General features: G+C 32.3%; 2 protein-coding genes and 1 long non-coding RNA gene across 6 annotated transcripts; 1 reads left to right on the top strand and 2 right to left on the bottom strand.

Annotated features, from left to right (window-relative positions):
- Window positions 1-28,741: 28,741 nt before the first annotated feature.
- NaPi-T (Na[+]-dependent inorganic phosphate cotransporter) lies at window positions 28,742-109,424 on the bottom strand. 3 transcript variants are annotated; one of them, XM_076408019.1, is made up of 10 exons: window positions 109,270-109,424; window positions 70,950-71,158; window positions 63,298-63,690; window positions 61,180-61,264; window positions 59,122-59,342; window positions 49,157-49,303; window positions 36,490-36,622; window positions 32,505-32,660; window positions 30,150-30,235; window positions 28,742-28,998 (listed from the first exon to the last, which is right to left on the bottom strand). In XM_076408019.1, the coding sequence occupies exons 1-10, from the start codon at window positions 109,292-109,294 to the stop codon at window positions 28,801-28,803; spliced, it is 1,653 nt and encodes a 550-aa protein (XP_076264134.1). In that variant the 5' UTR covers window positions 109,295-109,424; the 3' UTR covers window positions 28,742-28,800. The 3 variants fall into 3 exon arrangements, with proteins under 3 accessions (XP_076264134.1, XP_076264135.1, XP_076264132.1); XM_076408020.1 differs by lacking the exon at window positions 109,270-109,424 and adding an exon at window positions 73,449-73,589; XM_076408017.1 differs by lacking the exon at window positions 109,270-109,424 and adding an exon at window positions 71,292-71,647.
- A 745-nt stretch (window positions 109,425-110,169) lies between these two features.
- On the top strand, window positions 110,170-110,488 carry LOC143198283 (uncharacterized). The gene is made up of 2 exons (XR_013006191.1): window positions 110,170-110,312; window positions 110,369-110,488. It is a non-coding gene; the product is annotated as an uncharacterized LOC143198283 (long non-coding RNA).
- An 8,622-nt stretch (window positions 110,489-119,110) lies between these two features.
- LOC143197859 (uncharacterized) lies at window positions 119,111-130,778 on the bottom strand. Of its 2 annotated transcripts, XM_076406615.1 has the most exons (9): window positions 130,653-130,778; window positions 130,351-130,534; window positions 129,018-129,392; window positions 127,759-128,963; window positions 127,406-127,702; window positions 125,826-126,076; window positions 124,842-125,767; window positions 121,960-124,779; window positions 119,111-119,265 (listed from the first exon to the last, which is right to left on the bottom strand). In XM_076406615.1, exons 1-9 carry the CDS (start codon window positions 130,698-130,700, stop codon window positions 119,189-119,191), a joined length of 6,183 nt encoding a protein of 2,060 aa, XP_076262730.1. In that variant the 5' UTR covers window positions 130,701-130,778; the 3' UTR covers window positions 119,111-119,188. The 2 variants fall into 2 exon arrangements, with proteins under 2 accessions (XP_076262730.1, XP_076262729.1); XM_076406614.1 differs by having other exon boundaries at window positions 127,759-129,392.
- Between the last annotated feature and the right edge of the window lie 13,401 nt (window positions 130,779-144,179).

Below are 144,179 nucleotides of genomic sequence, written 5' to 3'. Positions count from 1 at the left end.
AAAGTTGCTTCACTCTTCACTATAATTCACAAACTAATGATTCGACAGCAGTCAAATTTATACACGCTTCTTTTCAGGGTTAGGGCTAACTAAAAATATATTGATTTAATTCTAGTAGCTCCATCTATGTGTTAGGTCGGTGACTTTTTAATTGTTAAAATAATTTATTTTCCATTATTTAATAAAATTAATTTCTCTTAATTTGTCTAAAATATTCACATGGTTTACCTTAAAGTAAAACTAATTTCTTTGTAATTAATATCATTTTATCCCAAGTCCCAATAACTCGCAAGTAAATTACATTCAATAGTTATTTGTATTTCGGGCTAATAGCCATGTGTCTATAGGAACGACGATCCTTTTGAAACTATTCTTTACCTAAAGTACTAAAAATGACCATGATCGTATTTTGCACAAAGGTCCTGTTTATTTTAGGGTCCTAGAGAGGTCCACTGTTTGTTGCTAGATGGCGAAAGGGTCCCCAAAATAGTATGGGTCCCGTTAAATTTCCACAAAGCTATCAAATAAAGTCCAAGGCCTTATTTTACAGCTCGTCCGAATTGGCGACGAGTATACGAACCTAAATCCCAGAAAAACGCCGCAAAAACTTTTTTCCCCCTTTTAATTCCGAAAAGAGGCTATGGTAATATTAGAAGAATGAGTATTTCGAACAAAAGCAACGATCCAGTCAGTCTAAACAACGGCCCGTTGCGAATTAAATTCGGACCGTGAAGTCAAACACCTTTATTAATTCCATTTTAATATTTTATTGTTCCTTTGAATAATGACGAAAAATTTTAATAAAAGCTCGCGGTAAAAAATCGTCTATTGAAGCAATTGGTGAAGCATCTGTTGTTTTGTTTTGAACATAAACAACACTGCATTAATAAATAATAACAATAATGAGAAATTTTGTTTCCGAAAAGATTTTTTCGCAGAACATTCGTTTCCGTATACTTTGTCTGCATTTAAAACTACTGGTGGTCAAAATTCGATAACGATTTATTATTATTTATTATTTGTTATTATTAAACATGTTTCTTACATAATAGAGTAGAAAATGAATGATTTTAAAATGATATGTTATGCCACTGAAACTTGTTTTGATAATATTTTCAACAAAAGTTCATAAATATATTTGATATATAGTATTAATTAATGTAATATATGTCTGTATTATTAAAACATACTAAAAGATATGCAAATTATCTCAAGAACTAACAGTCACTAAAGTTTTTCTTTATTTCCTATTAAATTTTATAATTAATTATGTTCCAATAATTAGCACAGTATTGATACTAGAGCAGAGATAATTAGCACAAGTTTAAATTACTACACCACTGCACCTTATAACAAAAGTATCATAATTAAGATTATTTTCAGAACAGTAACAATTTCAGAACATCAAATATATGATCTTTCTTTACTGTTATGTTATGAACATAAATAGGGGGCAATGACAGGAAACATATAAATAAAAACAATTTTACATTGATATTTTACCTATAATATTCATAACGAACAAAGTTAAGTAACTTATTTTTTACAATTTAGAAAAGTGTATTAAAGAAATTTATTTACAATCATTAAATGAACTATTGCCTTGTTAAAAATTTGGTCTATATAGTAAAGAATTAAAATAATTGATACAAGGGTCAAAAAAAATGTCATATAGTCACATATCTTATTGATGATCATTCAACCCTTAATGTTGATACTGTTGATAATTTATATACTTTTTTATTTGTCTTATATGTTCCATCTATGCAAATTATGTAGATAATTTCATTTTAACTGCTGCGTATTTTCATTACTTCATTTATGATATCATATAATATATACCTTTTACCCATATTTATTACCTAAAATATATATGAAAACAACCACTACACCAGACTGATTAAAATAATAATTTGCCGCAGTGTAAAGGCGAAGGAAGGACCTACTGCTGTTGCGATTCTTTAACATTTGTCATTGTCTTTAGGGAAGAGTGCAAAATCCGACAATTTCTAGAATTCTTGTTCTTGACATTTCATTGATATAGTAGGAGTTTCACCAATATTTTCACTTGTTTCTTGGATATTAACGGCTCATAGATTTGGCATAATAAATTAACCAGCTTCTTAAAATTAATTAACAATACTTTACTCAATTACTCTATTCATAGTTAACGAATTAAAATTAGTATTCCAGTAATGTTTCACGCGATTTATTTGAACATTATTTCGGCATTATTTTACTGCATTATTTTCCTTGGGCCTGCTGTTATTTTGCCTCGTCATTTTCACGTTTCTTCATTCATCATCATGATTTACTTTCCAAAATTGAGTGATGGTAGTTCTCATTTTTTAAAATATTTGAATTATATTACTGTGGATATGAGAGCTATGGTGTGCATTTCTGACTTTGTTAAAATTGTATCTCCAAGCACTAGATCAAGTTCTCTAGTGAAATGGGGTTGTAGCTATAGAGATATGTTAAATGATTTTTTTGAAGTTATAGTTTGAATGGAGCTGACTTTAGATAGGTTTGATCACACTAACTTCAAAACCATTGATATTTAACTTATCTAGTTTTGTAGCTATGTTATTTTTTGTAAATTTTCACTTTGCTTACCTATTTATTAATACATTCCATAAGCCTATTTGCATAACAACTATATTGATAGTTTAGAATAAACCTGTTATAGAGATATAGTGCTTATTCTATAAATTAATATCTTCATCATAATCTATTATTAATTTCATAGAAACAGTATAAGCTCATTCGATATTGTAATATTATTTAATATTTTTAAATATATTAAACAACGAGAGTTTATTAGGACTGTACCTACTTAACATGCGTTCCGAACCACGGTCCTCGCCGTTAAGCTTACCGACTGGCCAGTGACCAACTTAGAGACCATCCCAGAAGATATTCGGTCTAACCCAGCCTGGTTACTGGTGTGGCTAGAATCGTTATTCCTTGTCGGATTTTCCACAGTTGCTTTTAAAGAGATTTACAATTACAATCATAAACATAAAGTACCTCTATGCCTCAGCATGATTCGAACTTGTGACTATCGCAACAGTAGTAGGGTCGTCCTATCGCCGTGACCACTGCCGGCCTAATTTATTTAAAAATTCTATTGGAAATTTATTTAGAACACACTATATACGTTGAAATTTTATATTAATTATAAAAAGAAAATATATTAGATATTCCTGAAGAATAATTTTGTAGGTTGATTTTGATTTAATAAATTTATTCTTAGTAGAAAATTATTATGTAGAATATGTGTATGAATATTTACTAAGGTATTCTATAAGTTAACGGACATAAAAATCTTGACAAATGACTCAAAACTCCCATATACTTTTCTTCAAACTTAACTTTCGTTGATTTCATTTATTCTCCAATTATTTTATCGGATATCTACGAATTAATCGATATTTATACTTTTTTGATAGGTTAAATTACCTAAATATTGTTTTTAGCATATTTTTGACATAGTCTTCTTTATATTCGTGGAAATATTTGCTTTACAATATCTTTTTGATTAAGATGATTTCCTTTAATTAACAAAAATGTCTAAGTTTTACTACCCCAACCAAATATAGGATGGTGTTTATGTTATATAAGATTCCCGGAATCATAAAATCATTATTTTTAAATTGGATTTAAAGCAACTGCTGTCGCAGCAGGCATGTTGATGCAGGATATTTCTATATGCTATTAAGATTGGTAATCTTGTTTGTGTGGTGCCCTCTTTTATGGCTAACAAGCTCCTTCGAGCTTTTCAGTAGATTCCTTTGAAATACAAACAAGATTTTCCTCGAATTTTATTTTGTATTCTAATACTGTTATTGGCGCATCAGACATATTCAGAATGGTATACTGTTAAAGATAGCTAATTGCATTAACTAAATGTATTTTAAAATAATGATTATAATTATTTTTGTTATAAAATATGGTAAATGATACATTAAAACGTATTTTGTCATCAATATCCTAAGTGCATTTTATAATGATTCACTTCAGAAGGTAAACTATATTAAAGGTGTATCGAATACTGCACAATTATGGAGTTCCGATATTTACATACATTGTTATGCAAAGTTCTACCAAGTTGTGTCGGAAGCTATAATTAAATTTTGTCATGCTATTGGCTTGGGACAACAGGGCTTCAGCCATTACCGCATGTGATCGTTTTGTGTTAACTTTACCATAGATAATATTGCATCGGTCGTATTGTCTATAACAAAAACAAATATTAATTATAAATTTCTGATTCTGTTAAATATAGATATCGTTTTCATATTATTAGAAGACCCACTTTTTGTACTTAATTAAAACATTTTATATTATTTAGAATGTCGGATATATATCTCTCCGAAACCTTACGATGAAAAAACTTTAAAAGGAATAAAACCGCTTAAGACTTATTCTAATATCCCAAAGAACTTTTTCAGTCAATTTGTAATGCTTTCTGGTATCCTTAAATAAATTTTACCTCAAGCGTAATTAGAGTACTTGTTATTTGTTTTGTGTCTGAATTAATCCAAATTCTCTTTGACTTTCTTCATTTGAGATCCTTGTATTTCTGTTTAATATATTTTAGAATTTATGAAAATAATATTTTAGAAATTGTGGCTAAGTTATTACTAAAAAATACCAAAGCCGGTTTGGTTGGCGCATTGGTAAAGGCGATAGGATGGTCCACTTACTGTTGCCATAGTCGCTGGTTCCAATCGTGCTGGGGCATCTTCGTAAATGTATGTTTGTGATTGTTTAATATTTGTAATTGTCCTAGGTAAGAGTGTAAAATCTGATAAGGAAAATGACCCCAGCCACGCCAGTAACCAGGCTGGGTAAGGCCGGATGTCTTCTGGGATGATTTCTAAGTTGGTCACTCGTCAGTCGGTAGGCTTAATGCCGAGGATCGTGGTTCGAGATAAACCCCCGTTGACAAAAGAGAGAAATATCAAAAATATTGGTAATAGGTTGAGTTGAATAGGATGGTTCGGGTTTCAATATATTAATTGACGTTCATATTACAGCAAAATTAATGTTTACATTAAACTAAATTAATAAACTAATGATTATAATTTATTGAAATTAATATATTCTAAAAATTTCATTTAAGTTATTCAATTTTATTGATAATTGTATTAAAATGATATTGGCAATTAAAAAGCTTATTGAATAAGTGTTTTAAATTATCTTTCTAGATGTATAAATTAAGCATTATTACTCTGATTGTTTAAAGTATTTTTACTTGTATAATTGGATAATAGTTAAAAAACGAATTATTTTTAATTTATTATATTGGTAAAACTGTTAATAACATAATCATACATTGTCATAAGTTATACGAGTTATAAACAGGTGTACCGGAAGGCTTAAGTATGCAATGTTATGATTTGATAGATGTGTTATTTTAAACTACTAACGTCAAGCTCAATAGTTATTCCTGTTTTATTTTGCGAAAGTAACACCGTCATAGATTTATACCTTGAAAAGTTTCATACCTGAAAACGTTTTTCTCTAATAATCTATGACACCGTTCTGATTTATCGTATTGTACCATATTGTTTTAGTTTTCAGCATACCAAAATACATAGAAAAAGACATAGTTAAAATACCCAAATCGCTTTTTTGTTGCAGAACGTTATAATTATTAAAAAGAAGTAATTTTTATGATTTTTATTGAATATTTAATAACCATTAGCAATAACATCCTTTTATCTCTTTTACAGATTGTGTCATAATTCATTAAAGTCTGATAATCACGATATCGTATTAATTAAATCGTCTGCGTTTGAAAAGATGTCATTACTGTATCTAAAATATATAAATTAAATGAAATTTCCATTTGCAATAGGCCAATTTAAAATAACACGCCGGATGATGCAAGAGACAGCTTTCGGTGAAATGGCATTTTCTCTAGACCCACATACCGAGTCAGTATGGTTATCCATCATATTTACGTGGAGACCTTTTAATGTCAAGTGATAAAATATGTTTTGTGAAGTTGGAACGCATATATCTTACATTTTGAGCCTAACCTAGTAGTTTGTGTTACAGGAATTTATTTTGAATACTAATGAATATTTTGTTTTAAGATATGATGACTAGTTAGGTCGACTGATGTATAAAAATCTTTCTCTTCTGTTGCGAGTTGGATCTTCCCTTCCATAAAATTATTCTATTCAATAAAAACTGTATAAACAGCTTTTTATTATTATCACTCATGATGATTTTTTGAGTTCCCAGCTTTTTTTCTTCAAATATGAATCTTAGAGCGCTAAAATAATTTAAAACCTATTTTTATTGGCGATATTATAATATTTTATAATTTGGTGTTGTTGAACTGCCTTTTTTATTTCTTCTTTACCGAATAACGATGAAAATATCTTCATTTAGAATATAATTTCTGTTGAATTATTTAAGTATAAATACAGATGATAATACTAGAACGATATTGTCAGATTTTACTCAAAATTATTAACTGAAATTTTTGGAATACCTGGAGAACGATTCTATTGATTTGCTATAAAGATGATAAAGTATTTCTAGGAGTGGTTTAAAGGTCTGATGGTTGAGGGCATTTCAATACATATAGAGTACGTTATCAAAACAATTTCCCTTTTAATTAGTGTTAGCGTTTCATTTACATTACAGTTCTAGTTAATTTATGCTTACAACAATGCATTTCTGTAACCAACAACATTTGTTTGGGTTATTCCTATTGATTATTTGCTTGCGTATTATGACAATGGAAGATTAGGGTGGTAGATATCATGGAACTGTTAATTAATTAATTTCTAAATATCCTATAGAATTGTTTAATTAATACTCAGAAAGTTTACTAAATAATTTACAAGACGAAATAAATATTTTTTAACGCTTATTAGCTAGGAGGGCCTTTATTGTTGACTGGATGGGTGATAATTTAGACCAAGATCAATGCAAGTTTAAGGAGTGTGCAAATTTAGTTTAAAATAATTTTAATTCTATCTATTGATATTGTGATTGATTTTTTTTTGTTTTACAGACAGTATGTCATATGATTCGAAAAATAATTTTTTAGCAAGAAAATGTGCCGTTTGAAGAATCGCTAAGAGAATTAGATAGTCTTCAGAAATATAACAAAAAATTGAATTGCTGTAGATATTGCTGATTAGACACTTGTGTTTAGAAGATGTTCTTGATCGGTAACTATTATTTAATATGTTCTTAATGTTGTGGTTAAACTAGAGTAAATATATACTCTAACGGGTGGATATGTAACTATATAGGTCTTACAAACTTTTGGCCTGTCGGACTGTTCTCTGGTACAGGTAATACAAAGCGCAGTTGTAGGAAAGTTAATGTACTGTTTAGATATTCCTCATTTTTTTTCTAGACTTTATAATTACATATTGACAATAAACGATAAGTGAAATCTTGTGGACTATTTCGGAGAGAGGACGATCCTGATATACATATGTTCTCATTTGAAAGAAAGTCATTAAAATATTGGAAATATAAAGACAGAAACGGCTATAGACAAAGATATCAAACTGTGCGGACATTATAACGGAAATTAATTGGCTGTTTGTATTTTTTGTATTATTGAGACAAGGTTGTGTTACATTCATTGTCGCCTCTGATGTATTGTATTACTTTTAAATGTTGTTTATTGTCTGGTATTTATCGTATAAGAAGTTAAGAATGGAAATAGCATACTCGAGCGGATTTAACACATATATTAAAACCATTCTTTAAATAATTACAGCGTAGCACAGGCAACAAAATATTAAGACAATAAGGGCGATACAATAAACATGTAATTTTTAAGAGAAATATGTTTATTAGGAGAGAGATGTGAACTGTCACGTCATGTGAAATTCACGCCAAGTTCCTCAAAACTGACTATTTTTTTATAATATTTTTATAAGATAACCTCAGTACAATCTTAATTATATATTAATTTATTACTACGTTTCATTTGTACTTGGATTAATTCACAAGCAAGTGGAGTGCGAGAAAATACATCAATATATATTCCTCAATTATAAAATTATAATAACTTATAGCTATAGTTTACACTAAAGTTTCTTTAACTCACTTTTTATAAGTTCGTATGGTTTGGTTCGCTTCAATCTCCTGACATACTGCGCGTTGTCAAGCAGTTGTATTGCTTCAACATTAGTATGATTTAGTAATCTTCTTTCGTGTTTCAAGGAGAAATCTTGGATAACTTCGCAAATTCATTGGACTTCCAGGTCATCGTGCAGTTCTTCGTTGCTTATGTAGCGATAGGCATTAGGAATCAATCGAGGACCCTTGTTTTGACAGCGTCCAAATTAGATAGGTCCAAATTGGCTTTATAATTGTGTTATTGACCCAACCTCTTTGATTTTAGATCAAGTTGAGAGTATCTTCCGACTAACCAGTATTGTTGTTTAATTTTGGTTCTAATGTGTTTTGCTTTTTGTCTAACATGATGTTTTCAATTTAATCTACCGTCAAAATGGTTTTCGAGGTATTTAGCTGATTTTGCTTGAGCAATCGGTCATCCATTGAGAGATATGTCGTTTGTCATAATAATTGTGTCGTCAGCAAAGTTTGCAAGTAGCGTTTCTTTTGTTGTTGGAATGTCAGCAGTGGAGAGCAGATATAGGAGAGGTCCTAAGATGCTACCTAGTGGAACTCCAGCTGAAATAGTCTTAAATGTCGAGAGCGCTATTTCGTGTGATACTCTTCTGAAAAGATATGACTCCAGCAATTGACAATAGTTACAGTTTAACAATTTGCCAATCTTATAGATTAATCCCAAATGCCAAACCCAATCAAAAGCTTGTGAGAGACATCCTGGAATATTGCAGGGCAGTATTTTTTTTCCTCAAACGCTTTTTCAATAGCGGCAGTTACTCTGTGCACTTGATCGATTGTGTTGAATGGTGATTTCGAAAATTAAACTGGAAATCTGGTATTACTACAAAATGTTTAACCCGTTTAAATCTTAGTTTCTCAAATAGTTTTGATATTGCCGGTAGCAGCGAAATAGGCCTGTGAAATTCGACTTGTTCTGCAGGTTTATCAGGTTTTTTGAGCATAATTATTTGTTCATTCCGGAATATATATGTCAACATGAGCTAACAATATATAAAAACTATATTTTTATATATATATATATATATATATATATATATATATATATATATTCCCAAAGGATTAAATAAAATCAAACTGATTGAATTACCATCGCATTTGTGACAAATTAAACCGTAAGGAAATGTCCTCTGCTACTAATTAAGCAAATGGCATCCCGGCATTGGGCCGCTGAAGAGTACGGAGGAAATTTCGGACGGTGGAAATTAGTAGTTAATGGAGTTTTGAGGTTTTGTGTATTAGATTTGCATGCAACAGTTTGTACCAAAGGTTTCGATGAAGACGATGTCCCATGCGACGTTATTTAATACCAATTAACGATATAGTATATTAAAGCGTTTTCTGGTTCGGTAAATCTAATTATTTTATATCTTATAATTAATAATTTCAATTATTATAAGATTTCCAAATATTCTTGTAAATTCAAAAATGACTTATTTATTCTTCAATATCCTTCATTTTAGAGGTCCCGCCGGTGTAATACCTTTCCTTCATTTGCTTAAAATATTTTTTCAATAAATATTTTTTTGAATTGCTACAATAAACAGAAGTTAGCAGTAACTAAATATGGCGATTAAGTATTATATTGAAAAAATATACAGGTAATCAGTTATATTATTTGATGTCTTGTCCGGATGAACTGAAATGAACTCATTTCGGAGACGAAGAAGCTAAAATGATAAGTAGCTGTAGATAGTATTAGAGCCAAGTCTCATCAATAGCGCGATAATGCAGCATGCAGATTGCTGTGTCATTGTTTAGTTTTCGAATTAGTTTTTTTGGAAGTATATCTATGAAAGTCTTTAGAATTTGGTTATGTTAGAATGAAAGATGAAATCTCATATAATTTTTGTATTATTTAATTATAACATTGGTGCTAGTCGTTTCCGACTAACTTACAATTCGTCATTATGATAACTTAAATCTAGGTATATAACTAGGAGGACTCATCAGCCCTATCTCAGTCTCTGATGAAATAATATTTATATGCTGTATTTTCTATTACGTGCACCTCACTACACAACACTACACAAAATCAGACGGTTTGATTCTTTTGAGTCTATGTCCCGCTCTGGTGGTATCCAAAAGTTGCAATACTTAGTATCCAAAGTTGCAAGTTACAAATATTCTCATGAGAATGGAGTCTTTCCTCGTGCTCCCTTGCAATTCTCTTGATTTCTTGACTGACTGTGGGTATCTGAAGGTCTTGATGTAGGTAGTCAGTCCTGTAGTATTTGGGTGCGCCCACAATACTTCTCAGGACTGAAAAATTTGTATTTTGTTTATGTTACTCTTTGTTGAACATTCTCATAATTGAACACCTTATGTCCATATAGGTTTCAGTATTTGCTTATATGTTATAATAGCAATTTATTATGTACTGATAATTGTGATTTTCTTCTATTTTCATTTTCCTATATTTCAATTCCAGTTCTTTTCTTTTCTTCTTTATATGTTCCTTCCAGTGAAGTTTTGCATCAAGATTCATTCCGAGATATTTAGCGTTGTTGCTATATGGAATAATAGAATTACTTAATGTTATTGGTTGTTGTACGGTCTGATTGTAGGTGTACTATCGTTAAATTTTATTTTCCAAGCTTGTGTCCAATTATTTATATTGTCACTTGCCTGTTGTAATTTTCGAGTGGCTTCTTCATTATTGTCTCCGGCAGGTATAATCACAGTATCATTAGCAAATATAGCCATCGTAAGCAATAGCAATCGTCTTTGCAATAGCTTATGGTACTACTATTTAAGTATACCTACATTCTTTAAACATTAAGTAATTTATTATTACAACAATTTATCTTTAGAGTGATTTTCCAGATCTATCTGGGAAATTTATCTACGAAAACCCATTGGAGCTTACTTAGTCTCTGATAAAATATAATAAAGGTTAGTAGCACTTTTCAACATTTATACCATTTAGTACACTTCACTACACAACTAAAGAAGATCACACCGTTTGGTTCTTTTCGCCTACGTTCTAGTTCAGTGTTGTACAAGAGGTGCAGCACTTCGGTGTTTATATGGGAGTGAATCGTCTCTATGCCAATTGGAATCTGAAGGTCTTTGTGTAAGTAATGTTCCCATAACTGAATTCTGTAGGTCCATCTAGGTTTTAGTATCAGTATCTAAGTCAGCCACTTATTATTTAAAGAAAATTTGGATTTTTTCCCAAATAACCAATATATGTTTAGCATTTTAATTTGAATCCTTTTCTTTTCTTGTTGACTTGTTTCTTCCAATCAAATTTTGGGTCAGGATTCATCTCTTGGCAGGGTCCTAAAGTACTTAGCAATATTATTGTATCGAATTACCTTAGAATACCGTTTAGATAAATTCAGCCTCCAATAAATTTAAATATAATTATTTCCAACACATGATCGAGTGGTATTGGGCTCAGTTTGTGACAAACAAACAGATTACTGCAATATTTAATGGATATATCTATTAAGGGCAACAAAATCATAGCCTATTTTATTCATTTAAGACTAAATTGTTATGAAAATATTAATAGACAGGACTTGAATTAGAAATTATGAATACATATTATTTCTGATCATTGCGGTAATGCCATTATTACTATAAAAGCTCTTATATACATGCACAGTGTTGTGGCGAATTGAATAGCTACGTCGAATAACTTCGGATTTTCGGGAGACTTGATAGAAAAACCTCAAATTCGCATCCAACATAAGCTGTAATTTAAATTTAAAGTAATACCAAACTTCGCTTCGACTAACTCGGTCTGACAAAACACGTTTTTTGAATTAAATACTGCTATTTCATCAAACGTAGAACTTTTTAGTTGGTTCGCTGTTTATAGAAACACGCGTCCAATTCTGAGTTGTATTACGGCATTTGTACTACAGCTATCGATTAAAAAAGTTTTATTAAAATGTATTTTTGTTATATATATATATATATATATATATATATATATATATATATATATATATATATTATATCATAATTTCGGGAAGGCACTTTGATAAGTAAGTGAATGTAAGTTTAATGAAACATATTTTTCTAGGTAAAATATAGACAACAATTTTTTTATTTTTTCATCCACATAATGATTTTCTCAAGGTCCTCAAAACAAGTCTCACCCAAGTCTCTTACCATCTAATTATTTTATTACCATCAGGTTAGGTCAGGGAGGCAGTTCTGGAGGAGATAGAGTAGCAGTTCGCAGCCCAATTTAACTATTTTTGCGTGAAACCTCGCATTGTCTTCATGGAATAATACATTCCATGATATTTTAGCCTTTTCAGACAGTATTTCAAAAAGCAATGCATTAAATACAAATTGTCGAAAATATTGTCTATATTTACCTTCTTTTGATATTTCAGTATTTTCTATATTTTTTCTCTTTAAGCAATATTCATCAAGCAAAGAGATAATAGCAGTTGTAGAAGCATATTTTAACAGTTAATCTTATATATAAAATTCGCATGTCACAATGTTCATTCCCATACTCCTCCGAAACGTCTTGACCGATTCTTATGAAATTTTTTATGCATATTCAGTAGGTTTGATAATCGGCTACTATCTATTTTTCAAACCCCTAAGTGATAAGGAGTCTCCACACCAATTTAAAAAAAAATTCGCATGACACAATGTTCGTTTCCATAATCCTCCGAAACGGCTTGACCGATTCTTATGAAATCTTTCTCTTCTTATGCATATTCAGTAGGTTTGATAATCGGCTACTATCTATTTTTCAAACCCCTAAGTGATAAGGAGTGTCCACACCAATTTAAAAAAAATTATTGTGTGTTATAAAAAAATACATACAACACTAAAATTTTTACTTTTCTATCACCAACCCCTGCTTTTAATAACAACAATTATTATCACTTGGTAAGTGATGTGCAACGGCTATGCAACGGTACGCGATTAGTCATTAAAGTAATAATGAAAAACATTATCGAAGCCACCATTTTAAATAGCAAGTTTCGGGGTGAAAATATATTAATACCAAGAATACCTGTTATACCAATATATGTACCTATTCAGCTTAAGCGTATTCAGTTTCCGATTAGATTAGCATTTGCAATGACTATTAATAAATCCCAAGGCCAAACAATCTATGTTTGTGGCTTAGATTTGAGCACACCGTGTTTTTCATATGGACAATTATACGTTGCATGCTTTACAGTGAGTAAACCATCAAGTTTGTTTGTATTAGCTAAAGACGGGCTAACCAAAAATATTGTTCACGCAGTAACCTTAAGAGATTAATATTATGTATTGAATTATTGATTTAAATAATTATTATTTAAAATAACTTATAGTAAATTAAAAATATTAATGTTTGGTGTTTTCTTATTTTTATATTCCCTCATCGTTCACAGCGTTCACATCCTTACATACTTCCAATAGAAATTCTTTAGAAATTATCTACATGGCAAAACAACGTTTGCCGGGTCAATCGGTGCTGATATCGAAAATTCTGTAAAAATTGGAATGTTCGTATTCTTTAATTTACTGTCTTAAAAATGATATTAAAAGTATATAGGATATAAAAGTCATATATATCGACAGTAGTATGTAACAGAACCAGTTCAAATAAAATCACATAATTATTGATATCAATAACTTGCAAGGTTTTTACACAAATACATAAATAGTTATAACGCTCATTAAACTAGAAAAGGGAACAAAATTTTAATTGATTTCTAGTAGACCTTACTATGGAAGTTGGTAACTTTTTCAGATCGGTTATATCTCATCATAAAACTTTTTTAAGATCGTTTCGTTCTTCGACAAGGATTTATGTCCCTCACACAAATACAAAAAGCACATTGTGGCAAATTTATAGGCCAGTCAACGAGCTTTATTTCTACAGACAAAAATATATGCTCCTATAAATCTAGAATAGATTGGTTAGGGATATTTATCCTGTCTATTTTGATAAGACGTCGTTAGGCTTTAATTTTAGAGAGAGTACGCGCAGAAAGCGGTATTTGCTCGTAAATATTTTATTAGTTGCTTGCATGTGTTTTAATCAGCGACATCTACTGGTGCTAAATGTAAATGTAAGTAACCTAAATTATTACATTTAATTATTATAGCACTTCTCTATAGAAAATAACAGTCTTCATTGAACGCAATCAAAATTACCAGAAAGAGGGGAAATATTATAGTTATTGTACATATTTTTCTCAATAAATACGATTTGAAAGTGAAAAATCTATCGAATTACATACAAGCACATAAACGTTCGTGCCTCCCTACGTATTTTGATCGAATAATATAGACCAAATTATTTACTCTAGTAAACCAGAGCATAAAAATAATTTTTAGAAGCGATGCCACCACCTCGGCGATATTCAGCAAAATCCAAAATCTTATTTACAATGTAACCTAATTGGAACGTCCAAGAATTCCGAAGGGTAAACTTTGTTAAACCTACCCCCTCTTGCTGTTTATTTAGGATAACAACTCACAAACATTTAAAAATGTTTGAATACATCCAAATCGATATTTTGACTCCATGTGGTTCTGGGGATGTCTTAATATACAATTTTTTTTCAGGGAGAAATCTTACATGATACCTAACAAAGGCGTGGGGTAACTAAATTAATAGTATTGGGTTCTATATAACTTCAAACTAGAAAATAATATATAGAGAATTTAGCACTAGAACTATAATTAATTATGTTTTATAAAACTAAATAATTTTATATTATTTGCCATTAATACTTTTTTAAAAACTATACCAAAGGGAACACACATCAAATTCTAATTAAATTTGGGTCTCAAAACTTAGATCTGGACGTTTGAATAACATCATTAAGGAAAAATTACTAGATAGTGGAAAATGGAAGAAGAGTATGTGAATATGTTAATATTGAATATTGTGATTAGTGAGGTAGCTACCGTTAAATATGTAGTTTATATTAGAATACTAGGTGTATGGGAAAGTTGTTACCGCGTATTTTGAAAAAAATCTACATATTTTTCAAGGAAATAGAAAAAAAAATTATTTGCCATTTGATACTACAGATCTTCTATGGATGCAATCCCAAAAAAAACTCTTTGTCCTTTAAACAAAACTTAATTTTCTAACGAAACAAATAATAATAATTGATGCGAAAAATTTATAGTCAGACGGGGTAAGGTCTGGAGATAAGGCGGGTGTGAAAATATGTCCGTCCCATCCAAGTGTCTTCAATATTTCTTTAACCGGTTTTGCTTTATTGGACGAGTATTGCGTTATCGAGATGTAAAATCACTTTACCGTGTCTTCGGTCTATTATGGATGTTTTTCAGTCAATGTATGATTCAAATTCATTATTTCAACAGTTCCTAATACACCACGCCACTCTGGTTCTACTAAACACAGATCAGTGACTAGCAACCAGAGCCATTTGGCTTTGGAGTCGATTGGCCGACTTCGTCAGGTGACAACCATTTTTTGCGCTTAGATTTTTGCAAAATAAATCTACATTTCATCAGTCGTGACTATCTTTCGATTTTGCATTTGCCTGTGTTGAATTAATGTGGCACCCGTGTTCCCATTTTTGAATTTTCTCCATTGCTCGTAATCGGTCGCTAATCGCTTCTTGACCACATTTAATACTTCTGCCAATTGTTTTTGAGATTGAGGTTTTCGGTCTACCAGAACGCCCATTGTCTTGCACATCAAAATAATCACTTTTGAATTTTCGAAATCACGCCTTACATGTTTTTAAGGTTAGAATATGCTCACCGTTTCTGCCAGCAAACTGTGATTTTCAGCGGCCTTTTTTGATCGAATAATACGTGTTATATTATAACATTACATAATTAAACTAGGCAACATTTATTAGTAAAGCCGGTAATAACTTTGTGGTATAACAGGTATATTAAACCCTCAATATCATTTTGTGTATTGAAAATCTCCCTGACTGAACATTTTGGTAGAAAAAATGCTATGCAGAAGATCATCAATGGTAAACTGAAGGACACACTGACAGGCGAGTGAGACGTCTAGACATAGAGGTTTGGTATGTGATAAGACTATGTTTAAATTGTCAGCGTTGTTTTGTATCCCTGTTTAACAATGCTTTTTATGAAATAAAATAGCTTTATTATCAGAAACCCTTCATATTTTATAACATATATATGTATAAAGATACTATATATATTCAGCAATAATAAATCCTTAAAATTGGTCCGTAAAAAATAATATGTTCATATTATTTCCACTTTCTCAATATATTTTTAGATTATATGCCGATAAACACGTTGACATTTATCCCATAAATTGTATTCGATGATTTTTTGGTCTTTGAACCGAATTTAGCGGCTATTTTTAAAAGGTATTGAAATATCCAATTTCTTTTCTGTTATATCATAGTCTCTTAAGTTTCTGATATCTTTCTTCTCAGCTTTTTATAGTAGGCAGAGACCACGTGGTTTATATTTAAATAAAATAACAATTCATCTATTTTTTAAGTTTATAAATTTTCGTTAGCCTACATTTTTCTTAAATCCGTTTCCAAATTTAAGCCACTCAAAAGGTAACTAATAATTCATAAATAATATTTGGTTCTTAAATAATTTAAATGCCCGATACGCACTTTCAACTTCTGAAATCGTACCTCACAGATAAACATTTTATTGTCAAACAGGATGACGAATACAGTGACCTACACCCAATGTATTCGGGTGTTCCGCAGGACAGTGCTCTTGGCCTATTGTTATATCTATTGTGTACAGCTGACCTACCGACCTCAAGAAACACTACTGTTGCAACGTATGCTGACGATACAACGATATTATTATCACACGAGGATCCGATATCAGCCACAAGAAACCTCCAACTTTATCTTAACAAAGTCGAATTGTGGTTGAAAATGTGGCGTATCAAAGCAAATGAGACAAAATCTACCCATGTGACGTTCATCCTTTGCAGAATAACATGTCCATCAGTAAAATTAAATAATCATCAACTTCCGCAAGCAGACAACGTTAAATATCTGGGAATGCATTTTTATCGACGTTTGACATAGAAGAACATATAGTGACAAAACGCAAACAGCTTGGGGTTAAACTAAACCAAGTGTACTGTCTGATAGGGTATAAATCTAAATTATCATTAGATAACAAGGATTTGCTACATAAGTTAATACTTACATCCATTTGGACCTATGGTATTCAATTGTGGGGTACTACTAGCAAATGTAACATAGACATCCTCCAAAGGTTTCAGAATAAAGTGTTGCGAGTCATCGTCGATGCCCCAGGTTACATGTCCAACAAACTGATTCAACGCGATATCCCCATAGAACCCATAACGAGTGTGATTCGGAGTGTTAGTACGAAGTACTCTGAAAGACTATTAGTACATCCCAATGCACTCGCAAAATAGTTAAATGTGCGCGATGACAGTGAAGTGTGTAGGCTCAAACGCAGACTACCATACGAACTGAGTAATAGACACACAGAGTGAGATTCATTAATCTATAGAATAAGCTAGAATAGTTTTTAGAATAAGATTTAGATTATAATTTGTACAATATATCATTTGCTGAAGTGATCTTCTACATGCTAGGATCCATGCCAGTGTCCGGCAGATTGTTCACGTTCTAGGAGATTACTAAAAAAATAATTTAATTAATTAGTTAAATAATAAATAATGACAAACTAATTCTTGATTAATTTCATCTAGTACAAAAAAAATAGGGAAAATACTGACGTGAACTGTCTTACACAGTTGCTGTAAACGAGCTTTAGTCTGCAAATGCTTTACAATGCAATGCAAATTAATTAAATGATAAATTATCTAAATTGCCTAATAGACGGTAGATATTTCCAGTTAATAAAATTGATGAAATAAATTCCGTTCAGTTTCAAACTGCTTGGAATAAATTCTCAGCCGGTGAGCAGTGTGGAGACGTCGAATCTCTGTCAAATAAAAAGCGTAAGAGGATCGGTTAGGTTCTCGTTTAATCTAGATAGGCGATCAATGAAGATTCCCAGAACAAATCGACCTGAAGTAATTACAGTTGATGTATGCCGAAATGTCCGGATATTTCCTTATTTCTAGCAAATCGTATTCCTTGTGTAAAGTTTAAAATGTACATCAATTCAGAACAAACAAAGAATAAATATGTTGATTGTATAGCATCTCATTAATGATACATTTAGAATACTACCTTATGAATAATTAAGTAATTACGTACTTTGAATGTTATTTAGGAAAGTTTTAAATTCAGGAAAGGCTACTGGCCATATTTATATAATAACAGGTGAGGCAAAAGTTCCGCTACCATTTTGATTGCGTGTCATATTAGTCTTGTGACGTTTAGCTCAGTTTAGCTTTAACTGTTGTTTTGTGTAGATGTCTAAATTTTATTATGCATAAATATACGCCACAAGAATGACCAGAAGCCCATTTTCCTCTCAGTGGCCACATTAATAAACAGAACGGTCGATTTTGGGGAACACATAATCCTCAATGTTATTAATGAAACATCATTGCATACACTAAAAACAACTGTATGGTGTGGTATTCATGCTGGAAACATCATTGGTCGAACGGTACTATGATAATATTCGAAATTTTCTTGTGCCTGAAATGGAACATCTGGTTTCAGCAAGACGGGGCCACAGCACACACAGCTCGTTCAACAATTCAATCATTGAATGAAGTTTTTGTACGAGACCTAATTTCGCGAAGTGGCGATTTAGCATGATCTCCGGATTTAACGGCACCAGACTTTCTATAACCTTAATTTATTTTTAAAATTATCTTAAATTATTACCATCATAACCCCTTGTAATGATATTAGTGGCTTTAGTATTATAAACATTATGACGATCTTGTTAGAGAACGCAAACTGGCGGAAATAAAATATTAGGATATACATTTATCCGTAAAAAAGCAACAGATCTGTTGAATAAATATAAAATATTGGCGGAACTAGATCTTGTCCATTTCCAGTTTGACGTAATTTATTGAAATCATTCGCATGAACATACGTCCATTTATTCTTCGACCAATCATAAATCTTACTTACTGAAAAAAAGCTAAGAAAACAGGGCGACGTAAAATTAGAGAGCGGTTGCCTTCGGGGAGGCATAAGCCAGCTTGATCCTGTTGGCCAGAATTTACCCAGCTGAAATTGCTTCTGGTCAGGCTACGAGCACGTTTTGTTTAGATTAAAATGATTGCTAAAACGGTTGCCGCCAGTTTATTTTCCAGCCTCTCGGACTCCATTAAGGGTTTGGGGAAAAATGCAGGACACTATTTAGGGAGATGAAATAGTACATATATATATATATATATATATATATATATATATATATATATATATATATATATATATATATATATATATACTAGCGACCCGCCCCGGCTTCGCACGGGTGCAATGCTGATACTAAATTAAACACAGAAACTACAGAAACACTACAGAAAAAATATGAACGTTGTATATAAAAACATAGCGGCCCGCTCCGACTTTGCACGGGCATAAAATATATATGCCTATGTCACTCAATGAAAACATGATTAAAATCGATCCAGTATTTTTGGTCCATTCATTACTGCCCTTGGCCTGCACGCATTAAATTTGGAGTAAAACAATTCCTCTTGCCCTATACTTACTATGAAGATTTCCTGCTATCTTTGGAATATCTAAATTCATACAATTTTTGTTACATTACACATTTTTAAACGCAAATTTTAAATTTGTAATATCTCCGAAAATATTTGTTTAATTTACATGCTGTAAGGAACCATATTGATCTATATTAATTGCACATTGTATTTAAGGTACTTAATTCGATAAGGATTATTGCTTAAAATAGCTTCGTAAATAAGCCATTTTCTCACGTAAAAAGTAAACAATAAAAATGGTTAATGGGTTATCCCTAAAAGATAAACATATACCATCACGGACTTTTTTGTAGACCTTTTTATGGTGTACAATACTGTAGTACATTAATTTGATCTAACTCGTAGGGTTAGGCAGCGTTTTGGTAACTGCTAAATAAGCCTAAAAAAATATGTTAATTTACGACATCACGTTAGAAACCTCTAAAATTAGCAATGTCGCCTTAGTATATTTTGCATGTATTATACATATAAACCTTCCTCTTGAATCACTCTATCTATTGAAAAAACCGCATCAAAATCCGTTGCGTAGTTTTAAAGATTTAAGCGCACATAGGGATATAGGGACAGAAAAGGCGACTTTGTTTTATACTATGTAGTGATAGTGATTTATTACTACTTTTCCTATGTGCTTGGATTAATTAACAAGCAAGACGAGTACGAGAAAATACATCAGTATGTATTCCTCAATTATAAAATTATAATTATTTATTAATTATTAACTTATAGCTATAGTTTACACTAATAATACACACTAAATGTTCACACAAGTTCGTATGGTTTTGTTCGTTTCAATCTCCTGACATTCTGTGCGCTGTCCAGCAGTTGTATTGCTTCCACGTTAGAATAATTTAGATATATATATATATATATATATATATATATATATATATATATACATATAAGAAGAAAATTGCATCGCTTATAATATTTTGACGAAAATGTATGTAAAATATTAATGAATCATTATCATCATACGTAGAGTTATCACAGCTTGATCTATTCATTGTGTGTGAGTATATAAACAAGTAGTATAAAAAACAAATACATACTTTTAGGCATTGGATGTAGAAATCGAAATTAATGGAAGCCAAAAGATGGAAAAACCATGGATATGTACTGTATACTGTCATTAATTAATTAAATATCAACCAAAACTAATGTGGAAGTGTACTAAGAAAATAAGTTGCAGACTAGTAATAATGCAAGTAATGAGCAGATATGAAATGCTTGTTTAGGGCTGTAAGAAAGATGGACAGGATAGGAAATTAATAAAAAGAAACTGCTTCAATATTGAGTTAGTGGAACAGTTAAATAGGACAGCTCAGTTGGTGGGAGCACTTACTGCGCATGGGTGGCAAAGAGAGAGTATGGGAAACATACAGAGAGGAGATAAATCAGAGGGTGACCTAAACTTTCAATTATTAGAGAAATAGAAAAGAGGAAAAAGTATGGGAGAGGCAAGAATACTTAAAGCATTCTTCGCCATTGTTAACGATACTTTGCAACCATTCTGGCCTCTAATATTGATTATCCTGTTATCCATACCTTTCTAGGAATTGAGTAAATAGTAAATAATTTGTCATTTTTCAGTACTTATTACTAGATTAGATTTTTCTTTTCTTGTAGCGATGGATGTCACTTTTAACATGTAGTATGCACCACTATCTTAAAAAATAGTCTAAAAAGATGACATTTTCTTGTCAAATATATACTGTACACTGCACTTAGCTAAAAGAAAAACTGTAAGATGTTTGAAGGGGTTTAATAATTTTTGGTTTATTTACTCAGCTCCAGGGTGTGTCTCTAGTGATCTATTGTGGGTTGTATTGAGTCCTACGGGGGAACAAAATGGTAAGGTGTAGAAATAATACACACTGGTACTTGTAGAGAAGCAAAGTCAATAAAGATGAGAAAATGGGGAAGTCTCAATCAAACATGGGATGCAAATACGAAAGAAATTCTAAACTAAGATACTCTGGCAAGGGTCATATGAAAAATAAGGGGGGTTATTTTAAGGTAGTGAATTAGAAGCGAAATAAGTTATATTAAATAAGTTGTATGTTACACTAGTGTTGGGGCTTTTAATAATGAAACTATTATTTTATATTCTGTCATAACTACATGAAAAATACATAATTTGCCTAAAATTTTTTGCTACAAATAGAGTATTGTGTAGCAGACTTATGTGGAGGTAGTTTTGCTTCGCTCTGGTCGGCTCTCAACCTCTTCAACTGGAGTTACCACAGCTAAAGTAAGGAAAATAAATTCGTCGAATTTTACATTATAACAACCTATCACCCAGCTATCATTGTAAACAAATTTCTCGTAAAAAACTTGACAAGTGCCATTGAACACCCACCATATTTATCTGATATGGTTTCGATAGGCTTTTTTCTATTTTTAAAACTTAAATTACCACTTGTGTCCGCTTTGTAGAAGCCGTAAAAGAGAATTTGCGATTAGCGTCTGTTTCTAGATGGTCCCAGAGGGATTTCGGTAAACTTCGGTCATTTAGAAGCGATCGAGAGGTACGATTCAGTGCCACTACGGCAGCCATTTTTATATTGACTGTGACATTGGTAAAAGCTCTAGTAGTTTTTGATTGTGTATATCTGTTCATAATGTATTTATTGCTGTGTCGCCCATATTTCAATTTTACGTAGTAGTCAGTAATGGATAAATAATTGGTTTGTGAATATTGTCAAAAAACTTTTTGCTGCAGTTTTAATATGAAGACACATACAAGGAAATTGTTCCCTCCTGAAGCGAATATCCAGGTACCTATTTATCAATATTAATCTTAATTTTGCAAATTGAATTCAATTTTATATCAAATTCATTATATTTTAAACATAATTGATCCTGTAAAAGTAAAAGATCAGATAAATACTACTCGACGTCTTTTATATGAGCATTCTTCATAAAAGTCACAACTCTTTCGTCATATTGAATCATACCACAATACTAAAATGAACGAGAAACAAACAAACAATAATATTGAAAGACCAACTATATCCTCGTTTATTAAGATTGTGGGTCCCTATTTTGGGGAAAATATTGCCACTTCTAAATTCGAACTAAAAATGCATCAAGGGACATTCAAATATCCAAGGAAGTATTAAAATAAATTATCATGATTATTGAATTCTGTACGTACAAGGTGAAGCTAGGGTAAATGCGGTCAAAACAGAAAATATAAATGAGAATTTTGACAGGATCAGAATAGAATTTTGTATCCTGAACAATTGTTCGTTGCGTTCAGTTGCGAAGTTTGAAATATGTATAATTTTATAGATATATTATTGCGTGGTTGTAAAGATAGATGAGTCTTTGTGGATTAGACTTAAGGGACCATATAAATAAAACGCACCTAGAACAAGGGAAATTTTGGGTTAATATGTGAATTTAAGATCATTTATTCTATTATAATTATATTCTTCAAACATACGTATCACGTCGAAGAATTGGCAACTTCGCATGCCATGCGTTTCAATAATTAGACTCCTATGAATTTGTGACAATACTTTTGTACCTTTTTGACAGAATTTAAAACGATTACACTAAAGTTTTCTGATAGAGTTTTGAAAATGTCGGTTATATGTTTATGTTTATATAAGAATCGATCTGAAACACTGATACATTATAAATATTCAAAGAACATAACTTCCTTTTGTCTGTCCTGACGAGATCTCTGATATTTATCGACTTTATTTAGGCTATTGTCGCGTTAACGCCCACCAACTGCAAATAAAAGTTACGACCGCTCTGTATTTTGGATAAGATTGAGCTTTTTCCCGATAGGAACTGGCAGAGCTCCTGAAACAAATGATGAGTTGGGTAGGAGTTCGGCTAATCGCCCATAAATCTTCCCCCGTTCGAAAAGAAAATTTTAATGAAACGCCCCGTGATATACAGAACAGATGGAGATATAGTGGAGAACGGGTTACGTTATTTTGTTATTAAATTTATGTCGGTATAGCATATCTAAATACAATAGAATACTATAAAATACAAAATACAATATAAAATATATAATAATATAAAAATTTAGAGTTTCATTATTTTGAGATTTGAAATGTTGTTAGAAATGTTGATCGATTCTTTACTTCGAAAAGACTTTTATTGATGCAATATACAATAACAAAAATATCCTCTATAATTTTCTAAACATCTTTTTTTCTTTCTTTCTTTTTGATAAACTGGCGATATCGCGTCTAGAGAATTATGTTGGTTTGACTTTGAGAGATTTCTGGAACTGTGTTTTGGTCAAATAAGTCTTGAAATTCATTGCCTTCGAACTTTTTTGGACCCCTGAATGTTATATATTATGGACATCAAAATTACCACTTTTATATCGTTTAAAGTAGTGTTGGGAACTATCGACTGAAATTGAATATCGGCTGTTTAGTAATTGATTACTTTTTACTATCGACTGTTTCAGTCACTATTTGTGGTCCCACTGACAATTTACGCTTACATAGATTTATATGTAATATATGTAGTATTATGATTTTTTTGGGAGTTTGCTTGTAAATAACAATATATTGTATATTAATATTATAGCATTTTGGTACGATGTTTTTCCAGATTGTTAATGTAATGGGCAAAAAGATTAAATTTGGGAATGATAAATAGTAAAATATTTTGACTGTTTTCATGACAATAATAGGTAAAATTTTGATTACTCTCTTGATTTTTGTTAAAAAATATTTCCGTTCAATAATAAATAAAGCAATATTATTTCCTTCGGATCATTTTTAATTATGTCATGGATTAGTTTTTTTTCTATCATTAGGTATATGTTTAATTTTTATATAGTATTTATGGTTTCTATAAATCTTTAGTTTTTAGGTTTTGTTTAAGTTCTATTGTGTATATTTATTATAGTATATTATTTAAAAATAGCAATTAACACATTAAAATACAACAAAACATTTGTGGGTACTATTCAATTCTTTTTTACCTTTTTACAGATCCACAGAACATTCAAATATAAATGTAATTCTACTTCGTTTAAAATTAAATTATAAATTGCATGTTATGTATAATTATATTCAGTAATTTTTTTTCCTCTTTTTTAAATTTAGTTCGTGAAGCAATTTATACATCTCCGTCCCGCTTATTCTACTGTTGGAAAATATAACCACATATAAAATTAACTGCCCCAAGCAATTATCTCCATCCTTTCCTCTCTCTCAATTTATATAGGAAAGGATTCGTACATCTTTGTCTGACATCACGAATTGAACAAAACAGTCGAACCCTGCATTTGACTGAAAATAGTAATTAATATTTTCTGTGGCTAGTTTTTTGACTATCGACTATTTCGACTGTTTTCAGTCGATAGTTCAAAACGCTAGTTGAAAGCAAAACCAATAATTGGAGTTTGACTGTGGAACATCATCATATATTCCTAAAAAAACTCTTAAAAATTATTTTAAGATGTTTTTTTTTGTGCCGAAAATGTATGTTGACTATTTTTAACATTATAGTGAGTTCCTTATTTATTTTTTGAAGTCGGTTAAAATTTTTTTAAATATTTTATTTTTGTAATTTACATTATGACAGCCCGAAAAAAATAAATATATACCTCTGAATCGTAATTCATTCAAACTCCGAAAATTTTCTGCGTTCTTCATTCCTCTTGGTAAAACACTGTAATCATTCCCAAGTTTGCGTATTAACCAGACATAGCACCGTATGATTTTTGCTAGTAAAGTGTTTTGCGCGTTTGTGAAAGAGCTTGAAAAAGGGCATCTTGACTCCTATTTATAATTTATATTCTCTTTAAAAAATTAACATTTCTGTTTTTTAATGAGCACACCTCGTATACATATAGAGGTGGACGTGTATTTTGATCCAATAACGATTGATATTAATACGCAAGTATAAACGATCACCTTTATTTTCTTCAGTTCTGTGTAACTTTATCTACGTTTTAACTTCTTGCCTCTTTTTTATTGTATAGAAATAAAACCTTTGCATTTCGTAAAAAATAAATATATGCCTATAGTCTTGAACAAAATAAAGGAAATCTAGGGTATTGTCGTTACGGTCCTGAATATTATTCAAATTTTTCCGCTCTAGTAAATTTTAATAAAAACAAAAACAGATGGAATATTATCTAAAGATTTTTATGCTATTTGGGTCTGAAATATAAGTTCAGTGTGAGGTTTAATCCAAGTTTAATCTCGACGCTTGAGAAATTCGAACACATATTTCTTTTTAAATTTTAGATTAATTAGTAAGGATTATGATTTAATGGCCCTTCATACATCAAGTTAACGTTACTCATATAGTATATCTAGCTTCAATTTATTAACAAAATCCATAGAATTTTTTAGATAAATTACTTGCAGTTTATCAAAAATTTATAGTATACCGTAAAACTTATTGTGTATTACTCATAATAATAGGCAAATGAAAACAGAGAATATAAATAAAGTTACTCTGAATCGAATTGTGGTATAATGATTGTTTCAAAAGATCTAATTTTTAATTTACATAGTGAAAATTTTATTCTATGAGGTTAGTGGCTCTTCCTTTACGTAAAATATTTGTTAAAAATTCTAAACCAATCTAAAATAGAATTTAATTTATTTCACCTCAAAATATATATATTTTTGGCATACTTTCCATAAAACAGGTGGAGCAAAATCCTGCTACCATTTGATTGCGCGCCATCTTGGTTGTGTTACCTTTAGCTCAGTTTCGCTGTAACAATTGTGTTGTGTAGATGTCCAAATTTTATTATTAAATATACGCCAAAAAATGAGCAGAAATGGTGAATATATTTATTGAAAATAATCGTTCCATTATTGCCACTCAGCGGAAGTTGCGTCAAAAATATCCTAATTGTCCAGTGCCTCACAAAACCACAATTTATTGTTAACGTGCGAATTTCGACAGTACGGTACGACAGCAAACAGGCCTCGTTCTGGAAGACAACGGACGTCTTGTAACACTGAAAACGTGGATCTGGTGCGCGGTAGTGTTGCAAAGTCTTCAGAAACATCATTTCAGAGGCGTAGTTCCCAGTTACAAAACAGATTTGAAAATGTTCCCGTACGAAATTCAATTAGTCCAAAAATGGCTACCCAGAGATCCTGATCAACAAGTTGAGTACAGTAATGTAATCCTGCAATCGAAAGGTTGTCTGGTGAAATTAAAAATTTTTCGTCTAAGTTGATAATGAGCGATGAAGCCCATTTCCTTCTCAGTGGCCACGTGAATAAACAGAACATTCGGTTTTAGAGAATACAGAATCCTTAGTTAATTCAAGAAATTTCATTACATCCACTAAAAACAACTGAATAGTGTGGTATTCATGCTGGAAACATCATTCGTCCCTATTAATTTAAAATGACCAAGGTGTTACAGTTACCGTTACTGCTGAACGGTACCAAGACGTGATTCGAAAGAACAAATACTAGAGGACATGGCTTCAGCAAGATGAGGCCACAGTACACACAGCTCGTTCAACAATTCAATTATTGAATGACGTTTTTCCACGAAGATTAATTTCGAGAAGTGGCGATTTAGCAGGGCCAAGTAGATTTCTGGGATATAGATCTCTCAGCATTTAACAGCACCAGACTTTTTCGTATGTGGTTTTTAAAATCAAATGTTAATGTGAATAAGCCTCAAAGAATTCAACATCCTAAAATTCAATCACCTATAACCAAACTTAGTTATATTTTCATTGAGTAATGTTATAAGCAATCTTTAAAGATATGGACTCCAAAACATTTAAATATGCATTTTCGTATATTTCACTTAAAATACATACATTCAGACTTATTCATCCTTATGTGCCATTTTTACTTGATTTGTAATAATCACAGATTAATAAATGTTCAGAGATTTCAAATACTTTTACACTGAATCGAACGGTATGGATATATAAATTAAACTTACTGAGATTATAAATAAATTTACTCTAAACCAAATGGACATCTTTATCTTTATTTGAGATATTAATTTTTTTTGAACAAACTTTCCATACATATTATCGTTTCTAATAGTTACCAATCAAATGGTGTATTGTGAGCTTGGATACAACATCTAGTTTTTAAGTTACAAAATGAAAAATGTGTTTTAAGAAAATTAGTGGCTATTTTTTTGTGTCAGATATCATTAAAAATATGAATTTTAATATGAATAAGCAATTTAATATGAATTCAATTCAAATAGGTTTCAAACACTTTTACACTGAATCGAACGATAGAACGATAGAATACTAAAAGTTGAACATATTAAGCGCATATTTTGATAGTAACTTGATCGAAATCTTGTGGTAAAATGAACTAAAATTCGACTCACCCAATTTGCATTAATTGCAATTCGCAATAATCGGACAATATTTCATTTCCAGACATTCAAACCTTCTGGGTTGACCGGGGTATTCTATATTCTATTTTATCACCAAGAGCACTTTGCGAGCACTATTAAGGAATATTTAAATTGAACAGGGAATGTAAATAATTGCAAAGTTTAATTAAATATATATATCTATAAACTGCTGTGTTATGTAACATGTAACACTAAATCTAACGACAAGACATTGGTGTACGATATAACTCGAGTACATAATCTACTGTAAATCCTTTATAACTAATTCATATTGCCAGTATTTTATTAAAACAGTGTTCTGAAACATTGTTAGGATTTATTTACAATTATTGTAATATACATAGTATATATTATATACATATCCTTGTATATATAATTAGAATTACATTGATTTAAAATATTTTCGTTATACAATTTTTTTAAAAGCACCTTTGAAACTGAAATGTTAAAAAGGGACCGGTAAAGGTTCCTAAGTACGTCGAAGTATACCTGGAAAAACTTATAAATTTATGGACTAAATCCAATGAATAAGTTTTCGCGCCCACGGGATTGTTATTTGAGCAGAACTTCTTACAACTCGGGGGAAGATAAATTGTTTAGTCTAGACAAACTTCGCAGTTAAAAAAGGTAAACAGTCATCGTTTTAATTTATTACTCTAATATAGCTATTTACATTATGTAGGAACGTTTCACCGATTCTCACTATGCGCTTTAACATCTTTCTCCGTTTTGATCACCATCAGTTCTTCTTCCGGTATCTTCTTCTTTTGCTCCGGCGAATTCCAGGGTTGCAGTTCGGATTTCGCGAACAGAACGTAGAGGGTTCCAGTACCAAAGAGGAATGTGCAGGCTATCCAGAAGACTTTCTGCCATTGCGCTGTTGTTTGCTATAAAATACACATAAATTATTTAATATAATTTCAATAACTCAAAGGATATTGGAAAACTCTTTGCTGCTTCTAACACTTTCAATGGAGTAGAGAAAATGTAGAGTAAAAGCATTGTAATTAACCAAAGCATCTATATAGAATATTTTCCTTATATTGGATTTTTTTCTATGTTTTAAAGTCTCCTTTTACCAACAATGGGTTTATCTGGACTGAATCTACAGTTTAGCATGGACTTCGGACCATGGTCCTTGGCATTAAGCCTACCGACTGGCGAGTGACCAACTTAGAAATCATCCCAGAAGACTTTCGGTCTTACCCACCCTAGTTACTGGCGTGACAGGGATCATTTTCCTTGTAGGATTTTGCACTCTTGCCGAAGGACAATCACAAACATAAATTTACGACCATGTAGCAGCAGAATTCGAACCTGCGACTATTGCAACAGTAGAACCGTCCCGTCGTCTTACATTGGATATGAATTAGATATTAGGAGCATGCATATATAGATTTGATTACTGTTGGATCGACCAAAAATTGAATTACAAGGCGTTTTAAGAGAAAGTCTTGTATTTATTTATTTAAAAATTATCGAAAAAGTAAATGGGAACCCATATGATTCCAGTGTTTCTTGCAGAAAAATATCAATGTTTTTGGAATTGGCATTACAATTTCGAGTAATCAGTAATAATTTGATGATGCAATATCTGCGTGATAAATAAATAGTGTGAATATTCTTACTCAGGCAACAAGACGAACAATTTGAGGATATACTGTATATTAACTTGGCATAATGAAATTTTCATTTTGCCTGTTAGTCACTTGCTTGAATTTAGGATTCCTCTAATATATTTATTGTTATAACCATTAACTCATATTAACACTTACGTGTTAGTTAATAGGATTTTCAAGATATTTCTTCATCTCTTCTGTTGAGTAAACTTTGAATGTGTCTGACATTATTATTTATCTAATAATATCACCAATACAGAATCGTGTATCGTGTAGAAATCATTATTCAAAATTGAAATGTGGAAATATCGAAATTAGCCCCACAAGATCAACACTATTTTTGTTAACACTTTTTATAATTTAGATAGAGTCGTTTATTCAACACTAACACACACACATACTTAATAAAGGTGACTTACATTTTGGAATGTTAAATATCCTACAACTGCAGGAGTGCAGAAGCCAACAAAAGCAGCAGCCGAGTTCATTAAACCAAGAATTACAGCTGAAAATTGAAACAAAGCAGGTTATTAAAATGTAAATGTAGTTATATATCTTTAATGACTATAAATTATGTAGTATATATACTACAATTTATTTTATATATACTGGAAGTACTATATTTTTACCAATTTTCATTTTGGAAGCCATATTAAATTGAATTAATTGCTATTTTGAGACAATTACGTAAAAAAACAGTTCAAGATCTGATTTCGGTAAACATTGTAAATCATTTTATTAAAGTTAACGGGGATAGATACTCATTTAACTGAGACTTACTTGTTTTCAATCACTGAGTTTTGTAAGCTATAAATAAAATATATCCCCAGATAAAATAATTTAATTATTTTTAGTTAGTTCTCAGGAAGAGAAACTTTTACCATAAATGTTAAGATTAAGTCGTATACGGTTGCGATATCATTAATTTACCTCCATAAATCAAGTATTAATTAATATTTTCGATATTTTCGATACATATTTCGTAATTTAAATGTTACTGACAAAGAAAAACCAATATATGTTTAAGTATTTGGAATAATTGAATGAATGAATTCTGAACACTTATTTATAATTGAACAAAATCGAAATTTATTTATTACGCCTATAAATTAGTCTTAAAGAATTTTTTTTAATTTGAATCTTTATAGTGAACATCTCGGTAAAATCTATTTTAAGTATTGTCCATTGGTACCCGCTACCTTTTCCCATCTTTCACAATTTACGGATTCCATCTCGAGGGTATGTACGAATGGATACATTTTTGATATATTCATCAGAAGTGAAGTGCTGGTCAGAGAAGTCACGGTTCATATGTCGGAATAAGCAGTAATCAGAAAGAGCAAGGTCTGGGGAGTATGGCGAACGGGGTAGCGCTTAGTATTTTAATGTATGTTTTAACCGAGCGATCTCATGTTGAAGAATAATATTGTTTCATAACAAGATTCGCTTAGCATTCGATGAACTTTAGTCGTGTTTATTTTCAAATTGTTGTAATACGCAAAACTTTCCACAAATGCCATTTATACCGTACAAATTCAGATACTTTCAACGCACTGTTTTGTTTATACATCGATGAAAAGTGAGGCTTCAACATGAAGTTGGTTTCAAATGTACCCGATGCGATTTAATAAACAGTAACAACATTTGTTGTAAATCCCTTAAAATTAATTTACAGGACGATATATGTTAATAATATATGTTAATTATAAATTACATAACATACAAAACAAGTCAAGGTACCTTTTTTAATGCAAAAGTGGATTTTTTAACAGAAAATATTTTTACGTTTATTACCATTTTATGTTAATTTAAATTAAAATTGAGTTAAAGATAAAATATGTATGATTAGGAATGAATTAGAGCTGGGTTATCGAAAGTAACCCATTATATGTCATAAATTATTATTCAGATGTATCGACATTCGTTTAATTTTGTACACAGAAAAAATTCTATAGAAAAATGTCGAAATATAAAGGCACAACTTTAAAATATAGTTCAGTTCGAAGTCAATAACTCCTTAAAATTAGATTTATGGTCGCAGGAAGGGACGGAGAGAAAGTCTTGGGCCGTTTAATTAGTGTTTCGTCATGTAATTTGCGTCGTATATACACCGGAGGCAAAAACAGTTAAATGAGTTAAGTTTAAAGTAGCTCGAGCTATAATTTACTTATCAAAGTTGGCCGGGCATGCAAATTAAAAACCTTAGGTGATTTCGAGGAATTATACTTAAAGTGGTAGGATTTATTCTTATCGAATAATGTTTGTAACAAAATATAACATAAATTGAAATATACCCGGTCTAGTAGCATGGGGATCCAATTTTATTTGAAAACATTTTGGTGAAGAAAATATTCATTTAATCAGCCTGGTGTACCTATTGTTTTTTAAATAAATATTTTAAGTGGAAAATATGGATGAAAGATATTTATTTCGTATTTCATATTTATATTTATAATATAAAAGTAAAGAAAAATTATATATACTTAATAATCTTAATTTATCTTAATTTTATGATAATTTTTTAAAATATTTAGTAGTGTAGTAATTTAAACTCATTAACACTTTGTTGATTATTAAAACTTAATAGAAATTAGAATGTCATTTCTTGATACATTTTGCGTATATTTAATATGTTTCAAAGTACAAACATTTATTATTTTATTTAATGTTATATATCAAAACATATTATATATTGATCTCGTATTCAAAATACTGTGAAAACAAGTTTTAGTACATATATTTACTTTACTTATATTTACTTGTTTAAATATTACCTGCATAATTTGGACTAATGTCGACAACACTAGCCAGCGGTCCTGTGGAGACTGACCCATGTATTCCTACGGCCAGAGAGAGAAATACTATAGCTGCCATTGAGTTGCATCCCGAATATGCCAGGCACATCATAAAAATTCCTTGACCAATACAGCCTGAAACAGACGAGAATCATTTAGAAATATTTGAGCCTTTATCGAGAACGACAATGGAACATTTTTCAATAAGGTTTCCTGTCCATTTTGTTTCCTTTCCTATACATGTATTATATATTATATTTCAGATATTGTATATGTCTAAAAATATATTTAGGTTATTGCTTTAAGATTCTTTGTTGATGTCATTTATATTTGATATCAAATATATTTGTTTAGTGGTAATTAGATTAAAAATGATAAAAAGGCTCTGTAGGATATGATATGGATATGATGAGGTTCTAAATAATTCAATGTTTAATCACCAAATATAAAGATAACAGGTCAATTGAAAAGTCTCCGGCTTGACATATAGATGGCGCTACTAGAATTATATCCATATATTTTTTAGCTAGCCCTAACACTCAAAAGATGCGTGTATAAATTTGACAGCTGTCGGATCATTACTTTATGAATTATAGTATTTTGAGTGAAACAACTTCTGTGATTGTGAAAAAAAAAAATAAAAAGGAATTTCGCGTGATGAAAAATATTGCTTTTTGAAGGGAAAAAATACAGTTGAAGTTAAACCTTGGCTAGATGCCGAGTTTCCGGACACTGCCCTAGGAAAATCAACCATCAGGGATTGGTATGCTAAGTTTGGACGTGTTGAAATGAACACCGAAGATGGTGAACGCAGTGGAACGAACGCGCTCAAAAGGGGTTGTTACCGACGAAAACATTTCAAAAGTCCACAAAATGATTTTGAGTTGCCGTAAATTGAAATTGAATGAAATAGCAGACACTAAGGATATCAACTGAACGTGTGCACCATATCATTCACGAATATTTGGGTATGAGAAAACTCTGTGCAAAGTGGGTGCCGCGCGAGTTCACTTCTGAACAAAAAACAACGACGGGTTGATTCGGAGCAGTGTTTGAATATAGTGAAGCCTAATAAACCCGAGTTTTTGCGTCGATATGTGACAATGGATGAAACATGGCTCCATCATTTCAGTCGGCAGCCATCCGAGTGGACTATATACGATGAACCCGCTCCATGGTAGGCCGGGAAATTTTCAATTAACCTGTTATAGAATCGGAGCTGTAATGGGCGTACCCGTAACCATTTTCTATCTGTGCTGAGTCACAGATAATTGATAGATTTCCTTTTTTGTTTTTTTATTTTTTATATAATTTTAAGAAAATTTGTTGTAGCTACGCCATTTTTATAAGGTAAATACGATTTGTTTAATTACAAAAGTGCTGTTTGTCGAGATGTGAGGGTTGAAATAAAATTAATTCTTATCTACAAGGCCCTGATTTAGCGCTGAAAAGGTTTCTGATAGTAAATAATGATAACCCTAAGGGAATCTATTAGGAATCTTTGAATTTAAGACCAAACGTTTATGGACCCAAAGTTGGAGTCTTTCATTAAAACCATTAATTGTGTACAACATCTTGAGCAACGCAATGCAATAAAAATATAATAATTACGCATTTCTTGTTCTGATAGATGAAAAAAATTAATATAAATTTATGTTTACGATTGTTTAATATTTGTGATTGTCCTAGGCAAGAGTGTAAAATCCGACAAGGAAAATGTTTCCAGTCACGCCAGTAACCAGGCTGGGTAAGACCGGATGTTTTCTGGGATGATTTCTAAGTTGGTCACTCGCCAGTCGGTAGGCTCAATGCCGAGGACGATGGTTCGGAGCCCACGTTAAAAAGTATATTCCGTATAATATAATATTCCCACTTGGCGCGCCCTCATTTGTCTATAACATTATATATACTACTACGTAGAAGTACTACATACATCTATATAGTAAGAGTTGTTGAACTTATACAGAGAAATATTCTAAAAAATATTTTTCTAAAGATATATATATCTTTACTTCATTAACAGATATTTAGCATAATTAATGGTTTATATTTTCTGGACATTTCTGGTTCAATAGAAGGCAGTCATTGATTTTTATAAAATTAGGATTACAAAACTAATTAGTTAATAGACTAGAGTCGTTAAGAAAAGAGAGTGGTTAACATCATTCTAATCCACAGTTTTCTTTAAAAACTGCTAATTATATTTCAGCATAACGCTTAAATATTTCAGCTTTATTGTCGCAAAAATAATTATTATTTGAAATTGAACAAGATGGTAAAGTCAACTTGAGAGTGTACTGTTCCATTGTTGATATCTGTATGGAAGAGTCTGTTTTATCTTTCAATATTTGAGATAAATTAAATATTTCCTTTATATATACGTGTAGTTGATTGCATATTCAATTATTACATAACCTCGAATAAACACTCTTAACATTTTCTCTGTTTCAACACAATATATCTAAAAGTCTCCGGTCTGAATTTAGACGTAATTATCTCTGAAACAATATTTATTATGATTTCATTTTTTGTTATGTGTTACAATGTTAAACAATTATTTTAGTTATATATTTTAGTTTTTCTTCCACTGTTTAATGTTTAATTTTAAATAGTAATATATTTAATGTCTATAGTGATTAATGTCATTTAAATGTTTATCAATCTAATTATATCTCTTAAAATTATCCTGACGTAGAGAGGTTTACCGGTTGACTTTGATCTATAATAGAAAATCAGACAGTTTGGCTTCGTAACATAACTCAAAGGATTATTAATAATGACGTTGAGGCGTGTAAAACTATGCTAATTAAACCAAGATAATTTAACGTGAGCAACAAATATGAAATACTAACAGAAATGGTAATAGGACTTAATAGAAATATATATGTGAAATAATTTTTGAAAAAAGTATATATATATATATATATATATATATATATATATATATATATATATATATATATATATATATATATATATATATATATATATATATATCTATTTCATCATCCCAGAAGACATTCGGTCTTACCCAGTCTGGTTACTGGCGTGACTGGGATCATTTGCGTTGTTGCATTTCACAAGCATAAACTAAGGACCATGCCCCAGTATTATTCGAACCCGCGACTATCGCAACAGCAGGACGACCTGTCGCCTTTGCCACTGCGCCAACCAAGCCAGCCCCTTATAATCTCTTTTAAAACTAAGCGTATGAATATTCTACATAATTAACTATATTTGGATATTAAATTCGACATTTTGAAAGTGTTGTTTGGACTTTGATTTACTAAAAAAGCACGGTCATGAGTAAATTAAGTATCAAAATATAATAAATTCAATCGTAACTGGTGGGGTTCTCTTAAACCGACAAAGAAAATTAGTCACTTTACCACAACCATTTATGTGAATTTCAAATGCTACCAGAAAGTTAGAAAAAAAATGAAGTAAATGTAAAAGTTTATTAAAACTGCTATATATTCATAATCATATCTTTTTATTCATATTTGGTTGAAGCCTATTCAAAAATGGAAGAAACTAAAACAGGTAACTGCAAGAAAATATATTAGGACCAATTTTTTAACTACTACACATATGAGATATTCTGTTGCAAATCACGAACAACACTGAATTAGAATATATATGCCAGAGAGAGTCCTACTTTATATACAAATAATATTTTGTAATATTGCAGTGAATCATATTCAATTGAATGAAAAAGTAAAATAATATGTTAAGTATAATTTCTGTATAAGTATAGACAGTTCGATTGTGTTGAAACATCTTTCTAAATATTTGTTATATGAAATTGTAGGCTAGGGATGACCGATTGTAATATACTAACAATATAAAACATGTATTACTTTTAACAACTAATGACCAATTATTAAATATTTATACCTATAACAAAAAATATGAATGTAAATAATTCTATACTCTAATTACTTTTAACTATGACATAACTTACAAATAGCTGTAGCTAATTTTCGAACGTTTGTCCTGCTCATCTTGTTGGATTTCAAGAGATAATCTCCAATTAACGAGAAAATATAAGCCCATAACATACGCAACACATGTGGAATGCCTGAAAGAACACCAGTCTGTAAAATAAACAAAAAAAGAACATCAAACATTGTTTAAAAAAGCTATCCTATAGAATATAGGTATAGAATCCTATATTCACCAATACAGTTTTCTGCTACATTTCTAATAGTAAGGTAACATATGGCGCCAGCATGGATTGTCAGGAAAATAGTTAAATGGACCCTTTGTCCTGAGTGAAACAAAAGTAAAGCGATTTTTGTAACAGCTGATTGCTATGGCGCAGGAAATGAAAGAAAGGAAATACAGAGGAGAAGTAGTAATGGAACTAATGTATGACTAGAATACTCAATTGTCTGGCTCGTACTATATAAAGAAAAGAAATATGTGGAAATAATTGGCTAGTTCTGATCGGAATATTGAATGAGGATGTAACTTTTAGTGCCTTTTTTTAATAAAAAGTGTTTAACTGATCTAGGTGTGGTAGTTAATTATGAATTATTTTAGTGTGTAGATGGTAATATGTAGTAAATGTTTATAAACAGTCTATATGAAGTTAAAATGTAATATAATGTATTACCACACAAAGATCTATAAGTAAAAAACAATTCATTGTCTTAAATTTATAACTAAAAGTAAGGCGAATATTTTAAAATATTTAAATTTAACTTTTTAACATTTGGTTTGTCTCTATTGTACTTATAGGTTGTTTCAAAAGTTATACAACATTTTATGTAGTACTTTTTAAAAACAATATATTGTTACTAAACCATAAATCCATCAACCCTTCCGTTTTCAATATACAGCTGCTTTTGAGTTTTTACCTTTTTATCCATTAAGTTCTTTGGAAAACCTTCAAATAACAAACAGAAATTTTTTCATGAATCCTATATTATACAATTTAGGTAGATTAAAGTAAAGTTAATTGATACCTCTAGTCCGATATTTGTATCAAGCATTTATACTGTGGATTTATTTGTTTCTTCGACGATAACATGCGAAAAGCACAAGCCGAATGCACTAATAAAAATAAAATTCATAGTTTTTCAAACCAATCAATTGGCTATTATATATATATATATATATATATATATATATATATATATATATATATATATATATATATATATATATACTTAATTAATATTAAAACAAACACTGAATCAACTACTTTAATAGCTGAAATTTAATGTACATTTATTCTTTATGATTTTTATATATAAACGCTTGTTATCGCGTAATTTTATTTTTCAAATTTTGTTTTACTTCTGGAGCACGAATGTCAAGAGGCTTCTTCGTGTTACGCCTTCTTATAATGCGGAGAAGCAGGAATCTCTGGATATAATGGGGATTATATATTCGCTTCACATATTTTCATACTTCGACTTTTATTTCTTTTAGTACATATATTATGTTTACGTCTCGATATATGACTTTAATGAAGACGGAATGCGTCAGCAATGCCTCTAAAAACCTATTTTGAAATTCTTTTTTTTGCATTACAGCTTGGACTGAGTAGTTGTTTTTATAATAGCAGATAAGTTCTTGCAAAACTATTGAGTTTTGTGTAATTATTGTTAGTTATTCTGTACAATATAAGTAATTTATAATTACGTTGCGATGACTATGATGTTTTATTTCTAACCGAAAGACAGTTGATAAGAGGGACGCAGATAAATCGCTGGTTCAATATAGTTCAAATCTTATATGATTCATAGCAAATATCACTAGCCAGTTGACAATAATTATTATGACTGGTTATTTCAAACAGATTAGTTTGTTTTTGTTTATTTTTATTTAGTTATTATAATGATTATTATGTAAATATATAATTTAAGTTTGATTATTTTTACGTTTTAATGAGTTCTTTATTAATTTTTTGAAATCGGTTCAATTTTGTTAAAAATCTTTTATTTTTCCCTTTTTAGTGTTAGATATTTAATCAATAAATTACGCAGTTATTTTATTAAGTGTTACAATGGGTATAGGGGGAATGCATTAGGGGGAATGTGATTATATCCAATTTTATCAAGAAAAATGTACACGGGTGGTAACAGAAGGAACTAAGAAGAAATATACTGATATCAGAATGATTTAGCAAGAAAACGCAGTAATAAAGGAAACAAGAACTAAATATAAAAACGTAAATATGTTCTCTAATAAAAATAATATATATTACTGGTAAGTACAATTAATAATTAAAATATCTCTAACCTACAAATTATTAGTAGTCCTTCCTTTTCGTATTTAGTAGTTAAATCCTTTGGCAATATAAGCTCTGGATGTACTATTACTATTATTTGTGTGTGTACTATTATTTTACCAACGGGGGTTTATCTGGACTGGACCTACTGTTTAACGTTTTACGTGGGCTCCGAACAACGGTCCTCGGCCGACTGGCGAGTGACCAACTTGGAAAGCATCCCGGAAAACATCCGCAGCATTTTGTACTCTTGCCTAATATAATCACAATCCCACAGCGGAATTCGAACCTGGGACTATCGCAAGAGTAGGTGGACCGTCTTGTCACCTTTACCTCTGCGCTAACCAAGCTGGATTTATAATATTTGTATGTTTCATTATTTCATTTATAGTATAATGTCGTTATATTACCAACGCCAAAATACCGGAAACGCAAACTAGCACACTTGAAAAATTGAGATGATGTGATTTCACTGTCACTTTGAATAGACTATACCTGATGTAATATTCACTTTCCTGATAATAATAATTCCTGTAAAATTAATATATAAAAGGATTAACGCGATAAAACCCTGGAGGATGCTCGTTTTTTCCCTATTCAAACCATCAGCATAATCGATATAACGGCGGTAAAAAGCGGTAAATATATTGTTTGGCATCTTCCGAGCATTTTTCACCGTTAACCGCCGTGTTAAGATTAAATCAAGCGTATCAAGTAAACTTATTTTTTTTCTGCCTCGAGAGAAAATTCCTGCCCTAAATGCTATCCACATGTTAGGAACTTTTGGTCGGCTTTAAGGCCCAGAACGTGCAAAAAGGATCGCTCTCGTGTTTTTTTCTTTCCGCGTTGGGTGTTGTTGTTGAATTTTAAAATGTCCGCCTGAGATGATGAATTGTTTTGGAAATCTTTATAAAGATTACGGGGAAGGGAGGCCCTACATTTATTATGCTTATAATTTTTTTTTTAATTTCTGTTTTATTAAAACTAAACTCCTTACTATAAACCAATTGTTAATTATCTGCTAACAATTACTCTGTGTGACATTTTTTGTGTTCTATGACATTAAATAAGACGGTTATTTTGTCAAATTGTATCCGCTGAACACATAGAATTAAACGGATATTTTATAAAACGTACTATTTTAAAATTATGATAAATTAGTATAAAAATTTTATACAAATTTTAAATCACATTTATTTATTTATATTATTAATTTAAAAAAAAGTTATATATTTTTACAAATAGTCTATGAATCAAAATAGCTCAGGCTTATGTGGTCAATAGGAAAAATGAGTCATATATTCTGAGAGAAAATGACGAAATATTAACTTATCCTCTTGTGGCCAGTAGAATCCTCTTACATTAATTAGTGCCTCGGTAATGCTTTTCTAACTGTTTTCTATCTTGGTGAAAGCGTTCACCTTGTTCGTTATTCGCCATTGCAAGATTAGGAGGGAAAAATCCAAGGGTAACGCAAGAAATGCATATTTAAAGACATTCTGCCTCACATTTTTGTAACAAGTCATTCACTAAAAACTTGCCATTTACAGCTTTAAGATTGCCTAAAAATTACCGTTTGGAACTTTCGACTGAAATTGACTATCGACTGTTTACTGACTGATTTTACTGTTTTTTACTAGTGACTGTTTTCAGTCATTATTTTGGCTCCCACTTATGTTATTACTTTATTTTCGGTTCTACTGTTTCATTTGATTGATTTTTAACATTCTGGCTGTCATCCGAGCTGCGATTTTGACTAAAATATGCCGAATTTAGGCTTATATGTAATATATATAGTTTTATGATTTTTCTGTTACTTTTCTCTTAAATAAAAACACATTGTATATAGCAGCATTTTGGAACGATATTTTTTAAGTTTGTTAATGTAATAGTGTCAAGAGATTAAAATTGTAAGTGATAAATAGTAAAATAATAATAGGTAATGTTTTTATTGACTTTTTGTTTTCGATAGGATACCGTCGTTATTTATTGATTGATTACCATAACATATGTGGCTATGGATTAGTCACAGAGCAGCCCCAGAATCTAGGTAGTAATTGCATTTACCGTAGACTAGTAGAAGAAAATAAGCTACCACGTCGTCGAAACATCGAATCCTCCACAGCGTCGATTACGGGAGTCCTGTTCCAAAATTAGTTTGTCTTCAACGTCATAGACCACATTCAAGTGCCAAAGCAACGATGAAGCAACGGTATCTGTAGGACCGAAATATATCAACAGCCGCACCAGCGCACAACCGTACAAATTTTTACAAGTCGGTATAATCCATTTGTCAGCTGTATAAATCAATTTTGCTTTATCACATCCGAATATTTCAAAGGTCTTTGTATACAGCATACTTTTTTTGATATATTATGTTTTTTTTTCATACTTTTTTTGTATTTTTTAATTTTATTTATTGACAACTATATGTAAAATTCTGGCGGGGAAGTAGTGAAACGACCTTGAGGCATGTTGAATTTTACATCGTATAATAACGGTCAACAAAATACCCGGAATTATAATCCCAGCTGTTCAACACGGGCGGGGTGCCAGCAGCGTCAACTGGAACATAAAGTTTATTGAAAGGTACGTTCATTCATTAAGTGTCTGACTATCGTTCAGTTCTGGTGTGCCACCATCGACTGCCCAAGCCTCGTCTTCAGGTAATACTAATACCATAACAACGGTCACATCACGTAAACCATAACTTATTTTGTCGCTTTGACGGGTGTCGTTATTTTGCGACTATACAATAGTACGATTATGATCTAAAGGGGACGGGGACAGACATAAAATGTATATATAAAATAATAAATTAATAAATTAATAAAATTAATAAAAAGCCGGCTTGGTGGCGCAGTGGTAAAGGCGATGGGACGGTCCTCCTACTGTTGCGACAGCCGCGGGCTCGAATACTGCTGGGGCATGTCGTAAATTTATGTTCGTGATTGTTTAAAATTTGTGAATGTTCTAGACAGGAGTGTAAAATCCGACAAGGAAAATGATCCGTGATGAGTCACGTCAGTAACCAGGCTGGGCAAGACCGGATGTCTTGGGGGATGATTTCTAAAGTTGGTTACTCGCCAATCTGTAGTATATATATATATATATATATATATATATATAATAGCGCAAGAAGGGGATAAGAGAATAAATAGTGTACATATAAATAATATAAATAATAAATAGTATAAATAATATAAATACAGGACTACAAACACAACCATATAACGAAGTAAGGGCTCCATTCAGACAGCACATATCAGCACCCATACCGAAGTGGTAATGGTTATTTGGTCAGTAACACTAAACTTAGCGTAAGCTAGGTTTTATGGAGGATTCAATTTCTCGTAGAATCCGAGGAGTTTATCGGTACTTTCTCTTGTTAAGACATTTAAAAAAATTACCCATACTTAGTTCTAATCTGCGTGAGCCGTGGACAGTCGTTCAATATGTGGTAGACTGAAAAAGGGGCACGGTGACACGACTCACAGTGAGCCGGCCGGCTCGAAGTCATCAACTGACCGTGCGAGAAACGACAGTAGCCCAATCTCAGTTGATTCAAAGCTACGGCATGGCGACGTAGGGAATGAAGCCTCAAACAGCCTTCTGGGCCCAACGACTTCGTATAATGTCTGTATGGACACAAAGATCCGTGATGGGGAGGGGAGATGATAATAAGATGTAAACCATAACTGTTTCATTTCATCTTACCTCCACTCACCGAACCATATAAACAAACCCTAAAAATTAATAATGAGAAAAACTATCTAAAGTTTATTTTACTTAATTTAAATATCAAAATATGTTCGAGTTCATTCGACATACTCCATCCTTCAACACACAAACATATTTGCATTTATCGTATTCCCGTATATAATTTTCTAGGTCACACTATCTCCCTAAATCACAAGTGTAAAACTTTCCGTACGAGAGCTGAATCCTTATCGTTCGGTAAGCTCGCAGGAATCTCTTCCTAATCAAGGCAAGGCACGAATCCATACGAATCAAGCGAATAAAAATCCGGAGTAAAATTTCGCTGATGATTTAATAAATTCCTGTTTACGAGAACCTGGAACGTTGCAATCTCTGGCCGAATAAATCTGTATTAAAACGGTTGAGATATCGCGATATAATATTACGATGCCTGTATAAATCATAAGCAAGTGTCGGCTCTTAAAAGTTTATTTCCTCGAAATGCCTCGGAGAGGTATTAGCGATGCCCCGAAGTATCTTTCAGGTACATTTTTATACCTTTAAATTTTAAATAATTGTTTTAAAGTTTAGAATTAAAATGTACTCTAACCAAAGGTAAAATATTGAGCTCTTTAGCTTCACAGAAATGAAAAAAAAAATTAGCTGGTTGCATGTGTTTTGGTCAGTGACATTTTTCTATAAAAAATAACAGTTTTTCATTTAGTATTATCATATATATATACGTTAATTATGGAACCGTGAAAATTATCGACCTATTTTACATTTATTGCTTGATTTTAAGAAATCTGCTGCGGAAATCCATTAAAAATTTATAAAAACATATGGTGATGTTTCTTCATCATATTCCAATTGTCTGCTTTAGTTTCAAGGATATGAAAATGGATATTTTGATGTTAATGATAAAGAACGGCTTGGAAAATCAAAAAGTTCGAAGATAATTAACTACAAGATTTATCGGACGAAAATCCAGTTGAAACTCTGAAATTTAGTTTAGAAAGGATACACAGTTGGAGCTTGAATGGAAACTTCTGCTGCGCCCCGCTTACTCACCAGACAAAGCACCTTCTGATTATCATTTATTCAAATCAATGTAGCATAGCTTGGATGACGGTTTCGAAATAGTGATAGTGTTTGAAGTAGATCGATTATATAATAAATATATGTTACTACGGATTTTTCTCAACAAATATCATTTTAATGAAAATTGTGCTGAATATATGCAACTACCTAATAATAATAATGCAATATTGCTACAATTTTTGGTTCAGAATTATATTAGAAACGATTTTACCGAAAACACTTTAAATTTGACAACCCCTATATTTCTTAATTGACGTAGATCTATTTTAAACGTTGCTGGTTTAATATCCGCGAATTAATAGGTAATAAATTTATTTATTCAAAATGACTAGCGATAAGTTATTTCTGATTTCGTTGACTACAGATTGATATACTACTAATTTGGAGATTTAGAGCTTATGTCTTTGTTTGTGGAGAGAAAATTTGACATAAATCTTAACATACTACCATCAATCTTCCACATAATATAATTCGGCTTCGCGAATGCTCTGTCGAATACAACTCTGGAAGAGATATATGCTTGTTAAAGCTTCTTATTATGACTGCGTTTTTTACTATTTTTACTTACAAAGTTCGAGTGTAAGAAACAAAAGTTTATTTTAAATATTTACATTATGACTGTTTCGGTCGCTATTTTTGGTTCGACTGATTTTAGTACTTTTTACCAGTGACTGTTTTAGTCGACCGTTTTCAGTCGCTATTTTTAGTCCGACTGATTTTGTTACTATTTACTATCGACTGTTTCAGTCGTGTACTTTTAGTTACTATTTTTGGTTCTACTAGTTTCATTCGACTGATTTTTAGCGTCTTGGTACTTTTTCCTACTTTCCTCTCTCACAATTTATACAGGAAGGTTCTTAGATCTTCGTCTGACATCACGAATTAAATCCAGTCGAACCGTGTATTTGACTGAAATTAGTAATTACTATATATTGATAACTAGAAGATAAGAATAGAAGATAATTGATAACTTTCTAGTGCTCCTAAAGCCTGAACCTTGTTGGTGTTTGGCAGAATAGTAGCTTATCATAGTAAGAACTTCAATATTGTGGAGGTCGAGATATTCATTGGCATTAATCCAGATAGTGATGTGAATGGGAGGACAAGCTGAATATCACAATAGTGCCGCCCAAATCAAACGAAACAGTTACGATCGAAAACTTATTTTGGGGTTCTCCATACATAAACCTGGCTGTTTGTAAGAAACAGTGTAAAGGATAATTTATCGGACAATATTACACTTTACTGATCATCGAGTGTCCAGGTTTTATGATCGTTCACCACTTCTTTCACTACTTGGAATGTGGACTTGGATGTATACGTGTCGCATTGTATTGGCAACATGTAACAAGATTCGAATTATTTTCTGTATCCCCTGTTTATCATGCGGCAGCAATATAAAGTGTCTATAAATATAAAGTCCTTTATCTATCTTAATTTTTACTCTACAGTTTTTATTGATTTTTATAAAATAAAATAAACAGTTTTAGTGCTTGACAATAATCACGATTAATTAACTTAAAATAAACAACAGTTAAATCTTTTATACCTTTAATAACTACTTTTGAACTTTGCACGGAGCATTTATCTTTCTCCACAATAATACTTTTTTGCATTGTGCCACTTATTTAACGTCATATTTCTTCGAGAAAGTTTTGAAATAAGAAAGAGCGGCCTCATTGCGAGAATAAAAAGTTAAATAAAAGGTGTTTTTACAGATGACAAACGATATTCCTATCTTTCAACGTGGCACGGCGTCCGTTTCAAAACATTTAATGGTGAGTTTTTATGGTGAGGATATTTAGACGGACGTGAATGTAGTTAATAATTTTCCTTTCGTTATTTTTATTCATTTAGCGACACTTGAACGATGACTGGAAGGAAATGAAGAAAAATTACCAAGTTAATAATAAATATATCGTATTGTATTTCATTATGATGCAGTAGTTTGGTTTATATTGTTGCTGTGGTTTGTAAGTACGTACAATTTCTAAAAATATGTTCAATATATTGTTTTGTTCAACACATTTTTTTTGGAAAAATTAGGTTTTTTTTATTCAACATAACTCCCTTCATTTGATTACAGCGACCCTTCAACTTTTTGATACCGTTTTTATAGCACGATTTATCCTTTGCTTCAAAATAGGTCTCAGCTTTGGCGGTCACCTCATCATTCGAGGAACATTTCTTCCCAGCGAGCATGCTTCTGGGATTTGAGAACAGGAAATAGTCGCTGGGGGCCAGATCTGGAGGACACGGGGGATGAGGAAGCAATTCGAAGCCCAATTCATGAATTTTTGCCATCGTTTTCACTGACTTTTTCTACAAATGCGGCCGTTTTTCGGCGATTTCGTCCTTTAAACGGCCCAATAACACTATGTAATAGTCGCTGTTGGTAGTCTTTCCTTTTTCAAGGTAGTCAATGAAATTTATTCCATGCGTACCCCAAAATACAGACGCTATAACCTTGCCAGCCTACTGTTGCGTTTTCCCACGCTTTGGAGTGGGTTCATCGTGTGCAGTCAGTCCATTCGGATGTGTGTCGATTTACACAGAGCTTTCTCATACTCAAATATTCGTGAATGATATGATGTACACGTTCAGTTGATATCTTTAGAGTGTCTGCTATTTCATTCAGTTTCAATTTACGGTCATTCAAAATCATTTTGTGGATTTTTTAAACGTTTTCGTCGGTAACAACCTCTTTTGGGCGTCTACTGCGTTCATCGTCTTTGGCGGTCATTTACCACGTCTAAACTTAGCATACCAATACTTGATAGTCGATTTTCCTGTGACAGTGTCCGGAATCTCGGCATCAAGCCAATTTTTTCCTTCAACTCTATTTTTTCCTTTCAAAATCAATATTTTTTCAACACGCGAAAATCCTTTTTATCTATTTGTTTTCATAATAAGAAAAGTTGCCTCACTCAAAATGCTATAATTCACAAACTAACTATCCGACAGCTGTCAAATTTATACATGCATCTTTTGAGGGTTAGGACTAACTAAAAATCTATGTGGATTTAATTCTAGTAGCTCCATCTATGTGTTAAGCTGGGGACTTTTCAATTAACCTGTTAATTCCGAATACATATTACTAAACTCAACTTGAGCTTCAAGAATAATATTTCTATCTTCAGTTATTGTATTGAGCTTCTTGATCTTTAAATTATAGGTAGTGAACTTTTAGAGCGTTAGATGTACTTTTCAGGTTTGAGCATCATAATTATTTTCACTGCCTTTCTGGTATTTCTTGTGGAATTTTTCAGATCATATCCAGGATCATTTGTTTAACTTCCTTATTATTATTTGAAATCAAGTATTTAGTGTATCCCTAATTTCATTTCATTTCCTTCGTCTGTAGATATTTCAAGTATAAAACTATTTTTTAAATGATTATAGTATGTTTCACCTTTTTTTAATTGTTCGTACTCAAATAATTTTAATTACTTTTAGTGGGGTGTTGGTTATGCTGTTGGCGTCAGCTTGTCGAGGTATTGCAGTTCGTTGTCAATCAAGCTTTGTCAGTTCTTTTATTGTTTGGTAGATTTTCCCTTGGTTTGTTCCATTCTCATTTGTTACGAGTTTTTTCGTAGCTTCTTTTTTACTGCAATTTTCTGCTGAATCGTAGCTAATATGTATCGATACTCTTAAATAACGATTCACCTTACATGCTCTATTCGAATATTATTTTTTGACAAAGGCTGTACAATATCAGGTCACATAAACATTAGGTTAGTCTCAAAAAATAGATGTGAAAAAACGGGAATCGATCTATGGACTACTTCATGTAAACGAGACAAATGCATATTTGACCACAAACTAACCGGCTGAACTAATTTGCATAAATGTTAAATATAATAAATTATTTTCGTTTATATTGTTTAACTAGAGGGTATTTAATTGTTTTTGATGCTAGTTTTATAAACATGGCCACAAAATTATAATTCATCAACGTTAATGAATGTCCAGTTAGTTTAATACTGTTGATGTTTTGTTAAGCTTCAGCAATATTAATTAGTATTTTAATATAGCTCAGGTTCCTATATAATTACTGCATCAAAAGTAATGGTTTTAATATAATTTGTACAAAATAATAATGCATCGGATAAAAAAAATATTATTTTATTATTTATATAATTTGCTTTGAACTTATACTTTAGAAGTTAAATGCGTTTTGATTATTGTAGAAACTATATGAATTCACTGATATCAGTGTATGTAAATAAATGAAGCATTATTAATTTACTTTATATAATTTTACTTTATTTAAAAAAGCTCTTGTAGTTATTGTGCGATCATTTTTAATTATGTTATGGATTAGTTTTTACTCAATGATTAGGTATATGTTTAATTTTTATTTAGTATTTATGGTTGTTGTACATTTTTAGTTTTCAAGTTTTGTTTAAGTTTTATTGTGTTGTCTGTATTTATTATAGTATATTACTTAGAAATAACAATTAGATATTAAAGTGCGATAAAACTTTTGTGGGGTATTATTCCATTCCATAGAAAAATTTTATTCCTTTTTATAGATCCACAGAACATTCAAATATAAAAGTACTTCTACTGCGTTTAAAATGAAATTATGAATTACATGTTAATAGTATTCAGTAATTACTGTTTTCTTTTTCTTTTTTAAAGTAAGTACCTGAAGGAATATATGCATCTCCGTCTCGCTTATACTACCGTTGGAAAATATAAACACATATCAAACTGCTTCAAGCAATTATCTCCGTCCTTTCCTCTCTCACAATTTATACAGGAAAGGGTTCTTATATCTTCGTCTGACATCATGAATTAAATAAATCAGTTGAACCGTGCACTTGACTCAAATTAGTAATTACTATTTTCGGTCACTAGTTCTTTGACTATTGACTGTTTCGATTGCTTTTCAGTCGATAGTTCCCAATGCTAATTATATTCAAGTATACTGATATCTCGCGATTGTGCTGACTAGCGAAGATAATTGATAACATTCTAATGCTCGTAAAGCCTGAACTTAGTTTTTGAGGATAGTATCAATAGACGTCAAAAAACGGGAATCGATCTATGGACTACTCTATGTAAACGAGACAAATGCATTTTTGACAAACAAACAAACAAACCGGCTGAACTAATTTGCACATATGTTAAATATAATAAATTATTTCCGTTTATATTGTTTAAATAGAGGGCATTTAATTATTTTTGATGTTTCTTTTATAAATATGGTCACAAAATTATAATTCGTCAATGTTAATGAATGTCCAGTTAGTTTAATATTGTTGATGTTTTGTTAAGCTTCAGCAACATTAACTAGTATTTTAATATAGTTCAGGTTCCTATATAATTTCTGCATCAAAAACATTGGTTTTAATATAATTTGTACAAAAGAACCGGAAAATATATTTTAAAATGTTTTATAAAATTACTTTATACTATTATTATTGCGACTACTAGGCATAATAACCAAATGATTCATCGCTGTAATAGACAAACGTTGACACTTTGACCTTTTTCCATCCTCTGGTAAATATATTTCCAGATATTTCCTTTCAGGGATGGGAATAACTATGAACACGAAATGACTTGCAGCAAAATCACTTACCGCCTTAATGTTCCAGCCGTGTATGAACTTGAAATAGGTCGGTGCGTTCGTCATTAGGGTAAACATGCCCCAAAGGCCTCCCCATTGAACTAGGATGTTCATCCAGACAGTGACGTTGGTGAGGATATCACGCCAGGGTACGGGAGCCTAAAACGTTTTAAAAATAACTTTAAATAACTTAATATTAATTGATTAATATATAATATTACATTATTATATAAAAATAATTACTATTATTAATTAATATATTCACGATTTAGGCGTTAAATCGTTTTCTGTTCGAAGTGGAAGATTAATAAAGTGAATTTTGGATAAGTGTTTAACAAAGATGGTATTTCTACTTGTAATTTAAGTAGTAAGTCTTTCAGTATAGCCAATTTAATTTAAAAACTTAATGGAATGGATTCAATATTGGAATCAAAAAAATCCTTTGAGGCTGTTGATTTCGTACCTCCAACTTTTGGAAGACGCGAGCCAAGATTTTCAACACTAAAGAGATCAAGAAGTAAGTGGAGTTATAGTAAGCCACTGTTACTTTTGTAGTCAGTATAAGTAAAGTTCTTAATCATATTCTGTCAGAAAATGGCAGTATGTAAACATATAAATAAGTTTTAAAACAGATTGGCTCATAGGAAACGTTACAAAAGAAAAATTGTCCATTGTTGTTCTATCGGATCTTATTTGCTGTTGTTGCTTTATTATTATCAAAGCTGAAAATCTGTATATTCTCATTTAAAAGTAAATGGTAATGTGGCAACGAAATATTTTTTATTTCTATTAAATGTCAAAATTGTAGAATTGATGTATTTTTATCATTGCATTGTATTTTTATAGGATACAATTTTTTTTAAATATCCCATTAATATTATTGGGTGCTACTTTTTAAGTTTCCTACTAAAGTTACTGGGCACACGACGCATGCACACAGCGCCCTCTATATTTAAACGGGCTACACATGTTTCTACCTTTATATATGGGAGGTAAATATATTGGACAACCTATTAACATAAATATATTTAGCAACTCGAAATAATATATTTAAAATATATAAAGAAAAATTTCAGAAAACATTATCATTCAGTAATTATTATATTTAATCTTATAAAATCCACTTTGATGTAGTAATTTGTGTTGATATTATAATATCTGTTTATGTCTTATCGTGTTTATATTTAGTATTACATTAATATTTGGTAGTCAAAACAGATGATTCATTGGCGACTCGGTTATTACATTCAAGATGCGATAAGTATGTTTAAGAAGATCTGAAGATGGTAGATGTGATTCTTCCTAAACTTCAGGTAAACCAGTGTATTTTGAAGGACTATACATTGATAAAAACTCAGAAATAGTGTTTTTTTTAAGAAAAACCTGTTTCTTATTACCTAAAGATTTTTATTAAAGTATCAGCCCAAAACATTTAAGTCCACCTTCACTTGAATAGTTAAAATCAAAGAAAAGTTGTAAAAATAAATTAAAATATTATTAGATTTTATTTTCTACTTGACCAGTGGCTATAAAAATCAATCGGCAGTTCTAAACTGTTGTTGTCTGGACTTTGCTAGTCACTGAAACTTGGCGGAAACAATATATTTTCGTTTTCCTTGGCTCTAAGCTATCTTTCCGGTATTTTGATCTTACGTTTCGTCGCCTCGTCGCAGAGCATTGACTTTATATATTTTGTGTTTATACAGCGGTAAGTAAAATATCATCTTATGAGCATTTGGTCGCTTCTCATATAATAAATAATAATAAATAAAAAGAAACTAACATAGTTGATTTTCGAATCTTGGCTTTCCAGTAATCAGTATCTTTCAAATAAATATATTGAAAATGATTCGTAAATTTTTCTTTATTTAAATTTGATTTGACCATTACAACTGTACTATAAGAGGCTATAAAAGTTTATAGTTAGTAATTATTGATTAATTTAAAGCTGTCTATTGAAAATATTTTTATCAGTAGTTGTATTAAAGCACACAATTTGATTTTCTGATATTTTTTTTAAATTATATCTTCATATTCACATTATATCCCATGGCAGTTCGGTTATATAAGTATTCGTTAAGAAGATATTAAGAAATCCAGGAAACAAGATATTGGTAAATGCTTTGAACCGTTCAGATAGCTAGTTTATAGTGCAAATTGGGTGGTAGTCAATAGGCACAATATAGGAATGTTCTAAACCAACAAACCGTACGCTAAGTAACCAATTAATAACTATATGACGACCTCGAAATTAAATGGATATACGAAGTTATCCAAGATTTAGCGTTGCAATATGACATAAAGTTGCTAAATCATAGCAATCTAGAAGCAACCCGGCTACAGGACAACACGCAGGAGATCACAATGTTGAAGCGAACCAAACTTCATGAACTTGTATAGTGTTTAATCTTATATCTTACATGTATTAACTAAACGAAATAATGGCTCTTTTGATACGTTAAGGGTACGTATATTTTTTTGCCTTAAAATGCAACTGAAAAATCTTTAAGGAATTGAGTCTTTATTTTAAAATCCAGTTTTACTTTGTACATAGATTATTTATTTGTTTGCCTAGATATTCGTTTTCTTTCAACATTAATTATATAAGATTTGTAAAGGTGCTAAAACAAGATTATCAATCAATTAATGTGCTTATAACGTTTTTTGACATGAACTAGAGAGTTAGGGTAAAAAATTATCAGGTTCTTATTACCCACGATGGCAGGAAACATGAATACACCACAGGGCTTCGATATATGTTCAGATTATAAATAAGACAACAGCTAATTTCACTCTAAATTAAAGTCTTATTTCTCGTCTGCGTCGCAGACCGTCAAAGTACCGCAGTAATAAAATTGTGGCGAGCCTTGAAACGTAATTAATAATTTAGTTGGATATTTGGCGAGATGACCTTGGAAAACTTCATAGTCCAATTACGAAAGTAAATTTAAAAACCCGGCGATTATTTTGAAACGTTCGTTCTTGTTTTATTATTTTCCGTAGACGAGGGCATTTTTTAGTATTTCGGTGTTGTAAAATCATTTACAATTCAAATACTGAATCGATAAATTGAATCCATTCTTTCGGGATCCCTTGTAATTTCTATTTAAAATATTATTTCGGGATTGATTATTTTACATTTAGTATTGACGGAAAGTGGGAGTTTAAAAACAATCTCGTTTATATAACATCGTGCCAATGTTATATTATGTCCAGATAGATTTAGATTTCACATCAAAACTTAATTACTGATTGATAGATGTACTGGTGCACTCTGAACAGTTTTAAAATACAGCACAGTTTTCACACGTAATTTAATTATAGTGTATCAAAATAACAGTGAACTGACGTCATCAACATATTTAATGTATTGCCTGCAGCAGTTTGTAAATTCGTTTTAGAATCAGACAATATGTTTATTCTCATTTTATTCTAGTTAAAAATAGATACAATACTGTCTCATACGTTCGCACATGTAACCAAATCAGCCTACGAAATTTGTCCGGTTGTCAAACGTCTGCAAAATTCTTCAATCACTAGATATTAGTTGTATCAGAAATAAAATATATACAATTTCCAAGACAGGGTGGCGAGAGTGGAAACAACCAAAGGTTAGTATATAATTAACATACGATAATTGTAGGAAATTGTATTGTAGAGTGTGAAAGATTTATGGACATAGATATGTGTAATTGTTCAGAATATACACAAGAATTTGGTTAACATGTGCGAGAAGAAAGGATGGGAGAGAAGGAACAGTAACAGTTTTACAGATAGGTCAAATTCAGTAAGCAGAATGCAGTGATTAAATCTAGTTTTACTAAGAAATATGCAAATATGCTCTCTTATGAAAGTAATATGAAGGAGAATATATTACTTGGATATACATACAACTGTTAATTAGGTGGATTAGGCCTTCAGGAAATACCACTGTATAAAAAATGCGTCTTGAATTCTAGCGCATAGCTGGTGTGAAAAAGAGTTAAATGTAAATATAATTAAATACAACTCTAACCTACAAATTATTATAATTCTATAATTAATTGTAGTTTTAAGTCCTTCGATAAAATCTGCACTAAATGTACTATAATGTTAAAACAAATTGTAATTGACAAAATGTTTGTTTCAATAATAAATAATTAAAAATAGTGACCAAAATAGTCACTTTTAGTTGGGCTATTTCCCTCATAAAAATTTCCGCAATCTTCCATTACTTAGGCACATATTTCAATAGCTATCTAGTGTTAAATAGATATACTAATTTTATTATGCCCTTCCTTAACTGGAGTTTAAGCAGGTTGCCACTTACTTGATCATACTCAGCTTTTTTACTTAACAAGTAAGTCGGCTTTCTCGCTATTGTTTATTTGTCCACTCTTTATATTCTTTACGGATGGGCGAGCTTTCGAATTTTGGAATATTTTGTTGCTTTTTTCTTCTTAATTGGCACTTTGTTGTAAGAGCAATAATAGCAATAAACATTATTCTTAATCCTTTAAAAATATTATAACTGGGATTAATCTATATTTCTGTTGGCTTTTGTTAAATAAATATTTGAGAAAATTTTGGAAAAAATATTTTGTTACACTTTTTATATGTTATTCACGGGTTTAAATTAAACAAGAAATGTTTGATCTAATTCTGTTATTTTATAGAATTGCTTTCGTACCAAAATATTCTGGAGGTTTTCCTGTTGTTATGTAGTAGATAATATCATTTTATCGCGTTATCTTTATATATTTTGTCAAATAATTGGCGAAAATTCGTGTCTGAGAAAAATTAACCTAGCTCACGCTTAAGCGTTAGAAATTCTTATCAACTTAACAGTAATTCTGACACAGTGTCTATTAGAACAAAGGTTTTTTCATTTTAACTTAATCGATATATTTAATTTCTATACGTTTTAGTTCATTATACATTGTAAATGAAATAATAAATTTGTTCTAAGATTTTACAAGCGATCCACACTTATTTTCTATAGTGTTGACCACGCTATTAAAAGAGATGGTTTCGCCACAGAATCCCTAGGGTACCTAAAAGGGTGTGACAGAATTTAATTTGCTAAATTTCTGCGAGATACTTAAGTAAGGTGCTAATTCAGATAACTACCTCTGATACTAGTCAATTAAATTGACTTCTAATTGATACCTGTATGTTTGTTTTAATTTACTATGCTTGCAGGTTTAATGATTTTTATTAATAGGTTAACATTTTTTAACAGGATCAAAATCTGAAATTGTATTACTTTGATATCAATGTTGTTTTATATGTTTATATGTTTTTATTACTAAGAAAATGTTAAAAATTCCTAGAATAATTTACTCTTTAGTAATTTCATTATGTTAGTAAAATACGAAGAGTTTTCACATGTAAATAGCAGAACAGGTTAGGAGTAGAAGTACCAAAGCTGATGACTCTAGACCTCAATAAAGATAAACTTGGCACATAACAAAGTTATCACTATTATGTAAGGTGTTATCACTGGACTGTAATTTACGTCAAAATTAACAAAAAATTGTTGTTGCCAGTTGCCTCTTTATATTTAATAAATTATAGTATTTCTGTCTGTTTTTTAAAATTTTATTATAGAAACTATTACCAACCAACGAAAACATTGTCATTTGTTTGTAGCTTTACACCAGTGGTTTACTTGACCTTTGTAAATTATATCTCATCGACGACATCAAATTGTAAAAGATCAATTGCCTTTTAGCTGACGTGGCAAGGTATCGAAGTTTATTCAAATTGTAATCAGCTAATGGAGACTTTTGTAGAGCAATTATTTCACACCATAATTCATTATTATTAAAAAATACCAATAATACAATATTTTTTAAAGAAATACAAAATTGTCAATACGTAAAACTATAGAAAAAATTACAAAGGGCAGCCAATAAGAACAAAATCCACAAATGAACTGGAAACTTGAATTATATCATTTGAGGGATGCCCAATTTCGCAAGCAGAATATATTCAGAATATATTATATATTCAGAATCAGTGAAATACGTCAGCCTCCATCTCAGCAGTTGGATAAATTGGAACCGTTATATTAGACAAAAAGTACAAAAAATTTGAGCAGATCAGGCTCAAGACTGGACGATACTCCCAAATAATCCAATCCACTACGTAACCATTGAAGAACTGAAGGATATAATCGATATTAAATGTATATACAAAATTATCTATGGAAGTAAACCATGAAGGAAGTTTAGCAAATTATAGCAATGTGGATTCAATATAGTTACTAAAAAGCAGAATTGTAAATCAAACTAAATGAATTACGCTCAATGCACAAAATAAAATTTACAGTCATCTTTCTTGTGAACTGATACAACTACAAAAGAAAAGTATCAATAAAATAACTTAAAATTAGAACTGTATTATGTTTATCTAAGAAACGATGTTAAAACATATTTTTGAAAAATGTTCCCTAGGTTTTATAAATCTTTAAATATGGGCTTGTAAGACAACAAAATTCAATATTCAAACATATATATATATATATATATATATATATATATATATATATATATATATATATATATATATATATATATATATGTTTCATACTTAAAAAAAAGTTTTCCTGAAATACTGGCTATTTATAAGGTTTCGCGACCTTTTATTGCCCATGCGCGAAACAGGGAAACTGCAAGTTGATTCTGCAAACTTACAACGACTGGCCTTGAGATTTATTTATGGTCATCGCAAAGTGGCGGTGGTGGGACCAATTGTGGCAATTTTACTTTGCCTCCAGCACAACATAATCCAGTAGATTCAGCACTGTATTTTAACGCCTTGCAATATTTACAAATTATTGTCATTTCCCCAATTGTTACCGATTTGTCGGCACAATAATCTATTGCCGTATCATAGTGGTATACAGCTCGTTCCAGGATCACAGGAGCACTGTGTTTGCAGAATCGCTCAATTTCATTATGTCGTGCTCGCTGTTGTTGTGTTTGATGTGCACAAACTCGTTGCATTCTAAGCCTATCTACTTCATTGTAACTCTCTAGAGAACGCAATTCTGACATAGCAATATGACTATTTTCTTGATGTATCTCTCTCTGGCCATCAGTGCGGTTAGCACGTGATGAAGCTCTTCGCATATTTGATCGACTGCGACGACCTAAGTCGTCTTCTCCTCGACATCTTAAATTGTAATTAATCAAAGTGAGAAAAGTTCTCGCGCACTTAGCAGTAAAGTGTCACTTTCACAAGAAATCAACAAAAAAAAAGAGCACATAATTTAAAATGTCATTATCACAAAGGATCACCGAAGTTAAGAAAGTTCTGGCGTACGTAGCGGTAATCGTCACTCAAAAAGATAGAAGGATGCACTCTTTGTCTGAGGTATCGATCGACATAAAAGATGGATCGACAAATTAGTTGGTTTTCAAATGTCAAATATTTTGGTTGCGTTCAGAAATTTAATTTGTGACAAAACTTAAGATCTATCAATCTACATAAAAATAATCTGATAGTGAACAACTGTAGTTAGCTAAAATTAAGTTTATTTTTTACCTTCTGAGAATAAAGACATAAAAATTCTAATTAGTTATTCATTTTAAACTATTCTTTCTATTTGATTTCTGAACGACGGGGATACATCAAGAAAAAACAAAATTGTTGTATATATATATATATATATATTGTATATATAAATTATATATAAAATATATATATGTATAAATAAACAATTAATAACAATCTAGCCTTAAAAAGTTTTGTAACTTATTAGAATTCCATTAATAATTCAAATGATTTTTTTTCTATTACTCAAACTGAATTAGAAAGAAAGAGTTAACATTTTAAATTGTTGCAATTTCTCCGAATTGTTGAAAAATATAGTAAAAAAATCAATAACACTATTAATAACGTGACACTGGGTTTCTTATGTTATATTATCTGGTTCGAAATAATACGACAAAAAAGTAGACGAGCTTTCAGTTAAAATAATGCCTACTATTAGCACTGTAATCATCTATTGACCCATGGCCTCCAAAAATAAAAGTGAACATTACGTTTTACCACCTTGGAGAAGATTAAAAGAAAATCCCTTAGTGACATAAAAACATCAAACGGCTATTTCCATTAGTATTTCGCCAGCTTAGGTAAAAGTTAATGTTTCCGTTAAATGTTGTTGATGGCTTCAATATAAGCTGAATACAGCAACTTGATTTTTCTTTGTTTTTTCCACTGTAGATAATACTTTAACGACTCAAATATTATTTAGTTAAAATAATAATAGTTTTTGTTTTGTTTCAGGGGATGTCTAAATTAATATGAACACCTGACATATATACAATATTAATTTATTAATAAGGGTTGAGTCACTATTGGCCATTCTTGTACGAAAACATCCGTTAATTGCTTCAATGATGATGCAGATGGAAATTTACTCACACTCTAAACTCCCTATAAACTCCCCATAACGGTTTAATTATGTTAAGGTCGATTGTACTGGCTGGGAAAGATATTTTGAACTGTCTCAAACTAAGACTGAAGTGATATACTGATTATAGCGACCCTCCACCTTCTCGATATCATTTTTGTAATATGATTTGTCCTTTGCGTCAAAATAGGCCTCAGTTTCGGGGATAACCTCTTCATTGGACAAACATTTCCTCCCAGCGAGCATTCTTTTGAGATCTGAGAACAGGAAATAGTCGATGGGGGCAGCTCTGGAGAATACGGTGGGTGAGGAAGTAATTCGAAGCCCATTTCATGTATTTTTGTTATTGTTTTCACTGACTTGTGACACGGTACATTGTCTTGGTGAAGCAGCATTTTCCTTTTCTTCAAATGGGGCCGTTTATCGGCGATTTCGTTCTTCAAACGGTCCAATAACGCTATGTAATAGTCGCTGTTGATGGTCCTTCCTTTTTCAAAGTAGCAAATGAAAATTATTCCATGCGCATACCAAAATATAGACGCCATAACCTTGCCAGACTACTGTTGTGTTTTCCCACGCTTTGAAGCAAGATCATCGTGTGCAGTCCACTCGGATGACTGTCGATTAGATTTTGGAGTGAAATGATGGAGCCATGTTTCATCCATTGTCACATATCGACGCAAAAACTTGGGTTTATTACCCTTGATCATCTTCAAACACTGCTCCGAATCATCAACTCGTCGTTGTTTTTGTTCAAAAGTAAGCTCGCGCGGCACCCACTTTACACAGAGCTTTCTCATACCCAAATATTCGTGAATGATATAATGTACACGTTCAGTTGATATCTTTAGAGTATCTGCTATTTCATTCAATTTCAATTTACGGTCATTCAAATTCATTTTGTGGATTTTTTAAATGTTCCGTCGGTAATCTCCTTTAGGCGTCCACTGCGTTCACCGTCTTCGTTGCTCATTTCACCACGTCTAAACTTAGCATACCTTGATGGTTGATTTTCCCGGAGTGTTTGGAAACTCGGCATCAAGCAAAGTTGTTGCTTCAACTGTATTTTTTTTTTGTTCAAAAAGCAATACTTCATCAACCCGCAAAATTCTTTTTTGTCCATTTTTTTCCCAATAACAAAAGTTGCTTTATTCAAAATGTTATAATCCACAAACTAATGATCCAACAGCTGTCAAATTTATACACACTTGGCAGTTAGGGATAACTAAAAAAACATATGGATTTAATTCTAGTAGAGCAATCTATGTGTCAGGTTGGGGACTTTTCAAATTGACTTGTTATATGATAATGTTAAGTTGAATGAAGCTAGTTATCAAGAACTGAATCATAGGAATCATGGGGAATTTAGCGTTAGAGCAAGATAAGTAGTGAAATCCTCTAAATATAGAACGCCAGTAAACAAGCACAATAGAATTATAAATCGAGCCAAATCAGGATTATCGTTACATAATGAAATCGATCTGTTCTTTAACAAACTAAACATATATATATATATATATATATATATATATATATATATATATATATCAAAAAGTACAACCCTACGATTGCTTACCTTCTTTTTTGCAACACTTTGGCCCAGGCTCTCGATGATATATTTCTTTTCATGTTCGGATATTCGGGGGTGAGCGCTGGGACTATCGTGCACCAGTAACCACCACGCGATGAACCAGGAAGTACCGAATGCCGAGCAGAAATAGAACACGTATTCCCAGCCCCATTTATCAATGATGAATCCACAAATTGGATAGGTGATAGCTGTACCAACAGAGCTACCTGAAATATTATAGATGTTATTAATTTCTTATCAGACCGCAAGTAATCTTATCTGAATTGCATTATGTTGTGTTATGTAAGTAGGTAATAATTTACGATTTATTCAATTACTTGTAACTAGAACAAAGATCTTGTTATTATGATTTAAGAGAATATATAAAAAATATTATATACTTTGCAAATTTTTTAAATGTTTCTTATGTTTCAAATGTTTGTTTTAGAAAAAGTATGTGGTATTTTTCAACAACTAGCAATTAAAAATATTTAACGTAATAAATATACAGTGGTCCTACTATTCGTAACGAGGCAAAAATGTTCCTTCTTCATAAATAAATAAAATACGTCACAAAATAACATATAAATCAATCACAAACATATCAGAAATTGGCCGGCTTGGTGGCGTTGTAGTTAAGGTGATAGGACGGTCCTCCTACTGTTGTGATAGCCGCGGGTTCGAATCCTGTTGAGGCAAGGATGTACTTTATGTTTGTGTTTGTAATTGTAAATGTCTTTACAGCCAATACTGGAAAATTCGACAAGGAATAACAATCCCAGTTACACCAGTAACCAGGCAGGGTAAGACTGGATGGTCCCTATGTTGGTCACTGGCCAGTCAGTAGACTTAGTGCCGAGAACCTTGGCTTAGGCCCACGTTAAACCATATGTCCAGTTCAGATAAACTCTCGTTGGTAAAAAGGAGACTTTAATATATATTTTTTAAAAATCAGAAAATTGTGTAGTTCCATTCTGCAAGATCAAGTCTGATATAGTACTAAATATAGTTCCCAACGTTATAAAAACAACAGACCATTCTTTTCTTCTTCATTTTGAAAGTATAATTTCGACTATGTTTTTCTACAATATCAACAATACATCTTAGCTTCGCTTAGCTATAAAGCTTTCTCATACCCAAATGTTCATGAATGATGTGATGTACACGTTCAGTTGATATCTTTGGAGTGTCTGCTATTTTATTCAATTTCAATTTACGATCATTCAAAATCATTCTGTAGATTTTTTAAATGTTTTCGTCGGTAACAACCTCTTTTGGGCGTCCATTGAATTCACCGTCTTCGGTGCTCATTTTACCACGTCTAAACTTAGCATACCAATCCGTGATGGTTGATTTTCCTGGGATATTGTGCGGAAAGTCGGCATCAAGCTAAGTTTTTACTTCATCTGTATTTTCGCTTGTATATTTGTATATTGTATATTTAACACTTGAAATTCCTTTTATCCATTTTTTTTCACAATAACAAAAGTTGTCTCACTCAAAGTGCTATAATTCACAAACTGATGATCCGACAGCTGTCAGATTTATACACGCATCTTTTGAGGGTTAGAGTTAACTAAAAAACATGTGGATTTCATTCTAGTAGCGCCATCTATGTGTCAGGCCGGAGACTTTTCAATTGACCTGCCATGTCCATTTTATTTAATTAATTTCAAAAATATGGAATTTCTTTATCACAGTTTTTTTAATGATATTCCGAATTGATTTCAACACCATTCATTGAATATCTCTTAATTAAATTTTTTTAAAGTGCGATAAAATTTTTGTTTATGAAAACAGAAACTTTATCAATGGGCTTACATAACAAATTTCATTAAATGACGTATTTCGTTGCCAGTCCCGTGATATAGTTCCGCCTATCTCCCGCTAAAAATTACCACGTTTTATATGCTATATTAAAATTTTTAATTGCGAACAAATAAATAAACACTCAATAATAACGTTTTATATGACATCCTCAACTGTAAATGCGGTGGATGCGTCAGAGTTACGCATTTTATTGCACGTACGTATTCATTTTGAGGAAATAACAATCAATCCTACCTAAATAAGCCGTTACGAATTTACTTCTCTCGTTTGGTGGTATCCATTTAGCTGTCATGTCATGCATTGAGGGCCAAGCGAATCCCTTAACAGATAAAAAATATCAATAGAATAACCAAATTAAATATAATTTATATAAATAACAAGTTATTATTAACTAGTTTATTAGTTTTTCGATGTACAATAGGATTTATTCAAATTAAAGAATGATGCAACTGTCTGATACCTTCGTTTTATTAGAATTAATACTGTGTATGACATCAGAATAATTTCCAGTAATAAAAGGTCTCATGCTTAAAACTGTCTGATACAAAGATTCCTAATGATTTTACTTAACATTTTAATGCCTATTAGACAATCGACAACTGATAAATCATCCATTGGTAATTTATTTTTAATCTATTAATATATTTGCATGTGATTTAGATAATTTTTCAACAAACAATATTGTATAAGTTCGGATATTTAACTTAATCGTACTTCGGTGCGTACTAATTTATATGATAGTTCCATTTATATTTTTGTATTTAAATATTGGGCACGGGAAAAAATTGATAGCGTTTGTTAACAATATTTTGGAAATTAGAATCAAGTGATTTACTGAATTATTTTAAGCTGCTGATTTACATTGAAAAAGTTATACAGAGATCAAAACAAGTGGTTTGGTTTGGTTTGGGTTATATGGTGAATGCATCAAAATGTACACTACATTAGTCAACACAAAAAAAAATGATGAAAAAAATTTTTTTTTTTGATTTTTTGACTTTTTGACTGTTAAACAGTATTACATATTTTATTTTAAAAGTGATGTACCTAAGGTGTTTTGTTGAAGATTTTGAATAGTTTGTGTAAGAGAACAACTTAAATATACTATTTGTTTGGAATAGAATTTGGTTCAAACAAACTAGGCCCAATACCATAGAAAATATTTGATTTGTATGAACTTTTTCTTAACCAATCTAAGCTCAATGATCTGATAAACACTGTAAAAGCAGAATTATTGACTCTATTTTTAATCAGATTTTTTTTCCCCAAAGATTTCGTTATAGAATTGTAATTTTTTGAACATTAATTGTGATAAAACGTGAATTTATGAATTAGGATGAAGACGAAGTGCAAACTCAAAAACAATTGGCAGAAAAGCTGAATGTGAGGATGAGAAAGGCCCAAAAGATGGGAATATAGCTGTCACATAATGGAATGACAGGTTGGTGTCGTATATTGTTAACTGTTAAATCCTGGAGAAACAGTTAATACTGGTCATTACTGAAAACAAATGATCAATTTTGAATTTGCATTCATCGAAAAGCGTCGAAATACCACTTCAAAGGTATGACAGAAAGTCGTTTCTCCATCGAATAGTAAGGGGTGATGAAAAATGAATTTGGCCCATCGGCTGCAAGGCTAAATGACTTTGGTTATATTATGAACTGTTAAAACCTAGATAAAGAGTTAATACTAAGCAGTACCGTAAATAAATGATTAATTTTAACGTACATTGATCGAAAAACGTCAACAATACGCTCAAATACATGATAAGGTAATTTTGCAACATGACAACGGGCTGCTGTCTCATACAGCAACAGCAGTCAAGGAAATGTTGAAATTACTTGAATGGTGAGTTTTATCGAACCCGTCATACTCTCTAGACCTAGCTTGTAGAGCGGCAATTCGCCGATTTCGAATAAGTTAAAAAATAGCTTGATAAATGGCTTAGCACAAAGGAGAAACTGCTTTTTCGAAGTGGCAACCATAAAGTCCTCGAGAGCATTGGTCCACATTATAAATTTAAATAAATACATTTTAACTGTATGTTGTAAATGACGTTTTTTCTTCAACAAAAAAAAAATGGATAGAAATTACCGACACAGCTGATATCTTTGTTTTTCCGAGTTATTCTCTTTTAAAGTTACATATTGACAAAAAAAGCTACACAGTTTTTCCTAGACCCAATATAAGTAATATATAATCTTGAAATAATTGAAGAGTTCAATCAATTAAGTTTGAAAAATTTCGTGTGAGGATAGTTTTTATTTCTTATAAAAAATTATGGGACATGTTTCGTTAAATTCTCGTAAATAAAAAAATGTCTTAAATTAATTAAAAAAAAACACTTACCAATAAAAGTCCCTGTATTAACCGCAATGCCATCAGCGGCATGGCACCCAGTTTGGCGAAAAACGGTATCAAACAGCAGAAGAGGACTCCGGAAAAGTTCGACAGGCCGAACACCATCTTCGTGCCGTATTTGCTGGCCAGGAGGCCACCGGGTACCTGGGTGGTCCAGTGCAGCCAGAAAAAGCTGCCCAACACGTATCCCTGAACTTTCTCGTTCCAGTCGAATTTGCTACCATCTTCGACTTTTACCAAGGGAGCGGCCGTTGTGGATGGGGATGCAAATTGGCGAGGGTTATAGATTATAGGAGGGGCCGTTAAATTAGAAGGATCCTGGGACTTGAGGGTGTAATTATCGTTTAAAAGGGATCTCGGGCTAGTCAAATTAGCACCAACCTAAAAATTAATTACCAGTGTGATTATTTTGCATAGAAGTGTGACAAAAGGAGTGATTTTCCCTCTACCAACAATAATATTATAAAATCAGTTATTATCGCTTAAAATTATATATTATAATCTTTTAATTTTTATGTAATTTGTCACAAAATTAGTATAATAAAAAAATTTACATGAATCGTCCATAATAAGTCAATTAAAATCCTATCCTTTTCTATATCATTCTATAGTTTATTCAAATTTTTTTTTATATATGCGTCATGGAAATTTGTGACGTCAAAAAGTCGCAATATTGCCGCATCAACTCTGAGTTTTTGTTCGGTTTGCCTTTGATATACAACACAATTTTAACCTAAATACGAACGTGTGAGGAGAGAATGAATACTAACTGTTTTGTAGATATGGTAAATGCATTAGGCAGAATTTAGTGTTTAATTTTATCAAGAAAGGTGTACACAGGTAGTAGCAGAAGAAATAAAAAATACAGTGATATCAAGATGACTTGGCAAGTAAACACACCATCGAAAAAACAAGAACTAAATGTAAAAGGGTAAATATGCTCTCGAATGAAAGTAAAATAGATTACTTTAATATATAATTGTTATTTAGTATATGTAATTGTTATTTAGGTGGATTAGGCCTGCATTCAATATAAATATAATAAAACAACTCTAACCTACAAAATATTATACCTTTGTTCTTAATTGTAGTTTTAAGTCCAATATATACATTAAATGTACTATAATGTTAAAATAAATTATATTTCAAAACAGTATTTTCGTTTAATTATTTTAGTGGTATTATTTTTTTGTATGTCAAAGCCAAACTGAACTCAAACTCGTTGAGTTGATGCGGCAACATTGCGACGTTTTGACGTCACAAATTTCGATGACGTATATACAAATAAATTTTGAACAGACTAAATAATAAACTATATTTTAAGCTCTGACAGACGTGCTATTTGTCTGTTTCTGTAGTACGCATATCAACTACGAACGCGTAATTTTTAAAATCAAAATCTGGCAACGCTGTATTGCATAATGCCGGCAGGAAATTTTGAATCAGATTACAAATATTTGAAATGATATTAAAAAAGGTGTGTGTGTTAAAACATTATTAAACTAAGTTAAATCTATAGAACTTAAGTAGTGTTAGTTAAAATGTTGTGTTATTTTCGGTTATTCCCGCATTGCTGGAAGAATAGAATGATCGCGTAAAATTATATGTTACTGTTTTTGTAGAGACGACAGATTAATTTGTCCGCTTTAACGGAAGGTATGTACAGCTATGAAAGAAAAACCTTGTATAAGCGAAAATTGGAGAATAACAATAATCGTTTGTTCTCATTATTTACAAGATATTTAGACACACTTCCAAATCAGCTTTGATTTAATTTAGTGATGGGAATTATCGACCGCAACTGATTATCGACTGTTTAGTAATTGACTACTTTTTACTATCGACTGTTTCAATCGCTATTTTTGGTTCGACTGATGTTAATACTTTTTACCAGTGACAGTTTCAATCGACAGTTTTCAGTCGTACTTTTAGTTATTACTTTTGGTTCTACTTGTTTCATTCGACTGATCTTTAACGTTCGGACTCTGCCGTCCTAGCCGCGACCTTGACAAAAATGTACCCAATTTATGCTTACATAGTTTTATATATAATATATGTAGTTTTATGATTTTTTGGTAATTTGCTTGTAAATGACAATATATTGTATATTCATATTATAACATTTTGGTACGATATTTTTCAAGATTGTTAATGTAATAGGGTAAAAAGATTAAAATTGGGAATGATAAATAGTAAAAAATAGTTTTGACTGATTTCATGGCAATAATATTTCGATTACTCCCTCGATTTTTGTTAAGAAATAATTCTGTTCTATAATAAATTTATATCATGCATTTATATCATTTCATTCAGATCATATTTAATTATGCCACGGATTTTTTTCTTTCTATGATTAGATATATGTTTAATTTTTATTTTGTATTTATGGTTATTGTACATCTTTAGTTTTAAGATTTTGTTTAAGTTCTATTTTATTGTCTATGCTTATTATAGTACATTATTTAAAAATAGCAATTAATACATTGAAATACAATAAAATATTTGTTGGATATTATTCCATTCCATAGAAAAATTCTATTTCTTTTTATAGATCCACGGAACATTGAAATATAAAAGTAATTCTACCTCGTTTAAAATTAAATTATAAGTTGCATCTTATGCATTATTATTATTATTATAGTATTCATTAATTTTTTTTCCTTTTCTTTTTTAAATTTAGTACGTGAAGGAATTATACATCACTGTCTCGCTTATACTAACGTTGGAAAATATACCACATATAAAATTAAATGGCCCAAGCAATTATCTAAGTCCTTTCCTATGTCACAATTTATACAGGAAAGGATTAATACATCTTTATCTGACATCACGAATTAAAAAAAAAACAATCGAACCGTGCATTTAACTGAAAATAGTAATTACTATTTTCAGTCGCTAGTTTTTTGTCTATCGACTGTTTCGACTGTTTTGCGACTATCAACTCTTTCGACTGTTTTCAGTCGATAGTTTCCAAAGCTAATTTAATTTGATATCTGGTGAAGAGAGAACAGCTAAGAAAAATTGTTCCTGCATAAGGAGTGATTGTACTAGAGGGTTAAAAAATCTAAAGGCTTTTAAGATTTTTCTGTAAAATTTAGTGATATTAATTTCAGTTTCAGTTCAGGTTTCTTTGATAAATGGCATTCATTTTGGGCATGAAGAATTAAAATAATGTTGCAAAGAATGTTAACAATTATAAAATAAAATAGCTTCATAGAATTATAATTCCTCATTTGTTGATGAGTCGTAAGTAGTACATAAGCGAAAGCCATAAAAAACAAACTAAAGAGCTATCTACAATGGTTATATTAAAAAGTGGAATAAATAATTAAATAATAATGCAATTTTATTTAAAAACTGAGATAAAGAAATTATTCTTTTAAGCAACCTGATTATTTATTGTTTTTGCAACATATATTCTAGGTGAGAAATGTGGATGACTCTATGAATACATAAATGAAATAATGAATTTTAGATAGCGGAATAACGGTCTACAAAATACCCAGATGTTGGACACGGGCGGGGTGCCAGCAGCGCCAGCTAGAACCCGATAACTAATAGCTGGCAACCCCGAGACTTTTATCTGGGATGTTATTGAAGGGTATTTCCAATCATTCAGTAACCGCCCATCGTTTGATTTAGACGGTTTTATCTATTTTGTATTTTCTATATATTTTTTTTATCTTGCCAATAAATAACCGTCACATAATATAAACATCACTGTTTCATTTCGTTTTACCTCCATTCACCGAGCCATATAAGAAACCCTACACATGTCTATTACTTCCTTCAATACTTCTATTAGTAAGAATTAACATTGCCACGGTCAGTTATTTTAACTCAAAATTGTATTACTTATTCTTATATTGTTACTTTTTGTATATATTTGACATAAATATGTATCATTTCAGTATTTAAATAAATATTTAAGTATATTTGGCAGTAACTAACTATGACTTTTAACAAGAAGATTGTTTTCCGATGAAATGTTAAATCCCACTCAAGTAAAATGGTAATATGAAACAGTATAAGTAAGTAATTATAAATAAACTATAGATCATTGTCTAAATTTCATAAAACTACAGAAAAATTATAGGAATCTTACTTCAAAGGCAACAGTTATGTTTTACTTTTACGTGACTTTGAGCAGCTCTGATTAGTATAATCGTAAACACTTCATAGAAAACATATATGTGCATGTATTTATTATATATATTATTATTATATATATTATTTATTATAGTTCAATATTCCATATATATATATATATATATATATATATATATATATATATATATATATATATATATAGATATATATATAGAGCGTTCCAAAATAATAATATAATATAAATAAAATAGATTTGCATAAAATGGGAAACACAATTTGTATTAATTAATTAATTGCTAAATCAATTTTCATTCACAAGATTAAATGAAATCACGACCACGGTGAAAGTTTCGTTATATTATTGAAATTTATTATTGATAAAATAGTTATATATAAGCAAAATGCACAAATTGATTGAATTCACAAGTAAGATTATGCCCGCACTATTATGGAAATTCTATATGCCAATACAGCAAAATACATTGGCATGACATGGTAAGGAATAAACGCGATGAACTCAACGTCAGGTTCAGGAAAATTGGTGACTTGTGTACAATATTCACTACTATTTTCTCTTACAGATTCATTCCCGTGTATTCGCCAAAATGTTAACAAAGAATGGTAATTAATAAAAATAGTAGTCATGTTCATTGTTTATATAAATGATAATTTGTTTAAGGTAAATTAGATTAGTTTCCTTGTTTATTATTTAACAAGTATGATATTAAACAATGGTAACGTTAATATTGGCTATGTAAGATCAGTAATCCTTTTTTCACTGTATGTTTGACATATATAGATAATGTGTAATGTGACATGTGATTTACTAGAAATATATCAGATTTATATCTGTATGTTGCCTGTTTAAAATTAATGTATATTTAAAAGAAAGAGATGTCAGTGATAATATTTTTCTTTGTAAACTTACCAGTAGATAAAATAAAAAGTCTTTTTCTTTCATATTTGGTTTAAAGGTTTTGTTGTGCACTGTTTTAGTTAATATAAATGACATTGAAAACATGGAAACATTGGTATTAACAGGTCAACTGATAAATCCCCGTCCTACCATAGTGAAACATTTTTTTTGCAAAATTAGTTTTTTTTATTTAACATAATTCCCTTCATGGGTAATACACTGATTATAGCGACATTCAACTTTTCGATACCATTTTTGTACTATGATTTGTCCTTTGCTTCAAAATACGCCTCACTTTCGGCGATGCCCTCTTTATTTGACGAAAATTTCTTCATAGCGAGAATTTTTTTGAGATCTGATAACAGAAAATAGTCGCTGGGGGCCAGATATTGAGAATACGGTGGATGAGGAAGCAATTCGAAGCTGAATTCATGGATTTTTGCCATCGTTTTCACTGATTTGTGACACGGTGCATTGTCCTGGTGAAGCAGCACTTTCTTTTTCTTCAAATGCGGCCGTTTTCGGCGATTTCGTCCTTCAAACGGTCCAATAACAATATATATGTATTTTCAAGGTATTCAATGAAAATTGTTCCATGCGCATCTCAAAATACAGACGCCATAAACTTGGCAGCCGACTGTTGCATTTTCCGCGCTTTGGAGCGGGTTCATCGTGTGCAGTCCACTCGGAGGACCGTCGATTGGACTTCGGAGTAAAATGATGGAGCCATGTTTCATCCATTATCACATTTCGATGCAAAAACTCGGGTTTATTACGCTTGATCATCTTCAAACACTGCTTCGAATCATTAACTCGTCGTTGTTTTTGGTCAAAAGTGAGCTCGCGCTACACCCTCTTTGCACAGAGCTTTCTCATACCCAAATATTCCTGAATATACGATGTACACGTTCAGTTGATATCTTTAGAGTGTCTGCTGTTTTATTCAATTTCAATTGACGATCATTCAATATCATTTTGTGGATTTTTTATGGTTTCGTCGGTAACAAACTCTTTAGGGCGTCAACTGCGTTCACCGTCTTCGATGCTCATGTCACCACGTCTAAACTTAGCATACCAATCCTTGTTGGTTGATTTTCCTGTGGCAGTGTCCGGAAACTCTGCACCAGGCCAAGTTTTTGATTCAACTGTATTTTTCCCTTTAAAAAGCAATATTTAATCAACATGCGAAATTCCTTTTTATCTATTTTTTTCACAATAAACAAAAGTTGTTTCACTCAAAATGCTATAATTCACAAACTAATGATCCGTCAGCTGTCAAACTTATTCACGCATCTTTTGAGGGTTAGGGCTAACTAAAAAATATATGGATTTAATTCTAGTAGTGCCATCTATGTGTCAGGCCGAGGACTTTTCAATTGACCTGTTATACATATTCCTGTCAATATTGGTCAATATACTAATAATATGGTATACAAATTATGCGAACACTGGTTTAAAGTTCTAAATCACTCTGAATCACTCAGAATAATTTGCAACAGTAACAGTTACGAGTACTAGTCGAGAAACAGATAACGCTATGTTTAAGTATGCACCGTTATAATTAAACACATATGTAATTAATCAAAAGAAAAAAACCGCTGAAAGTCACCCTATGCTGGTAGAAACTTATGGTGAGTATGCTTTAATCATGAAAACGAAAATGAAAAACAATGTGAGACATGGTTTCGAAAATTCAAAAGGAGTGATTTCTGGTAAACCGAAAGCTTGAAAAGGCGAAACTGCAAGAGTTATTTGATGAATACTCCAACCTCAACAACGATTGGTAGAAGCGTCAAATGTGGCCCAAGAAACGATTATCGACCGATTACGAGTAATAGGGAAAGCCTAATAGATGGAAGAATGGGAAGTGTATAAGAAAGACTCCAAGGCCGACCTCCAATTTGAATCGTGCATTGATAAAGGAAAATGGGATGATATATATTATCGCACTCGCCGTACTCTCCAGACCTTTCCCCGTCCGATTATCAACTTTTTGGTTCAATGAGACACGCGCATACATAGCAGCACTTCGGCAATTTTAAGGGAGTTAGAAAATGGTTCGATGAATGGTTTTGTTCAAAAACATGGGCAAGATGTATAGAATCAAATGGCCAATACTTCGGCCAAACAATTTTTTTTAATTTTCTTGGAAATTATGTAGATTTTTTCCGGGAATAAACCGTAATGACCTACCGTATACCTTGTATATAACCTATTTTAAAATATTTAAGAATAGTTGTTAGTATAAATAATTCTTGTATATGTTGTATTTAATTCTTTAAGAGTAAAAATATATAATACTGATGTATTAGAATCAAATAAAAACTCTATTAAATATAAATCAATCTATGACAAAGTATTTTATATCAAAAAGGTTATGTTTATATCGAGTTATCATTAACAAAATAGGGTAACAGAGAACTAAAGTGTATTTTGTTAGTTCAACGAATTATGGCGATAAAGTAACCAAATAGTGATTAAATTGATACAGAACGCTGTTGTTACTGACCTTCATATTTGTTATAAGTTCGAATAACTTCGAATTTGAAGTAAATCCTTTATACATTACTTGCATTTATTTTTAAATATATATTGTTTAACAAAAAATACTTACATCAACTGAAATATTGTGTTGGATTTGTTTTAATGTAACACTGGATTCAGCTATGCATTCGCTGCTCAACGAAACGTTGTCTTTTGGTTTTGCTTGTACCATGGCCACTATAGCTATGTTTAAGTTTATCCTTATCATATAGTTTACCGCAAACCCGACGAACACCAGGTACCATAGTACGTTTCTTGCGGAACAACATTCCTTAACATCTGTAACAATACAATGAATTAAATGAAATTGTCTCGACATCATACCGTTAGCGTTAAAACAGTGTTTATTTTAGAAATATAATGTCCTCTAAGTGTCCCAATTAAAATAATAACAGTTCTAATGGATTCGTACCTTCTGTCTCGTCATCGCGCGAATTCTCTGTCAATTTCTCCTCCACCATTTTAAGGTAATATTTAACGAGAAACCTTTCTTAAACCATTACACTTGAATCCAGATATCCTACTTGAATTTTGGCGGTGTACCAACTAAGGTCTCATTAAAAATCACTTGTCATATGTAGCTAATGAACCGTATCTCCACAACGCCGCGATTAGGTACGTACCGCATTGTCTCCGAATAAAAATCGGTAAAATTACGTTAAAATTGTGGTGCGGTGCCGTCAAGCCATCAAGCCCCCGTTTTAGAAACTGTTGTGGTATTTATAATTATCTTCACACGCCAATAGGCTGATATTGTTGTTCTGGTATAAATTGGTTTAGATTTGCAATCTGTTTTAATTCCTCTCGATCTCCGTGGATGGTTATTTGTGCGCTGGACATCACGTGCTGCTATAGGGATACGTAAATGTTTATTGATATCGTTTCAATGTTATTTTTGTCGATTCCTGTTGTGGTCTATAAGCAAATTTATCTTTCGCATTTCTGTTATTTAATAAATTATTTATGTTTAGTAAATATGGGGCGATTGTCTTTGTAAGATGACTTTTGTTTACAAACAACCTGCTGTTTAAATGATGTGTAATGAAAAAAGCTGAAAAATTGTTGGTCTGACTTTACGCTTACTAAAATTTATCAAAAAGTTTTTGTAAAATTTATATATTTGTTATTTGTTTCGAACAACATTTTATAGAACAACTTATTATACGAAAGAACAAAGTTTTGATATGAACAAACTTATTGAAAAATATAGTACATAACGTTGGATAATAAAATTAGACAAATTTTAAAAGAACCCATAATTATTTGGCTCCTGTAAGTTGTTTTCGACCGGTTTTCTCTCTGTATTATGATCCTGAAGTTCCTTAGGCTTAAACTCGTCAAAGTTTCCAGATTATAACAGAATCAAAACAAAAGGGAGACCCAAACAAGGGATTTTTAAAGAAATTCACGCGAAATTAAGTTTAAGAAGCTCGTTTTGTTTAGCATATTGGGCTGCGGCCTTTTTGTATTATCACCACTTGTTTTTCGCGTTTTCGCATATCTCATATGGAGTGGAGAATTATTATGAAAAATATATAACCAACTTCGTGGTGAAGCTTCACTTTTCGCAATTTGTCATTTCGTGGATGTGTGAAGAAAATGTTTTCAATGCGTTCAGTACCGAGTAATTCGGATTTTGGTGTGAAGGAAAAGAGGCGTCAAATGCTGGTACCAAGTTTCAAAAGCTTCATCGATTTCAACAACATATTTCAATACTGTTCCTGGCGTTTAAAGGTGGCAATTTTGACACAAAAACATTTGACGACGAGGGTTTCAAGGCATTACTAGATGACATCTTCAATGGGGATCGTCATCGACTAATATTGATGTGTTTAATCCAATGTATGGTAAGAATATAATATAAAACTGTTATGTTTATACGGCTTTAATATTCTATTTATAGATTCGTAAAGATATTTCAAACATGTACAATTCTGTAACGATTATAAAATGATCCAAAATCACCAGAAGATATATTCAGTCCTAAGAGAAAGAATATATATGTGTAAATTTCACTATAGGCTAGACATAATTAAATCTTAAATGTATAAGTGAAGTCATCAGGCAATTCATCCGTCAATGATAAGGATAGAAATTATATAAACAGGTATGAATTTGTTTTTACTGCATCATGTACTTTGTATATGTTTCATAACTATTTTATGATGATGAGGAGATGCGGAGGATGGAAGAGGCGCAGTCCATATAAGAGGATATTATGCTTTTCAAATTTTAAAGTAAAAAATAAGCATTGCGCGACTGGAATACGAGCAAATACAAAACAATTTTATTATTCAGCTTAAAGTTTCAAATCTTATAAAAATAAAAAAAAACCTTAAAAACTAATAATTCATCAATTAATATACCGAGTAATGATGTAGCTACTCTGGAAAATATTAAAAAACTGTTTCAGGGTATTAATAAATGTTAAAATAGTATAAAATATCGGGAAAATGTTTAAAAATATCTATGAAAAGTATAGTAAGATAAACATTCGTGTTTAGATTTAGTGTGTACTATATTTTTTGCTCAATAGTAAACGTTGAACAAACTGTATTGGTAAACTTACTCATTGTGGACGGATATGTGCAACTTGATGCTAAACAATATTCGGTTAACCTTAACTGCCGACTGATAACCCCCAATCGGCGTAGTCAATATTTTTCAACTTGCAGGAGGTTTTATCATATATGTCGCGTGACCAACGCAGATGCTAAACAGAAGACACAAATGCGTGCCCGTGACTGAGAGACATTTCGATGCTTTAACCACTTTTGTGCGGAAATTTACAGACTTTATGATCACTACTAATGTTAATGATGATATATGCTAAATGTTTCTAAAATTAGCGTAACGTCCTTGATATGAAAACACACGGAATATAAACCATATTTCTTGTTTTATCAAAGAACCATTATCAGAATTTGACCTCCTTGTTCTATGTAAAAACAATACTCGCACGTTTTTCTCATTCGTACACGTTTTTCGTTTTCTAGGCTCGTGAAACGTTTTAAAAAAGTCTCGTTAATAGCTGTAGCAACAATTTATATAAGATAATAATACTGGTGAAAAATTCTTTTTGTTCTATGACTTAGATCAAACGGCTTTCTTGTCAAATTTTACCTGCTAAATACAAGAACTTAAGCGGATTTCTTGTAACACGTACCATTTTGAACTAATGTTAAATTAAAGTACTGTAAATAAATAAGGACAGTATATAAAATTCTAAATCATATTTATTTATATATATTATTAAATTTATTAAAAAATGATAATATATATTTACAAATAGAGTCATATATTCTGAAAGAAAATGATGAAATATTAATTTTTCCTCTTGTGACCAGTAGAATCCTCTCATTACAAACCAGCAGTAGGCTGCTGGCATTTTCAAATACAAAAACCCTTTACCATTTTTAACCATGGCTTTTTTTCATTAAACCAAGAATATATAGATGTGAAAAATTACATTTTCTTGTGGAATAAGGTGTTCATATTTAACTTTGGGTTTACCTCAAATAAAGTCAGTTCTTTTTGGCCAATCTTCATAGTGGTTTTTGCTATGTCTACTGTCCCATAAACAGAGAAAACAACAATATTTTGTAAATCCGCGCAGCAATAACTAATGAGCAATATAGCAACAACTTTTCAATCAACACAAACATTTCAGTTGTATTTGATTGATCAGTATTCTTTGTATTTGATTAACTCTAAAATAAGTTTCATGTTTCTTTTAAAATCACTGAATATGCAATAGGTATGGAAGGATATCGGCTGCCATTGTGGAATAATACAGTGTTTAAGCCGACAGTATTCACACCATTACCAAAGAACGTGGCGTGTTAGACAACCGTATCAAAAGACAATGTTTTTAACAATGGAATGATGAATTCAAAACCGCCAATTTCATAGTATAATCAGTTCACATAAATGTATTTATTTAGGTTTTAAATTTTAAGTTAATTTGGCATACAAAGTAATTATGTACGACTTTCTTATTATCAATTTCAAAAACTTATATAGAAATTATTACATAAAAACATTAGTACCTGTTATTCTCGCCCTTCCAGATTACTACTAGTTACATACGATATAATTAATTAATACCACCGGGTAGTGTTTATGTGGTTTTTCAATATAGCTAAAGTATTATTTTTTGTAATTATATTTTTTGATAACTTTTTCATGTTTAAACGGATTGATTTTCAGTTATTCTTTTTAGCAGAAATTTGTCCTATTTAAATAATAAAGACGACGTGTTAAATTGATGTATATATTGAAGCAAATGCTTTTTTTTGAGACTCTACGATTTATCTAAAGGATTTTGTGAGTCGTTTCACCATTGTGGATCAGTCTCTCTGATCCGGGCAGTCGTCCATCATGGTTCTCTAGAAGCTGCTCCAAGAATATATATATATATATATATATATATATATATATACATATATATAATATAAAAATCACCGAATTTACCATATATTGTATTAGGTGTGTTATACCATTTGTTGTTTTCCGCATTTTCGCATATTTTCTAATATGGATCAGTTTTATTATTATCAGAAGAAATATTAACGTTTTTGCTTAAAAACCCTAATAATTTACCAATTAATATACCGAGCGATATTTCCCTAACCGAGATAACGACGTTATATCTTTATTTGTAGAACATCTCATTGTGAAGTGAAGCCAAAATAAACAAATCTTATATTATTATATTTGTTATAAGATATTTTTAAATGTATAAATCTGATCTTTTATTTTCCACCTGACTTTTTCTATATTTATTTAGTAGTTGGAATTAAACGGATTTCTAAGGTAAATATATTGCGTTATCTTCGATATTAAAATTACAATAAATAAGTTTAGTTGATCTTTTATGATAAATGTTAAGTCTTTTATTATTTAATTATATATAATGCTTCTAGTAAAACAGCAAATGCATGTAAGATATGACGTCTAATATATTGCTAAATGCAATTTTTAAAAATGTAAAATTCTTTTTAAGCCGTTTTTTTCCTTTTTAATTTATAAATTTCTTCGTTAAAAAGCGGCAAACGTTTTAATCTAATATTCTAAGTAAAACTGACAACATTGCGACGTGCTGACGTCATAATTTTTTATGAGGTGTACTGACGGTTTTATTGGATGGACAACATTAACCAATTTAGCAATACTACAAGTTTACCAGAAAATATTTAACAAAAATTGTACGAAAATCTAAAGTCCTGGAATTATTAACTAATTTAAATTTAAATTTTAGATCACATATTATATTGATTGGTATATTTGTTATCGGCTTCATCAATTTTATTTTAGAGCTAATAAACAAATAATTTAGATATATGTCACTGTACTAAAACAATAATGAAACATTATTGAAGGTTAACAAGACTAAATTTAAATAGTCCCACAGCTCAGACAGAGTCCAAAATCAAATCAATCTATCGAAAGTATGGTAAATAAAAATATATTTAATTTCATATTTTCAATAAATCCCATAACAATGACGAAATAAATGGCATATTTATAATAGCTAATGTAATCAAGGCAACGATGCATTGTTCGAAAATAAATATAAATATTTAGATATTTTAAAAAGTAATGTAAATATTTCGCTACATAAAGAAAGAGTACTTAGCCCAGTTTCATTGTTATGCAAATTGATTTGTTTTTTATTTACTGGCGGACTTCTGGATAAATTATTTCTTCATGTTTGGAAAAATTAATTTTTTTGTATTTATGTGTCAATAATTATGATTGAAACTTCATAAAACTGATTATGATTTAGAAGCAACCAATAATACACAGCATCCACCTTGTATTTCAACGGTGAATCGAACGAACTTGAGAATCTTTAGAAACCTTCCAGGTATTTATAAAAATAAAGAAATTCTTCCTACAGTTTTCTATATAAAAAAGATGGAAGTTGAAAAAAATGAAGAAATCTCTATTTCTGTAGGACAGTTTCCTTTAAAATAATTTTAATGATAACAATCTGACAACTATTATTACAGAATTCTGTACCTGACTTGTTTGTATGGTGACCGGTAGATGGTACGAAAACTACTGGGGTAGGTGTTTGGGTACCTAACAACGGTCAGAGATGGCGCCCTTAGACAATATTTTGAGTATAAATTATGAAAATCAGATGTGCACTATATAATATGTACGGAGTAACGATTAAGAGAAAGTATTATTTATGAAACTTTTGCAAATTATAGTAATAAAATTGTATCCAATATTAGATCTATTTTTTCCACTGTTATATGTAATATCAATTAAAGTAATATTTCTACTTGAGTTGTATATATTCAAACGGGTGTGAAACGGTTAAAAAATTAAGTTAGACATAGTAGAGTGAAACACAAAAGAGTGTTTCAGATATATTTTCATATTTTATATATTATATAGCTATTATGTTTTATTTTTTTAAAGTTTTATACTTGTAATAGTGTTTCAATTTTAGTTATTTATAATGTTTCTCTTTTAGTTTAATTGACATTTCCTAATCTACTAGTTACGTTCATTGTATTATGCTCATTAAGGATGTCGTATATCGATATTTTTTTAAATAAAAAATTGATTATAAAATTGGTACTTAATTATAAAATTTTAGTGTATTTAATTTTTAGTGCTTAATTTAAAAAAAGTCTCTAAAATATCGCTGTTATTGCAAAACATTTCGAAACTTTTTACTTTCGATATATCGATATATCGGTATTTTTTAAAAAATATCGAAAGCGACATTTTCTAAGATATAATAATAAAATACATTCTAGCTACTAGTCTAGAAATTTGAATTTGAATAATTTTTATTAATATTTTCAACGCTTAACCCTTTACGTGTACGCTATTCGGAATATCTAAAGTATTAATAATCGTATTTTTCTAAAACCTACTTTTTTCGAGGCGTTTGACATGATATTTCAACTAATTGAGTTGATATTGAGAGAATTTGAGATTATTATTTCGCTGAACAAATTTACTAGAAATTAGGCGTGAGCCCTAAGGTAAAACTATAATAAAACTAATAATGTTAATTCAGAAATGGTAAAAAATGTTAAAACTACTCTTTTTTGAACACCCGCATTTTCTTTGTTATATTTTAAAGTCCTTTTTACAAACGAGGGTTTATTTGGACTGGCCCTACTGTTTAACGTGGGCTCCGAACCACGGTCCTCGGCATCAAGCCTACCGACTGGCCAGTGACCAACTTCATTGATCATTCCAGGTGATATCCGGCCTTACTCAGCTTGGTTACTGGCGTGACTGGGATGGTTATTCGTTATCAGATTTTCCACTGTTGCTCTTTGGAGAATCACAATTATAAAAAGTGACAAATCTAAAATTACGACCAGGGCCCTGCAGGATTCGAGCCCGCCATTATCGCTACAGTTGTAGGACCGTCCTGTTGCCTTGACCACTGTGCCCTCCAAGCTGAATATTTTATATATTATATGGCTTTTGTATTTTATTTTATTTATATTTGTTTTGTCTTCTTTCCGTATTTGAATTAATATAATATAATCTATAAGTTACGTTCACTTTATTGTATGAATAATTTATGTTATACCCTCTATTCTTATAGTAAAATGTTTTGTAATATTTGAAACTAATACTTCAATAACTAAAATTATAACAAAATAGAAGTAAGTAAGTCAGTAATTGAGTAAATAAATAAATAAATAAACGAATCATTGAATGAATGAATGGATGAATGGCTGAATAACTGAGCCTCTGAATGACTGAATGAATGAATGTAAATTTCTTCAAAACATTAGTGATGAGAGGTTACAAGCTTTAGGTTGTTTTAGCGCTCTGTTTGTTTCGATACATTTCAATTCGCAGCTTAATATTTTTGATTACTTTTGTTGAAAATGCTGTGGGCAAATTATTGGTCATTTAGAAATATATACCAGGAATTATTATCGTTAGAGAGGTAAGCATTATTTACTACTAAATCTTAAGTTGCTGCGGTTTTTATTGAAAATGTTATTAGCGTGTTGCAGCTGCACTGGATATTATTGCGGATATTATAACTAAAATCTGTTAAATTTAAGAAAAACCGTATAATTTTGGATTGATCGAAAATAAAGTATCTACAAAGCTTGATGTTAGCTCTATTCAAGATTATTAGATTATTCATCGCTCATTATCAATTTAGGCAAGAAATCTTCAATTTCACCATACAGCCGTAGGATTGCATTACTATACTCAACTCCTTGATCAGGATCTGTCAGTTACAATTTTTGGACTAATTGAATTTTGTACCGGAACATTTTCAAATCAGTTTTCAAAATTCGGCTTAAACTACGTGCAGAAATGTGTAACTGGGAACCGCGTCTCCGAATTGATGTTTCTGGAGACTCTGCAAAACTATCGCGCACCAGAGCCACGTTTTCAGCGTTACGACACGTCCGTTGTCTTCCACAAAGAGGCCTGTTTGCTGTCGGACCGTATTATCGAAAATTCGCGTGTAAGTGATAAATTGTGGTTTTGTGAAGCACTGGACGATTAGGATATTTTTAGGCAAGTTCCGCTGAGTGGGAATAAAGGAACAATTATTTTCAATAAATATTATCACTATTTCTGCTGGTTCTTGTGGCGAATGTTTATACATAATAAAATGTGGACATCTACATAATACAATCGTTAAAGCAAAACTGAGCAAAACGTTACATAACCAAGATGGCGCGCAATCAAAATAATAGCGGGACTTTTGCCCCACCTGTTATCCATGAGCATTTGGTTACAATGTTTGAAAGGATAATGAATATTAACTGTTTTGGAGATATGACAAGTTCATTAGGGAAAAGTGATATCAGAATGTTTTCAACAGAAAATTCAGCAACAGAGAAGACAAGAACTAAACATAAAAGGGTAAATATGTTCTCTAATGAAAATAAGATACATTACTTTGATGTACAATTATTAATTAGGTAGATTAAGCCTCTAAGGGAATCTTTAGGCGTTTTACAAAAAGTTTCAATGTAAATATAATAAAATAACTCTAATCCACAAACCATTGCGGTTACTTAATTAACTATAGTTATAATTAAGTCTTTCGATAATATATGCATTAGATGTACCATAATGTATTTTTTTAATAACATCTTTATTATATATCGAAGCTCTAATTTATTATGTACTGATAATTGTGATTTTCTTCCAATTAGCCAGTACATTTTCCTATATTTCAATTCCAGTTTTTTTCTTTTCTTCTTTATATCTTCCTTCCAGGGAAGTTTTGCATCAAGATTCATTCCGAGGTTTTTAGCGGTGTTACTATATGGAATGATAGTATTATTTAATGTTATTGGTACTAGTACCGTCTATTTATAGGAGAACTGCACATGTACAGATTTACTTTCATTAATTCTTATTTTCCAAGCTTGTGTTCAATTATTTATATTGTCACTTGTCTGTTGTAATTTTCATGAGGCTTCTTCACTATTGTCTCCCACAGCTATAATCGCAGTATCATCTTCAAATGTAGCCATCGTAATATTCTCCATTTGTGGTATATCACAAGTTTAGAGCAGATAAAGCGTTGGTCCTAGTACACTTCCTTGTGGTACACCTGCTTTAGCTTCTTTTATTGTAGAGTAACTTTCTTCTTGTTTGACTCTAAATATTCTGGTTGTAATGTACGTTTTTAGTAGTTCGGTGTCTTATTTTGGTAGCATTTTCTATAGTTTATAAACAAGGCCTTATGCCAAACCTATATAAAGCATTTGAGATGACAATAGAAACATAAACTCAGGTGACGTGAGTTCACTGCTATTTTGGATAGACTATAGTTAATTTTTTCTAAAATATCTAGACTAGAACAGCCCCTTAAGCTTCTATTACGTTTGCGAAACAACATCGAAAAGAAAACCGTAAGAGCAGTAAACCGATAGTCGCCCTGAACAATAAACCGACACCGGACTAAGTTTACGCCCGAATTTTATATTGTAATTTTGTCGAACAATAAGACGGCGTTATATTTCGATCTCGAGCGCCTCTGCCGTATTAAATACAAACCGGCCCTAATATCATTTCAATTATCGGGGCGAATTTCTCCGCCCCGAGCTATCCGAAATAAAATAGGAGGCCCGGCCTGGGCTCTTTCATCATTTAGAGGATTCGCAATCAAGTCCGGGTCAAAGGTATACGGACAGCCTTTGGCCGACGAAACAATGGATGGCTTAAGACGCTTACTCGAATGTTCACAAGTGAAATTTAGCGTGATCCGGGATCGATTTGTTGGGGATGGCGTCTCGTCCGGATATATCGATAGTTTACAACTGGGATGGGGATGTGCGGAGATGGTGGAGTGGATAACGATTTATGGCTGATTAAATAAGGAACATTAGCTCGGTTAATTATTTTATGTTTGATTTCGGTAGTACGTGATAATCTCGTGTTCGGTTAATAGAGAAATTCCTATTCGGTCTCATATTGTATGATGTACCGGTTGAAATATACTTTTTTAACTAAACTAGATGACTTGGGAAATTTTCTATCATCTACATGATATCATAGAGAGAAAAAACCTAATACTAACACACCAGTTAGGGTTTATTAACCAACATTCAACAATTGACCAGGTCAAGTATCAGGTAAAGTAAAAAAGTATATTAAGCTTTATTCTTATATGTAGCACAAGCCTTTGATAAGATTAGGCATGAAGGCCTTGTTCATAAACTACAGAAAATGCTACCAAAACAACACATCGAACTATTAAAATTGTACATTACAACCAGAATGTTTAGAGTCAAACAAGAAGAAGCTTACTCTACAATAAAAAAAGCTAAAGCAGGTGTACCACAAGGAAGTGCACTGGGACCAATGCTTTATCTACTCTACACATGTGATATACCACAAATGGAGAATATTACGATGGCTACATTTGGTGATGATACTGCGATGATAGCTGTCGGAGACCATAGTGAAGAAGCCCTACGAAAATTACAATAGGCAAGTGACAATATAAATAATTGGACACAGGCTTGGAAAATAAGAATTAGTGAAAGTAAGTTTGCAGTTCACCTATAAACAGATCGTACTAGCACCAATAACATTAAATAATACTATCATTCCATATAGTAAGACAGTTCTCGGGTTACAATTAATGCTTCTGTAAACTGTTTTTGAGTTAGTATTGGGTCTTCATGTAATAACTCTTGCAGTTTCACATTTTCAAAGATTTTCGGTTTACCAGAACGTTCTTTGTCTTGCACATCGGATTCTAAACTTCTAGGATTCACTTTATTTTCATTCAGTCTCGAACTCAATGGTGACATACCAATACGAAGATTATGATTTTATGTCTCTCGCTGGTTATCAGTGCAGTTAACACGTAAGTTAGCTCGTCGTACCTTTGATTGACTTCGATGACCTGTTTTCGGTTCCCCTTGACATTGTTAATAATTATAGTAAATAAAGTTCTGGCACACCATATTTGTGACTAAATAATAAGAAATCCGAAATAGTTTTACATTTTGTATAATTTATTTTTAACTACTCTTTATCAAAAACAAATTTCAGCTCTAATCTTTGTAAATGTTTATTAGGCTTCATATTTATATCAAATTTGAGATATATGTTTTTATTTTTCACCCTACTCTCATATTTTCAAATCGATATATTTATAAAAAACCTAGATAGCCAGGTTGGTGGGGAAATGGTACAGGCGATGGGACGTTCCTCCTACTGTTGCGATAGCCGCGGGTTCGAATCCTTCTGGGGCATGGTAGTAAATTTATATTTGTAATTGTTTAAAATTTGTGAATATTTTAGGCAAGAGTGTAAAATCCGACAAGGAAAATGATCCCAGAAACGCCAGTAACCAGGCTAGGTAAGACCGGATGTCTTCTGGGATGATTTCTAAAGTTGGTCACTCGCCACTCGGTAGGCTTAAAGCTGAGGACCGTGGTTGGGAGCCCACGTTAAACTTTAGGCCCAGTCCAGATAAAGTCATAGTTGGTAAAAGGAGACTTTAAAATATATATAAAAAAAACCTACATTTCTATGAAATATAAATCGTAGTAATGTATGGCAGGTAGCTTTAATCAGTAGTTTTTGATACAAAATAAATTTCCGAAAACGTCGATATATATTTGAGAACTAAACATATTGTCGATCCAATGAGCTGGACATAGTGAAACTTGTGATGGAGAACATTGTCTATTTTTACTATTTACTTTCGCAATTGTTTCATATTTTCGTACTATAACATGTTATAAACCTTCCCTGAAACTTATTCAGCCGTTTTCGAGTTTTAGTGAGACTAACGAACTGAGCTTATCTGAAATTAATCTGCAGTCCAAAGTTATTTAAAAGAAACTAGTCTTTGACGTATTAAAATCTCTTAATAGTTATCAAATTGCTTAGTGTTAAGGTATATAGTAACAGTCCGTGTTCGGTTATTACATTAACATAACACTTTAAAGAGCTCAAAAGTCTTAGTGGTGAAGTAGTGCTTGTTCATGACCTTTGAGTTTTCCAATGGTTTGGTAATGATACATATTTCCAAATCTCTATGGAGATCACTATTCGATGATGTTCGAATTACTTTTCTTGGCATAAAGTTCACTATTTAAATTGAATTCCTTGTATATTCATTTTTATTCGGATGTCTGAATTTTAGAAATGTTTTGAAAACGAATTTTTTCTAGGAATTGTTATTTTAATCGTTCTTATGTTTATTATATCAAAGTACTACAAAGTTTGAAACAATGTAACTTAAATTATCTAGCTAGTAACTCTTTGAATTTCCATTTATTTTGGTTAATTCTTAGTATTATTGGGACGTGAATTAACAGCTTATAAAAATGAATAGTAAAAATTAGCGTTGGGCACTATCGACTGAAAACAGTCGAACTGAAAATAGTTATTAGTAAGTAGTAAAATAGTAAATACTATTTTCAGTCAAATGCACGGTTCGACTGTTTTTTTCAGTTCGTGATGTTAGATGAAGGTATACGGATCCTTTCCTGTATAAATTGAGAGAGGAAAGGACGGAGGTAATTGCTTGGGTCAGTTAATTTTGTATGTGGTTATATTTTCTAACGATAGATACTATTATAATAATAATACATAACATGCAATTTATAATTTAATTTTAGACGAAGTAGAATTACTTTTAAATTTGAATGTTCTGTGGATCTGTAAAATGGAATGGAATTTTTCTATGGAATGGAATAATACCTATAGAATATTTTATTGTATTTTAATGTGTAAATTGCTATTTAAATAATATACTATAATAAATATAGACAAAATAATAGAAGTTAAACAAAAACTAAGGTGTACAGTAATCATAAATATTATATAAATATTAAACATATACATATACTAATTATAGAAAAAAAAACTAACCTATGATTGAATAATTAAAAATGATCTGAATGAAATGATATAAATGCTTTATTTATTATTGAATAGATATATTTTTTAAGAAAAATCGGGAAAGTAATCCAAATATTACCTATTATTGCCATAAGAACTGTCAAAATATTTGACTATTTATCATTCTCAATTTGAATCTTTTTACCCTATTACTTTAAAAATAACAAAAATATCGTACCAAAATGCTATAATATTAATTTACAATATATTGTTATTTACAAGCAAACTACAAAAAAATCATAAAACTCCATATATTACATATAAATCTAGGTAAGCATAAATTGGGTACATTTTTGTCAAGGTCGCGGCTAGGACGACAAAGCAAACTAGGACTAGGAAACCAAAAATAGTAACTAAAAGTATGACTGAGACAGTCGATAGTAAACAGTAACAAAATCAGTCGGACCGAAAATAGCGACTGAAAACAGTCACTGGTAAAGGTAGTAAAATCAGTTGAACCAAAAATAACAACTGAAAAAGTCGATAGTAAAAAGTAGTCAATTACTGACGGTCGATAGTCAATTTCAGTCGATAGTTCCCAACACTAGCAAAAATGTTCTTATTCCAAGGGCTGGAGTTTACTCCTCGAATCGGCTGGCGAATGGACAAATATTAATATCAAAATAATTGATAAGCTTATTGTGTACCATTATTTGTTTCTCGTCAACAAGTCTATGTTACTCGCGAATTTGCCACAAATACATAAATAACATATCGATGGCGTCGAAATAAATTTAACCGAAATATCAAGTTGTTATTTAAACTTGTCATTAAATTTTAAATATATGATCCGGGCATGTCAACAATGGGCGGCAGGAAAATATATGAAATTACAAATAAAAAATTATTAATCGAAATCAATGAACCGCAATTTATATATATTCCGTAATGTATACGTCGCGCTGTTGTAAATTATCGATGTTTTATGAGGTGAAATTATATTTTCCCGTATTTAGTAAAACGATAAATTAATTAATATTATACAAACTCGGAGTTATATATTATATATATTTCAATTTAGCTAATATGTGTTTAAAACCTTGCAATATGTTATGTTATCAGGCAATGTTATATGAATTACGTATGTTTTTTATATCATATGATTTGGTACTCCACTGACAACTCGTTTTTTTACAACAACGCGAATTTTTATTTCAAGTAGTGATGACAAGCACTTATATTATAAGATTTCCCTTGTTTGATAGAAAGAAAGTATATTTAATGCCTTGGCGAATTCAACAAGTGGAACTTTATGGTCTCGTCATCAAAACTGACTGAAATTGCTTAAAGTGACTCTAACTGTGAACCATTGGAAAGTTGGAAGCTTTAAAAATACCCATAATCCATAGTTTAATGGTGTTTTGTGGTGTAATTCGGAATTCTGAATTCTGTTCTGTAATTCTGATCATAGTTTGCTAGAATTTCTACGGAAGCTTACAGTTCAGGTTTTACGGCCTATTAGATCATTAAAATTTTGGAATACCGAATCTTAGAAATCGAGTCCATAGTCTTTATATCTATCTATGTTGTGTGATTAATAAAACGCGTTTGTAATGGAGGCCTCGTTTGGAATTTCTTCAGTGTATACAAGCGTGGATTATACTACTTGTACTTTCTACGTCATATTATTGAAACAACATTTTATAATAGAGTATTTTCATTCCAATGCATATGTCAAAGTGTACGGGATAATCATTACATAAATAATGTAACAGGTCAATGTAACAGGGAAAAGTTCTCGGTCTACCACAGTAAAACACATTTTTTTTAGCAAAATTAGTTTTTTTTTACTCAAAATAATTCCTTTCAACACTGATTATAGCGATCCTTCAACTTTTCGATACCATATTTGTAGTACTTCTCCTCATTCGACGAAAATTTCTTCCCGGAGAGCATTCTTTTGAGATCTGGGAACAGGAAATAGTCACTGGGGGCCAGATCTGGAGAATACGGTAGATAGATGGATTTTTGCCATCGTTTTCACTGACTTGTGACACGGTACATTGTCTCGGTGAAGCAGCACTTTCTTTTTCTTCAAATGCCGCCGTTTTCGGCGATTTCGTCCTTCAAACAGTCTAATCAAGTCGCTGTTGATGGTGCTTGCTTTTTCAAGGTAGTCAATGAAAATTATTCCATGCGTATCCCAAAATACAGACACCATAACCCCGCCAGCCGACTGTTGCGTTTTCCCATGCTTTGGAGGGACTTCATCCTATGCAGTCTGCTCGGATGGCTGTCGATTGGACTTCGAAGTGAACTGATGGAGGAATGTTCCATCCGTTGTCACATATCGATGCAAAAACTCGTGTTTATTACGCTTAATCATCTTCAAACACTGATCATCAATTTGTCGTTGTTTTGGTCAAAAGTTAGCTGGCGCGGTACCCACTTTGCACAGAGCTTTCTCATACCCAAATATTCGTGAATGATATGATGTACACGTTCAGTGGATATCTTTAGAGTGTATGCTATTTCATTCAATTTCAATTTATGGTCATTCAAAATCATCTTGTATATTTTTTAAATGTATTCTTCGGTAACAATCTGTTTTTTGCGTCCAGTGCGTTCAACGTCTTCGGTGCTCATTTCAACACGTCTAAACTTAGCACACCAATCCTTGATGGTTGATTTTCCTGGGGCAGTATCCGGACACTCGGATTCAAGCCAAGTTCTTGTATCAACTGTATTTTTTCCTTTCCAAAAGCAATATTTTATCAACACGCGAAATTCCTTTTTTTCCATTTTTTTCACAATAACAATAGTTGCTTCACTCAAAATGCTACAATTCACAAACTAATGATCCGACAGCTGTTAAATTTATTCACGCATCTTTTGAAGCTTAGGGCTAACTAAACAAAATATGGATTTAATTCTACTAGCGCCATCTATGTGTCAGGCCGAAGACTTTTCAATTGATCTGTTATTAATTATATATAGGTAAAGTGTACTGTTTCTCCTAGTGTTCAACTGTAATAACAACAGGTGTAGTAGATTGTGCTGAATGATATTAGTACATGGATGTGTAAGTGTTAGAGAGAAACAATTTTTTTTATGACAAAATCTCCTCCAAAGACTATGAAGTAAAACACTACAATATAGTGTGTTATAAGTTTTGATTTTTGATTCAAATTAATGTTTTAGAATTGAATGCATATAAAGATTCTTCAATTAATTATTTTTATTTTCGGGGATTTTTAATATAGACAACCATAATAACTAAAACAATGCTATTTATTTACAATTTTTCAAAACATATTTCCTTTTTTCATTAACTGGTTGCATCATTATTTGGAATCCTATATATAGAACAGTTTGTCGCAACTGATAAATATAATAATTTAGCTAATGGACTGTAATTATTTATGATGTTAATTAATACAAATGGAAATATCTTCTATCAATATATGCAATACTGTTATATGGAACTAGTTAATTATACTAATAATGTATAATAAATGGTACGTATGTACATTGTTTAATATACACAGAATTAGGACGTCATTATATTTCAATAATTTATATACATTTATATATTGATTTAATATACATTTTACTTTCCACTTTTATAGTCCTATCAGTTTCATATATCAATCAAAAGCAACTTGTGGATACTTAAATGTTTGTGTAAAATTGTAAATGCACTATCTTCTAACGTCTTGGTTGTCAAATATCAGTTATCTTATGTAAATTTAGAGCTTTTCAAAACCTGCTGTTTAGGCATAGTAAAGAGAATGTTTATATTTTGAACAGAAGCATTCATCGAGCCATTTGATCATTGGATCAGACCGGATATCTTCTGGGATGATTTCTAAAGTTGGTCAGTCGCCAGTCGGTAGGCTTAATGCTGAGGACCGTGGTTCGGAGCCCATGTTAAACTGTAGGTGCATTGCAAATAAACCCATAGTTGGTAAAAGGCTACTTTAAAAATATTAAAAAAACATTAATAATATCAAAATATATCACATCACTAATTAGATGTCACTTGTGGAATACAATAAGTTATACTATAAAATAATGATAATATCGAAAAAAACTTTTTCGGAGATTAGAAGACTAATTAACATTTTCGCCTAAGCACTTAATAATTAAACAATAATCCGTAAACTTTTCACCGGCATGGAAACTTTCGCGAAAACGCCGAAAATAACACCACGTATCCGTCGGCCTTTCAAGCCGAATATAAATTTCCCCAATAACTCGCAGACTATCTGGGCGCATAAAGCGCAGACCTTTCATCTGCTGCAAAACGATTAATCTAACTCTCTCGCAAAGTCGGAATAGAAATCGGAAACTGCACCTAACTTTCCGTCTCTCTGTAGGTTAAACGGGGCCTTTTCCAGAAAATCCCTCAGAGGTAAAAGTAGATCGGGACGTAGCCGTCTGAAAGGCGGCCGCACATGTATATTTGGTAACTCTTTGTGTGCCGGAGATAATCCGGTGGTTTATTTGATGTTACGATCTTGTAAGGCGTGAAATTAACTGTTTAACTTGTTATATTTGTGTGTCCTATATAATACGAGGGTGGTTTAAATATGATGCAGAGAAACGCTGTAGATTTTACGCATGTACGTTTTGAAGATCGTGGCTTGAGTATGTGATAGCTGGTTCTCCTATGAACAGTGTGGCATAGCTCTTGTCGGGAGCGCATATCTCACGCGCTTGCTAAGACCATGAGTGACCGTTAAGTGCCGACCGCCGTAGCGCAATGTATTGTCATTCGTATTTTAGTGTGGGAAGGTGTTGAATGATAGTTGAAAATGTAGTTTGTAGATTGTGTAGATTTAACAAATACATTATTAGCAGAAGAAATTAACTAAGAAATACACTGATATCAAAATGACTTTGCAATGCATCGAAAAGAACAAGAGCTAAACTCAAAAAGGTAAATATGATCTCTGGTGAAAGTAAAATACATTAGTTGGATATACAATTGTTAATTAGGTGGATAAATCTGTCAGGGGATATCACTACATTAAAAAGCGCTACTAGAACTCTATCTCACAGGTGATGTGGAAAAGTGTTCAATGGTAATATAATCAAACACAATCCTTCATAATATATACATTAGATATATATTATAATGTTATAATTTATAATTTTATATATATTCATTTAAATATAATTTCTTTGATAACATTATTTTTGTATCATTATTTTATTTAGATTAGAATTTTGTTATATGTCAAAAATGAACTAAAACTCAATGGTAATGGAACAACATTGAGATGCTTTGACGTCATAAATTTCGATGACGTGATTATTGTTTTATTACACGGGCAATTGTTATTATATATGTAATACGTATAACTGTATAACTGTTAATATATGGAAATATTGAATAACCCAATAATAGAACAGTTAATTTATGTGGAGAAAGAACTCAGTAGACTAGTCGCCTAAAAGTTGACGAATAACACAGTTGATAGTAAAAAAATAATAAATTACTAAGTAGATCATAGTTTTCAGTTCAGAGATTTCGACAATATTTACAACCATCAAAATTAATAGATAAATCAGGTTGTTTAACGGTTGTTTACATTCTTCGCATTTTCACCAATATATATGACAAAATCTGAAGATAAATCAGTGAATATTAACTCCTTGTTTCTCGAAGAATTGAGGGACCATTTCTCAAACATAATATTTAACATTTAGCAATCTTATTTTTTATCTACAGTAAAAAATGTTATGATTTCATATACAGCATACTAAAGAAATTATTGATTGTTGTTCTAAATAACATACGGAATAAACATCTGACATGTTACCGCTATACTGAACAACTTGAACCGCCCGTAAATAAAAAAAAACGAAATAAAACTTCGGTTCTACGTAAACACGAAAACTCTTTGTTGCTGATATTTCGGTTTACAGAGCATGAAATTAAGTTTGGCTCGGAAAATGTTGTTTAGTGACAGAAAGAAAACCTTATTTAATAACTAGATAGCGTTAAGTTAACGTTTATTTGAAAATTGTAGTTTTTTTATGTTAAAAAATTCAAGTAAAAAAATAACTTAAATCTTAACCCTGGTTGGTGGTGTATGGCTGGGTTTGGGGCACTTGACAAACACTTACGATGGTGCTGCTTCGTCATATCTCAAGTGTCAGTTTTGATATCCACGTTTTGGTAATTTTGATTTCAATGATAAGGAACAGTCTAAAGGACCAAATATAGAAAATACCACCACATTAGACATTATTGAAAAAGCCTACGAAGAGAAAAATATTTTTTCAGCTGTATTCTTGGACGCAAAACGTCTAAATTGTCGATAAAATCTGGGATAAGGGACTCAGAACATTGAATTCTTAAACTCCTACGTCTTGCCCTGGATGTTTAGAGTTAAACAAACAAGGAAAATTTACTCAACAGTGGAAGAAACAAAAGTAGGTGCATCGTGAGGCAGTATCTTAGGTTCTGTTCTTTACCTACTCTATACATATTATATACCACAAATATAAAATATTATTGTGGCTTCATTTGTTGATGACACATGCTATCGGAGACAATAGCGAAGAATCAGCCAGATAACTGAGATACGCAACTAATAACATAATTAAGTTATTAATTATAATTTAATGGACAATCAGATATGGAGAATAAAAGTCAAAAAGAATAAATCATTGCATATTAAATTTATCGGAAACCAAATGGTTCATATATCAATAAATATGAATAATATTATTATCCCATATTATAAAAAAAGTCCAGTACCTTGGGAAGAAAAGAAAGGAAAACAAAAAATGTTTATAGATAGAAATAATCTCAAACCTGCAAATCATTTTAATAATATTTAAACATTCAACAATTGACCAGGTACATAGAATCAAACATTGTTGAAAAAATACTCAGCTATGTTATTGGACGCAGCTCAAGTCTTCGATAAAGTCAGACATAAGGAAGCGTATATACTCCATAGAATGTTATCGAAGCAATATATTGATTTCTAAACTCTTACATCTTAACCAGGATATTTCAAGTTAAACAAACAAGAAGAAACTTACTCAACAATGGAAGAAACAAAAGCAGGTGTACCGTAACGCAGTGTTTTAGGTTCTATTCTTTATCTATCATATACATATTACTTACAGCAAATACAAAATATTTCTATTGTTTCATTTGTTGATGACACATGCTATCGGAGACAATAGTAAAGAATCAGCCAGATAACTGAGATACGCAACTAATAATATAAATAAATGGATAGACAGACATGGAGAATAAAAGTCAAAGAGAATAAAGCAGTGCATGTTAAATTAATCGAAAACCAAATGGTTCATATATCAATACATATGGGCAATACTATTATCCCATATTATAAAAAAATCCAGTAACTTGGGAAGAAATGAAAAGAAAACAAAAAATGTAACGTTTGTTTGAAAAACATCTAAGTTATATGTAGTAAGCTGCTGTTGACAACCAAATACTAAAAAAAATTAATATCAACTTAAGAGGCATTATGGGTGCACTTAAATAATAAAAAAACACTATCACTCATAATATCACTTACACCGAGACCTTTGTATTCAAACCGCCATAGATGAAATTCTAAACTATGAAAATATAAATTTTTGAACTGAATTCGACAGAAAACAGTCGCATCTGCGAAAGCATTAAAATAATATATCGGTGAAAATAAAGTTTCCTTTCGCAAAACTAATGTGATTTAGTTAAAATATGAGTTCGTTCGACAGCGGGACGTGGAGAAAACGCCGACAAAAAATTAGAATCAAAGTTTCCAGGAGTCTAGCGAAGATATGTGCGGTTTGCCGTTAACGTAAAAGATCGGTAACAATTTCATCTCGACGCCAATATAAGCATAACTTAAAATTTTCTCCCGCCTAAATAAAAGTTCGGCGGTTCTCGGCTCTCGGGCAACTTTCAAAAGTCAACTTATGAGGCAAAGTCTCGAAAATTTAAAATTCCAACAATAATAAAACTTTTAAATGACCGAACATTCTTTTACCGACGCCAGGTAAAAATATATTGGAATCATTCCGCTTGTATATTGATATTTCCTTCGAGTTTTACGCGAACTAAAATTTCCGACTTGTCCCAAGTGGTCAGGACAACGTTGAAAGTTTCGGCGAGCCGCAGTGTTGAATTTTAGGGTTGAATTTCAGATGTCGTTACCATTACTTGAATATAAATCGATACGAAACGATATTTTCATGAAATATGAAACGATACAATAGTGGTAATAGATTTAAACATATTTTTTAAATAGTATTTTTATAATACGAAGGTGGTTCAAATATAATGGAGACAAACGCTGTAGATGGCACGCATGTATGTTTTAAAGGTCGTGGCTTGACTATGTGATAGCTGGATCTCTTACGAACAGTGTGGTATAGTTTTCGTTGGGAGCGCATGTTTCACGCGCGTGATCACCCCCCCCCCCCACAGCCCCGATTTATCACCTTGCGATTACCATATCTTTGGACAATTGAAAGAAGCCCTGGGAGGTCAAAGATTCAACACCGACGACGAGGTAGAGGAGTTCGTGCGCATATGACTGTCCGGAGTTGCCCAAGGAATTCTTCGATACCGGCATCAGAAAACTTCCGGAAAAATGAACAAAATGCGTGAGGGAAAATACCTAGAAAAACTGTACATTTCAGAGTATTTGTCTCGATCATATTTGAACTAGCCTCGTTAAAGATATAGGGGACATTGACTTGTCCCCAATATCAGAAATATCAAAAAAATTAACCTCTGCTGTGTGTCCTTGCAGACTCATTTATGTTGATTCTGAAACAAATAGGATCTTTCGGACTACTCGGGCTGTAGCTTGTAAAACTGTGTTCTGCATGGTTTTGTATATATGTTATATAATACGGCCCTGACTATATGGTCATCTGTTTTAAAGCTATGTGAATGGTAAACGAGTGATAGAGGTTGGTGTGTTTTCTAATGGACCTTCAGTAAAGCGATAGTGTATTGCCGTTCAACAAGTCGACTCTTCTTTCCATTAAAATAAAACAGTTCTCTTATAATGATTTCTTTTTGTATTGAATCCCTTTCACATTTCACATTTTTTTACATTTTTTGACGGTAAGACTTCGAGGAGATATAAGGCTATTCTCCAAAAATGAACATATGTTGACATTGATGTGGTAATCTTTCAGCAGTTTATTCAGGCGTCTCTTGGTGTAGTTAAGTGGAGTTCAGGCAAAAGTATCGCAGCTGAAGCTATAAGGTCACAAAAGGTGGATTGAAGGTGCTCAAGGACCCTTATTTATAAACTATTCCAGGTAAGTAACATTCAAACTTTGGAAAGCACTCCTCTTCAGTGGAGTCTCGGCACAAACAAGGTGTAAGGCCATCAAAGGCGAACTGATGTTGCTGTGAACTAACGAAGTTTAATAGGATTTGGGTTGAGGTTTGCAATTCTGTGTGAACGGCTACCAAATGAGGATTCTAGTAGCTCAGGAAATAAAATATATAAATACTAATATTCGAACATCTTCCTATTATTGGTGAAATGACCAATAGTAGCCAGTAGGTTATCAGACAACAAAGAGTTGTAAATCATATTAGCTACAGTAAGTTTATAAATAGAGTTTTGGCATTGCCTAAAAACTTAAATAATGTTCGAGCCTTCTTTTGATTTGTACTTAATGTTGCTTCGATGTCTGACGAACAAAAATCCCTTGTTAAATGTTAATTTGATTTCATTGTTTGATTTTTGTTGTAAATGCCGTTATTTTCCGCATCAATGTTGATCCATTGCTTTGCAGTCTCACTGGCCTATCAAACATGGGAATGTTGATCTCTTTTGTTGGCCAAGAATCATGCGGACAACTTTTGTATAACTTCCTTTAAAATGAGTTCTCAATTTTTTTTCATATGGACGTAATGGGCATCAGCTAATAAAATAGATATAGTTCATTTAGGTAATATACAATTTAAATTTGTTTTTGGTATTAAAATATGAGAAACTGGTGTGCGATATCGATGAAAAATGAGAATGAACATCTTTAAGAGTACAAAATTTAATAAAAAATATATTCAACTTTTAAATGTATTTAAACTAATTTTAACCAAATATTAGTCTGAGTTTTGATTAAAATTTGAGAATTTGTTTCTTTCATTCATTTAATTTTTTTGCTTTCAAGTGTTTATGATTTAAATCTTATATTTCTAAGTTATTTTATCGGAAACACGAACAGATCTCCAGTATTCTTAGCGTCTGGTTGGTTCCACATCTTATTCATGAAATACAATTTTATTAGTAAAGTAAAAGTGTGTTTTCATCCTTACACAAATCAAAACTTATATATACCTTGTCTTAAAATATTACATCATATCATGTTTTATTAAACTTCCCGATGTCTGTTTACAAGCTGGAACATCTTGTTAGTTGGAGAAGTTTTATTTTAAATAAATCATAATAATCCCCTGTACAAAACGCCCGGCGAGGGTACGGTACGTTCTATTTACAATTACCTTGTTTTACATGGCGTAAAACAAAACTTGACAGTTTCTCTCTATTTCTCCCTGCTACGGCACGCCAAAGTTTACTGCTTGCTTAATTATATCTCGCGACAGAAATTCGGGAGAACATTAGTTTCGAATCTTTAAGAACAACGATACATTCGGCGAGATATATGACCATTTTAATTTGAGGTTATATATTTTAGCACATGGTGTGATGATGTACCTTATTTTCATGGTAATTTCCAACGCAAATTGCTCATATATTTTATTCTGATGTGGAATATAATAGGTATACATCTGGCTAGGATATTATACACAATTATTTTATTATACGTTTGTTTGGATATTATAAGTTTGTTTGTTTATATAGCATTAATTAATATGCAAATAATAATTCTCAATAATGTTTTTTTTTGCTGAAAACATTGTTGCCAGATTTGCAGATAACAACATTGAGTCAATCGAAAAGTTTTACAAACAGCTATTGCCGAAATAAAATGCTGGACAGAGAAAAAGCCTAATAAAATGAATAAAAATAAGTCAGTGTCTGTTGATTTTATCAACAAAGCCATCAAGCACAATCCAAATACAGCCAAATATCTTGGCATGATACTTGATGTTACACTCAGGTGGTAGCCATTATTTAGTAGATAGACGGTTTTGAACTAGTTTTGAAACAAGTGTGGACTTGGACGTGTTCAACTCTGGGGTTTTACCAGTCAAATAAATTGAATTATTATAAAAATATTCCAAAAGAATGTAATTCGAGGTATTGTTGACGCTGCATGGTACATTCATAATGAAAATCTGTGTAAGGACCAAGAAGACATGAACAAAGGCTTCATCGGCACATTAATGTTGATGTTCACCAGCTCCTAAATAATGATGATTTTGTCAGAAGCTTAAAGAGAGTAAAACCATTTGGTCGAGTTTAGTGAAGTTGCACTGGGCAAATTAAAGATAGTGACATAGATATGAAGTCAAAAGTGTCTATCGTAGAATAAGTACCTTGTAAATTTAAAATCATAGAAGATTGGGATAAAAACAAATAGATTGTTAATCGACTAATAAAAAATCTAGGTTACAATGTTCCTTCCCAAATCTTTTCTTCTTTACTTAATGAAGAATAAATCCAAACAGATATAGCCCTTTAATACAGATGGGTATTAGTGAATATATGTTTCTTATACTTTCGTAAATATGTTCAAATATTACATACGAATCATTAATTTAGATTACAGTGATTTTACTGAGTCCAAAAATAACTTCCTTTCTATCGCAGGATTTTGCATTTCTTGAGAATTTGGGCAATTATGTTAAACCAGTAGTTACGTTGAAATAAAATGAATATACTTTAAACATAACAGTTCATTAACATCATAACATCAATTAAAAAGTTCCCGGCCGACCATAGTGAAACACATTTTATTGGCAAAATTAGGTTTTTTTATTCAATATAATTCCCTTCAAGGGTGATATACTGATTATAGCGACCGTCCAATTTTTCGATACTATTTTTGTAGTACGATTTGTCCTTTGTTTCAAAACAGACCTCAGTTTAGTATGCAAACATTTGAATTTATTACGCTTGACCATCTTCAAACACTGCTCCGAATCATTCAGTCGTCGTTGATTTTTGTCAAAAGTGAGCTCGCGCAGAACCCACTTTGCACAGAGCTTTCTCATACCCAAATATTCATGAATGATATGATGTCGTCCACTGCATTTACCTCCTTCCTGATTTAATTCTAGTAGCGCTATCTATGTGTCAAGCCGGGGACTTTTCAAATGACCTGTTGTTATTTTATATACAAACTATTAACGATTCATATAGAACACTAGAACAATTTCTTTTTCCCAGTGTTAGACTACTCTTCTTTGTACATTTTTGCTTGTGGGAGAATTTTAAAAATTTCTCTGAGGCATCCGAGAGTAGTCGGATCTCATTGAAGATAATTGAAACCTAATGTTATTTGAAATAATAATGTGGTGATTATTTAAAACAAAAATAATATCAAATCGTCAAACCTGTCATTGGTGGTTGGTTTTCATATATCAATTTCATTCATAAATCTCGTTGTTTCGACGAGAAAGAAAGCCAAAAGAAAGAGAGAGGAAAAAGGAATATTTAAAGGTGCTAATAACAAACATTTGTCCTGGCGGCAGATGGTCTTTAAAGTTTTCTTTTTCCGGGCTATGACATATTTAAGGCGGGATCTTTTTTGTAAACGTCGCCGGGTTAACCTCGGGATTGGACGGGACTTAAATTTGACGAAACCCTTCTCAGAATGGATATTATGCAAGGGTTCACGAACTTTCAGGATGGATGAGGTATTAAGTAGTTTCGGAAACTACCGGCGGTTATATGTGATTTTAGACGAAATCGGTCAGTTATATGCGGGAGCTTACAGTGTATTATATGATTTTGACGTAATAGTATTTTTATAGTTATCTTATTGGAAACAATAAGATGATTTATAAAAAAAATCGATTATAAAACAGATAAGTTCTGATTCCGGCAAAAAACGGAACTGAATCGTGAACATTTTCGTGCGATGATTTTTACTATTTTCGATGTGGATTATCACAACAAGAGTGCATCAATCAACTTAATTTGACTTTTGGCGATGAAGCTCCATCAAATACCACCGTGTATCGTTGGTTTAGTGAATTCAATCGTGGTCGTCCAAAATCGGCTGTTGTGCCAGAAAACATCGATGGTTTGTGCGAAATGATTAAACAAAATCGTCATGTTACACTAGATTTACATTACACATTTAAGTGTACATTACACTTAGATTTAGCTAAAGATAATTAAATATGTGTAGCAAAAAAAAAAAAAAATAATAATATATTTTCTGTCAATTTTGGCTTCATTAAAACGGCCTCCGTTATTTTTAATTACTTGTTACCAAATTTAACTTATTTAAGTATTTGAGGTCTTCCATTCACTTTGTAAGCATTCCAACAATTGGGCTGAGAAAAAAACATTTCGGCCGGCTAGATTTACTTACACATATATAATCGCATTTTTCTGAAGTATATTCAGACAACCTTCTTAAATCAGTTTTATAACCGGACATATTATTACTATAATTTTCCTCAAACTATTGCTCTACCACTACGATAGTTAACAGTCTGCACAGTGTTTGTTTCTCAAATCCATTCTTTCTTTTAAATTGGCGCACAAAAAGACTCATCCGTCTATAGAAAATTTCAGTTTAGTTTGTCCACTTATGTCATTATTGTTAGTTTATAATTAATAATAATTATGAACTCACCTGCAAATTTTTATTGATAAATTATTTATTTTCAATTAATAAAGATAAGAGGGCATACAAGCACCTAACAATATGAGTGACTAAATTTGAAACAAACAATACAAGGACGGGAATAATGGATATAAGAATGAATGAATATGAGGACAAAGGAATTGACGAATGAGATATTACTCAAAATAACTATAACAATAAAATATTGAAAGAAAATAAAATTTTAAAGTAACTAATAAAAGTATTCGAAAATATTATCAGGAAGACTCTAGAATCATTAGAGTTTAAAAAATTACCAAGAAAGGACATAAAGTTTATTATTGTATGTAAAAAGATGACCATAAATAGAAAATAATGGACATTGGGAGAACAAGAAAAAAGAGCAAGTGGAGGAAGAGCCAAGAAAATCAAAGAAAAGAGACTTGGAGGCAAGGGTATAAACCTACAGATTTAGGAACTGCTGAAATCTTTCGTGGGGTGTTAATTCTTCCATTCATTTGGAGATATTTGAATCTATGGGATATTATAGATCATAAGTCACCACCATCATGTCAGTTGCGACTAAATTATATTTGTTTTGTTTATTTTTACGCGTTAAAAATGTTCGGTCGAGGCCATTACCACCCCGACCACCCTAGTTTAGATTACAAACGTAAAATGCGAAATACGATAATATTTTTTGTGCCAATTATAATTCCGTCGAGCCTTTCTCGTTTTATTCGACGCCATTCCGGGCGAGGCAGGGCCTTATTTATATACTCTGTCAACGCCACCCTAAATAATATCATCGAACCCTAATTTTTTAGGTACTTGTATAGCGGCGAGACACAATAGACTGTCGACGAATTGTTTATTGTTCGCCATCTATTCACGCCAGCAGGACTTGTAGCCAGGTTGGATTTAATGTCTCCTGCATGTCCGGTAGCTTCTCTCGAAGAGTTTTTGCACTGCTTTTGGACGGTTTATTTTAAATTGTCTATTTTCTACGAGACAAAGGCCGGGATATGATATAATATCGGTGATTTTCAGAGGTATCATGTCTCAGTGTATGTTTCGATAACATTTAGTATTCTATATCTTATTTATGAACAAGGCCGTTATGCCATACCTTATCGAAGGCTTGTACAACGTCTGAATATACCATTTTACATTCATACGATCGTCGAGTAGTTGTTAACAAACCCACACTGATGTTTTTTTCTCCCTATAATAGGTTTTATCCTTTTCAACAACAACCTTATTTTTTAATTTTCCACGTTTGGGGTGGAAATTTCAGCCATCTTCCAAACATCTTTTATGTGCTTTTATGAAATGCTTGATTTATCAAGTTGGCAAGGCTGTTATTAAGTCATAACCTGGCGCTTTATTTATATTAATGCTAATCTTGATAATTTAGGTTACTTCTTGCGGCGTGAGTAATTGAATCGTTGATTTTCACACACTAAGATTGTTCTGGATGGTCAGCTAATGCTTCAGCGTTATCTTGATTACTGTGTACCCTAATTCCATCCAAGTCTCTTACTGGTGGACTCTAGACATGACATTTCTCAAATAGTTATTTATTTGTTTTTAATTTACAATATTTCCCTTTTTAACCCTTGGTTAGCTTTGAGGCGTTCTATTTTGTTGTCATTTTTTCCTAGCTTTCCTGTTTCAGAAACTATTTCCTAAATTGTTTTCGTATAATTAATTCCTTTAATTGTTCTCTTAGTTTCTAGAGTATTATTCAAAGAAACTCGCTGGATAGCTACAATTAATTTTTCTGCTTCAAAATTTAATCGTTCGACTGTCCTAAGGGGTACATTTAGCTGAATTAGATCATTTGATTCTTCAATTGCACAAATCCTTCCCAATCTGTTCCCTTAACGTTAGATTATGTTCTTCCCTTATTATATTTTTAAGAGTGATCATAAAAAAATTAAGGCAACAACTTAATGAAATAATCATTTGAATACAAGTTACTTCACCACTGACATAGAAAAATAATATAATATTAATGATGAACCAAAACCTGATCCTACGCCAAAGAAAATATTATTATTTAATTATAATGCCAGTCATTACAACTTTATACCGTAAACTGACTGGTCCAATTACTCGACAACATCCGATCTTATAACGTTTACCATTTTCTATAAATTTTACGCCGGAGACCCGTAAAATGGAGACGTGCTCGTTTTTCAAAATCTCATGAGAATATTGCATTAGATGTCGACCTCCTCCTATACCATATAAATTAAACTGAAATTTGCACCTTCTGCTTCTGTCGTAGTATTCACTGGAAATGCATAAAGCGCTTTTATATCGTATAACATATTACGGTATTCAAAGAACTTTGATAATGGTAATGGTGGGTATTATTACACGAATAATGTACTTACGTATGTTATATATAAAATCATCAATTTGATTTAAATGGTATTGGTGTTAATTGTTCTTACATTTTTATATTACACAATTTTAATCATACTGTACCATGGTCAACATAATTTTAAATGTATATTATACAGGGCGTCCATTGAGAAATTTCATAATTTAAATTTTGTTTTGCACAACAATGTTTAGTGAGGGTAAAATTTGCTGCAATCCTTTGAAAAGATTATATTCAATGCAATTTTTACCTACTAGAAGATGGCCCGGTATTAATTTAGTAAAAAGTAGATAAAAAAATTCCGTGGAATCTATTCTGCAATCAAATATTCGAATTTTTGAGCGTATAAAAATAATGGATGAAAGGTATTTTATATGTAAATACAATCTGCTGATAAAATGAACATTTTGATATATAACATACTATATGATCGAAATTAAATCTTAAACATCTTAGTTGAGATTATATTTAGAACTTTCTTTCTGACTTTACTCGACGAAACTTCTGATAGTTCAGATAAACAATTAAAAACTACTTTTTAATTGTTTAGTCAATTTTAATAGCTGGACCAATATATAGTTAGACATAACTCAACAATAAAATCTACTAGAAAGGATGTAAAGCACTTTTAAGGAACTATATAAAACTAATTGAAAACTGTAATCTGAGTTTTTGGGTTTTAATTTTTAATTTTTCAGATAGTTCAGTTCCAACCTTCGTAGGGTGAAGACGTATTTTCAATACGGTCCAAGCTATAAAAAGATACCTTTCTATCCCAGTATTTTATTACGGTTATTTAATTGAGTGTTAAAAACGCATAACAGATGCGGCTATCCGTCTCTCAGTGGACCTAAAGTGTAGTGAATACGTGTTTACGTGACCAGACAAAAGGACTGCATCTCATTTTTATTAGTGTTTAAAATAATTTCATCTTATTTTACAACAGTCCTTTTGAAATTCATTTATAGTATTTATAGTAAAAAAACTAGTGCTAAAATAACGTAAGTGAAAAATGAAGTGCGTGAAATAAACAATGTATTTATTTTATTTTTTTTTATCCTCTGGAAGTAAATTAAATAAAATATTAAAAATTAAAAAATGGCAAACAATAGCGATTCAACCAAATCACCTGCACACTTTGATATAAGATTAGAACAAACAGCAATAACGCAAACTCCACCATCAGAATGGACTACAGTCGTTAACAAAAAACGATTGAGAAGTCCAGAAGAAGAAATCGCGAGGAAACAAACAAGAATCAGTGACTATTGGTTGCAGAAACCGATAGAGACAAAAAACAGTTTTAGCAACCTGTCGGAAGAAATTGAAGAGAACATACAACCAAGCCCTGAAAAAGTTGTTCCCAAACCACCACCAATAACAGTCTATAAGGTAGGAATAATAAAAAACATCCATGATTTATTAAAAACCATTACTACGAACTATACAATTAAAACAGTGAGCTATGAAACAATTAAAATCCAATTGTTCGAAGCGGATCACTTTAAAGTTCTTATAAAAGAATTAGATGAAAGAAACACCCAATACCATACATTCAGGCCAAAATCCGAGAGAACATTTAAATTCGTACTAAAAGGATTACATCACGGGACGGACTTTAACACCATCAAGGTAGCACTAGCTGAAAAAGGCCACGAGGTCGTAAATATTCACAATATACGACATCACACGACAAAAAAACCTCTGCCTATGTTTTATATAGACATAAAACCTAATGGAAACAATAAGGCGGTGTATGAAATCACCAAATTGGAAAATAATATTATTAAATGCGAACCACCACATATAAAAAGAATTATACCACAATGCACAAGGTGTCAAGCGCACGGGCACACAAAGACTTACTGTCGCAAATCATATAGATGCGTAAAATGTGCAGGAGAACATAAGACAGGAGATTGTACTCGTAAAGTTCGCGATGAAAAAGTGAAATGTGTCAACTGTAACGGAAATCATCCAGCGAACTACAAGGGTTGCGCAGTTCACAAGCAACTACAGCAGAAACTCTATCCTGCCTTAAGGGAAAAAAGGCATCAACAAAAACAATCCACTACTACCAATTTACCACTACCCACCAGAACAAGTCAACCAGACATAACCTATGCCCAAATAGTTGAAAATGGTTCAGCACAAAAACGAGAGACAATATCTCAACCTACTGAAACTAGCAACATCTCAAGATTAGAAAATATGATGGCCAAACTAATGGATCAAATGAGTACGATGCTTGGTCTACTCACAACCGTCGTAAGCAAACTTGCCTAATGCCTGAAACCAATAGCTACAAAATCGCCGTCTGGAATGCCAATGGGCTCCAACAACATGCCAGGGAACTAAAAATGTTCGTAATTGAACAAAATATTGACGTTATGATGGTTTCCGAAACACACTTTACGGACAAAAATTATTTGAAAGTTCCTAAATATAAGCTTTATCATACAAATCACCCTGATGATAAAGCACATGGAGGTACAGCCATAATAATTCGAGATGATATAAAGCATTTCGAAAAAGAAAAATTCCGCAAAGACTACCTGCAAGCCACCAGTATAACCATAGAGGAAGCCCATGGACCATTAACAATTTCTGCGATTTATTGCCCACCCAAACATAACAACAAGGCAGAACAATTTCAAGAATTCTTCCGTACGCTAGGTAATAGATTTATAGCAGGAGGAGATTATAATGCAAAACATTTAATGTGGGGTTCAAGAATAATAACCTCAAAAGGTAGAGAACTGCTCAAAGCCATAAGGATAGATAACTTACAACATATCTCTACTGGTGAACCAACATATTGGCCTTCAGACAGAAATAAAAAACCAGATACAATAGATTTCTGTATTACAAAAAATATTGATCCAAAAAAGTGTCAGGCAGAGTCATGTTTCGACCTGTCTTCTGATCATTCACCAATAATAGTAACAATTTCTTCAAAAATTACCATCAAAGATAAACCCCCTTCTCTGTGCAATAATAGAACTAACTGGCCCTCATTTAGAGAAAACTTAGACCAAAATATCTCTCTAAACTTACCGTTACAAACTGAAATGGATATAGAAATAGCAGCAATAAATCTTACAAAAAATATACAGGAGGCAGCATATTCCGCGACTCCCAACATTGAAACATTTCCAAGAAAAAATACACATATATCATGTACAATACAGAAAAAGATAGCAGAAAAAAGAAAGTTACGACGAAATTGGCAACAGCAAAGGACTGAAGAGAATAAAAGAAAATTTAATAGGGCCATAAAAGAGCTGAGAGATCTAATCCAAATCGAACAGAACCAAGGCATTCAAGAATACCTAGAAAACTTGACATCAACTGAGGCTACAGACTATTCGTTGTGGAAAGCAACAAAAAAGCTTAGGAGATCCCAGCAGCATAACCCACCTATTAAAACAAGCGAAAATAATTGGGCGAGAAGCAATAAAGAGAAGGCCGACATTTTCTCAAAACACTTAAAAAATGTTTTTAAACCTTTCCAGTCTCAGCTACATAAAGATGACGAAAATAAAATTACTAGCTTTCTAGATTCGCCATTTCAAATGGATTTACCGCACGAGAAATTAACGGTCAAAAAAGTTAAACATACAATAATGAGAGAGATTAATATTAAAAAAGCTCCTGGTTATGACTTAATTACTGGCAAAATTTTAAAAGAACTATCAGAAAAGGCTATAAAACTATTAACATATATATTTAATGCTATGCTACGAATTAATTACTTCCCTAGTATCTGGAAAGTAGCTAAAATATTAATGATACTTAAACCAGGAAAAATACCAGAAGATGTGACCTCCTACCGACCTATAAGTTTATTACCAATAATCTCGAAAGTTTTCGAGAAGTTATACATAAAAAAACTAAACTATATAATAGAAAAAAGAAAAATTATTCCAGAACATCAGTTTGGCTTTCGCAATAAGCATGGGACTATAGAACAAGTGCATAGACTTGTAAACCAAATAAACGCTGACCTAAATGCCAAAAGATATTGTTCGGCTGCTTTCCTAGACATATCCCAGGCTTTTGACAAAGTATGGCATACGGGCTTGCAGGTTAAACTAAAGAAACTTCTCCCTCATCCGGACTATCAGCTACTAAAATCGTATCTCACTGACAGACATTTTATTGTAAATCAAGGCGATGAACATACCGAATTAAATCCCATATATTCAGGAGTTCCGCAAGGTAGTGTACTGGGTCCAGTACTGTATCTTCTGTATACGGCTGATCTGCCCACCACAAAAATAACTACTGTGGCAACATATGCAGACGATACAGCAATCTTAGCATCCCATGAAGATCCAGTCACAGCATCAATAAACCTACAAACCCACCTGGAGCAAATACAATTATGGTTGAAGACATGGCGCATTAAAGCCAATGAATCAAAATCCACGCATATAACGTTTACCCTGCGTAGAAGAACATGTCCACCAGTAAATATCAATCATCGCCAACTCCCCCAAGCAGACCATGTTAAATATCTTGGTATGCATTTAGATCGACGCCTAACCTGGAAGAAGCACATACTCTCTAAACGGAAACAACTAGGACTAAAATTATATCAAATGTATTGGCTCATTGGGCGCAAATCCAAGTTATCATTAGATAACAAGGTATTGCTGTATGAGTCTATACTCAAGCCCATTTGGACATATGGAATTCAACTATGGGGTACCGCTAGCAAATCCAATATATCCATCATTCAACGGTTCCAAAATAAGGTGTTGCGTGCCATTGTTGATGCTCCGTACTATATTTCAAATAAAGTGATACAACGCGATATTCCTCTAGAACCTATAACGAGTGTAATCCAACGTGTTTGTGTGAAGTACTTCGAAAGAGTGTCAGTGCATCCCAATGTACTCGCTAATCAGCTAAATATGCGACGTGATAGTGAAGTGCGTAGACTAAAACGTTTAACACCATCTGATCTGATTACTGGACATATGTAGAGTTTAGAATAAGCATTAGAATAAGACTAATTAATTAAGATAATATTTTATACAGAAGATTGCTTAATGAAGTGATTTTCTACATGCCATGTATATATAATATAAACAGAAGAAATACTTATTGCCAATAGGGCAGATTGTGGACTCACGAAGAGTAATAATAAAAAAAAAAATTTTTTTCAGATCTGTTGGATTCTTGACATATTGAAATTGGAATCTGACGAATTGTGACATGTAGTATAGTAAGATGAGCGATAAAAACGTGTACGTTTTAGAGCTGTTTAGGATCTGTAGAACCAATTTTCAACTAAGGAAGTTGAAGATAGAAGAGTGATCATATTTCTACAAATATAACGCATGGGAATTAATAATACGACTTTCTAGAGGATGTTTTTAATCATTATACGTACTTATTAATACATTAACTGGAACTTGATTGATTTTGCGCATTTATTTGCCATAGTAGTGAGTAATCATTGTCATCATCATTAACGCTGCTGTTGCTGCAAGACTTCGAATATTCCTCATTAAATATCGCGAAGGTTATCGAGAAGGAATTAGTTAGAGCTGGAGTAGTCACTGCATAATAGCAGAAGTGTTGCTTACTTATTTGTTCATTTGAAATTTTGGCGTTATCCTAGCGAGGCTTACTAATCTTAATAGCAGGATCTGCGCTTCTCTTCGTACCGTGTGCAAATGTCATAATTAATTGTAGCATTATATGTAGCATTGCTGTTATGTTTTTATTGCCACTCAATTTCATTAACTATTATGGACTAAGATTGCTGTTAATCATCATGGCTATTCTGTCATAGTTAATAACTTGTCATTGTCATCGTCTGTTAGTGATATTATCAATACAATCAGTACCATTACTTCTCGCTTTCTTATTTATCGAAATATTGCTGATCACCCGACCACCTCGACATGAAGATCTCGCCCGCTTAGAAGTCGCTTTATTTATTTTGCCTTTTATTATGTAAGTAGCTGTTATATCATTTATTTATATTAAATATAATTTTTATTTTACGCGCTCTATTTAGAAATAGCTCTACAGGAATAATAACAAATCAGGACAATTCAAATATTGCAACGGAACACGTAATAAAAAATAATCAGACATGGTCGGTGTAATTTTATTAAAAAGAAACAAAGTTGGAATTATTGCGTTTTCTGCATAATAAAATGGGTACTTTTGAAGCGACGCCACCATCTGTAACAGACACGGCTTTCCCGAAGAGAACGCGAGAGCGAGAGGGCGAGAGGGAGCGCTGAAGCGCCCTTGGTACATTCAAGAGTTGCACAAATTGCGTTCGCTCCGTTTCGCTGCAATATCTGATCGTTTTGGGTTCGGCTTTTATACTTTGGTTTATTTTTAGCGATTCGGATTTCAATGTTGACATCCGCTCTATTTACATCATATTGTTTGTATTTCCCGTTTATCTTTTGAAGAAAATTTGAAACGAATCAACATTTAGTAAAACAATCTACTATTCAGTTTAACTAATAACTAATCCCTCTTGTCAAAAAGCAATTAACATTTTTTTCTTAAAATTTGGGTTTATTTTAATATCATCGTGAATGATTAGAAAACTCAAGCTGCAACAAAGCTGTATATTTCTATGTGTTTTGGTATGATGAAAGGAAATATGATATGGAAAAAAATCTAGGATATTAGACTATAATTATAAGAAACAAATGGTTAAAATATTTCAAGCTTTAGATTGCCTAGTGAGTCTAAAAGTACATTTTCTTTATTTCCACATCCACCAGGAAATTTGTATGTGAGTGAAAAGCACTAGTGCGATTTCACCAGGACATTAAAGGGATGGGGGTAGATACCAAGGAAAATGGAGCCTCTCAATGATATCAGTGTACTATTGACGCATCAGAAAAACCTTCTAGATTCTTCCTACAAGCTTGAATGTATAAAGCGGAGCCTCAGTGGAAAAAAACATAAAATATCTTTTTCAAGTTAATACTCTTATTTTAATGTTATAATTAGTTTAATATATCTATATATCCATACCCACATCCAAAAACATAAAGGTTACGCCACAAAACCTAAACCTCTATTAGACCTTTCTTACAAACCTGTGTAATTTAAAGTCATATGAATTGGAAGTAATTTTTTTAGAAAGAAAAGAAATTCTGTTTTTATTCGAAATAGGTGCACTCTTTGCGAGGTGGACCCATTGTAACCAAGTCAGGATCTTTTAGGAGAAGGGGGGAAGTCGAGGAATTTTTCGCATATTTTTTTATCTAAAATAATTAGATATTTGTGTATAAAAAAGTGTATAAATTTATTGCTGAACCAATGTGAAGGAAGACCGGAAGTCGTTCAGAGCAAAAGCCGATCAGATTGCTTTTTAAGCACTAACCATATGATATGAGAAGCCGTAGAAACATTGGAGGCAATTGCTATTATGGTGATGCGATTGGATCTTTGGGCTCATATGCGGAGGTCGTGGATTCGATTCCCGGCGGGTGGAATAATTTTCTGTTGTTCCAGTTTGGTTAGAACATTTGTCAAATCACCCTAGGTAGCGGACACCGGGGCCTGAAGCGTTCCTTATTTTCAATCATTGTTTATTTATTCCTATTTTTCCTCATATGGGCTGCACTTTTACTTGGCCTACCCATTGTAATACTTAATAAAATGAATACATAAGTTATAGGGTAAATATCTAACACCCAAAAAAGGAAAATATGGACTCGGCACCGACTTCAAACTGATCAGTTGGTAGTAGTTAAAATTCCTTATTTATTTTTTGAGGTCGGTTTAATTTTTTTTGTTAAAAATATTTTTCCAAATAGTTTTAATCATGGATAATTAATATTTTCTGTCTGGCAGTGCTTTTTTTTTCATAACATTTGGTGTTCGTTGCTTATAACATAATAAACCCTTCTGATTTTACCAGATACAGGAGAGTATTCTTATTGGATTAAAATAAACATAAAATAAACAATAAAAATTTTCAATTTACGTTGTAATAGTTTATCCTTTCGATGTTTGATCTTTTCATCATCAGTAATAATGTGGTGCAAGAGTTTTAATTTTTTAGCAGAAAATCCTTTTGATATATCTTTTGACGTCTCTGCTTTTAAAATTATTTCAGTTTTCTTCAGACATCTGGAAATGGTGTACTGACAGATGTCTATTGATTTTATGAGCTCTTCTTGTGTTTGGCATTTATTTTCACTCGGTCATGTCTACATCTTCACGATTTTATTTTTTGTTTTATTGTCTGATTTGTTTCTTGTTTGTTTTTTTAATGTTATCATTAAATTCGCATTATTTCAAGTGAACTTTTCCGCAAGTTTATATTTTTAGATACTAATGTGTTGTGAAAACAATCTTGGGTAGATTTTCATAAGAAAAGCAAAAGAAGAGCAAGTTTAATATATATTTGGTTCAATTTTATACGACTTTCGTCATTATAAATACTATATAAACACAAGTACCGAATAATGAAATTTTGATTTACATCATAAAAATTAGAACTGTTCAAGAACCAGTTTTATTTGTTTTTTTTATTTTTGGATCATTTGAACCACACCTCCTAGCATTGGTTTTTATTACAACATGGAAAGCTGATTTGAACCAACATCAAACCAAACCACTTCGATTATCTTGTTGAAATATAATATTAGGAGAAATAAATTTGAAACGTAATGAAAGCAAAATGGATCCTGTCTAACCATGAAATAAAAGTATTAGAATTTGGAAACGGTTCAGAGTTCAAGTGAAAATATATAAAAAATATGACGAAAGTCGAGACAATAGTTAGTAATCAGCTGATTTACTGAGTATTTATTTCTTACTTCCATGTATTGTTTAATTAAGACCGCTTTTACAAAATATAAACATTTCCAAAGAAAATCTTGAAAAGGAAAAGATGTTCTTATATTTAGTTACGTACCTATGAATCTAAAAATACTCCACATGTTGCTAAAATTTCACAAAGCGCGTGGCCAACTAACCTATTATCTGGAAACCATTAACGATTTATTGATTCAGCATATAAACACTATTTCCTTACAAAAATGTACACAATCAATACGTCGCGTCACTCTAGTTCAATCGCAAAAGTGCCCGTACTGATATAGCCTAAAAATAATATCGAAGTTTTATGAGATTTGAGGATGCGAAGTAAACAAAATATATGGGGGGAAACTAATAGGAAAAAAAAAAGATTTTTCTTACGTCAGGCGCCATAAACTGCGTCACTCTTACATTATCACGTTTTTTTTTCAGAAATATTTTGGAGGCTTGGCAGGGAAATTAGTGATATTTATAAAATAGAGGCGTGTCTAAATAGACAATTGTATTTATATGTTTTTGAATTATAGATCTTCTTTTATGGGTTAAATTGTGTGAATGATTTATTACACATCGGGTAGGTATCTTATTTCAGAATTGGCAACCATGACATATTTTAAAATATACTAATTTGATTACTATGGGAATGAACGTGATTTTGTGCGTTATGGAAGATTTTTTTATTGACTGATATTACATAATACAATACACGTGTTAGAATACAATTATTAGATTATTAGAATCTTATTTTATTATTAGAATACATAATGATTAGTTTTGAAAAACTTTTTTGTAATGTTCCAAAGTAATTTCTATTTTAAAAAATACAGTATTTATGTAGGTAAAAAAGGTTTCCAGACAAAAGCTTATATTTGTTTTAAATTCGTGCCAATAAGTTAGCTGGTGTCATGGCATCCATTTGTGATGTCACGTCAATGTAAATAAACCGTAAATATTTGGAGACAAAATATAAATATCTCCGTGTTCATTCGGAATATCAGTACTTATGAGTACTTTGTATTCATTGAACATATATCTTGAGGCATGTCTACAAAATACCCAGATGTTGAACACGGGTGGGTTGGCAGCAGCGCCAACTAGAACCCGATAACGAGTAGCTGGCAACCCCGAGACGTTTATCTGGTATGTTATTGAAGGGTATTTTCAATCATTTAGTAACCGACCATCGTTTGGTTCAGACGTGCCACCATCGACTGCCCAAGCGTCGTCTCCAGGTAACACCGATACCATCCGTTTTATCTATTTTGTATTTTCCATATTGTTTATATTGTCAATAAATAACGGTCACATAATGTAAACACCACTGTTTCATTTCGTTTTACCTCCATTCACTGAGTCATATCAATTTACCATAAAATCTAAATTTTATAATTAATTTCGGATTATTTAAATGTAAATTTTCAGTATTTTTAGTTTTATTTAATACTGAATTGCATTTATTTTAAATTTAATTTTAAACTCGATTTTAATTTTGATTAGTCATTTGTCTTGAGAAATCTTTATTTCGTGGCCAACTTCTGAGTGCTTACTACCACATATTTAAATTTCTAATTGTTAACTGCAGTGCTCTCTATTATAATGTTAATAAATTTAAGTCTCTAGAACCATGTTTAAAAATGACTAATTTTAACATATGACCACAATATATTGATTAAAAAGATAAATTCCTTCATTTCAGTCAAATTTATTGATCTTAAAAATCTAATCTATTAAATATGACCGAACAAATATCGTTTAAGATAAATTTAACTTTTATATTAAGTAATCGTTCAGTTTGGAGTTTAGTAATTGAGAATTTGTTAAGCGATATTTTTCCTTTTCCTAGTACTATCCAAAAATAACCTGGACAAGTTATTTTTAAAAGCCAACATTATACGTGAAAGTTCTCTTGACGCTACGGGTATATTTATATTAAAACTCAATCCATCTTCTATGATATTATATTGTATATGAATGAACAACCTTTAAGTCATCGTCCTCTGAAAATATCGCGCCATCAATGTATTTTTAATATTTGATTTCGGATGTCGAGCTATTTTTAGTACCTTTTTTTCCAGTAAAATGTTCAGAAAACTTCGGTTCAATATATTCAATGAAGACGAAAAATCTTCAAATTACTATAAATAAGTAAATTAATACTACTTAAGGGGATATTTTTAGGGTGTCTTTTCTTTACTTTACTAATTAAAACTCACGCTTTTTTAGTTTAGTTAGTGAAAGTTTTTGTTAAAGGAGATGTTAAAAATTGACATCTTTTTTGTTTGTTTTATTTTTTAATTGACTTCATTTATACTAGCTATTTATACAATATTGTAGAACATTTTGTTTTACTGTTTTTACATTATGAAGATGCTTTTTTAAATATTTGGGTGGTCAACAAAGTACGTTGAGGAGTTGGAGGAGTTGCATAATATAGAAACCTGCCAAATACTTGGACATAAGAATAACCTCAATTATTGGTAGTTGACTTATTAACAATAAGCAAGTAGTACTCTAAATTATTGGGCATAACCATGAAGGAAAGAAATTGGCTTCCTTTTGAATGTTGTTTAGCACTTCAATGATAAAAAGTTGAGAGATATCTACATTGGATTATCATTGGTAATAAAAATAAATAAATTACAACAAATATTAACACAGCGCAATGTTCAGTAACTTTTGTCTGAGTATTCTAAAATGTTTATGAGTATGTTTTATTGACGGTTATCTTTCGAACACGCTATATTACTATAACATATAAATAGGTAAATCAATTTTACTAGATATATTTTAAAACACTATATTAGAATTAAAAATAATTTAATTTCTTAATTCTTTTTGTTAATATGTCAAGTTTTGCAATTTCAATATTTAGTAGAGTCAATGGTCATTGATTTATAAGTAGATACATATTTTGTGGACACTGAGTTGCATTTTCTAGATTTTTCTGCATTAATATATTTAGATATTGCATTGATATTTCTGTTTGCTTTTGTTGTTGTCTAAATACATCATACCAGTCGCTAAAATAACTGGTAATTTGGCGTCATAATTTCCTATATATAAGACCAAGTTCCTCTATAACAGATCAGTTTAAATGTCCCCGGCCTACCATAGTAAAACGGTTGTTTTTTGGAATTTTTTTAATTCAAAATAATTCCCTTTAAGTCTTAAGTAGATGTAATAACTTAATAAATTATGTAGTATGAACGAATGAAACGTATTCATCAACTTATAGAGCCTTATATTAAATTTTCGCTTAAAATTAATGCTTCCTAGGTAATATGAAGAATTGGCAGTCTGATTTCATTGCAAGCATATTTATTGAAACGAAATGAAGAAAACCAGGTAATAATTTAATTACCCAAAATAACAAAATATGAAAACAATTTACCGTAACAGGTCAATTAAAATGTCCTCGTCATACCATAGTAAAACACATTATTTGGCAATATAATTCCCTTCAAGGGTTATACACTCATTATAGCGACCCTCCAAGTTTTCGATACCATTTTTGTAGTACGATTTGTCCTTTGCTTCAGAATAGGCCTCAGTTGCGGCGACCATTCGACAAAAATTTCTTCCCAGCGAGCATTCTTTTGAGAGCGATTCATTGATTTTTGCCATCGTTTTCGCTGTTTTGTGACACGGTGTATTATCCTGGTGAAACAGCACGTTCTTGTTCTTCAAATGCGGCCGTTTTTTGGCAATTTCGTCCTTCAAACTGTCCAATAACGCTATGTAATAGTCACTGTTGATGGTCCTTCCCTTTTCAAGGTAGTCAATGAAAATTATTCCATGTGCATCCCAAAATACAGACGACGCCATAACCTTGCCAGCAGACTGTTGGGTTTTCCTACGCTTTGGAGAGGGTTCATCGTGTGCAGTCCACTCGGATGACTGTCGATTGGACTTTGCAGTAAAATGATGGAGCCATGTTTCATCCGTTGTCACATGTCGATGCAAAAACTTGGGTTTATTACGATTGATCATCATCAACTTATCGTTGTTTTGGTCAAAAGTGAGCTCGCGCGGCACCCACTTTGCACAGAGCTATCCCATACCCAAGTATTCGGGAATGATATGATGTACACATTCAGTTCATATCTTTAGAGTGTCAGCTATTCGATTCAACTTACGGACATTCAAAATCATTTTGTGGATTTTGTATTTTATTTACCAAGAAATAAAAGTATTTCTTACAAAATTAACCTAAATTAAAAATTCCTATTTTTATTTTTCATTTTAGTTTTAATAAAAAAATCCCTTATAAAATTGCATCATCGCTCAGTGTGTGATCCTAAAGTAGCAAAATGTATTTTGACTCAATACAATCTTTAAAATTCCACCTTCATATCGGTAATAACCTTTCAACTATTCTACTAGGAATTCTACTGTGGATGCGGAACTTCTTAGAAAATAATATTACTGGCGTTCGGAAAATCTCTCTCCACACCTTTGTGCTGATAAGGCCCATAAATTTTTGCGCGGCAAATATATTAGAAATCAATAAGCCATTTTTCCATTTACGAAACATTATTCGGACACTTGAAAAGGGCAAAAAATTTGATTTAATAAATAAATTCTTGTTGTTGATGTTACGTGGGGCCTCGCCTATCGCTCCCTCGGAATATTTATTGGGCCTGGGATATGACGATATTTGCGAAATTTAATATTAGCCCGTAAAAAGTGTCAGAATAGTTTTTGCTTTATATTGACAACAGGACTGAGTGGTCAGAAGTGATCAAAGAGTAGTTTATTTTGTAATACTCGCAAAATAAATGGACACAACTATTTTCTAATAACGTTTTAAAATATATGGGGCCGGCTTGGTTGGCGCAGTTGTAAAGGCGGCTGGATGGTCCAACTACTATTGAGACTGTCGCGGGTTCGAATCCTGCTGGGACATGGTCGTGAATTTATGTTTGTGATTGTTTAATATTTATGGATGTCCTAGGAAAGAGCGTAAAATCCGACAAAGAAAACGACCGCAGTCACGCCAATAACCAAGCTGGGTAAGACCGGATGTGTTCTGGGATTATTTCTAAGTTGATCACTCGCCAGTCGGTAGCCTTAATGCCGAGGACTGTAGTTCGGAGGCTACGTTAAATTGTAGGTCCAGTCCAGGTAAACTCTTAGTTGATAAAAAGAGATATTAAAATAAATTTTAAATATATATATATATATATATATATATATAAGGTATTCGTAAGGAAATTAAAAGGTAAAAATCTTTGGCCGTATAAATGTGAGCTATTATATATACAGAGGTTATTTAATTTTCTAATTTACTTGGATTTCTGTAACAAATGATTAGCTGTAGGTCTCTTATATGAATTTTATTTGTATCTGTTATATATTGAAAGCATGAAAACTACAAAAAATATACAAAATCATAGAATTAATTTTTCATAGAATTTTTTATAATTAATATTTAGTGATTCCACTCTTTGCTGCTGTTAGAGCTCAATAAATGTTTTCGCATCTTCTTGGAGTTTGTTGTAGTGATGCCATTCTCTGATGAGAATTTCAATTAACTACTGCCTGATGGTAAACATTTATTTTTCAATTGCCCGTTTGGTTAATTCCCACGTGTTTTCTATGGAATTAATGTCTGGTGAATTCCCTGTCCAAAATAAAACAGCGTTTTTTCGCCAAATATGCAGTAACACTTTTTTGTGACAATGTGACGAATCATGCATAAAACTGTAACTGTTATCGTCAGGGAACAATTTATTATTCTGCGGTAAAAGCCGAGTGGCCCTTCTGCAATATATAGGCGTCCAATCGCTTTGGCTAAGACCACACAGATAACAGGTCACTAACTGATGACACTAACCATGACACTAACCAGATGTTTCTGATTTTTCGATCGGTACGAGGTCTGATGATTCTTTGATGATTTTTTGTTACATTTGACAATATGATTTGCTTTGAAATGAATGTGTGGAGTGCAGTAACAATGTCTTGGATACAAAATTCGTTAAAAGTAATGGAATTATAATATAGCAATACGCACATTTTAGCGGACAATGACTGAATGAGAAGAAACGTCACACAATTAATAAATGACGCGCGTATAATCTGTTTCCACTTTACAAATACAATAATAATTATACTAGTACCTATTTAAGAAATAACCTTTTAAAGAGGCATCGTTTAATCAAACAAATATAATAAATTATAAATTACATAAATACGAGTACTGTCCCTAATAATTTGGTAACCTCCTGTATTTCCTTCATATATATTTTAAAGTCTTCTTTTACCAAATAATGGTTTGTCCGGACTGGACCTACAGTTTATCGTGGGCTCCGAACCACGGTACTCGGCATTAAGCCTACCGACTGGCGAGTGAGCAACTTAGAAATCATCCCAAAAGACATCCGGTTTTACCCAGCCTGGTTATTTGGTGTGGTGGTCAAGTCGACAGGATAGTCTACCACCGTTGCAATAGATGCGTATTCGAATCCTGCTGAGATGTGGTCGTAAATGTATGTTTGTAATTGTCCAAAACTAGGCTGAGTAAGGGTGAATGAATATCTTCGTTTGAAGCCCACGTTGAGCATTAGGTCCAGTCCAAATAAACCTCAGCTGGTAATAAGGGGACTCAAAAATATATCTCCTTAACTATATATTTTTTTCAAAAACAACTGGGTTTATAATACTCTTTTTTCATCTCGAAACCGAACAACAAGAAAAAACATAAACCAATAACAGTATTAAAACAGTATTAAATTAATGTTTGTTGTTGGTGAGACATGGAAGGAGAACCAAAAATGGACCAAAATTTATACTTGTTTTGTCACCAGAGGGCATTTCTTAAATATTCATAGCAGGAAATTTAAAAAGAATTGTAGTAAAATATGTTTCATTTAAGTAGTGTTAACATTTAAATGACATATTCCAAAAATATACGAAAAATTCAAAAAACTAGTATATAACATTATGTTCATATTAAATTATTGAAAAATAATCATGATATGAGATGGGAGTTTACTGAATTTTATATTTTTAACGATATTAACTATAAAAGAATGTGAATAAGCTTCCCCTAAATTGAAATTAAATAGTGACGTAGATGTGTTTTATCTATAGTCTATTCTCTCTTGCTACATGTATAAATTCCTTCCATTTCTTTCACCTTCTTATGTCTTTCCTTTGCTTCCTTACTTGCCATATGTATTTCTTTATCTATCTTGTGTCCCCCAACTTTGTTGTTGAGAGTTGTCTCTCTCATTCAACAAGTCAACACACCAATTGAGTGTTTTTCTTCTTACTCTGTCAAATACCTTTTCACAAATCAATACAAGTTTTTTTGGGGGTTCATCTTTTTCTACTGTTGGCTTTATGCTAAATATTTAGTTTATATTTTTCTTCCTTTTGTTTCCAAATCAAAATTAAATTAGACTACTAGAAAAAAAAATCATTTTATAGTTGCAAATATTTTCGTTGTTATTTAGTGTAATTAATAGTTCTTTGTATCTGAAAAAATAGACTAATAAAATCGGAAACCAGATAGTACAAATTCGTTTTTATTACAATATCGTTCTCCGTTCTATTTTGAGACATGAATTTCAGTAATATCATCAAATTATTCCCAACTATCATAAGGATTCTAAAACTTATTATAGCGTATTAGAGTATTAATTAATGTAGAATATGACAGGTTGAAAGCTGATCTTAAAATAATTGCCAAGGATGAAAAAACAATATACCGTCTAGACAGGTAGACATATTTACTTTAGTAAAATAGAGCAAAGACGACTTTTATCCGTTCGGCAATACTATAAATACCCTACACAGTACGACAGACTGTGCCAACAATATTTATTTCAAAAATAGTTATTATATTACTGCGTAGCAAGCAAATTCGAAAGAAGAAAATTACCGAATATCAAAGAAACAGTTTTAAAGTAAACTTGATATAAGAAATGTGAATACAAATAGTCATAAGGTCGGCGCCTTGGCTAGAAATGATATAGATTCTTATAGTCTCTCGAAGAGTATGAGCAACACAGTGATCATTATATTGTTTTGTTGAATATTTATATTTTATTTACCAAGAAATATAGGTTTTTCTTACAGTACATTAGAACGTTTGAAATATTATTGAGTTTAATAATTTTGTAATGTTTAAATTGTGAAAAAAGTGTAGTTTCAACAAAAAAAATCCGATTAGTAAAAATTCTTTGTATCATAGAACAATGTATAGAGAAGGCTCATACCAAATTTCATCGTTCACTAAATCATTTCAGTAGAACTTGGGATATGTAGTTTCTTGAAAAAAGTGATATCGAGAAAAACGCCTTTAAAGCTTCGTTTTCATTATTATTTATTTTATTTCTTTTTTACAGCCCATCGGTCTCTTCGGCTATTTAGGGTAATATTTAATTATAATGTAGTATTTAATTTAAATACAATATACAATACAGTAAATATATAACATATAATATAACGCTAACAATGTTTAGCACAAATAAAATGTAAAATAAGTTAAAGGCAAAACATTTAGGAAATCAAATTAAAGCTTAAAAGGATATAAAAAAAATCATTTCTCAGTGCATGTTATAAGTGATGGAGCAGGTCCATCAGGGCGGTGCAGGGAGGTGACTGCGAAAAAGTCCATCAGCAAGTCTAATTGCTCAAGTTGGACCAGTTGCTTCAATGACTTCGGCATCCCGAGTTGCTGCTTAGAACTACATATTTATGACAGGCTAGTAGGATGTGCCTGACGCTCAGCTGAGTCTAACATTGATCACACAGGGGTGAGCGTTACCTTTTAACAAGTATTTGTAAGTAAGTCTACAATGCCCTATCGGCAGACGAGCGGGGATACTCGCTTTAAATCTACTAATGTTATTGATATCTGGAAGCTGGTGAAAGACCCCCTTGATCCGCCATAATTTATTATTCTTCATAAGGAGGTCCCAATTTAGTTGGTCTAATTGCTTAAAGAAAACTTTCATGTGTGTTTTAGTGCCATATCTCCGAAAATCTTGAAAAATCCTCTTAAGAGCATATCCTTCGAGGATAAGAGTATAAAAAAAATCGATTTTGTCAAATTTGTAGACCCCCTCACCCCCTTTGCCAACTTGTTTGGCCGGTAAAGGTGACAGGACGGTCCTCCTACTGTTGCGATAGTCGCTGGTCGAATCCTGCTTGGCCATGGTCTTAAATGTATGTTTGTGATCGTTTAACATTTGTGATTGTCCTTTGGCAAGAGTGCACAATCCGACAACGAAATTGATCCCAGTCACGCCAGTAACCAGGCTGGGTAAGACCGGATGTCTTCTGGGATGATTTCTAAGTTCTTTCTAAGTCATTCGCCAGGCGGTAGGCTTAATGTCGAATACCGTCGTTAATGTGGTTCGGAGCCCACATTAACAGTAGATTCAGTCCAGATAAAGCCTCATTGGTAAAAAGATACTTTAAGATATATATATATATATATATATATATATATATATATATATACATTATGCACATATTAATATATAGAAATTACTTTAAAAACTGGTATTTTTTTATGTTGTTTTTGGAATTTGGTTAATTCCAAAGGTTATATTTATTTAACCATCAAAACAAGTATTTGACACTTTTTCACGACGGAGTTGATTGATGTTTGGCTGGATTTTTTTCTGGATTTGAACGTCTAGTATGTTTTCTCACTATTTTGCGCGTAAATTCCTACATGTATTTACTTTTTATAATTAGTTGTAGTTAGATGTAATGATTTTAAAATAATTTTACATAATAAATATTTATTAAATTATTAGTATTATTTATTTATATTTTATAGCAGCGTTCATGTAATCGAATATAATAATTTTGAAGTAATGCTTATTTTTGAAAAAAAATATTTTGGACGTTCTTAAATTTTTAACTGTAAAGAAGGAAAACTAGTAAGGTATTTTGTTTTGGTAACAGAAAAATCACAATTATATGTCACCAACAGCATATATATTTATTTAACGACAATTGACATATTGGCAGATGAATTACATGATAATTGATGTTTACTTTTTATTTTTCTTTGAGTTTTTTTCAAGGAATTCTTCCAGTTCACGTAGAACATTTTCTGTCTTCAGTTTCTCTGGAATAAAAAACTAAATTTAATATATTCTTTAGAAACATACATACATTTAAAGATAAAATATATTTTTTGTATTGTCATAAAATTGAAAAACGAAGTGAGTTGATTGAAAGATTACACAGGTATGCAATAAAAGCTGCTAGAGTATTTTCAACTGATTTCTTTGTATTTTGGTGTGATTATAATGAAAATACTATGAAAAAACTTCCAAGGTATCCAGAAGATTTAATGGGGCATTATGAATATGAGGGAACACGACGGAGTTTTGTCCTAGATTCATCTATAAGAAGCCTTGAAGCAGTTCTGCTACATAATGGTTTTTATGCATTTGTTCCTAATGGTCATTCCGTATACTTCAAAGAATCCTACAAGAAGTTGGATTAAGCTCTTTTCAAATTAAAATATAAAAATAATGGTTCGCAGCTGCGAGGCGATTTTAAAATTATATGCATGTTGTTCAAACAACCAGCTGGGTTACCAAATTCCCCTGCTTTTTGGGTCTATGAGATAACAGAGATAAAAGTGTACCACAGCTGCATATAAAGTAGAGGTTAAAATCACTCCCCAAAGATTGAAATTGCTTCAGATATACCAGACCTCTCAGTAGTACAGGCGAAGAAAGTTATTTTCGTCGGATATAATTAAGATAATAAGTTAGATATGAGTTAAGAGTATGGTGAACGATTTCACTAGGACTTGAAGTATATGGAGCAGAGAACGAATGAAAAAGGGATGCCTTACTGATATTAAAATACGGTGGGTGCTTCAGAAGGAACTTCAAGATTTCCTCGACACGCGAAAATGCACAAGGAGGAGCCTTACTAAGAACAAAAGATTTTAAAAACATAAAGATTACGTTACAAATCTATATAGGTCTTCTATAGGTCTTTTATAGTAGTTAATTTACTTAATTCTGCATTTCTATTACTACGTTGTTCAATAGCCTTGCGGAGCATCATCTATACATCAACAGCAGAATCAAAGAATCAACATCATTTGATTATATTTTGTCATAACAACATAATGATACTTTTGAATATGAATGATATTTGCCAACTTTGAAACAAGGAAAAGCTCAAGTGCGACGAGATTAACAATTTTTTTTGTATGGTTGAGATTTGAGTTTTCAACAATACTAAAGAATGGTGTGAATCTAACCCCAAATACACCGAAGGTTTCGAAACGAGTTCATGTTCAGAAAATGAACAAGGGATACGAAGTTAGTGTGTAGATTATCTTTAAAATCATAACACAAAAACTCGAAATATTAATGCACATTTCTGGATCAACTGGATGATCAAAAATTGCTTGAAAAAAAAACTGAAAAAGAAGACATATTTGAAGAAGACAGCAAACCCGATGATATAGTTCAAGAAATCCTGCATAAAAATTCCATTTATTTATCAAATTTAGCTTCTGGTTCTCAAGAAAGTAATTGAGTGGAAATCGTTCTTTATCAATGGAATGGGAAATAGAAGGAAATTTATGTTGGTATCTAATAATTGGAGAATTGTTAGAGTAAGCATGTTAAAATTAAGGGAAACTATACTAAAAGAGTCCCAATTATAACAGGTCAATTGAAAAGTCTCTGGCCTGACACATATATGTTTATTAGTTCTGTCGAATCATTACTTTGCTCATTATAGCATTTTGAGTGAAGCAACTTTTGTTATTGCGAAAAAAATGGTCAAAAAGGAATTTTGCGTGTTGATAAAATATTGCTTTTTGAAGGGAAAAATTCAGTCGAAGCAAAAATTTGGATTGATGCAGAGTTTCCGGATACTGCCCCAAGAAAATCAACCATTAAGGATTGGTATGCTGAGTTTAGACGTGGTGAAAGGAGTACCGAAGACGGTGTACGCATTTGACGCCCAAAAGAGGTTCTTACCGAAGAGAACATTTAAAAAATCCACAAAATGATTTTGAAAGACCGTAAATTGAAATTGAATGAAATAGCAGACACTAAAAATATTAACTGAATGTGTACATCATATCATCCACGAATATTTGGGTATGAGAAAGTTCTATGCAAAGTGGATGCTGTGCGAGCTCACTTTTGAGCAAAAATAACGACGAGTTGATGATTCGGAGCAGTGTTTGCAGATGATCAAGCGTAATAAACCTGAGTTTTTGCATCGATATGTGGCAATGGATGAAACATGGCTCCATCATTTCACTCCGAAGTCTAATCGATAGTCATCCGAGTGGACTGCACACGATGAACTCGCTCAAAAGCATGGGAAAACGCAACAGTCGCTATAATAAGTGCATCACCCTTGAAGGGAATTATGTTGAGTAAAAAAACTAAATTTGCCAAAAAATGTGTTTTACTATGGTAGTCTGGGGACTTTCCAATTGACCTTTTAACTGCAGTTATTCATTTCTATATTTCCAAGTATCTTTTCAAGTATTAGTTTCAAGAAATTCCCTTTGTAAAAAATTATTTCTGCTGCCTAATTATTGCCTAATTGCCACATGGTCTAGTTTAATCATTCAGATCGTAAAGATACATTTAACTTTCCCAGCATCTAACCTAGAACGGTAAAAGATTTACATACGCTTCAGACAGTCGAATTTCACCAATCAATGAAGTTATAATTCATACACATTTCATATAAGGAGCATCAATCAATTGACACAACATTGACTTACTGCTTATAAAGTAACATTAAAATTGAGTTACTGTTTATTTACCCAAATCTTCGATACTCTGAATGGAATTTTCTACTCTGGTGAAGAACTCATTGAAAAATTCAAACGTTTTCGGTGCGTTGTTTCTTGTGTATGTTTCAATGGACACCCTCCATGCCTTTTCTAGTATATTTTCTCTACTTGGAATGATATCGGAGTATCCAAAGTAGGTCTTCGGATAACATTTAGATGAACGGTATAAATTGGACAGTTGCACTGGCTTGTTCAGTTCTAAATCGACAGACATTTCAAGAGCTTCTAACAGTTTAGAATCCTTCTGCTCCACTGCCACCCCTAGTTCCCTCCTGAAATTCAAGTTCGTCTCCTTGATTTTCAGTTGTTTCTTCTTCGCCTCTTCCTCCTCCAACATCTTGTTGATCTCCTCCAAGTTCTTGTAGCTCACGCTGCTGGAAAATGTCCGGACGGGCAGGAACACCGTGCTGAATGTTCTCCTTGCGAGTTTAGTCGACGCTGGCGGACAGCTGGATTTTTTACTCTCGATCTGGATGTCTTTTTTGTCGCAGGGGTCAGGACACGTCTTGCAGATCTTTTTGGGTGTAGTTTTAACGGTTCTAAGAATACTGTCGGGCAAACATTTCGGATCGACCACCACCAAGCCGGCCGCGGTAGCTGCTCTCTCCGCCTTGTCACGTAAAGCTTTCTTTTTCCAATCGCCCGGTGCGGGACAGTTGGGCCTAGCTTTAAAATAATTCACGACTTTCTGGAAGAACGTTTCTATCTGCGAGAAACTGTTCGATTTTGATAATTTCGGTCGGCATATGACCGCGGTAGGTTTCGGATCGCATTTGAATTCGAATTTCTCGCATTTTTTCGGTGTTATTTGCAGTTCCTCTTCATTCAAATCGGGACAGTCTGGTTTCGGGACGACACAAACTTTGGGAGGTTTCGGTTTATTGCACTTGTATATAACTTTCTGTTTTACTTTGGGTTCGGAGCATGTATCAACGTTTCCGTTGTCCTCTTTATCCTCAAATATCTTCCTGCATTCTTTCTTACACATCCGAACTTTATCCTCTTCCGGTAAATTACACGGAATGTTCTTCATACAGTTCTCCAGACAGAGATTTTCGATCTTTTTCTTGTCCTCATCGCATATTTTACTTTTAGGATTTTGTTTAGTTTTAGTCCTGCTGCGTTTTTCCAATACCTTACAACAAACAGTGGCTTCTTGGGGTGACTGAACCCGATGCTCTTGTACTAAAAACTCGACGGTTGATTGAGGATCGCAGGTTTCCGGCTTGATGTTTTGGGTTTTGTTTTGTTCTACCATCGTGCCAAGTTTTTCGGAGTTATTGCTGCTGGACTCTTTGGTTTTGACTTCCCCCAAATGTTGTCGTACTTGATCGTCCGTAGAAAATTTAAAATTCCCGTAGTTTGGATTGTTCAGGTATTCGTTGAAGCTGCTGCAGTCCAAGGTTATTCCTTCGTTTCGCAAACCGTGTCGACATTTGTAATATTCAAGTCCTACGGTGAGATCTATGTTTTCCTGACAGGGATATTCTTGTATCGAACTCGGAGTTTCGGGCATCACCGTGTACTGAGGCTGGAGGAACTTCATGTTCTCCATCTGCAGTTTTTCTGCTTTTTGAACACACTTGGACACGTTATTGTTTAACAGTTTGTTTTTTCTCCGTTTTCGGGTATTTCTTTCAGATTCATTTGTCTTCCTTTTATTTCTTCCATCGCAATTATTGGAACTTGCTTCGTAACTATTACTTCTCGCTTTATGGAGAAACTTAAAATCCGCCTCCAACTGAGTCGCTTTTCTTAAACAACCGTTTTGGGAGAAATGTCGCGGATGTTGCAGGTTTTTGAATAATTTCCTCAGGGCATTTCTCTGTTTTGTCTTGTAAGTAGTATAAAATCGTTTAGCTCGTCTGGTCATGTATGTTTCATCGTGTTTCTTCAAATCCTCCAAGTTCCATTCATTGTTTCGTAGATGTACAATTTTTGTTCTTTCATTTATCTCTGGAAACGTTTTTTGAACATACTCTTTTAGCCGTTTTTCGTTCTCCAGACATAGAGCTTTCTCCGTGGTATTTACAAGGGCGTAGTAACTTCTGATGTACACTCTACGTCCTTCATTATTGGTGTTTCGTTCCACCTCTCGCATGGTATTTAAACCCATTGTGCTCATGTGTCGAACGTTGCAGTAGGAATGGGTCGAAGCCAACGAACACATCTTTCGGTTTTGTCTCAGCGTGAATGGGGGCCATCTGCCAATTCGTTTCAGCTTTTCGATTTTCTCGCAGTCCGGGTTTCGCTCGACGAATATCTTCTTGGACTTCATCAGGGGAATCGGTTTTCCAAAGTCGGTGCAATACTGAGTGAGACCCTCGTTCTTCACGCATAACTTTTCGCGTATACATGCCTGTTCTTTGAGGAGATCCAATTTTCCTTGGACGGGTGGTGGAGGCTTCAACGAAAACGGTTTGCTGGGAGGGTTCATGAACCGGGGTTGCATACGGAGGTATTTTTCTTTATCCAGGGGACATTCGGTGAGTATATCCTCCATTTCCTCGTCCAGGCAGTCGGAGAATGCTGGAAACGGCGCCACTTTCCTCTTAACGTTAGCGTGGATGGGTTCCCTGTAACAACAGCGTCGAGGTGTGGGTTCTTTGCCATCCGGTTGCACACATTCGACCTTCAGCGGTTTCTTTTGCTCGGTTTTCTTTTCGCATATTTTCGAGGCCGGTTTGGGACAAGCCACTGGCCTCTTTATTTGGAAGATCTTCGTTGATAATGGACGTTGATGGTATGGCGCCAATGTCTTCGTCGATCGGACGTTTGACATCACTGATGCTTGAAAGAAAGTTGACCATTGACTATGGAGAAGTATTTACAAACATATTGTCTTACCTTACCTTTCGATGACGAATCCAGTAGTGGTTTGTTGGTTCCTAACAGACCTCCTGCGGGTTTTTCGGGCGTTTTCGTTGTGTGCATGGGAGTACAGTCGGTCAAGCTCGAAGTACTAAAGTGCTTTTTCTTGTCCTTCTTTTGGTCGAACGGATCGAATTCCTTCTTGAAGTTCGGATAAAACCCGTACTGAGTTCTGTTGCAGGTAAACTGAGGAGTGTTGGTGTATGGCCGGATACTTTCTTGGATTGTATCGGAATATGACGCGTACGGAGTCTCTTCTTTCTCACAACAGACCGGTACCCGTTCCACCTTGCAACTGGGACGATGCTCCCTACCAGGTTTCGGGCAGAGTTGTAGTGTGGGACACGCTTTCTTACACATCAACGCTTTTATGGTTGGTTTGATGTTCTTGCATTTCCTTTTAGCGTTTCGATGCTTCTCCTTCTTGATATCCTTCTCGTTCTTCGATACTATCTTCGTCGTGGAAATAGCCCTGGAAGCTATCGTTAATACGGATTTCGATTTCTTCGTGTCGGTCTTCAAGGTGCTCATCTTCCTCTTACTATCCAACAGCATCGTTTCGCTGGCTATTTTTTTCTGTATCGATTCGTAATCGATTTGATCGGACGTCTTCGGCGTAAAAAGAAGATAATCCTCATTGGTGGCTCCTTTATCCAAACTATTCAGAAGCCTGATTATATCAGCTCTCAGTGATTGTCTCTTTTCCGATTTCTTTGATGGTGTGTCACGGACCTTGGTTTCAGGCGAATTACTTTTAACTGTCTTGGTAGACGCAGATTTTTTTGGTATAAAGGGTGGTTTGTAATTCGCGGTTGTTTTTATATGGTCGTTGTTTTTCTGAGCTTTAACGGTCTGGTATAGTTTCATGGAGCTTCCAGTGTTGCTATATTTTCTTTTTGGCATGTACCTAAAACATTCATATGAATTTATTTATTTTTAATAATTTGAAGTAGGGTTTTCCGGACCTGATTTCTATCAGTCCCTTATTTTTACAGGGGTTCTTGTCGCATGGGTCTTTCTTTTTTGGCTCTGGCGGCAAACAGGACATGTCCTTCTCGATACATTTTTCGTCAACCTCCGCGCACTCATACTGATCGTATTTCCAGCAGCCCCAGTCTGCCCGAGGGAATACATTGCACGGATCTGGCACCACACAGTCCTGAGGTTCGTCAATACATTCTAACCTCTTCACTTTCCAGTCCAACATGGGTTTATCCTAGTATCGTAACAAAAACATGAGTGTCGCCTAGTACACATTTTGTCTCCAATTTTATTTGATTTTAATTGATAATTAACATCTGACGTAGGTTGCCTCCAAAGAGAATCCGACCTTCATTAATAAGAACTTATTAATAAGTTTTATGGTATTTTATTATCAAAATACCATAAGAATTTCACGTCAAAGAATGTACTTTTGGTAGTAAAAAGAAGAGTACTTTTGAGCTCTAATATATTATAGGTTTATTTTTTCTAGTTTTATTTTATTTGTATTGATAGTTCAGAAGCATTTGATTCCAATGTCCTCCGACCTTATTGCATTCAAAGAGACATTTTTCAAAAATTAAACTGATTTATTAGTCACTTTTATGGTAGTTTTAGTTAATATATATATATATATATATATATATATATATATATATATATATATATATATATATATATATATATATATATATATATATATTTGACAAAAAAAGAAATACTATTTTTGCTTTCGAAAAATAGATTAATGTTAATAAAGTAATAAGCAATAAAAATAAGAACTTACTAGGATATGATAATCTTGCAGTATCTGTATAAGAATAAAATAATAGAGGTAGCTTATTGACTATTGAATATTATCTCTAGACTTTGCTTGGTCTTAGATTCTGTTTTTCATTTCACACATGATGGGACTTCCCTAACTACTGGTCAAAATGATTTGAAATATTTATATTTTCATTCAAGTTTGGCAAAAACTTATCATATCTAGTTTGACATAGACATAACATCTTTAGTAAATTTGACTTTCCGGTAGACCTGGTAGTTAATTAGTGTTTTAGTGACGACGCATTTAATCCGCGGCATTTTGAATCAAAATTACTTCTACTGAACCGATTTATTTGCAATTTGGTGTGAGCTTTCTCTAAGCATTCTTCTATACCATCTGCTGCAATATCTGCTGCAATCTCCGAAAATAATTTAAATTTCCTGAAATATCCTCCTAAGGGAAAATTTTAACGGCTAAACTTTAAATTCTATGATATAAAATATGTGAAAAAATGATTTATAGACTAGAGTACCCCATTATTGCATAACTTCATCAGAGAAAATTGATTCAGGGAAGAAAAAATGTTGGTCACAAAGTTGAAAGTCACAAAGTTCTTTTGCCGAAGACGATTTTCAACAAACAAAGATGTAACAGTGGCCTTATAGGTGTAGACACTTTGCAGGACGCCAGAAAAACTGAAACTCATTGCAATGGGCATATTCAGTTGATTGAATAATAAATTAGAACTGATTTTTACAGTTAAATAAATGTGATGCGAATTTTCTGAAATATTACCTCACATGGGCAGTCTCCCGGTACAAATTTAGGTAGTTTCTTCTTATGCAGCTTCAAATGATCGTCCGCGCGTTTTTTCTGTCCACATGGGACGTCCCGTTTACAGACTCTGGGCGGTTCTGGAACGTGCAGATTGAGCCTGGTTATTGCGGGGGCAACTTTAGGAGCCGGGGGGTCGATGCAAGGACACGGGGCGCCCTTAAGGGGCGGTAATATTTTCGGTTCAACTACGAGACATTCGTCGGCTCTGGGAGGACAGGTTTCTTTGATCGGACACACTCTAACAGGTCGACACACCTGTCAAAGAGGTTAATGGTTTCGGTTTAAAGTGTTTAGAAAATTGTTTTCTTTACCTCGTCTGGTTGACATCGAGGTAGCCGCTTGAGCTTCACTTCGGTCATAGGTGGCGGTTCTATGCACTCGCAATCTCCAGGTACGTAGGCCTTTAGTGGCTTATATCTCGGAGGATTCACATCATCGGCCCTAGGGATTTGACAAGGCGGGGGGTGACAAACAACCTTCGGAGGATCCTCGAACTTCATGTTTAGTTTTTCCAGTTTAGGAGTGTAGGTGGGTACTTCCGGATCAATACAAGGGCACTCGCCAGCGTGCAGTTTCGGCAAAACTTTCGGTTCCATCTTTAGACACTCGTCGGCTCTAGGAGGGCATTTCTTCGGGGGTATACAGTCCTTAAATATCGGCCGGGGAGTGCAGAAGGGAACCGCTAGTTTAACCTTGGAGGGAAGAAATACCGAGGACGATTTCTTTTCATCCTCGCAAATTCGAGGTTCGAACGGTATATTTCTACCTTTCGCCCGCTTGGCTCTGTTCACTTTTTCGGTACAAATGTCCTCGCATTCCGGATTGAAATCACGCACACGGTCTTTCTTCTTCGACTTTGAGCGCTTCTTGTTTTTGGATTTCGAATAGTTCCTCTGATTGCTTTTGAACTCGACCAGTTTGCTCGAAGAGGGTTTAGGTGTCGTCTCGATACAATATGGAGGCATTTTCTGTAACGGCGTCTCGATTTTTGGCCTGGTAGTTATTGATCTTTGACCGGAAACAGACCTGTATAGCTCCAAAAGTTTCTGCTGCGATTTCTTTTCGGTCAAGGGCAAATTCGTAGAGCTCTTGCTGTTCTTGGTTTCAAGGTTCGAGTGGGAGTTGGAGTTTACGACTATATTAGCCTTTTTGCTGACCTTTTTCAATCTCAGCTTGACCAAGTCGGAATACGACGCCTTATAATACAGATTGCTGTTCGAGTTTTCCTTCAATTTACGCTCTCTCCTCATTTGAGGGGTGGAAAATTGAATTGGAGCGTCATCCAGGTCTTTGTTGAAGTAAGTAAATAACGGAGGCGGACAAATATCCGTTTGCTGTTTGATATCGTGGAGGGGGAACTGACGCTGTGACGAAAATCTCTCTATTTCCTTCATCAACCTTTCCTTCTGACTCGGTGCGGATGGTAGTCGTTTGTTCTCACTAGTTTGGTTTATGAATTTACTCTCTTCTTTTGTGATGTAAGTTGGCGAGGTTGATAATCTCTTAATGGTCGAAGCTGAACCACGAGTAAACGTTGAATAATTCCGTTGCTGCGTTGACTCTAACTCACCACTACTCACGGTCTCCAGCTCTTTCTTCTCTTGTATGGCTCTTCTCAGCTGGCGCTTGGGATATTTGATCGAATTTGTCGGTCGAATTAATGAAGGTGAATATAAATTATCCTGAGACCCGTAAGGCTTTAACTGATCCGGCTGGAGATGGCTGAACGGCGATTGATATCTCTGTCGGAAGGTTTGAAGGAGTTCCTGACTTTTCTCCGGTCTGGGTCTTGCGGCTTCCAACTCGTATTGCTCCAAAATTTCATACTGATTTGTCTCGGCCGTTGACATTGTTTCTTCCGCCTCTTCTTTGACTTCTTTTTCTGGCTGAATACCGGGATCTTCGCGCCATTTTATTTCTTTAATTTTTTCACTGTTGTTATGTGCTAAAAGACTGGTTGTTAGTTATCAAGATATCAATGAGAAAAGATAACACTAAGAGATATCAATAAGGAGGTAATCTAGTCTAGAATTGTTTATATTTTCAAAGTTTAACCTTAAAAGTATACGCCTGGTTTCCTTTAATAGTCAATGATATGGAATCTTGCACCTAAACATACACATGGTGGACATTTATAGGATTAATTGTATCTTTTATAGCAGTTTTTGTTTTGAATGAAGGTTGTTTGATGAAAATTGATGACCCTTATGAGAATAACAATGGTTACTGAAGGATATGTGTTCGTTTCGAAGGATGTCTGTACGTGTTTATGTCTGTATGTGTGTATATAGTAGAATATGAAATACGTCTAGTAAACAGGTTAAATAAGGTTTTTTTTTATTTTAATTTAGTTATTACAACGGTTATTATGCACATATTTTTAAAAGGTTTTTCTCGTGTTAAAAATCTAAATTTAATTATTTTTTAATTTTTAGTTAGTTCCTTATTTATTTTTTGAAGTCAGTTCAATTTTTTTCTTTAAAATATTTTATTTTACTCTTTTTAGTGTCAGATATTTACTCAATACATTACGCAGTTATTTTATTAAGTATTACAATGGTTAGTCCAAGTAAGGGTGCAGCTTTTATGAGAAAAAATAGAAATAAAGAAATAATGATTGAGCCTAGCCTAGGTGATTTCAAAATTTTTTTAACTAAACAACAACAAAAACTTATTGTCGCCGTCGGGAATTGAACCGGCTCTCTGCGTTTGAGAGCCAAACGCTTAAACCATTTCACCATAGAAGTAGTTGTCTATGCTATATTTCCGAAAATAATTTAAAATTTGAAATCCCCTTTTAAGAGTATATTTCTAAAGGGCTGAACTTCAATTGTATGAAAAAAAAAGTTTTTCAAGTGTCTAGTCTAGAATACCCCTTTAATTTTACTAAAGTTTTTATTTACCGTAATATTCTTTGCTGTAGCATAAGGTCCTTGATTGTTGTTGGTTGAACGAGGGAGGAGAAGAAGCTTGATCGATTTTAGTGCATGAAGCCGACTCGGAGACCCCGTCAATTGCTTCGAGCTTGTTTGTCACTGGTGATAGTGAGCGTAAGTTTCTTCTACGAATCGTACATATAGCATGTTTCTGTAATAATAATTGATGGATGAGATTGTGTTATTCTATATGGGAACGGCTGGAGATTATAACGGAAAAGCACAGGATCTGTTGATGTTGATCTGGTAATACTATTTAGACTACTTACGCTGGCGGTGTTGATCTTCGGTAAATTCAGCACCAACTTTCGAAGCATTTTACAAAAATTTTGCGTTGCATTTGAGAAACGATCACATATTTGACGTACACAATTTTTTTTGAAAGATTGTTGATAACCTAGGTTACATATCATAATAATTAGATTGTTAACCGGTAGCTTCACATAACTTGAAACTTACGTTTCCGTTATGAGGCTGATAACGGTAACTTGGAGAGTGATCACTCCACAATATACAAGACAGGATGGGAAGTCGAGTTGGAGCACTAGTAACCCGTCAGATTTCTTCTCGTTCGGTCTAAGATTTTGTAGGACATTTTAGAATTTTTGTTCTATTTTTGGTTTAGGTAAACATTATTTTTTCATGCGTGAAGACACAACAAAAATATTGTTTTTCGATATGGGAACGTTCAGTATGGAGAGTTTAGGAAGTATTATTTTAAAAGAAATGGTTTACATATATTAAACCAACAGACAGGAGTGTTTGTTTCTTGCATTTTAGACTAGATGTGTACAGACACAAATGTGGAAGAATATTACTTAACCAAGATGCAACTCCCAATTGTACTTAAAAATAGTATTTCAAAGTTTAAAAATAGTTTAAAAATCAAAATTCTAGTATGTAATGCAGTTCAGTATAATTAAATTTAGCATTTCTATATCGATTTTCAAAATAAATTTTTTTAATTCTTACTTATTAAATACTAAATAAATACTAAATAGGAAAAATTACTTACAGAAATACATTTTATTTTAATGTGTTATAGTATTTAAGGCAATTGCAATTATAATTTTTGATGTATATTGAAAATGTTTTATACAAATGTTAACCAGTAACCCCTCTGAAGATAACAACAGAACCCATTTAAAGAAATAGAAAGTGCTGCTTCACCAAGACAATGCATCGTGTTAAAATCCATGAATTGGGCTTCGAATTGCTTCCTTATCTACCGTGTTGTCCAGATCTAGCCCCCAGCGACTATTTCCTCTTCTCAGATCTCAAAAGAATGCTCGCTGGGAAGAAATTTTCGTCCAATGAAGAGATGATCGCCGAAACTGAGGCCTATTTTAAAGCAATGGACATATCGTATTACAAAAATGGTATCGAAAAGTTGGAGGGTCGCTAAAATCACTGTATCACCCTTCAAGGGAATTATGTTGAATAGGAGAAACTAATTTTGCCAAAAAATTGTGTTTTACTATGGTAGGCCGGGGACTTTTCAACTGACCTGTTAATTAAATATTAATTAAAATCCTATTCATTAATTTCTCCCCCTAAAAAATTGGCTATAAAATTTTATGGAATACATTCTAAATACTTTCAAAGCAATGTTGTCTTTGATCCTTTAAGGAATTTGTCCAATATTTTTATGTACTTGGCAGGATTCTGCATGCGTATAAGTATTATTAAATGTTTTATTATGAATTCAAAAACATAAGCTACTTCTTGATGAGTAAAATATGGATGATGTGTTATTTTATCTAAAAAATAGTTCTGGGAAACCAGCATATAGCTGTTAAAACAAATCTGATAATTGCAGCACTTATATGTTATCACGACAGCAAATGAATAACTAGCATAACATTTAGTAATTTTCTTTTCCAAATTTCAGTTAGACGAACGACAATCCTTGTTTCGTCAAATCTAAGTATTATTCAGACATCTAGAAGTTTTTTCTTGAGAGTTTCCGTAGCGAACCTTAGTTTCATTTTGCGAAGGGGCGAAAGAAACCACACTTATATAACTAAATAACAAAAGAAGTCGGATTAATTAATGGTAATGGGCGTACAAATAGAATGTGATATGTTGTATGGGAATGTTTACAAAGCACTTCAAGTTCCACTGCTCGTTCCTACAGAAATTGTGGAAGCCGAAAATACGACCATTCCCGACCGTATTTACTTTACCAATTAAAAGGATCTAATTCTCGAAGGTTGCGATTCGCAGGGACGCGCCAACAGAAAGAATTATTTAATTAAGTTTGAACATATAATTTTGTTTAAATTATGTCTATAACTAAGTTGTAGACGTTTGTAAAAATATCCAGAACTTGGACTTCGTTTTGTAGGGTAATGCCATTAAAATTTTACTTCATTATGAAAACAATAAATTGTGGAAATGTTATAGTTAAACCAAAATAGCCTTAAACTCACGCCATCATGATGCAATTAAATTGAGACTACATTTTTCCTTCTCATTTTGCTCTAGTTGAAAAGAGATAGAATGTAGTCTAATGAGTCCGAACGTGTAACCGAATCAACAAATAAAATTTTCCAGATTCTTAAATAGCTGAAATATTCTTTAAAACACTATTGATAAAATTATTATAGACTTTCAATTACAAATCTTAAACTATGCCCTAGAAGAATTCGAACCCGAGATTATCTCAACAGTAGGAGGACCGTCCTGTTGCCCTTACTACTGCGCCAACCAAGCCGGCACTTGGTTAGTACCAAGTTAAGTATTGCTGTGGTTTTATTTGAAATATATTTAACGTGTTGCAGCTACACTGAATATTAGTATGACTGTTGCTAAAATCCCTCAAAAAAACAAGAAAAACAATATAATGTTGGATTCAGAAAAAAAAATTATCCACGTGCGAATCGGATTAATGTATCATTTTTCTATTCGATATTTGAGATCAAATTTATCAAACAGATAAAAACGGTGAATATATTTGTCGATATAAACATAGTTTAATAGAATTATTTCATATAAAACTGTTAGTCTGAGAAGTATCCATAAAAAACTTAGAGATACGTAGTTCTTCGGTGGTTATAAGACATCCCTTCATATATTGCTTAGACACTCTTATGATTTAAATCATTTTAAATATTGCAAATATAACCTACGAAGGAGTACAAGTAAATACACTTTCAGACATTGCTTTTAAAAGAATACAATTTTTAAAGGTATATAATACAATTAAGGAAGATTTATATCAATTTATGTATCTTAGGCTACTTCAATATGAAACAATTGTCCACTCTTGAAGAGGCACCTGTGAAAAGAATTAAATACAATAAAAGTTGATGTAAAAAGACAAAAGTTAGAATAACATTTGATTAGGATTTTGATAATATTTTTTTTAATAGTTCAGTGCAAATATATGGTTCTTCATGCTGGAAATATGAATGGTTTTATTCCTGGAACACGGTTAATATTTTCCTCCAAGTCCAAGGGCGACTATCATGTAGAAAATCTTTCAAAATCAGTCATTAAATGACCTGCAGCAGCCATCAATTATTATTGTGGACGGCGTATTGTCCATACCACAGCACACTGATTGAAAGGATCACAACCGTGAATACCAAGTGAAACGGCAATGGCTCTAATTAAAGAATGGCAAAATAACGAGACAGTATAACATCAAAAAGACTAAAAACTAAGTGTATATGTGGTAATATTGCAATAAATAATTGTTATATATTTTTTTATGACTGCTATTATTTCATAATATCTAAATGTTATTTAACGGTACCATAGAACTATTATAATTCGTTAGTGTGCGTAGCTGTCTCTAGACATTTCTAATTATTGGTAAAAGAATGTACAAAATCAAATGGTGATTTTTATTTAAACGTTTATCGTGTACGATATCCTGAGGGAAGGCATTATAATAATAATTAGGTACTGTATGTTTTGGTGGATGATAAAAGTAAATAGGATTTCATTTTCCATACCCAAAATTGTAACATTTAGTTAGTATACTCAATAAAAGCAAATATTGTATTTTTATGTATATTTTCATATGGTCAAATTATTTTTTAATTTCGACATTTTTACTTTATAGTATTTAAGGAAATAAGAATGTAAAATTAGAGAATATTGCTTTACATATACATATTGTTTTTTGACGTATTTTGAATATATTTTATACAATTGGTAACTAGTATTTAAAGTAAATAATATATTAAAATTACAGTTCTTAATTTCCATCTGTAGCCGGCTAGGTGGCGCAGTGGTTAAGGTTACAGGATGATCCTTCTACTGCTGCTATAGTCCCGGATTTGGATCCTGCTGATGCATGGATGTAGTTTATGTTAGTGGCTGTAATTGTAAATGTGTTTATAGGCAGTAGTGGATGATCCGACCACAAATAACCATTGCAGATATGCCAGTAACCAAGCTGGGTAAGACCGGATGGTCTCTAAATTGGTCACTGGCTAGTCGGTAGGTTTAGTGCCGAGGACCCTTGTTGGGAGACTACCTTAAACAATAAGTCCAGTCCAGATAAACCCTCGTTGGCAAAAAGGAGAGTTTAAAATATATAAAAAAAATCCCTCTGTAATATAAATAATATTTTGTATTCCTAATTTAGTAAATAAACCCGCATGTCGCATTTTCAGGTCGTTTAAATGAACGAAATTTGGCTACAGCTTTATACATGGGAGATCGTATAAATTTGTCTATTTTGTGGTGACAGACCATTGATGATAGTGACAGTGACGCAGTCTTTATTATATTCGTCATAGAATAAAGAAACTTAGAATCTCCTATGTTAAAATTGGTTCTAAGTTACATTCGGAATCCCCGTGTGAGGGCTTTTACGCATGCGCCGTATGACAGTTAGTTACGGCGGGAATTTTAAACATTTGCGCGGGAAATTTAAAAATGTATAGTATAAAATTTTAGCGGGAAATTAAATAAAAATTCCTTTAATTTTTCTGGTAAAATTAAAAAATAAGTCTATTTAAATGCATTTTACCAATACAATTCACTGATATTATCTTCTCTGTAATATTTAAAAAAACATTAAAACGTTGAAATAAGATAATATAACTATTAATGGTTCTGTTGTTTTATTTTTTAGAATCAACTAAATTAACAACTTACCTAAATTGAGGTACATTTCATCAAATATAACAACCGCAGTTCGGTCTATACAGTTTCTGAAGTAACGACCAAAATTAGAGCTTACTACTCCAGCAGCAAAAAGGAATCTTATTCAGTATCTGTATTAATGTTCTTCTAGAAGGCAAGCAGAACATATTCGATAACAGCTTATATCATCTGCCTTTCAATAAGGATAAAGCCATTATTCTTTCATTCAACCTGAAACGAAGCTGGTGGGACAGGCTGAGTTATCTGTAAAGGAACATATAAATGTAATTTCAAGTTAGAACCTCCATTCTCTAATAATAAACATAAGTTTCTTATTATATACATATTTCTGGGTCTTGTTGGGGCAGAAAAATCTCCTACATATCTATCAGCCTTAAAAAACTTTTAAACGGCATATTTTCCTTGTCTTGTAGTAATGGTAAAGAATCTGTTAATAAATATTGCTTCACTATTTCAATGCAATAAATCATTACTATTTAACGAAATACTTACTATTTAAATTACAAGTAGGAATTACATCTTGTTTCAGCCATGGCTTTCCACATTTTGGTCTACATACAAAGTAGTCTTCATACAAAATACACATAACGAAAAAATTGTCGTAAATAAACATCACAAATTATATCACCTAAAAATGGCCGTTAACTGCTTAGGTTAGAATTATTAATGCCGAAGCCGAACGAGAGAGAAACAGACCTATTGCTGTTACATTTTTTGTTTATATTTGGCCGCGTAACAGGGATTCCAAAAAGCTTAAACGTGGGACCTGATTTGTCCCTATAATTCGCTTCTATTTTTCCTTATTCTATGTATATTCGTCGAAATTATTCAATATTTTTTAACTATATAAACTTTCCTTGCATTTTAGTAAATATATTAAAACAAAAATTAGTTAAATCGGTTCGGTGGTTCTCGAGTTTTCACGAGACGAGCGAACATCATTTCGTTTTAATAGACGTAGAAGCCTATTTTAGAGCGAAATTTCCTTATTTACTGAATCGTCCAGCATCGCTATAGATTTTTGAGACTAAACCAAAACCTATTTTTTCATGTCGATGAAACAAAAGATACATAAAAGCCACCGAGCCACCAAAACAAATTAAAACCGAGGCATAAATCTTCCGGGTACAACCTGAGAGCAATTTGAATTTCTCGGCGGCGAGAGAAAAAGCGGGCCTTATTCTCATCTTTCATTGGTACGTCGAGATTTATTGGGTACGATCATAAGTAACATCGCAGAATAAATGTTATTAATGGGCCCGAGATATCCCCCAAAATTAGAAACTCGGGGGTAGTAGATTTATAAGAATGCCGGGCTCGCCCTTATCCCGATAATTGTCGGGAAATTCGAGGATAGATTGTATGGAAGACAAGAGAGGATCAGATAATATTAATCGTAAAATGCAATTTAAATGGATGTATTGTGGGAGAAGTTCTATTTGTTTCCGGTATAATTAGGTATTTATTGGTTGGGTATTTTTGGTGAGTTTTTTTCTATATATTCCAGATTTTGTTGTAAAAAACTAGGTCTAATATAATTTTTTGTTTTTTGGTACAATTTGCTCTTCCTTGAATCACATATACATACACATATGGGTGGTCAAATTATTAATTTAATTATATTATTTTCTATTTCATTATATTTTTTTTCATATATATTTTAAAGTCTCCTTTCACCAACTGTGGGTTTATCTGGACTGGGCCTAAAGTTTAACGTGGGTTCCGAACCACTTTCCTCAGCATTAATCCTACCGACTGGCGAGTGACCAACTTTGGAAATCATCCCAGAAGACATCCGGTCTTACCCAGCCTGGTTACTGACGTGACTGGGTTCATTTTATACTCTTGCCTAGAACATTCACAAATTTTAAACAAACATAAATTTACGATCATGCCCCAGCAGGATTAGAACCCGCGGCTATCGCAACAGTAGGAGGACCGTCCCATCGCCTTTACCACTGCGCCACCAAGCCGGCTTAATTATAATTTAATTATTTGCAAGAAATGTTTATTAAAATAATAGTTATTTAACCATCTTAAGAACCCTAGATTCTTCGATGATGGTATAATCTAGCTGAAAGTCTACATTCTCAAGTTGATCTGATGAATATTTATTTAATATGGAAAAATGCCATTCGAAGAAAAATTCTTTAAAGTTCTAAAACGTGTTTATTGCGAATCATTACTAATATGAAGGAATATTCACATATTCCTTATATGATTCATATAGCAATCTAAACTCATTATATATACTTTTCCTTGAATTTAGAAGTAGGGCTTCCTATATACATATTTGAAGGTCAACATCAAAATTACATATATTTGTAACAACTTACAAATAAATGTTGTTAAACTTAGTATTAAATACTACAATCACTTTTGTAAATCCCTCGAAATATTTTATACATCTTACATATCACTTACTTCGTTTTAACCATACAATTTTTGCACCCGAACTTGTCAAATCACCGTACTGCTGTAATGAATTTATGATGATATAAACACGATGCTTTTTTGTTGATATAACAGAATGCCATGCATGCTATAAATATATAGTCTATTCAAACTTTTTTAGTAGTGCGTCATGGATATTTGTGACGTCGAAACATTGCAATGTTAGGCATTACAAAAAAACTTTGAATAGACTATTTAGTCTGTTCAAATTTATTTTGTACGTACGTCGTTTGAATTTGTGACGTTAAAACGTCTCAATATTGCCGCATCAAGTCTGAATTTTAACTCAGTTCGGCTTGACATTCAACAAAATTTTAATCTAAATAAAATAATTGAACAAAAATGTTATCAAATGTAATTTATTTTAACATTAAAGTTATATAGTTTTTAGGTTAGGTTTACAACCTCTGAACATTAGTGCTTTCAAGAATTTTGCATACATCTGACAACCGGGCGACTTTGACAGGCTCATTCGTTTACGTGTTCGAACTAATCGGACTGAATTGTGTCTCTTTTTAACTAGAATAAAACGAGAAGGAACATATGGCAGACATTCTGGCAGACAATATTTTAAACATCTTGATGACGTATTTACAAAAAAATTCGAGTGTACTATATAGAATATATATGTATAATTAGAAAATGACGTACTTATTGAAATAGTTTGATACAAAAACTTTTATCCGACAACAGAAACCGAACAATTGACTAGTAAAGACCGAATTTTTTTATTTGATTGACGGGGCGGCATGATCCGAATCCGCAAACAAAAATAAAGCAATCCGGCCAATTGGATGGGGGAGTAAGTAAAAGCGTATTACCCGAAATAAATAATACACAACTATAAAACCGAAAACCCTCCATTTTTCCCGATGAAGGGCGGTTTCTTAACTTATGTCTGAGGTCATATATCGCTCCAGGAAGGCCCTCCGAGGAATAATAAAGAGGCATTATTATTGTGCCGGCCTATCCATGCAGGACCGCCTAACCCTCTCTATCCTTCCCAATTTGCACCGGCGGAAAAAAGGGAAAAGTTGAGAACATAAAAAAGAACGCGACACGAAATCGCCATACTTTTTCAGTGGCTTAATGCACTCAGTCGGATTCCGTTCTTGCGCGTTGACAAAGCACGACGAGTTGAGGAGGACAAAGATTGGCGATTTATCGACTCCGGTTCGGCGCTGTGTCGTTTTCGTTATAAAATTTATGCTCGAGAGTTTTGAACTAGAATACAAATTAACTAATGACGTTATTATCAACCAGGTGTACCGGAAAGTTATTATCGTTTTTTTTTCGAAAAAGAAAACTACAAAATGTATTTATTAGGGTTGGGAACTATCGACTGAAAACGACTATCGACTGTTTAGTAATTGACTACTTTTTACTATCGATTGTTCCAGTCGCTATTTTTGGTTCGACTGATTTTATTACTTTTTACTATAGGCTGTTTTAGTCGACTGTTTTCAGTCGCTGTTTTCGGACCGACTGATTTTGTTACTATTTACTATCGACTGTTTTAGTCGTGTACATTTAGTTACTATTTTAGGTTCTACTAATTTCATTCGATTGATTTTTAACGTTCTGGCTTGGTCATCCTAGCCGCGACCTTGACAAAAAGGTACCCAATTTATGCTTACATAGATTTATATGTAATAAATATTTACATGTACATAATTTTATGGTTTTTTGGTATACTGCTTGTAAAAGCAATATATTGTGTATTAATATAGCAGCAATTTAGAACGATATCTTTCAAGATTATTAATGTAATAGGGTAAAAAGATTAAAATTGTGAATGATAAATAGTAAAATACATTTGACTGTTTTTATGACAATAATAGGTAATATTTCGATTACTTTCTCGATTTTTGTTAAAAATATTTCCTCTAGCTGTGTGTGTGATCATATTTAATTATGTCATGGATTAGCTTTTTTCCTATGATTAGGTATATACTTTTATTTTTATTTAGTATTTATGGTTATTATACTTTTATTATATTATATGATATTTTTAGTTTTTAGATTTTGTTTAAGTTCTATTGTATTGTCTATATTTATTATAGTATATTATTTCAAAATAGCAATTAACATATTATAATACTATAAAATATTTCAGGGGTATTATTCCATTCCATAAGAATATTCGATTCCCTTTTACCGATCCACGAAACATTCAAATATAAAAGGAATTATTACTATTTGATAATTATTTTTTTCCTGTTCTTTTTTAAACTTAGTGTGTAAAAGAATATGTACATCTTGGTCCCGCTTATACTACCGTAACAAAATATAAGCACATACAAAATTAACTGTTCCAAGCATTTTTCTCCATCTTTTACTCTCTCACAATTTATACACGAAAGGGTTCGTACATTTTCGTCTGACATAACGAATTAAAAAAAAAAAACAATCAAACCGTGCACTTGACTGAAAATAGTAATTACTATTTTCAGTCGCTAGTTTTTTGACTATCGACTATTTCGACGGTTTTCAGTCAATAGTTCCCAACGTTAGTATTTTTTCAAAGTGTTACTCATTTGATACTATACATTTTGGCCATCTCTTAGGCAATTTATGGGTGCCACGCCAAAAAAAAAAATTTGTTTTTTAAACAAAACCATTCATTGAGGCACTTTTTAACATCTTCGAATTTGGCGAAGTGTTGTTCGACAAGTACAGGTCCCTTTGATACGAAAAGTTGATAGTTGGACAGGGTTAGGTCTGGAGAGTACGGCGGGTGTGATAATATGTGCCATCCAAGTTCTTGCAATGCTTCCTTGACAGGTTTTGCTTTATGAGAAGGCGCGTTATCGTGCTGCAAAATCACATTACCGTGTATTGGGGCCCATTCTGAACGTTTCCTCGTCAATGCATGTCTCAAATTGATCGTTGGTTATTGGTGGCTATTACTCTTTCACCACGATTCAACAATTCGTAAAACATCACGCCTCATTGTTCCCGCCAATCGCAGAGTACTGTTTTGCAACCAAAACGATTTGACGGTGATTATTATGATATTTTGCGTTTTTAGTTTTAAAAATAAATCACTTTTCAGTACCCGTCACAATGTCAACAGTCTCAAGAGCGATTTTTGAAGACAAGCTGGTTTGATTGCTGAAGTGTTTGACTCTCGTCACTCATTAAACTCTTATTCCAATTTAGAATTAGTTGGTAGATCAATGTCTCATTTAAAGCTGATATAAATGACATGACATACCGATGATATTTTAGTTGTTTTCTTATATAATATGATATATTAGGCTACCGTTCTAGTGCTAATCTCTATATTTCGGATCTGTTGAGAAAAGAGCACATTGATGTCGCGTTTTACCCTGACGACCCTGCTTTCTTCATAGCCTTCAGGCTCGGGAATACCATTCAACGAGGTTTACAGAAGCAACTCGATCATGCGGTCAAGTGATTCAAACCCTGTAGATTGCAAATTAACGTCTTCATCTACTCCGCAACGCTTCCATGGTTAGCCTCATATACCTAGGTCTCCACTTCGACTGACGGCTCGGTTGATATTGCCAATCTTGCCAATCTCCAATCTCCCGCTTTTTCCAGGTCACAACGATCTCATCCGTCGCTGCAGTCATAAGTTTTGTCCTCATAAGACAAAACCCAGGGGTGTGTTAATCCAAGATGGTTTCACTATCTCTTCTTTCGTTGAATCCTTGTGCCCAGTAATAGGTGCCATATTCCCAATTTTAATTTCGCAGCAGTAGCGGCCCACAGGTGTAGGCTGTCAGGCGGTTTCGGTTTAGTGTATTTATAAGCCCAAAGGCAGTCCCACATAACCCGGCCCAATTTGTCACTCCAGATCAAGTTTCCGCCTGCTTTCAGTCCAGAACAAAAACATCTACTGTTAATAGTCCGCAGGGTGATAAAATCGTCATCCCAAATTACTTTCCAACCCCAATAAAAATAATCGGGAAAATAATCCATTCGAAAAATTAAATCGCAACAAAATATTTGCGCAATCTACTTCCGTTAATGCGCATTCCCACGTCAGTCCTCCGGGTACGAAATGCAAAAGCAAAGAAGCCATAATTTACTCGTGCAATGGCAGTTACTCAGCTTGCATAAACAATTAGCCGAAATTAGCAACAGCTTGGGCCGCTTTTACGTTATCCGCGCCTCCGAAACGGAAGACATTAAGGCTTCATCCAGATTCCAGACACAAAACTGCGCCGTTATTTGTTGTGAGACGGAATGGCCGGGACGACGGGCGACGTAGGGGAGTTGCGGGGGACTGAGCGCTAATCCATGGCGCAGTGGGACAATACGAATATCGCTGAAGGGAAAATGTTTAAAACCTAACAGAACGCCTGTCGTTTTCAAATGGCCCGAAATATTAGGATTTTCAGATCTACGTCTGTATCTTACGCCGTCGTATTTTTAATCTTCGAATTTGCGAGGTGTCAGTTGTCGGTGATTGATCATTAAATTATTTTTCAGATGACAATAATGTATACAACTGTATAAACGAAAATATTTTTGTTATATGCTGGGGCAGTATGGATCTTTGATATAAAAATTCGACTGTTATCTCGCTGAATATTATTTAAAACAGATAATATAACATTTTTCATTATATACGTAAATGGAATCTTATTTACACATTTATTTATTTGTTTTTATTTATTTATTTATTCATTTCACTTGCATGAATTCAGTTGGACTAAGTGTGTATCAAAACAAGGTCTTTTTAATCAATCTCTTAGAAGGTCAACAATCATATGATTTTATATAGTACCATCCTGACATGCAGAAGATCACTACAATAAGTGATCTGATCTAAAAATTATAAGCTGAATATTATTTTAGATACTATTCTAACTTTTTTTAAAAGTCTATCCTAACTTATTTTAAAGACTATTCTAACTTATGTTATTCTAGATATTATTAAATCTCACTATATATGTCTATTAATCAGTTCGGATGGTAGTTTGCGTTTGAGCCTACGCACTTCACTGTCATCGCGCACATTTAACTGTTTGGCGAGTGCATTAGGATTCACTAATAGTCTTTCAGAGTACTTCGCACTAATACTTCGAGTCGTACTCGTTATGGGTTCTAACGGGATATCGCGATGAATCAGTTTGTTGGACACGTAATATGGGCATCGACGATGACTCGCAATACTTTATTCTGGAACCTCTGCTATATATCTATATTAGATTTGCTAGTAGTAAGCCACAGTTCAATGCCATAGATCCAAATGGGCCTAATCGAAAGTATTGACTTATACAGCAAAACCTTGTTATCTAATGATAATTTAGATTTACGCCCTATCAGCCAATATATTTGGTTTAGTTTAAGCCCAAGCTGTTTGCATTTTGTCACTACAGGTTTTTTCCATGTCAAACGTCGATCAAAATGTGTTACCAGATATTTAATGTTGTCTGCCTGCGGAAGTTCATGATTATTCAATTTTACTGAGGGATATGTCAAAACAAGGTAAGTGCGGAATAATATTTATTACTTAACAATAAGCATTAGTAATAAATCGAAGAACTTTGTTTTAACGTTGGGTCGATGACTTAGTTTAATCCCATATTGAACCAATAAATCAATTTCTTGTAGAGACCCTTTAGGCCACCACACATTCACCTACAGCAAGTTCAAAGCTTGACAACGTCGGTGGATTGGTACCATGCGGTTCCCGGCTATAAAAGACCACTACGACGACATCTCGCTCCGTTTTCTTTTGTCCACCCCCTTGTAACTGTGCCACTTCCACAGCGCTACCGTACATTCTCTACCTAACCTAATATCCTGTCCATGCTCCTTTCGACCACATTTATCATTTAATATCGCAATAAACAAGTTTCTATTCAACCCGTGTTTTCAGTTCCCGTGCAAGTTCCTTCCACAAAATAGTAGTGAGTGATCCAGAGGAACATTCCTACATTCTTTTATTTTGGTTTAAGTTGGCAGTATATTTCGACCAACCAGTACAATAAATTGGTTTTGAGTTGGAACTGCTCAGGTGTTTGCCATAAAGAACATATAACATACAAAATAGGTTCCGTTATAATTATTGAGATCGTATTCTCCGTTATTGAGTATTCATGTTATTCTCTTATTTACATCACTAGCCGGATTACTGCTAATTAATATCTCGACATCCTCAATGATGAAGTCTAGTACATTGTTATACACAGCAGAAAACGGTCAGCCTTAGTTTGAGAAGATTCAGAATAACATCAAAA

This window comes from Rhynchophorus ferrugineus, unplaced genomic scaffold (assembly GCF_030347505.1).
Source record: "Rhynchophorus ferrugineus isolate W39M unplaced genomic scaffold, kcgeb_rfMv2 rfM6, whole genome shotgun sequence".
Lineage (NCBI taxonomy): Eukaryota > Metazoa > Arthropoda > Insecta > Coleoptera > Curculionidae > Rhynchophorus > Rhynchophorus ferrugineus.
This window is presented reverse-complemented; position numbering and strand designations above follow the sequence as displayed.

Bases quoted from the DNA above. Each gene is read 5' to 3' on its own strand.
- NaPi-T (XM_076408017.1), bottom strand. From the start codon at position 71,340: ATGGTGGAGGAGAAATTGACAGAGAATTCGCGCGATGACGAGACAGAA. The intron at 63,691-70,949 runs GTAAGTATTTTT...ATTAATTTTTAG, and splicing joins AACACAATATTTCAGTTGAT to GTTGGTGCTAATTTGACTAG. The intron at 28,999-30,149 runs GTAAGTCACCTT...TGTATTTTATAG, and splicing joins GATATTTAACATTCCAAAAT to CAAACAACAGCGCAATGGCA.
- LOC143197859 (XM_076406614.1), bottom strand. From the start codon at position 130,700: ATGCTTCGAAAGTTGGTGCTGAATTTACCGAAGATCAACACCGCCAGC. The intron at 130,535-130,652 runs GTAAGTAGTCTA...TTATTATTACAG, and splicing joins CGAAGATCAACACCGCCAGC to AAACATGCTATATGTACGAT. The intron at 125,768-125,825 runs GTCCGGAAAACC...TGAATGTTTTAG, and splicing joins AAGGGACTGATAGAAATCAG to GTACATGCCAAAAAGAAAAT.